The sequence below is a fragment of the Nicotiana tabacum genome, chromosome 4, assembly GCF_000715075.1.
Source record: "Nicotiana tabacum cultivar K326 chromosome 4, ASM71507v2, whole genome shotgun sequence".
Classification (NCBI taxonomy): Eukaryota; Viridiplantae; Streptophyta; class Magnoliopsida; order Solanales; family Solanaceae; genus Nicotiana; species Nicotiana tabacum.
This window is the reverse complement of record NC_134083.1, coordinates 26,196,309-26,340,487: the sequence shown is the minus strand read 5'-3', so window position 1 is coordinate 26,340,487 and position 144,179 is coordinate 26,196,309. Positions and strand designations below refer to the sequence as shown.

Sequence of the window (144,179 nt, the reverse complement as noted above, 5' to 3'; positions counted from 1 at the left end):
TATGAGTACAATTATGTTTCTCCCTTGATTCTTCTCTCCTGATTATCTTCGTGATTCGAGGATTGAAGCAGCGTATTTCTCGAATGTAGGATGATGCAGACCTCCTGCGGATGTCTTTGGTCTCCAGCTTCTTGAACTATTTGATTGTCAAGAAGTATCAGGCCATATTTTAATCTCTTTGTGAATGTGCCAAGAGTTTATGGGATTTTTGAGATGCCTCTTCAAGGGAATATGTATCCCTTTATATAGGTATGAGTTAGGGTTTAGGGTAGAGTAACCTCCAAGAAACCTTGATAGACTCATAGGATTTCAAGAGTCTTGTAGTATCTTGAATTTATGATTTAGCTTGAACCGTTAAAATTTTGATGTCTACAAATGCCCCCTAATTCAGGGTTTGTCGGGGGTGTAGGTTTGCCGAAATTTGAAGACGAAACTTGAAGTACCCGACCATCGCAACAGATAATTTTGAAACTTATAGTTTTTGATTTGTTGGAGGAAGAGATGAAGGGCAGAACTGGTCCCACTGGACGTGCCAATTTGTTTGAAATAAATTTTCAAGATATGAAAAATAAACTGCAATCACAAAATAAGAGAAAAATATTTTTACTAATCAATTGTGAGTACAATACTGTTTCTCTCTTGATTCTTCTCTCCCGATTATCTCCATGATATTTCTCGAATGTAGGATGATACAGACCTCCTAGGGATGTATTTGATCTCCAGTTTCTTGATCAACTTGATTGTCAAGAAGTATCCGGCCATATTTTGATCTCTTTGTAAATATGCCAAGAGTTTATGAAAATTTTGAGATGCCTCTTCAAGGGAATATGTATCCCTTTATATAGGTGTGCGTTAGAATTTAGGGTAGAGTAACCTCCAAGAAATCCTGATAGACTCCTAAGATTTCAAGAGTCTTGTAGTATCTTAAATTTAGGATTTAGCTTGATCCGTTAAAATTTCGAATTCTACGACAATATTTTCCCGTTAAAATTGAACTTCTCCGCTTTGGAGTAATCAAATCTCATAATTTATGATGTTGATATATATTAATGATAAGACACGTTTCACATAATTATCAAAGAAGTAGAACTGATTCACCGATACGTTAGTAGACTTCGAACTCATTAGGGATTCAAATTTTAACGTCTTAACCATTAAGTTTTCTTTTGGATGGTTGATGATAAGACTTGAATACGATAATTAGCATGCAGCTAATGAGCTCATCGTGTCAAACAAAACATGTTATATTCCAATTACTTTGGTGGTAAAACCACGATAGACATAATGTTGAGAAACAGAATTAATGGGAGCAGTAAAGAAACTCAAAGGCTAATGTCTATAAGTTATTATATATATATATATATATATATATATATATATATATATATATATATATATATATATAGTTATATATATATATATGGCTCTTTAGAACTGTAACAATATGGGTAGAACACGATATTTGAAATAGCTGATAAATCGAAACTTTATAGATTATGGGTGTGTTTGGTATGACGGAAATTACTTTTTCGAAAAATATTTTTCCATTTTTCACTGTTTGGTTGCACAAAATAGTTTGAAAACTATTGTCATACATATCATATTTTTCTGAAATTGGAGAAAAATGACTTTCCTGAAAAAAGTTAGAAAAATATTTTATATATATATATATATATGGCTCTTTAGAACTGTAACAATATGGGTAGAACACGATATTTGAAATAGCTGATAAATCGAAACTTTATAGATTATGGGTGTGTTTGGTATGACGGAAATTACTTTTCGGAAAATATTTTTTCATTTTTCACTGTTTGGTTGCACAAAATAGTTTGAAAACTATTTTCATACATATCATATTTTTCTGAAATTAGAGGAAAATGACTTCCCAAGAAAAAGTTAGGAAAATATTGTAACGACCCGGCCAGTCGTTTTAAAAGTTGTAGCCCCGTTTTCTTATTTACTGCTCATTCTGTACTTTATAACTGTTATGTGACTTGTCGGGGTAATTGGTATGGGCCCGGTGAGGTTTCTGGAATGAATTGGAACATTTAGTTCCAAAGTTTAAAACTTAAGTTGAAAAAGTTGGTTGGATGTCGACCTATGTGTAAACGACCCCGGAATAGAATTTTGATAATTCCAATAGTTCTGTATGGTGATTTTGAACTTAGGAGCGTGTCCGAAAAATTATTTGGAGGCCCGTAGTTAAATTAGGCTTGAAATGACTAAAATAGAAATCTAAGTTTGAAAGTTTGACCGGGGAGTTGACTTTTTGATATTAGCTCGAAATTCGATTCTGGAAATTTGAATAGGTCCGTTATGTTATTTATGACTTGTGTGCAAAATTTGAGGTCAATCGGACTTGATTTAATAGGTTTCGGCATCGAATGTAAAAGTTATAATTTCTAAGTTTGATTAAGCTTGAAGTGGAGTTTGATTCGTGATTTTAGCGTTGTTTAATGTGATTTGAGGCTTTGACTAAGTTCGTATGATGTTTTAGGACTTGTTGGTGTATTTGGTTGAGATCTCGGGGCCTCGGGTGAGTTTCGGATGGTTAACACATCAATTTTTGGACTTGGTGTTTTGCTGAAATTTTCTGGTGCTCAAGTCTGGTTTTCTTCTATGCGATCGCGTGAGAAGGTCCGCGATCGCGTAGGCTTAAGTGGGCAGTGGAGATTTTACTCTATGCGATCGCGTAGCTTGAGAACACTGTGCATCGCGAACGCGTGGGCTAGGCCGCGTTCGCGAAGAGAAACGGAGGGAGGAGATGGGTCACGCACTTAATGCTTCGCGATCACGTGAGAAGCTTCACGATCGCGTAGGCTTGTGGAGGCTGTGCTTCGCGATCACGTGGAATTTTTCGCGATCACGTAGAGTTATTTTTGGGCAGTAAAAATTTTTGCTTCGCGGTCGCGTGAGTTGGTCCGCGATCGCATAGAAGAAATCACTAGGCAGAACGTTTAAGTTCTGAAAATGGGACTTCGTCCATTTTCTATTTTTACCGATTTGGAGCATGGGAAAAGGCAATTTTCTTGAGATTTTCAAGAAAAATAACGGGGTAAGTGTTCTTAACTCAATATTGGTCAAATTACCCGAATTCATGGTTGTTTTAACATTTAATGGGTGAATTAAGTTGGAAGATTTAGAAAACTATCTTGGTTTAATTTGAAGTTTTGAGGGTCGAGTTGATGTCGGATTTTAATAAAAATAGTATGGTTGGACTCGTGGTTGAATGGGCATTCGTATTTTGTAACTTTTATCGGGTTCCGAAATGTGGGCCCCACAGGCATTTTTTGGGTTAAATTTCAAATTTTATTAGAAAATTTATATTTTCTTATGGAATTTATTCTTATAATTTGTATTGATTGAATTGAATTAATTATGATTAGATTCGAGCCGATCGGAGTCGGAAAATTGAGAAAAATGCATACTACTTGACTGATTGAGCGTGGTTTGAGGTAAGTGACTTGCTTAACCTTATGTGGGGAAAATTTTCCCTAGGATTTGTATTGATATGATAATTGTAATGTGTTGAGAATTGTGTACACGAGGTGACAAGTGTGTACACGAGTTAATTGCGGAAGATTATGTCTTTAAATTATTTTATTATCTTATATTCATCATCATTAATATATTTTCGTATTTTAAATTTGCCTGACATGTTCCTGCTAAGTGTTTTACCTGTTTAGTTGAAACTCTGTTCCTTTTGTTCTGTGCATTATTTGAAGGATAGATTTTTTAATTTAAATATTATTAAAAATGAAATATTTTACATTTGAAAATTTGATATTTAGACAAGGTGTTAAATTTGCGAAATATTATTTTTGCTGGATATTTTGTGAGATTTTCGTACTCATTGTGATTGAGCCGTGAGCTCCTTATTAAGGAAAATATTGTTGTTGATTTATTTTTGGCATGAGCCGTGAGCTCTTTATTATAGAAAATATTGTTGTTGATTTATTTTGGCAAGTGAAAATATTTGGGCACTTGAGGTGCAAATTGTGATATATTATGATATTGATACGCATGCGGTGGTATAAGGTATGGGTGCTGAAACGCATGCGGTGAGATAAGAGTGGCTTGGTTCGCGTGGCTAGTAGGGGAACTACTAGAAGTTATACGGTGTGATAAGGGTGGCTAAAACGCGATATGCTATTTAGAGAAAAAAAATATATTTTCTTTAAAATTAAATGTGAAGGCTCCCGCGGTGATATAAGAAAATGAAGATATTGTGAATTTATTTATGATTTGGGACTACGAGGCGGTACCTCGGGAGTGCCTTTGTTGATATTTTTTTATGGCTGCATTTGCCTTTGATTATTGTTGTGATTTTTCTTAAAGTTGTAAATTTCTGTTTTCTTTCTGCGAGATATTATTTGCCATTATTCTACGTAATTTAATGGTGACATACCACTTACTTGATTCATTTCCATTTTTATTTTTTTTTTTGTTATTATTTTATTGTTAAACTTTTCACCATGTCTTTTATTATTGCAGTAGGGCCTGACCTGACCTCGTCACTACTCTACCGAGGTTCGGCTTGGCACTTACTGGGTACCGATGTGGTGTACTCATACTACGCTTCTGCACATCTTTTTGTGCAAATTCAGGTACTTCCTACTAACCCAGATATCAGTGAGCTACGTATGTACGGAAACTTCGAGATATATCTGCCAGCGTCCGCAGACTCCGGAGTCCCCTTCTATCCTTATTATGTTGTTTCCTTATTTTTATTTAGACTCTGATATATATAAACATTGAGGATAAGTTCTTAGAAGCTTGTGACTTATTCCTACCATATTTTGGGAGTTGAAATTATGTGAAATTACAGATTTATTTATTTCAGATTTCTATTGTTATTCCGCATAGATAGGCTTACCTAGTATTAGTGACTTTGCTCCATCACGACATCCTACGGAGGGAATTTGGGGTCGTGACAAGTTGGTATCAGAGCTCTAGGTTCATAGGTGTTATGAGTCAAAAGCAGGTTTAGTAGAGTCTCGCGGATTGGTACAGAGACGTCTGTACTTATATTGGGGAGGCTTTGGAACTGTTAGGAAAATATTCACTTCTTTGATTCCTTATGGTGCGCATTTGTTGACTTCAAAATTTTAAACCATTGTCTTTCTATTCTCTCACAGATGGTGAGGACACGCACAACTGGATCCGATGATCAGATACCCGTACCCCTTGTTGGAGCCGCAAGAGGCCGGGGCCAAGGCAGAGGCCGTGCCAGAGGCCGAGGAAGACCATGTGGTGTAGCCAAAGCACTTACACGAGCTGCTGCAGAGGAGCCACCAGTAGCTCCAGTTGGAGAGCAGACACCTGAGACGCATGTTACTACCCCTCCACTTCAGGAGACTCTTGCCCAGTTTTTGAGCATGTTTGGCACTCTAGCTCAGGCAGGGTTGATTTCACTTGCTCCTGCCACATCTCAGGCCAGGGGAGGAGCACAAACTTCTGCCGCTCGTACCCCAGAGCCACGGGCCCAAGTTGACCATGCCCCAGAGGTTATACCAGTGCAGCCAATTGTCCCAGTTCAGCCCGAGGTTAGGGCAGCAGTTTCAGAGGGGGAGCAACTCAGACTCGAGAGGTACAAGAAGTACCACCCTCCCACATTCAGCGGTTTAGCTTCAGAGGATGCTCAGGGTTTTCTTGAGAAATGTCACAGTATCCTCCGTACTATGGGTATTATGGATCCAGTGGGGTTTCTTTCACGGCATTTCAGCTTAGAGGAGCAGCCTACCAGTGGTGGCGGGCATACGAGTTGGATAGTCCGGCTGAGGCAGCTTCACTCACTTGGACTCAATTTTCAAATATATTCTTGAGGGAGTATGTTCCTCAGAGTCTTAGAGATGCATGGCGCGCAGAGTTTGAATAGATGCGCCAGGGTTCTATGACCGTGTCAGAATATGCGGTCCGATTCAGTGATTTGGATAGGCATGTACCAGCCTTAGTTTCTACTGTTCGAGAGCGGTTCGTCGATTTATTGAGAGGTTCCACCCTAGTATCAGATTCAGTATGGCCCGAGAACTGGAGATGGACATCACATACCAACAGGTGGTGTCAATTGCTAGGAGATTGGAGGGTATGCGAACTCGGGAGAGAGAGGAGAGGGAAGCTAAGAGACCTCGGGATTCTGGCGCATATAATAGTTCTCGTGCCCCAGCTACAGCCCGTCATGGTAGAGGCTATGTGAGTCGTCCTATTCATTCAGCACTTCCAGCTTCCAACGGTATTTCGGCTACTCTCAAACCCCATGTTCCATATTATGCACCGCCAGTGTCTACTGTACCTCCTATACGGGGTGCTTTCAGCGGGCAATCTAGTCGATCAGGCCCGAGCCAGTCCCAGCAGCCACGTCCTCCGAGGGCTTATTTTGAGTGTGGTGACACTCGTCATATCATGAGGGATTGCCCCAGACTTAGGAGGGGTGCACCTCCACAGATTTCTCAGACCCCACCTATTCCATAGGGCCCTCAGGCTTCTCAGGCCATGATTACTGCACTAGTTACCACCCCACCTGCACAGCCAGCTAGAGGGGAGGTCGGACAGGTAGAGGTCACCCTAGAGGGGGAGGCCAGGCCAGATATTATACCCTTCCTGCTAGGATAGAGGCCGTTGCATCCGATTTTGTTATCACAGGTATTATTCCGGTCTGTCAAAGAGATGCATCAGTCTTATTTGGTCCAGGCTCCACTTATTCTTATATGTCATCTTATTTTGCCCCGTATTTGGGCGTATCCCATGATTCTTTGAGTTCTTCTATTTATGTATCTACACCCGTAGGTGAATCTATTATTGTGGACCGTGTGTATCGGTCGTGTTTAATTGTTATCAGTAGTTTTGAGACCAGAGCTGATTTATTATTGCTTAGTATGGTGGATTTCGATATTATTTTGGGCATGGACTGGTTGTCGCCCTATCACGCTATCCTTGATTGTTACGCCAAGACGGTGTCATTGGCTATGCCAGGTCTACCGCGGCTAGAGTGGAGAGGTACCTTGGATCATGTTCCTAGCATAGTTGTTTCATTTCTTAAAGCTCAATGAATGGTTGAGAAGGGGTGTGATGCGTATATGTCCTATGTGAGAGATGTTAGGTTGATGCTCCTACCATGGAGTCAGTTCCAGTAGTAAGGGATTTTCCCAATGTATTTCCAGCGGATCTTCCGGGTATGCCACCCGACAGGGATATTGACTTTGGCATTAATTTGTTACCGGGCACTCAGCCCATTTCTATTCCACCATATCGTATGGCCCTAGTAGAGTTGAAAGAATTAAAAGAGCAGTTACATGAGTTGCTTGATAAGGGCTTCATTCGGCCTAGTGTATCGCCTTGGGGTGCTCCTATCTTATTTGTGAAGAAGAAGGATGGTTCTAGACGGATGTGTATTGATTATCGCCAATTAAACAAGGTTCACGACCTTGAGTTAGCAGCAATTGCTCATGCCTTAAAGATTTGGCGGCATTATTTGTACGCATTGTGAGGTTTATGCCGATCACCGGAGTCTACAACATCTATTTAAACAGAAGGATCTTAATTTGCGGCAGCGGAGGTAGTTGGAATTTCTTAAGGATTATGATGTCACCATTCTCTATCATCCCAGAAAGGCCAATGTAGTGGTTGATGCCTTGAGTCGTAAGGCGGAGAGTTTGGGCAGCTTAGCATATCTACCGGTAGTAGAGAGGCCTTTAGCCTTGGATGTTCAGGCCTTAGCCAACCAGTTTGTTAGATTGGATGTTTCCAAGCCGAGCCGAGTTTTGGCTTGCGTGGTTTCTCAGTCTTCTCTTTATGATCGTATCAGAGGATGTCAGTATGATGACCCACATCTGCTTATCCTTAAGGACACAGTTCAGCACGGTGATGCCAAAGAAGTCACTATTGGAGATGACAGTGTATTACGGATGCAGGGCAGGCTATGTGTACCCAATATAGATGGCTTGCGTGCATTGATTCTCCAGAAGGCTCACAGTTCACGGTACTCTATTCATCTGGATGCTGCAAAGATGTATCAGGACTTGAGACAACACTACTGGTGGAGGCGGATGAAGAAAGATATAGTGGAGTATGTAGCTCGGTGCGTAAATTGTCAGCAGGTGAAGTAAGAGCATCAGCGACCGGGTGGATTGCTTCAGAAGTTAGAGATTCCAGAATGGAAATAGGAGCGGATCACTATGGATTTCATTGATGGGCTCCCCCGGACTTAGAGGAAGTTTGATGCAGCTTGGGTGATTGTGGATAGATTGACCAAGTCATCTCATTTCATTCATGTGGTTACTACTTACTCTTCGGAGCAGCTGGATCAGGTTTACATTCGCGAGATTGTTAGGCTTCATGGCGTACCGGTATTATAATGACCTGGCCGGTCATTTTGAGTATTACAACCCCACTTTCCCCTTTACTGCTCAAATTGTACTTTACAGATGTTGTGTGAATTTTCCGGGTAATTGGTTTGGGTCCAGTAAGGTTTTGGAATGAATTGGAACACTTAGTTCCAAGGTTTAAAGCTTAAGTTAAAATAGTGACCGGATGTCGACTTATGTGTAAACGACCTCGAAATTTAATTCTGATGATTCCAATAGCTCCGTATAGTGATTTTGGACTTAGGAGCGTGTCCGGAAAATTATTTGGAGGTCCGTAGTGGAATTAGGCTTGAAATGCCAAAAGTTGAATTTTTGGAAAGTTTGACCGGGGAGTTGACTTTTTGATATCGAGGTCGGAATACAATTCTGGAAATTGGAATAGCTCTGTTATGTCATTTATGACTTGTGTGCAAAATTTGAGGTCAATTGGACGTGAATTGATAGGTTCCGGAGTCGTTTGTAGAAACTAGAAATTTCAAAGTTCATTAGGCTTGAATTGGGATGTAATTCATGGTTTTAGCGTTGTTTGAGGTGATTTGAGGGTTCAACTAAGTCCGTATGATGTTTTAGGACTTGTTGGTATATTTGGTTGTGGTCCCGAGGGGCTCGAGTGAGTTTTGGATGGTTAACGGATCATTTTTGGCCTTGGTGAGAATACTGATATTTGTTGCTGTATTTTTAGGATTTTCTCTTCACGTTCCCAAGTGGGCCCTCGCATTCGCGAAGAGGAATTTGTAGCTGGCAGGATTTACTCTTCGCGTTCGCGAGGGGGTCTCGCGTTCGCGAATAGAAGCTGGGTTGTGCATCGCGTTCGCGTATGGGGTATCGCGTTCGCGAAGGGAAACATAGTGGGCATAGGTTTTTGCCTTCGCGTTCGCGAAGAGCAAATGTTGGGAAGCACATTTTGTGCATCGCGAATGCGAGGGACCTATCGCGTTCGCGAAGAAGAGAGGTCTGGACAGAAAGTTTAAGTTCAGAAAATGGGACTTCATCCCATTTCCAATTTTTAACGATTTTGAGCTCGGATTGAGTCGATATTTGGGCGATTTTTAGAGGAAACAACAGGGTATGTGATATTAACTCAATATTGGTTAAATTACCTGAATCCATGGTTGTTTTTAGCATTTAATTGGTGAATTAAGTTGGAAACCTTTATGAAAACTCTCTTAGTTTAAATTGAGGATTTGAAGGCCGAGTTGTGGTCGGATTTGAGTAATTTTGGTATGGTTGGACTCGTAGTTGAATGGGGGTTCAAATTTTTGAGATTTATCGGATTCCGAGATGTGGGCCCCACGGGTATTTTTGGGGCGTAATTTCGGATTTTGTGAAAATATTAGTATTTTGATATGGAATTAATTTCTATAAATTTTGTGGGCTGAATCAAATTAATTGTGGTAGATTCGAGCCGTTCGGGAGTTGATACACGCATAATGGGATTTCTGGAGCGTTACTTAACTTGCTCGACATTGGATTTGGCTTGTCCGAGCTAAGTAACTCTTCTAATCTTAGAATTGAGGGTATGAACCCTGAATATATGTATTTTGTGAATTGTTGGTAGGTGACGCACATGCTAGGTGACGGGCATGTGGGCATGCACTATAGAAATTGTGACATAATTGTTATATGGAATCTTATAGTTACATAACCTTGGCATTTTCCATGCGGTTTTATGTGTTAAAGTAATTGAGCTAAAAAGCATATTAAAAATCATGCTGAGGCTATGTGCCAGTATTATTGGGACCCTCAGAGGTCGTATTGCTGTAAATTATTGTGTTAAATTGAAAATTCATAGTCAGTCATATTCATTTCATTGCATATCATAACTCAGTTTTATGACTCTATTTTGATGCATATAAATGTTTTGGGCCGAATGCCCTGTTTTACTGAGATGCCCGAGTGGCTTGAGAGGTTTATGACTGAGTGAGGTCGAGGGCCTAATTTATGTTGCATATTTATGGGATCGGACTGCACGCCACAGCATGTTGCACATTTATGGGATCGGGCTGCACGTCGCAGCATGTTGCATATTTCGGGCTGCACGCCGCAGCATGTTGCATATTTATGGGATCGGGCTGCACGCCGCAGCATGTTTGATATCGGCTGAGGGCCTAATTTGTGAGGATGAGTGTGGATCGGGGCTGCCTGCCTGCAGTATATTTATGACTGAGTGAGACCGAGGGCCTGATTTGTGAGGATGAGTGTGGATCGGGGTTGCCCGCCTGCAGCATACTTTATTATTATAGCACGTGAGTTGTCCGTGCAGATTATAGAGCTTGGGCTGTAGGAGCCCTTCTAGAGTCTGTACACACCCCCAGTGAGTGCAGGTACCTACTGAGTGCGAGTGCCGAGTGCTGAGTGACTAGGAGGCATGAGTGATTGTGAGGTATGCCCGAGTGGCAAGAATGATTGTGAGGTATGCCCGAGTGGCAAGAGTGATTGTGAGGTATGCCCGAGTGGCACGAGTGACTGAGAGGTTTTGCCCGAGGGGCTGTATATGAGTGATGTTCTGCCCGAGGGTCTGTTTATGATTTTATTAATGAGTTGCATTGCTTTGGCATGCACACATGACATACATGCATAGAGATGTATTTCCTCTTGTTGTACTGCATCACATCATTCATGATTTTTCACACATTGTTGACAGATGGGCATAGTGATGCATTTGGTTTTACACAGGTTATCCGGAAGGAAAATGAAACATCTTATTTATTATTGACAAGATTTTGGGAGAAATTTATTGTTTTCAAACTATTCATATTTTTGGCAACTCTAGCAAATGATTTGGGTTTTCACTGAGGTATTTGAAAGGAAGAACTATAATTTTTGAAATCATTATTTGGCTGAGTATTTTATCCCTGAGTTACTTCTGGTATTATTTGCTTTATGTTGTTATGGATTGTTGTGGACTATTGGTTTTGGAACCCACTTTGTGGAAGCTCGTCACTACTTTCAACCTACTGCTAGGTTTGTTACTTACTCAGTACATGGGGTCGGTTATACTGATACTACACTTCTGCACATTTCGTGCAGATGTTGGCTGTTGTTGTTGTTGTGCTCGATGGTTGCGGGACTTGAAGATGTACATGCATTCCTGTTGTAGCTACCTTTTGTTCAAGGTAGCCTTAGATTTATAAACGCTCTGTTTATGTATTATTCAAACAGACTATGTATTATTTCATTTTCGCTTTGTATATTCTATTCTTAGAAGCTCATGATTTGTACTACCAGTTCTTGGGGAATGTATAAGGATAAGATAATTACTTACTTAAATTTCTTTAATAATTGTTATTGGAATTGGATAATTGAAAGTTGTCTTACCTAGCGGGTTGGGTTAGGTGCCATCACGACTAGTTGGATTTTGGATCGTGATAAGGTGGTATCAAAGCTCTAGGTTCATAGGTTTTACAAGTCATTAGAAAGTGTCCAATAGAGTCTTGCGGATCGGTATGATGACGTCCATACTTATCTTTGAGAGGCTACAGGGCATTTAGGATATATACTTCACATTTTTCTTTCCTTATCGTGCGAGATTGATTTAGCTTGAGATATAAACTCTTTGAATTCCTTTCACGTATTCGTATGCGCACATGAGTGCTCAGTATCAGTTGTGCATCGCCGGATTGTGATTCTATGAACGAGGTTCGAGGTGAGTATTCTGTGTTTTGGTAGTGGGCCAGTCTAGAGGACTTGAGGCCAGGTTTATACCGCAACTTAGGCTAGGTAGCTTTAGTTGTAACCTGTACATTTGGATTCATATGTCCGGTAATGACCCTACAGTGGAATTTGTTGCTCGATGAGCGGTGGAATGGCGGTATGATGGGTATGATATGACCGCGGGATGTGTTAAGACGATTTGAATGTGACGAGAAGTGTTTCCTTGAAATGTAAAGAAATGGCCATTGGGTGCTTGATTTTTGTTTGAATGTGACGTACAGTCTCGAGTATGAATGTTTTGAAGGATCTTTTATATTGTTAAATTTTGCGATAAATTAAATTCTCATGTCTGGGTAATGAGTTTGGTCGCAGATTGACTAAGTGATTGCATAGTAATTGTGACTGCGAAAAGATATAACAAGATACCAGATTGAGGCTAAGCAGGTGGATTATCCCCTGCGGAGTAATCTATGTAGGAGTATTTTTTATGATGTAAGTGGAGAGTTTCTTTTCTGCCTACGGGGTGTATGGGTGGAGATTTGAATTTGAATCTGGCTGATAAAGTTGACTCGAGTGTCAAGAGAATAAATGTGAGCTTAGTGGATGATTGAGGTATTTTATGGTTTGCGTTATATGAGCTTGAGAATGATTTTTCATTGAACCGACTGCGGTATTATGACAGTAATAGAGTATGGATAGTGCGAGTTATCTAGTGTTTAAATTTATGGCTTTGATCCAAGTGGGGGAGTCTGCTATTGACCATTCGATTTCATGGCTAGGTGTTAAATTTTAATTTTGGTCTGAGGCATACTTGTGGGTTAGCTATGACTTGCAGAAGTTGAGATCGAGGATGACTCGAATAAGGAAATTTCTGGTTAAGGATTACATTTCACGTATGAGTAAATAAAATTCGCGGGATGAGTGAGTTGTTATTGGTGAATGATGTACTGCGCACGGAGTATGAATTTGATATATGGTGTTAAAGTAGAGTTACTTCTTTGAGTGTTGTGGTGCTAATGGGACACATGTCTTTTGGCCCATTTGGGCGGTGCAGTTAGATTTGAGCAAAGTGGGTGACTCCCGAGGAGATTTCAGTGGGTTTGAGAATTATATATAGCAATTGAGAATGTTTCCGGACTTGTGTATGGATTCTATATTTTTTTGTGTAAGGAAGGTAAGAAGAACAATTTCAAATTCACATAATGTATTCTCAGAGTGAGTGTTGTAGTTGTGGTATTTTTGAAGGTGCTTAAGAAGAATACAGTTGCTTATGGGTCGTAGGGCGTTGTGGTTCTATGCTAATGTTTGTGGGGTAAGTTGTGGTTAAAGATCATGGTATTTTAGCAAGAAGAAGTATCAATCTGAAGACAAATTCGGAAGGGACTTGGAGAAATAAGACAGCTTGGTAGCAGGTTGGATCAGTATGGTAATAGATATGATCGGTTCTTTGAGTGCTTATGATGTGGGGGTTTTCTACAGGTGCTTTGTGGCAATACACCTGGACTTGGCGACCTGCGTGGCTTGGTCGAGTTAGAGAAATTTAGTGGGCTTGATTATGTGCAAATGGATTCCAAAGTATTCTTGATGGTTTCTACCAGAGTGGAGAACGTGTTATGTATTGTGATTTCCTCCTGGAAAGAAGGAAGAGAAAGGTTTCTAACTAAAATAGTATGTAAATTATTGGTGACTCAAAGTTGATAATAAGATTCTTGTTCTTTTCACATGATGGCAAGATAGATGTTATGTGTTGTACGAAAGCTAGATTTTCATGTACAAGGTAGCAGTACAGTCTTGAAGAGAAGGTAACGAATGTTGGACAACATGGACGGTTTCAAATAACTAGATAAATACTATTACTACTTGGTGTTGTATGAGAAAGGGGCGGACTTCAGAAGGCGCATTGTATTTTTTTTTTTACTTACGGAGGTATAAATTAGTATTGCGGTACTCACATGGTTGATAGACTGCTGATATTCAAATTTTATCAATTGGCACGGAAGAACATTTAAAGTATTTCTTGTGGGATGATCGTGTATGAGAGAGTTATTAGGCATTCGGGCGGTGGAGATGGAATCAAATATGGTGATTCACATGTTCTATGGATTTGGAGATTGGGAGTTCTCAGGAGCAGATTGTTTCATGGTTGTGGACTGTGAAGTTGTGGCCGGAGCTAGCCATATGATAGAATATGTTATGATTTAGTCATTATGGATTTTCGGAAGAATTTTTATCTATTTGTGGGTAACTCGAGTTGATTTGGGGGTCCATAGGTAGGACCAATTAAGATGTGTATTCCACACCGAGCCGGAATGGTTGGCTCCATACTGCTATTATGGAGGGATGTGTCATTTGGTTGATGTTGAACTTATTCGTGTTCTCAAATGATCTGGGAGTTATTCCTTTATGCTACGAGGAGTTGTGATTTGTTGGTTATGTGCACAGATGGTGCAGTTCTATTTGAGCTTTATAGCAGAATTTGAGTGTGATGAGTAATTGGGTATTGCATGATCGTTAGCGTAATGGTTATGTCCTTTCAGGTTTTTGTGTGGTATTTTTGTCATTTGCCTCTTCGTCGTTATTAAATTGGAGCAGGGTGGCTCGGAGTATATAATATGAACCTCGTGTTAGAATCGGGTGATGGTTCTACGGTGTATGATGTATTTTCAGCGTTTCGTTGTGGAAGTACTTGTTAATCTGGAGGGGCAGTTCTCTCATTTGAGTCACTTCCCATGACCGGGTACATTTGAATTGTTGCGTATTAGTGCACGGATGGCACGAGTTGTGGCTCCGAGTTATATCGGTGCGGTATGTCTGTGGAGTAGTTATGTTTAGTAATATAAGGTCATTGGACCTGGAATGGGTACTATCAAGTTTGATTTCGGTATATTCGAGAGTATAATATTGAGAGTCGGCTCAGAAAGTGATTATGGTTCTGGTTGGGGCGAGAGAACTCCGTGACTTGTTGATCTGGTAAGTGGTCATGAAATTTCGCATGTTTCGTTTATTATCAACAGTGTACGAAGGTTTTGGGATGAGGTTTGGTTCGATATGGGTTTAATACTAGTATGTTGTTGGTTTTGGAGTAGTCACTACGATCAGGAGTGGTGCTACGAGCATGCGAGTTGTGTAATATGCTGGGTGATTATATCTGTGGTTATAGTTATAGCTCGATGCAGCTTATTCGGACTTATGCCGAGTGTAAATGTAAGATTCGTATCTTGAAAGAAATTTTAAAGGTTGGAAATCAAAACTCCAAGGTTTATGGGCTAAGGTAAAATTAATGATTTTCAGTTGCATTGTGTAGTCAAGCCTATGTGGTATAGGGTGGCGTGGGTTCAACCCCGGGTACGTGTGTGGTAAGATGGAACAGTGATTTGATGGCTTGGAAACAACTCTTGGCACGTTCGAGGATGAACGTATGTTTAAGTGGGGGAGAATGTAACGACCCGGCCGGTCGTTTTGAGTATTACAACCCCGCAACCCCCTTTACTGCTCAAATTGTACTTTACAGTTGTTGTGTGAATTTTCAGGATAATTGGTTCGGGTCCGGTGAGGTTTTGGAATGAATTGGAACACTTAGTTCCAAGGTTTAAAGCTCAAGTTAAAATAGTGACTGGATGTCGACTTATGTGTAAACGACCTCGGAATTTAATTCTGATGATTCTAATAGCTCCGTATGGTGATTTTGGACTTAGGAGCGTGTCCGGAAAATTATTTGGAGGTCCGTAGTGGAATTAGGCTTGAAATGCCAAAAGTTGAATTTTGGGAAGTTTGACCGGGGAGTTGACTTTTTGATATCGAGGTCGGAATACAATTCTGGAAATTGGAATAGCTCTGTTATGTCATTTATGACTTGTGTGCAAAATTTGAGGTCAATTGGACGTGAATTGATAGGTTCCGGAGTCATTTGTAGAAACTAGAAATTTCAAAGTTCATTAGGCTTGAATTGGGATGTAATTCATGGTTTTAGCGTTGTTTGAGGTGATTTGAGGGTTCAACTAAGTCCGTATGATGTTTTAGGACTTGTTGGTATATTTGGTTGTGGTCCCGAGGGGCTCGAGTGAGTTTTGGATGGTTAACGGATCATTTTTGGCCTTGGTGAGAATACTGATATTTGTTGCTGTATTTTTCGGATTTTCTCTTTCGCGTTCCCAAGTGGGCCCTCGCATTCGCGAAGAGGAATTTGTAGCTGGCAGGATTTACTCTTCGCGTTCGCGAGGGGGTCTCGCGTTCGCGAAGAGAAGCTGGGTTGTGCATCGCGTTCGCGTATGGGGTATCGCGTTCGCGAAGGGAAACATAGTGGGCATGGGTTTTTGCCTTCGCGTTCGCGAAGGGCGATCTCGCGTTCACGAAGAAGGGCTCCGTAAAGCATCGTGTTCGCGAGCAGTGTCTCAGTTCGTGAAGAGCAAATGTTGAGAAGCACAATTTTTGCTTCGCGAACGCGAGGGACCTGTCGCGTTCGCGAAAAAGAGAGGTCTGGACAGAATGTTTAAGTTTATCCCATTTTCCATTTTTAATGATTTGGAGCTCGGATTGAGGTGTATTTTGGGAGATTTTTAGAGGAAACAATGGGGTAAGTGTTCTTAACTCAATATTGGTTAAATTACTCGAATCCATGGTTGTTTTTTAGCATTTAATTGGTGAATTAAGTTGGAAAAATTTGTGAAAACTCTCTTAGTTTAAATTGAGGATTTGAAGGTCGAGTTGTGGTCGGATTTGAGTAATTTTGGTATGGTTGGACTCGTGGTTGAATGGGGGTTCGAATTTTGTGAGTTTTATCGGATTCCGAGATGTGGGACCCACGGGTGATTTTTGGGGCGTAATTTTGGATTTTGTGAAAATATTAGTATTTTGATATAGAATTAATTCCTATAAATTTTGTGGGTTGAATCAAATTAATTGTGGTAGATTCGAGCCGTTCGGGAGTTGATACACACATAATGGGATTTCTGGAGCATTGCTTAACTTGCTCGACATTGGATTTGGCTTGTTCGAGGTAAGTAACTCTTCTAATCTTGGAGTTGAGGGTATGAACCCTGAATATATGTATTTTGTGAATTGTTGGTAGGTGACGCACATGCTAGGTGACGGGCGTGTGGGCGTGCACTATAGAAATTGTGACATAATTGTTATATGGAATTTTATAGTTAAATAACCTTGGCATTTTCTATGCGGTTTTATGTGTTGTAGAAATTGAGCTGAAAAGCATATTTTAGATTTATAAAAGCTCTGTTTATGTATTATTCAAACCGACTATGTATTATTTCATTTCCGCTTTGTATATTCTATTCTTAGAAGCTCATGATTTGTACTACCAGTTCTTGGGGAATGTATAAGGTTAAGATAATTATTTACTTAAATTTCTTTAATAATTGTTATTGGAATTGGATAGTTGAAAGTTGGCTTACCTAGCGGGTTGGGTTAGGTGCCATCACGACTAGTTGGATTTTGGGTCGTGACAGTATGATAGAACTTCTGACCGGGGTACACAGTTTACATCATGGGTCTGGAGATCCGTACAGCGAGAGTTGGGTACTCGAGTAGAGTTGAGTACAGCATTTCACCCTTAGACGGACGGGCAGTCCGAGCGTACTATTCAGATATTGGAGGATATGCTTCGTGCTTGTGTGATAGATTTTGGGGGTGCTTGGGATCAGTTCTTGCCACTTGCAGAGTTTTCTTACAACAACAGCTACCAGTCAAGCATTCATATAGCTCCGTACGAGGCCTTGTATGGTAGGTAGTACCGGTCTCCGGTGGGTTGGTTCGAGCCGGGCGAAGCTAGGGTATTGGGTACGGACTTGGTTCGGGATGCTTTGGAAAAGGTTAAATTGATTTAGGATCGACGTCGTACAACCTAATCTAGACAAAAGAGTTATGCGGATCGGAAGGTTCGTGATGTGGCATTCATGGTTGGTGAGCGGGTCTTGCTCCGGGTTTCGCCCATGAAGAGTGTTATGAGATTTGGGAAGAAGGGCAAGTTGAGCCCTAGATATATCGGGACTTTTGAGATCCTTAAGAGAGTTGGGAGGTGGCTTACAGACTTGCATTACCACCTAATCTCACTACAGTTTATCCAGTGTTCCATGTTTCCATGCTCCGGAAGTATCACGGCGATCTATCTCATGTGTTAGACTTCATCTCAGTCCAGTTGGACAAGGATCTATCTTATGTCGAGGAACCAATGGCCATTTTGGACAGACAGGTTAAAAAGCTGAGATCGAAGAGTATCGCCTCAGTAAAAGTACAATGGAGGGGTCATCCAGTCGAGGAGGCGACTTGGGAGACCGAGCATGATATGCACAGTTGTTATCCTCATCTTTTCACCACTCCAGGTATAATTTTAAACCCGTTCGAGGACGAACGTTTGTTTAAGAGGGGGAGGATGTAACAATCCAGTTAGTCGTTTTTAAATTTGTAGCCATGTTTTTCCATTTACTGCTCATTATGTACTTTATAACTGTTATGTGACTTGTCGGTGTAATTGGTTCGGGCCCAGTGAGGTTTTTGGAATGAATTGGAACACTTAGTTCCAAAGTTTAAAACTTAAGTTGAAAATGTTGGCTGGATATCGACCTATGTGTAAACGATCCCGGAATAGAATTTTGATGATTCTAATAGCTTCGTATGGTGATTTTGGACTTAGGAGCGTGTCCAAAAAATTATTTGGAGGCCCGTAGTTAAATTAGGCTTGAAATGACTAAAATAGAAATTTAAGTTTGAAAGTTTGACCGGAGAGTTGAATTTTTGATATCGGGGTCGAAATCTGATTCTAGAAATTTGAATAGGTCTGTTTTATCATTTATGACTTGTGTGCAAAATTTGAGGTCAATCGGACTTGATTTAATAGGTTTCGGCATCGAATGTAGAAGTTAAAATTTCTAAGTTTCATTAAGCTTGAATTGGAGTATGATTTGTGATTTTCTTATTGTTTGATGTGATTTGAGGTTTCGACTAAGTTCGTATGATGTTTTAGGACTTGTTGGTGTATTTGGTTGAGGTCCCAGGGGCCTCGGGTAAGTTTCGGATGGTTAACGGATCAATTTTTGGACTTGGTGTTTTGCTGAAATTTTCTGGTGCTCAGGTCTGATTTTCTTCTACGCGATCGCGTGAGAAGGTCCGCGATCGCGTAGGCTTAAGTGTGCAGTGGATATTTTATTCTATGCGATCGCATGTAGGGAACCACGATCGCATAGCTTGAGAACATTGTGCATCGCGAACGCATGGGCTAGGCCGCGTTCGCGAAGAGGAACAGAGGGAGGAGCTAGCTCACGCACTTAATGCTTCGCGATCGTGTGAGAAGGTCCGCGATCGCGTAGGCTTGCGGAGACTATGCTTTGCGATCACGTAGTCATTTTTGGGCAATGAAAATTTATGCTTCGCGATCGCCTAAATTGGTCCGAGCATAGAAGAAATCATTGGGCAGAATGTTTAAGTTCTGAAAATGGAACTTCGTCCCATTTTTTATTTTTATCGATTTGGAGCTCGGGAAAGGCAATTTTTGGGAGATTTTCAAGTAAAACAATGGAGTAAGTGTTTGTAACTCAATATTGGTCAAATTACCCGAATTCATGGTTGATTTTTATATTTAATTGGTGAATTAAGTTGGAAGATTTAGAAAACCCTCTTTGCTTTAATTTAAAGATTTGAGGGTCGAGTTGATTTCGGATTTTAGTAAAAATAGTATGTTTGGACTCGTGGTTGAATGGGCGTTCGTATTTTATAACTTTTGTCGGGTTCCGAGACGTGGGCCCCACAGGCGATTTTTGGGTTAGATTTCGAATTTTGTTAGAAAAATTATATTTTCTTATGGAATTTATTCCTATAATTTGTATTGATTGAATTGTATTAATTATGATTAGATTCGAGCCGATCGGAGTTGAAAAATCGAGAAAAAGGCATACTACTTGACTGATTGAGCGTGGTTTGAGGTAAGTGACTTGTCTAACCTTGTGTGGGGAAAATTTTCCCTAGGATTTATTGATGTGATAATTATAATATGTTGAGAGTCGTGTACACGAGGTGACTAGTGCGTACACGAGTTAAATGTGGAAGATTATGTCTTTAAATTATTTTATTCTGTTATATTCATCATCATTAATATATTTTCATATTCTAAATTTGTCTGACCTGTTCCTGCTATGTGTTTTACCTGTTTAGTTGAAACTCGGTTCCTTTTGTTATGTGCATTATTTGAAGGATAGATTTCTTAATTTAAATATTATTAAAATTGAAATATTTTATATTTGAAAATTTGATATTTAGACAAGGTGTTAAATTTGTGAAATATTATTTTTGCTGGATATTTTGTGAGATTTCCGTACTCATTGTGATTGAGCCGTGAGCTCCTTATTAAGGAAAATATTATTGTTGATTTATTTTTGGCATGAGTCGTGAGCTATTTATTGTAAAAAATATTGTTGTTGATTTATTTTGGCAAGTGAAAATATTTGGGCATTTGAGGTGCAAATTGTGATATATTATGATATTGATACGCATGCGGTGGTATAAGGTATGGGTGTTGAAACGCATGCGGTGAGATAAGGGTGGCTTGATTCGCGTGGCTAGTAGGGGAACTACTAGAAGTCATACGGTGTGATAAGGGTGGCTAAAACGCGAGATGCTATTTAGAGAAAAAATATATATTTTCTTTAAAATTAAATGTGAAGGTTCCCGCGGTGATATAAGAAAATGAAGATATTGTGAATTTATTTATGATTTGGGACTACAAGGCGGTACCTTGGGAGTGCCCTTGTTGATATTTCTTTATGGCTGCATTTGCCTTTGATTATTATTGTGATTTTTCTTAAAGTTGTAAATTTTTATTTTCTTTCTGCGAGATATTATTTGACATTATTCTGAGTAATTTAATGGTGGCATACCACTTACTTGATTCATTTCTATTTTTATTTTTTTTTGTTATTATTTTATTGTTAAACTTTTCACCATGTCTTTTATTATTGCAGTAGGGTCTGACCTGACCTCGTCACTACTCTACCGAGGTTCGGCTTGGCACTTACTGGGTACCGATGTGGTGTACTCATACTACGCTTCTGCACATCTTTTTGTGCAAATTCAGGTACTTCCTACCAGCCCAGATATCAGTGAGCTACGTGTGTATGGAAACTTCGAGATATATCTGCCAGCGTCCGCAGACTCCGGAGTCCCTTTCTATCCTTATTATGTTATTTCCTTATTTTTCTTTAGATTCTGATATATATAAACATTGAGGATAAGTTCTTAGAAGCTTATGACTTATTCCTACCGTGTTTTGGGAGTTGAAATTATGTGAAATTGTAGATTTATTTATTTCAGATTTCTATTGTTATTCCGCATTGATAGGCTTACCTAGTCTTAGTGACTGTGCTCCATCACGATATCCTACGGAGGAAATTTGGGGTCGTAACAAATACTTTTCAAAAACTCCACCTAACCTCATATCTAACCCCAACCCCCTCCCCCTTCTCTCCGCTACCCCACCTCTCTCACCCCCTCTCTCCAAAAAAGACTTTTTTTTCTTTTCCGTCACCACCCACCTTGCTAACTCTCCCCTCCCCCGAAATTCTTTTTTTTAACTTTTTTTTTGTATTTTTAATTTTCTATAAATATTTTTCTACAGCACCCCCAGACGCCCCGCGCGCGTGCAGCAAAAAAAAATTAAAATATTTTCAGTTCTGGTTTTTTCATTTTTCAGTTTACATGTTCGAAATTTTACGGGTTCCAAAGTTATGAGCTCATAGGTTTATGTGTTTTGAAGTTTGCGGGTTTAGAAATTATAGAGTTTAAGGGTTCGGAAGTTTATGGAATTCGTGGATTCGGAAGGTTGTTGGTTCGAAAGTTTATGGCTTCATATTTATTGTATCTAAATTATTTATGAATACTCTTGAGAAGTTATTTTCCTTAATTTTCTTACCAAACACCGAAAAATGAGTAAGATTACTACTTGTTTTTCAAGAAAATATTTTCTTGAAAAATATTTTTCATGAAAAATATTTTCCGTTATACCAAACACACCCTATATCGAAGTCCACGCCATTTGGTAGTAGAATCGTATTAGAAAAAAGTTTTAACTATTACGTTTTTATCCGACAGTAAACAATGTGGTATCAAGAAATATTTTAAAGGGCAAAAATGTTCATATGCAAGGAAAAGTCTTTTTTTTTTCTCTGTTTTCTAACATATATATATATATATATATATATATATATATATATATATATATATATATATATAGATAAAAACATCTCATAACATTTATATTAGTCAAATAGGAAGCAACTCTTTATGAACTACCAAGAATAATAAGTGCACATTGTAAATAACTTTTACAAATCGAAGGGAGTCACCATTTCGCTTTCAGAAGTATTAAAAAATAAGAACCCCATAAATTAGAAGGGCAACGTCTGTCCACCCTTCAAAAATATCCAGCATAAGGCAAAGTGAATCCAATCATAAGACCCTTAATTTATGCTTTATTGAAACTTGTGTTATAATTCCTTTTATTTGTGGTGTGAATATACACGTGTTCTTCCATAGGCTTGGATATGATAATATATTTTTATAAATTATCTATATGTAGAATTTGAGATATGAAGTTACTTATGTATAAAATCTTTTTTGAAGAGTCAATGAATGAAAGGTAGAGGTACAATTATTACTTCAAACATGCTTGTGCTTTAATTTTAAAATCGATTTCTTCAGTGTATGCTCCTTTAGATAATTTTTTTATATATGAAATTGTTAAATTTGTTTATGTATGAAATTGTTGAGTTTCTTGAGTTTAAAGGCCTCTTTTCCGACGGAGCAAACTAAGGTGATCATCTCGATGGATAGTTATTGGCAAGTGATTTAAAAAATATGTCGAACCGTATTATGTAATTTTTCCTTATGACATTGCAGACATGAAGTTATTTCGTTCAAGGTCAGACACACCTTTTCTTCTATATGGTTCCAAATTTTCTATTGTCTTTTCCATAAGATTTATTATTTTGTAAATCTTATGTGTGCAATTCTCATTTTTATACAATTATTGTCACGACCCAAAATCCATTAAAGGTCGTGATGGCGCCGGACACCGCTGTCAGGCAAGCCAAAAATAAATACTTAATTTGGTTCTCATTTTAATATTTCTGAAATCATATTTTCTTCAATTAAATAGTAAAAGATGGAATTTACAAAATAAATACTAATATTTTTCAATATTTTCAATACAGGACAACCCATAACCACTCCAAACTCGGTGTCACAATTGCATGAGTCTCAACTAGGAATGTAAAATAATATACAACATCGGTCCGGAATACAAATTTGGACAGGAGAAATATAAATACTTTGAAGGAGACTCTGTTGGTTGCGGATCGTAGTATAGAATGCAGCTCACCTAAGTCCTCGTAATAACCGCGCCTCTGCGCCCACAAGGCCACTAGAAATATATGTACCTGCACAAAAATATGCATCAAGTGTAGTATGAGTACGTAAATCAATGCGTACCCAGTAAGTAACCCGCCTAACCTCGAAGAAGTAGTGACGAGGGGTCGACTTCGACACTTACTATGGGCTGTAAATAAAATATCAATGATATAATTAAGCATGAATTACATAGAACGACTGTAAACTCAATTATCATGAAATAAGTAAACAATTCTTTTGTTCATAAGAAATTTTCAAATTTATTTTCGTCATTTAACATTTTTTTTGTATCTCGGGCCAATGAAAGCAATATCAATTATTATCAATTCCAAAAAGATACATCATGCGCAAATCATGCCGAGGTCGTACGGCCCGCTCCAACATAAATATTTAAACTTTGCACTGCTGAGGGTCGAACAGTGCGAACCATAGATACATCTATTTAACCTACCGAGGCGTTCGGCCCGCTCCACAAAAGAGAAAATATAATTTAAAACAACCAATTTCAAGATTTATCAAGACAACTATTCAAGAAATACAAATTCTCATTTACGGTCAAAAAGAATGGAGTTTAACCTTTTAAATTCCCTTTACCAAGTTTCGATATGATTTAAGAAATTTAGATTAACAAGTAGGATGCAAACATCGCAATTATAACATGATCTGAGTCCTAGACTACCCGGACATAAGCATATTAGTAGATACGCACGAACTCTCGTCACCTCGTGCGTACGTAGACCCACAAATAGAAGCACATATTGAATTATTTTACCTATGGGGTTAATTCCCTCTTACAATATTAGAAAGGAGACTTACCTCGCTCCGAAATTTCACAACCGGCTCCCAAGCCCTTCCAATAACTCAAACCGATGCCCAACGCTCCAAAACTAGTCAATAAATGTGCAAATCCATAAATATATACTCTAATACTCATTATAATTCAATTTACAACAATTCCTAACTCCGTTTGAAAAGTCGATAAAAATCACCCTCGGACCCACGTGCCCAGATTCCAAATATTTTCGAAGATAAACTTTACCCATGACACCACGAACTCAAATATATAATTTATTCCAAATTTCATGTCCAATTTCGTGGTCAAAATCAAAAAATATCAATTTCTAGGTTTTTCTTCAAATTTCCATGTCTAAATCCTTATATAATCCAAGTATTTAACTTGCAATAGGTAGAAATCACTTACCTTGACATAGATGACGAAAATCACCCCTCCAAGAGCTTCAAATATCGCCCAACCAAATGAGAAATGGGTGAAATGAACCCAAACCCCGCTTTAAAAAAATATTCTGCCCAGCTCGACCTTAGCACCTGCGGTCGAATAGCCGCTTCTGCAGCTCTACACCTGCGGAAATTCCATCGCAGGTGCGGCTCCAGCTCCGCCCAACAATTCTCGCATTTGTGCCCCATGTAGCGCATCTACGCGTCCGCCTCTGCGGCTCTTCATGCGCAAGTGCGATCCCGCTTCTGTGGAACTTGACCGCATCTGCTGTCCCATCCTTCCCGAGCCAGAATCGCTTATGCGACCCTCTTGGCCGCTTTTGTGGCTCCGCACCTGCGGCCAAAACCTCGCAGGTGCGGTTACACCAGATACCAGCTTCCTTAGCATTTCTTCCAAGTTCAAACTCGATCTATTAACCATCCGGAATCCACCTGAGGCCCTCGGGACCTCAATCAAATATACCAACACGTCCCAAAACACATTTCGAACTTAGTCGAGCCTATAAATTACATCAAACAATGCTAAAAATACGAATCACCCTCCAATTCAAACTTAATGAACTTAGAAACTTCAAACTTCTACAATAAATGTCGAAACCTATCAAATCACGTAGATTGACCTCAAATTCCGCACACAAGTCACATTCGACATTACGGACCTATTCCAACTTCTGGAATCGGAATGTGACCCCGATATCAAAAAGTCCACTCCCGGTTAAACTTCTTAAAATTATCCAAATTTTCAACTTTCACCCAAATGACTTCAAAATGATCTATGGACCTCCAAATCCACTTCCGGACGAACTCCTAAGACCGGAATCATCATACGAAGCTATTCCCAGACTCGGAATCCCAAACGGGCGTCGATATCATTGAAATGCACTTCAACTCAAATTTATGAAATTCTTCCAAAATGCCAACCTTCCACAATAGGCGCTGAAACGCTCCTGGGTCATCAAAAACCCGATCCGGACATACGCCTAAGTCCAAAATCATCATACGAACCTGTTGGAACCTTCAAATCCCGATTTCGAGGTCTTCTACTCAAAAATCACACTTTAGTCAATTTCTCCAACTTAAGGCTTCCGAAATTATAATTTTCTTTCCAAATCAACTCCGAACTTCCCGAAATTATATTCTGACCTCGCGTACAAGTCATAATACCTAAAGTGAAGCTACTTAAGCCCTCAAACTGCCGAACAATGTGCTAGGGCTCAAAACGACTGGTCGGGTCATTACATTCTCTCGCACTTAAACATACATTTGTCCTCGAACGTGCTAAGAATTGCTATGGAGTTGTCTGAAATCATTGTTTAACACCTCGTGCACCTACCTGTGTTACCACAACCCAATTGAGCACATTAGCTCGAGCAAATCTGAAGATCCTCCCCTTTAGGTAGGCAAATAAGCCTTAGAGTCAAATTCCATCATCCAATATTCTCTACTAGGCCTGCTTCCAACATACGAACACAGTTTCAATCACTACACGATGTACCAATACATGATTGTATACCCTCACTGAATTCACACCATGAACCGCATTATTTACATGACCGTAATAACATCCTCTGACAACAATAGCCGAAATCCCACGAATCTGATGCTCACAACACACCTCATTTTGGACTGAATAATGATATTTACTCTTTAATATGCTTCATATAAACCTGATCGCACTGATCCCAGGTCCAATAATCTCGTCTCATCCAGTACAAGTTGCTCAGACAATAAGCCACCCCAGACACTGCCAAAAGTCTCATGTGATGCCACAATGTGCCAACAAGCTACAACCCCGAATGTGATACATAAGGAAACAAACTCTGGAAAGAGCTACTCAACCCACGTAGCTAATTTAAACAACCGAAAAGATGTCATGAACCTTCCTCAAAAAAATGAGAAGCAAAACACATAATAATAGATATGGGAAAACTGTACTCAATATCACGTTGTTGCGCTGTGCAACCCGACCCGCTCATGATACCGTTGCGGCGTGCAACCCGATCCAAACAACATACCCGTGGAGGCATGCCACCCGATCCAACCATATACCCGTGGCGGCGTGCCACCCGATCCACACATGACAATAAATAGGGAAGTACCCATCAAGCCAAAATGCTTATACCTATGAGATACCTGAATGTCAACCACAAGCACGCCAAGTGCACAATACCATCCCTGGGGAGACAGATAGCGACATAAGCTACAAAACACAAGCACAACTAAGGTGCAATAAATGACCTATATCTCAAGAGCCATCCTGCTCATATAACACCACAAACTATGCGGGATCTCAATATGAGTGAGAATAATCAACCGCCTCACAACCCACATGGCATAATAGAGACTACACGGAATGGTCCGACGACAAAAATAACATCCAAGGCCCGAAGAACCCTCCGAAAACAACGCTATGCTGAAATGAACCGACAATCTTCGGAATAAACTTCCACAGTCCACAATCAAATGAACTGAGCGCCCTTTAAGCATAAATTCTCAAATTAGCGATAGTACCACAATCTCCATACTTAGTTTCAATCTTCAATCAAGCAAGTGACTACATGTCACACTTATACAATATTCTCGTGGGACACGCTCCCACGACCTTCCGCACCAGGTAACAAGTCTACACATCCATACCACCGGCCATACTAATGTTGTAAAGAAAATCAAGAATCCGCAATCAGTACGCAAAGCCTCCTACACAGGACACCGATCTCAGGTGATGCTAAAGACAATACCAGCTTACTCTAACCATCTGAATTCCTTTTCCTATTCGTCCGATCTTGTGGAATTCTTGCCAACACCGAACCGCAACCTTGATCCTCAACCTTCAATTCCCATGCTACTCACTGCACCAAGTCATGAAAATGCGCAAGAGTACAAGAATCTCATCATAACTCCTGAACCACTAATAGAATACACACTTCATCATATAGGAACCTCTCACTCTACTCATTTCAGGAGAACCATTACAACACGTGACTAAATTCTCATAACCGCAGAAAATACAACCCCAAGTAGTGGTCTAATCCACCATGTCCCTTCCGGGATCTATTTTTCACATAACAGGCCATTATAATTGAAAACCTCTAAATAACTCAAATTATGGCGGCCGTCAAGCCTCGCACGTACACCACAAATAACATGTATAACTCAACACGCTGAAGGAACTGATCATTGCCGCCATCAGGCTAATTTAGCCATTGCTAACCGATCTGACTTCTTCTAATTTACTCTGGACTTGCCTTCGAAATAATAATAGATCCATTCAAAATATAACGAACCCAACCCGCACTCATCTTGAGTGACCCTATTTCACGAGACAACGATGCCTCAAAACCCAAGAACTAACTCATACCCTCCTTGTGCGCACATTCGCATCTTCAACTAATACACCCATTCCGATAATTCCTTTACGAATCCGAAGGTATTTTCTCTCATTCCTCCAATGCTACACCACAAACCGAAGATAATATAGAACACTCCAAGCCCCTTTCATAGTCCACTGTAAAAGCTCGATACTTAACCATACCACATACTCGAAATCCTGAGGCACCGCACTTTAACTTTTGAATCCACTAGGACCGTTGTTGAGAGTCACCCACTCTGGCTTAGTCCTGAATATAACCATCTTCAAGGCCTTGCTAGCACATGAATACTCTCTCAAAGAAGCACCCGGCTGGATCACTTTCCTTGTATTTCATATCTACACGAAGCATAAACTCTAAGTTTTCCCCAAGCCTAAACATGAATCGATAAGGCCGATTACATCACACATTCCTCAAATCCTTTGCTCAAATTACCACTGATGTTCTCTTTCTTTAGTCGTAATAACCCACCAATATGCCGATAACCAGAAACCTCACAAGTAGATAATCATGCAATCAAATTGTAGGCGGTGGGGCTCTCCCACTTAGCTTGTAACTACCATTGCATAACTCTGGGACTTACCAAGACTTATTATCCCTCATTGACATGATTTTGCACAATCAACCCGCCAAATTCCTCGAAATCCTTCTGTTAACACTTCATGAACATTCTGAATCACTAGCCATATTTACATATCCGACCTCTTACCGGATAGCCAGTAGAATCCTTCGTAGAAGCTTTGTCAACACCACGCAACCGCTAACCTGCTCACATGAGATAACCCACATGTGAAAACTCCATGCCGACATCATCCAGTGTCGCTGCACTGGGTACAATTACCACCAAATCAGTAACCTATCCTGAACCTGTGCCCATTCACCAGCTGTACAAGTCCGTTCACTCCTCATGGATATCAATTAAAGGTGCGACAATACATCCCAATCCAAAGTCCTGTTGTATCCTTCTTCATATCAAGCAACTTCTTTCTGTTGTATCCAACCTTCCTCTGTATAGCAGCTAATATTTCAAATTAAGCTCGTAGACTGAGTCGTTGTCCACCATGAATCCCAAATCACTCTAAACTTTCTCAAGGCGTGTAGTCATCCTACCACAGAACTCATAAACTGCTCTGCCACTCTCTCACTTTGGTCAAACTAGGGGTGGACATAATACCGGCCGAACCGAAAAAATCGGTCGAACAGTTGTACCCTACATAGTTTCTCTCATATCTTATTAAATACTATCATATTAAAGAATGTTACTAAAAATGCATGAATACTCAAAAATATATGTCTATATTATATGATAGAATTATTATTCAATAGTTATTTAATGTTGAAATATCTTATTAACATTGATATTTTATCTCCAATGGAGATTAAAATTGTGAGATAATTTTATTGTATATGATTTTCCATTTTTGTATAATGGAATCATCCATTTATTTTTCATCATATAGCTTTCTTTCACCAGCACCTTATAATTGTAACGACCCGACCGGTCGTTTTGAGCCCTAGCATGTCGTTCGACGATTAGAGGGCTTGAGTAACTTCACTTCAGGTATTATGACTTATACGCATGGTCGAAATTTAATTTCAAAAAGTTCAGAGTTGATTTAGAAAGAAAATTCTAATTTCGGAAGCCTTAAATTGGAGGAATTGACTAAAGTGTTATTTTTGAGTAGACGACCTCGGAATCAGGATTTGAAGGTTCCAACAGGTTCGTATGATGATTTAGGACTTAGGCGTATGTCCGTATCGGGCTTTGGATGATCCAGGAGCATTTCTGCGCCTATTGTAGAAGGATGGCATTTTGGAAGAATTTCATAAATTTGAGTTGAAGTGCATTTCAATGATATCGATGTCTGTTTGGGATTCTGAGTCTCAGAATAGCTCCGTATGATGATTCCTGTCTTAGGAGCGCGTCCGGAAGTGGATTTGGAGGTCCGTAGGTCATTTTGGGGTCATTTGGGCAAAAGTTAAAAATTTGGATAATTTTAAGAAGTTTGATCGGGAGTTGACTTTTTGATATCGGGGTCGGATTTTGATTCCAGAAGTTGGAATAGGTCTGTAATGTTGAATGTGACTTGTGTGCAAAATTTGAGGTCAATCGGACGTGATTTGATAGGTTTCGGCATCGATTGTAGAAGTTTGAAGTTTCAAAGTTCATTAAGTTTGAATTGGAGAGTGATTCATATTTTTAGCGTTGTTTGATGTGATTTAAAGGCTCGATTAAGTTTGTAATGTGTTTTGGGACGTGGTGGTATATTTGGTTAAGGTCCCGAGGGCCTCGAGTGGATTCCGGATAGTTAACCGATCGAGTTTGGACTTGGAAGAAATGCTAAGGCAGCTGGTATCTGGTGTAACCGCACCTGCGAGGTTTTGGCCGTAGGTGCGGAGCTGCAGAAGCTGCTAAGAGGGTCGCAGAAGTGATTCTGGCTGGGAAAGGCTGGGACCGCAGAAGCGGGACCGCACCTGCGCATAAAGAGCCGCAGAAGCGGACGCACAGATGCGCTACATGGGGTGTAGATGCGGGGATTGTTGGGCTGAGCTAGAGACGCACTTGCGATGGAATTTCCGCAGGTGTGGAACTACAAAAGCGTCTATTCGACTGCAGGTGCAAAGGTTAGGCTGAGCAGAATGTTTTTTTAAAGCGGGGTTTGGGTTCATTTCACCCATTTCTCATTTGGTTAGGCGATATTTGCAGCTCTTGGAAGGGAGATTTTCGTCATCTATGTCAAGGTAAGTGATTCCCACCTATTGCAAGTTAAATACTTGGATTATATAAGGATTTAGACATGGAAATTAGTAGAAATTTGAGATTTTGAAGAAAAATCTAGAAATTGATATTTTGGATTTTGACCACGAAATTGGACGTGAAATTTGGAATAAATTTTATATTTGAGTTCGTGGTGTCATGGGTAAAGTTTATTTTCAAAACATTTCAGAATCCGGGCACGTGGGCCCGAGGGTAATTTTTATCGACTTTTCAAGCGGAGTTAGAAATTGTTGTAAATTGAATTATAATGAGTATTAGAGTATATATTTATAGGTTTGCACATTTATTGACTAGTTTTGGAGAGTTGGGCATCGGTTTGAGTTGTTTGAAGGGCTTGGGAGCCGGTTGTGGAATTTCGGAGCGAGGTAAGTCTCCTTTCTAACCTTGTAAGAGGGAATTAACCTCATAGGTGAAATAATTCAATATGTGCTTCTATTTGTGGGGGCTACGTACGCAACGAGGTGACGAGAGTCCGTGCATAACTACTAATATGCTTATGTCCAGGTAGTCTACGACCCAGATCATGTTACAATTGCGATGTTTGTATCCTACATGTTAATCTAAATTGCTTAAATCATATCGAAACATAGTAAAGGGAATTTAAAAGGTTAAACTCCATTCTTCTTGACCGTAAATGAGAATTTGTATTTCTTGAATAGTTGCCTTAATAAATCTTGAAATTGGTTATTTTAAATATTATTTTCTCTTTTGTGGAGCGGGCCGAACATCTCGACATGTTAAATAGATGCATCTATGGTTCGCATTGTTCGACCCTCGGCAGTGCATAGTTTAAATATTTATGTTAGAGCGGGCCATACGACGTCGGCATGATTTGCGCATGATGTATTTTTTTGGAATTGATAATAATTGATATTGCTTTCATTGGCCCGAGATACAAAAAAATGTTAAATGATGAAAATAAATTTGAAAATTTCTTATGAACAAAAGAATTATTTACTTATTTCATGATAATTGAGCTTACATCCGTTCTACTTAATCCATGCCTAATTATATCATTGATATTTTATTTACAGCCCATAGTAAGTGTCGAAGTCGACCCCTCGTCACTACTTCTTCGAGGTTAGGTGAGATACTTATTGGGTACGCATTGATTTACATTCTCATACTACACTTACTGCTTATTTTTGTGTAGGTACATATATGTCTAGTGGCCTTGTGGGCGCAGAGATGCGGTTATTGCGGGGACTTAGGTGAGCTAAATTCTATACTACGATCCGCAGCCATCAGAGTCTCCTTCAGAATATTTATATTTCTCTTGTCCAAATTTGTATTCCGGAAAAATATTGTACATTATTTTATATTCTTAGTTAAGGCTCATGCACTTGTGACACCGAATTTTGGGGTGGTTATGAGTTGTCCTGTATTGAAATTATTGAAAAATATTATTATTTATTTTGTAAATTCCATCTTTTACTATTTAATTGAAGGAAATATAATTTCAGAAATATTAAAATGAGAACCAAATTAAGTAATTATTTTTGGCTTCTGTAACAGCGGTGCCCGGCAACATCATGACCTTTAATAGATTTTGGGTCGTGACAACATGTTATCAAAGTACTAGGTTCACTTAGTTCTCACGAGTCATGAGCGATTCTAGTAGAGTCTTGTGGATCGGTACGGAGACGTCTGTACTTATCTTCGAGAGGCTACATGGTTGTTAGGAGCACTTCCCTTCTTGATTCCTCATCGTGCGATTTGATTTCCTGTTAGGCTTGTGCCTTCATTTTCTTCCTATTCAATCTTACGCGGCGTGAAGCACTTGTTATAAATTGGGAATCGAGGAATTTAAATGATACTAAAGATGTGGTGCATGATGTTTCTCCCTGCGTATTTGCTTTGGGCTATTTTCGTCACCTTGTGGAATGTCGTTCTATCGTTTCAGCTCAGTGTCACTATTACCTAAAGTTGTGAGATTTGGCATTAATTGTTATGATGATTCGTGCGTTGCTATCACACGGTGTTTGTGTAATGGTAAGATGCTTGTCTATGCGTCGAGGCAGTGAATGACTTGGAAGGAGGTTTGCTCAGTGCATGATTCAGAAATTCGGTATATTATTTTCGACGGAGGAAAGGCAATCAGACTGTAAATGTTTAGGTTTGGGTTGATGGAGTAACGAGACTTGGTATTTTCGAGCGTGGTGGAATTTTCATCTGTGATGTGGTGTCGTCGCCCCTGTTGAACGCGTTAAGGTTCGCTGGTGTCATGGCCTTCATCAATTCTTCCTTCGGGGCAGAGTAGTGTGAGATGGTGCCGGAGAAGCGGTTGTTAGAGACAACAGAGTGTAGTAATTCCAGAATTTAAATGGGTATTTCTAATGTTGATGGCTCGAGGAAGAGGATCTTCGGAGGGGTTTAAAGTTGATAGCGATCTATTGGTTCAAGTGCTGCAGAGATGGATATGACATAAGGCAACAACTGGGCAGCGAAGGATGAGGAAGGACATGAGGGAGGTGTCTGGCAGTCATTAACTAAATAAAATAAGTATTTATGATTTTCTGGAACTTACTTTTTTTTCTTAAAATATTATTGTATAACTCAAATATATTTTTAAATAATATTAAAAATTTTATTCATTTCCTTGAGATAAACGTGCACGTACTTAAAAATTATATTATTATTACTATTATTATTATTTATCTATCTATCTATACTATTATAAAAGCGTAAAAATTAAATAAAATATTAAACAATTTTTTATTCTTTAAAAATAAAGTTTACATTAAATATTCTTATACTTTATATTCGTAGTATCTTGAAAAGTTAAAAAATAATAAATTTTTAGGATTCAATGAAAAAGAAACTCTGGATTCCTACTCTCTTGATTGTTTTATCTTTAACTTTTCTTTCGATATTTATTTTATAATTAAAATATATTCTATTAATATTTATTTTTGTGATGTTAAAAAAATTATATTTATTGATATTAGGTACACGTGAAACGCGCGTATATTAAGTCTAGTTTTGTACAATTGCATCTTGATGAGTCCAGTTAAAGCTCGTCGCTCAACATGCATTGCAATCTTAGTAATACGTGGCGCAACTTTGAGCCTGCACAGTAATGCTAATGCATTGCAATTAGTCATGTACGATATCTGATACCCAACCCCAATGCAGTGTGGCGTTCGATATTGATACAATAAGATACTTGTTGTTAATGCAATAAAATATTATTATATAATAACGCATGCTAGATGTTGATACCATGAAATGTGCTTGATGTTGAGCGGGAGTTTCATACATTTTTCATCAAAGTGCTTTAGATTGTCGGTCAATATATGTCACGACCCAAAATTTTATCACATGCGTCGTGATGACACTTAATTTTTAAAATTAGGTAAACCGATTACAATTATATTTCAAGTTATTTTTTTTAATTCAATACAGGTGTCAAAACCAACAACGAAAATATTCAAATATAACTGTAACGATCCAGCCGGTCGTTTCGAGAGTTATAGCCTTATTTTTCCCATTTTTACTTCTTTTTATGTTATTCAGCTATATTATGTTATATCGGGTTAGTTGGTTTGGGTCCGGAATAAACTCGGAGTGAAATGAGACACTTAGTCTCATAATAGAAAAATTAAGTTAGAAAAGTGGACCGGATATGGACATATGTGTATACGACCTCGGATTCGAATTTTGATAATTCCAGTAGCTCTGTATGGTAATTTTGGGCTTAGGAGCGTGTCCGAAATATTTTTTGGAGGTCCGCAGAGGAATTAGGCTTGAAATGCCGAAAGTTTAATTTTTGAGAAGTTTGACCGGGGGTTGACTTTTTGATATCGGGGTCGGAATCCGATTCTGAAAATTGGAATACCTCTGTTATGTCATTTATGACTTGTGTGCAAAATTTGAGGTCAATCGGACGTGATTTGATAGGTTCCGGAGTCGTTTGTAGAAATTAGAAATTTCAAAGTTCATTAGGCTTGAATTGGGGTGTACTTCATGGTTTTAGTATTGTTTGAGGTGATTTGAGGGTTCGACTAAATCCGTATGATGTTTTAGGACTTGTTAGTATATTTGGTTAAGGTCCCGAGGGGCTCGGATGAGTTTCGGATGGTTAACGGGTTGGATTATGGACTTGGAACTCTGCTGGAATTTTTATGATGCAGCATCTGGTTTCCTTCGTTCGCGAGTGGAGCCTCGCGTTCGCGAAGAGGAACTGAGAGGCTGGCAATATTTGCTCTTCGCGTTCGCGAAGAGAAGAACGAGTTCGCGAAGGGTGGACTGGGTGTGCATCACGAACGCGAGAGGTGTTACGCGTTCGCTAAGAAGAGAGGAAGCAGCCGAGGACCCCAGGCAATTGGTCTACGCGTTCGCGTAGGGGGTGTCGTGTTCGCGTAGTGAGGGGAAAATGAAGCATCGCGCTTGCGATGGGTTGAACGCGTTCTCATAGAAGGCATTGAGGCAGAGGCATTTTGTGCTTCGCGACGCGAGGGTGAAGTCGCGTTCGCGAAGGAGGAATTGGGACGGGAGCTAGTTTGTGCTTCGCGAACGCGAGGCACTGACCGCGTTCGCGAAGAAGAAAAGCCTGGGCAGTGAATTTAAGTTCTGAAAATGGGACTTCGTCCCATTTTCAGTTTTTGACGATTTGGAACTCGGATTGAGGTGATTTTTGGGTATTTTCAGAGAAAATAACGGGGTAAGTGTTCTTAACTCAATATTGATTAAATTACCCGAATCCATGGTTGTTTTTATCATTTAATTGGTGAATTGAGTTGGGAAAATTTAAAAATCCTCTTGGTTTAAATTGAAGATTTGATGGTCGAGTTGGGGTCGGATTTTGGTAAAATTAGTATGGTTAGACTCGTGGTTGAATGGGCTTCCGGATTTTATAACTTTTGTCGAGTTCCGAGACGTGGGCCCCACGGGTGATTTTTGAGCTTATTTTCGGATTTATATGGAAAATCATTATTTTCTTATGGAATTAATTCCAATGAATTTTATTGACTGAAACGAATTATTTATGACCAGATTCGAGGCATTTGGAGACCAATTCACGAGGAAAGGACATTGCAGAATAAGAATTTCACGGCTTAAAGTAAGTAACGATTGTAAATCTAGTCCTGAGGATATGAAACGCCAAATTTTGTATCATTCTACTATTTTGAAGTGACGCACATGCTAGGTGACGGGCATGTGGGCGTGCACCATTGGGGACTTGTGACTTGGTCCGTCTCGTAGCAACTGTAAAGTTGCATATTATGTTAAAACTATATGATACTTATATGTTTTAGAAAGAGATTCTGTAAATTGGGTTCAATGCCATGTTTGGGCCTGGCGCCAGTGCTGTTTGGACCCTTAGGGGATATTTCTTACTATCCTCTCATTGTTTTCGATTGAAAACTCTATACTCAGTCATGTTTATACTTGTTTACCGCATAACTCAGTTTTATGACTCTATTTTGATGCATATAAATGTTTTGGGCCGAATGCCCTGTTTTACTGAAATGCCTGAGGGGCTTGAGAGGTTTATGACTGAGTGAGGCCGAGGGCCTGATTGGTGAGGATGAGTGTGGATCGGGGCTGCCCGCCTGCAGCATACTTTATTATTATAGCACGTGAGTTATTCGTGCAGCACGTGAGTTGTCCGTGCAAATTATAGCGCTTGGGTTGAAGGAGCCCCTCCGGAGTCTGTACACACCCCCAGTGAGCGCAGGTACCTACTGAGTGTGAGTGACGAGTGACGAGTGCTGAGTGACTGGGAGGCATGAGTGATTGTGAGGTATGCCCGAGTGGCAAGAGTGATAGTGAGGCATGCCCGAGTGGCACGAGTGACTGTGAGGTTTGCCCGAGGGGCTGTTTAAGAGTGATGTTTTGCCTGAGGGGCTGCTTATGATTTTACCATTTTTGCTCACCTTTGCATTTTTCCTTTGTTTGAAAACTATTGAAAAATATCTTTAAATGATTTTTACTTGAACTGGGTTTAAACGAGATGTTTTGATTCAAATCCTGATTTTAAAAGCATGTGGTATTTTACTGAGTTTTCCTTATATGAATGTTGTATGCTTTATTGCTCGTCACTACTGCTCAGTCTTTATTTATTGTTATTACTTACTGAGTTGGCGTACTCACATTACTCCATGCACCTTGTGTGCATATTCAGGTGTAGCTAGACACGGTAGTGGTTATTGATTGTTCTGGTTTCAGAGTTTCTTGGAGATAGCAAGTTAGCTGTTTGGCGATCGCAGCCCCTGCTATTCTCCCTCTTATCTTCCTCTAGTTGTATTTAGTTATTTTCCAGTCTGAGTTAGCCTTGATATTGTTAGAAAGTTTTTAGTAGATGCTCATGACTAGTGACACCCCGATGTCAGGCTTTTCATGCCGCACTTTTATTTTGATTGGAACTCCTTTACGAAGGTTTTTATGTTAAATAACATTGGAATTATCTTTGAAATGTAAATATCGGTTTGTTTTGGAAATGAGTCGGCTTTCCTAGTTCCACGATTGGCGCCATCACGATAGGGGTTTTTGGGTCATGACAGATTGGTATCAGAGCCTAGGTTACATAGGTCTCACGAGTCATGAGCGGGTTTAGTAGAGTCTTGCGGATTGGTACGGAGACGACTGTACTTATCTTCAGGAGGCTGCAGAACCTTTAGGAAACTCCACATTCTTGAATTCTTGTCGTGCGAATATGTTGATTCTAGTAACTAAACATCTGTTGTTTCATTCTCTCACAGATGGCGAGGACTCGTACTAGCGGTTAGGAGGGCCAGCCACCAGTACCACCATCCAGGGCCGTGAGAGGCCGAGGCCGCGGTAGAGGCGGTGGTAGGGGTAGAGGTGCAGCCCGTACAGTAGCTGGGGCAGTACCTGCAGATCCACCAGCTGTCCCAGATCAGGACCAGGTTCCAGTTGTTGATGCACCAGCTCAAGCACCACCTGTGCCAATTATGATTCCAGGCCTTCAGGAGACCCTGGCTTAGATTTTGACAGTGTGTACCGGCCTTGCCCAGGCGGTCTCTATTTCAACGGCCCCAGCCACTTCTCAGGCCAGAGGAGGCACTCAGACTCCCGTCGCTCGCACACCCGAGCAGGTTATTCAGGGACTTCAGACACCGAAGGCACCACCAGCCCAGCCGGTTGTAGTTACTCATGATTATGTGGTTCTTGCTATGCCTGAGGATGATCAGCGTAGGTTGAAGAGGTTTAGGAGACTCCAGCCACCACCTTTCAGTGGCACAGAGAGAGAGGATGCTCAGGACTATTTGGACAGGTGTCAGAGGATACTCTGTACTGCTGGTATTTTGGAAACTTATGGGGTCTCATTCACTACCTTTCAGTTTTCTAAGGCTGCACTCAGATGGTGGGAGACTTACGAGAGGCGTAGGCCTGTTGGCGCAGCACCCCTTACTTGGCAGCAGTTCTCCATGGTCTTTTTAGAGAAGTTCGTGCCTCGATCCCGTAGAGAGGAGCTACGCATACAGTTTGAGCGGCTTCGCCAGGGTGATATGTCTGTGAAACAGTATGAGATGCGATTCTCTGAGTTGGCCCGTCATGCTATCTGGTTGGTTCATACGGACAAAGAGAGGATCATGAGGTTTATTGATGGCCTCACTTATCAGCTACAGTTACTCATGACCATGGAGTGGGTTTTGGGTGCTACCTTTGATGAGGTTGTCGACATTGCTCGGCAGATTGAGATGGTTCGCGGTCAGGAGAGGGTTGAGAGGGAGGCCATGAGGCCTCATGGTCAGGGTGGATTCAGCGATGCTCCTTTTGGGGGTCAGTTCCAGCACGGTAGAGGTCGTCATTTCAGACAGGCTCAGTCAGCTCGACCACTTCATCGGGATGCATCATATGGCCATGGTTCTCATAGTTATCATCAGGGCCACTCATCACTTAGTTCCCTTCCAGCTCAGAGTCAATCTCGTGCTCCACCTGCTCAGGGCTCTTCCATGCCAGGTTCTTCTACCAGTTATCCCGGTGCTAGGGGTTCCCTTCAATTTCCGCCGCCAGCACCAGGGAGTTGTTTTGTGTGTGGGGATCTTGGGCATATGTAGAGGCAGTGTCCTCGTCGTCATGGAGGTCTATCTCAACAGAGGAGTCAGCCTCTGAGTACCAGCTACCTCACCACCCGCCCAGTCAGCTCGGGGTGGAGGTTAGTCAGCTAGGGATTGCCCTAGAGGGGGAGGCAGATCAGGGGGTGGCCAGGCCTGTTTCGATGCCCTCCCTGCCAAACTAGATGTTATTGCTTCAGATGTTGTGATTACAAGTATTGTCTCAGTTTCTCACAGAGATGTCTCAATATTATTTGACCCTGGTTCCACGTATTCATATGTTTCCTCGTATTTCGCCCATTTTCTGGATATGCCTCGTGAGTCTCTAGTTTCTTCTGTTCACGTATCTACTCATGTGGGCGATACTATTATTATGGACCGCGTATATCGGTCATGTGTGGTGACTATTGAGGGTCTGGAGACCTAAGTGGACCTTTTGTTGCTCAGTATGGTCGACTTTGATGTGATATTATATGGATTGGTTATCTCCATGTTATGATGTTCTAGATTGTCACGCTAAGACGGTGACGTTGACTATGCCGGGAATTCCGAGGGTTGAGTGGAGCGGTTCTGTAGATTATGTACCAAGTAGGGTGATTTCATATTTGAAGGCTCAGCGCATGGTTGAGAAGGGTTGCCTATCTTATTTGGCTTTTGTGAGGGATGTTAGTGCAAAGACTCCTGTCATTGATTCTGTTCCGGTGGTACGTGATTTTTTGGATGTGTTTCATGCAAACCTGCCAGGCATGCCGCCTGACAAGGATATTGACTTTAGTATTGATTTGGTGCCAGGCACTCAGCCCATTTCTATTTCACCGTATCGTATGGCACTGGCAGAGTTGAAGGAATTCAAAGAACAGCTTCAGGAACTCCTTGATAAGGGGTTTATTCGGCCTAGTGTGTCACCTTGGGGTGCACCGGTTCTATTTGTGAAGAAGAAGGATGGTTCCATGAGAATGTGTATTAATTACAGGCAGATGAACAAGGTCACAGTCAAGAACAAGTATCCTTTGCCTCGTATTGATGATTTATTCGACCAGCTTCAGGGAGCGAGGGTGTTCTCTAAGATTGATTTGAGGTTCGGTTATCACCAGCTGAAGATTCGGGATTCAGATATTCTTAAGACAGCTTTCAGGACCCGATATGGCCATTATGAGTTCTTGGTGATGTCTTTTGGGCTGACTAATGCCCCAGCAGCGTTTATGCATTTGATGAACAGTGTATTCCAGCCCTATTTGGACTCATTCGTTGTTGTATTCATTGATGACATCCTGGTGTACTCTCGTAGCCAGGAGGAGTACGCTCATCATTTGAAGATTGTATTACAGAGATTGAGGGAGGAGAAGCTTTTATGCAAAGTTCTCCAAATGTGAGTTTTGGCTCAATTCAGTAGCATTCTTGGGGCATGTGCTATCCAGTGAGGGTATTCACGTGGATCCGAAGAAGATAGAGGCGGTGCAGAGTTGGCCCAGACCGTCCTCAGCCACGGAGATTAGGAGCTTTCTTGGTTTGGCGGGTTATTACCGTCGCTTTATGGAGGGATTTTCATCTATTGCATCGCCCTTGACCAAATTGACCCAAAAGGGTGCTCCATTCAGGTGGTCAGATGAATGTGAGGAGAGCTTTCAGAAGCTCAAGACTGATTTGACCACAGCTCCAGTGTTAGTTCTACCATCAGCTTCAGGTTCTTACACCGTGTATTGTGATTCCTCGAGGATAGGCATTGGTTGTGTTTTGATGTAGGAAGGTAGGGTGATTGCCTATGCCTCGCGCCAGTTGAAGACCCATGAGAAGAACTATCTTGTCCATGATCTTGAGTTAGCAGCCATTGTTCACGCCTTGAATATTTGGCGTCATTATTTGTATGGGGTTCATTGTGAGATCTATGCTGATCACCGGAGTCTGCAGTATCTGTTAAAGCAGAAGGATCTTAATTTGTGTCAACGGAGATGGTTGGAGCTTCTTAAAGACTATGATATCACTATTTTGTACCATCCGGGGAAGTCCAATGTGGTGGCCGATGCTTTGAGTCGTCGGGCAAAGAGTTTGGAGAGTTTAGCATATCTTCCAGTAGCAGAGAGACCTTTAGCATTAGATGTTCAGGCCTTAGCGGGCCAGCTTGTCAGATTGGATATTTCGGAGCCTAGTCGGGTATTGGCTTGTGTGGTCTCCAGATCTTCTCTTTATGACCGTATCAGGGAGCTTCAGTATGATGACCCCCACTTACTCGTTCTTCAAGATAGGGTTCAGAGAGGTGATGCTAGGGATGTGACTATTGGTGATGACGGCATGCTGAGAATGCAGGGCTGGATATGTGTGCCTAATGTAGATGGGCTTCAAGAGTTGATTCTTGAGGAGGCCCACAGCTCGTGATATTCCATCCATCCGGGTGCTGTGAAGATGTACCAGGATTTGAGGCAGCACTATTGATGGAGGTGGATGAAGAAGGATATAGTTAGATTTGTGGCTCGGTGTCTCAACTGTCAGCAGGTTAAGTATGAACATCAGAGACCGGGTGGCTTGCTTCAGAGATTAGAGATCCCAGAGTGGAAGTGGGAGCGGATCACCATGGACTTTGTAATTGGGCTCCCATGGACTTCAAGGAAGTTCGATGCTATTTGGGTTATTGTGGATCGGCAGACCAAGTCCGCGCACTTCATTCCAGTTGGTACTACTTACTCTTCAGAGCGGTTGGCTGAGATTTGCATCCAAGAGATCGTTCGCCTGCATGGTGTCCCAGTTTCCATCATTTCAGATAGGGGTAGTCAGTTCACATCGCAGTTTTAGAGGGCCGTGCAGCAAGAGTTGGGTAATCAGGTTGAGTTGAGCACAGCTTTTCACCCTCAGATGGACGGGCAGTCTGAGCGCACTATTCAGATATTGGAGGACATGTTACGTGCTTGTGTCATTGACTTTGGGGGTTCATGGGACCAGTTTCTGCCACTCGCGGAGTTTGCATATAACAACAATTATCAGTCGAGTATTCAGATGGCTCCGTACGATGCTTTATATGGGAGGAGGTGTAGATCTCCAGTTGGATGGTTTGAGCCGGGTGAGGCTAGGCTCTTAGGTACAGACTTGGTCCAGGACGTATTAGATAAGGTGAAATTGATTCAGGAGCGGCTTCGCACGACGCAGTCTAGGCAGAAGAGCTACGCGGATATGAAGGTCCGTGATGTGTCTTTTATGGTTGGGGAGAAGGTTTTGTTGAAGGTATCACCCATGAAGGGTGTTATGAGGTTTGGGAAGAGGGGAAAGTTGATCCCCTAGTTCATTGGGCCTTTTGAGGTGCTTCAGAGGATTGGGGAGGTGGCTTATAAGCTTGCCTTGCCACCCAGCTTGTTGAGTGTGCATCCAGTGTTTCATGTTTCCATGCTACAGAAGTATATTGGAGATCTGTCCCATGTTTTGGATTTCAGCACGGTTCAGTTGGAGGGTGATATGACTTATGATGTGTAGCCGGTGGCTATTTTGGATCGGCAGGTTTGAAGGTTGAGGTCAAAGGATATAGCTTCAGTGAAGGTGCAATTGAGAGGTCATCCTGTGGATGAGGCCACCTGGGAGACTGAGCGGGAGATGCGGAGTAGATATCCACGCCTATTCGAGACTCCATGTATGTTTCTAGACCCGAATTTCGGTTTTTTGGTTTCGGTTTAATCGGTTATTCGGTTGGTGCACGGTTTTTAAATTATTAAATTTTGATTTTTCGGTGCAGTTTACGGTTTTGGTATTTCGGTTTCAGTTAAACCAAAAAACCGAAATTTTGTCTCAAATTGTTAAATCCTTACGCTGCCATGTTTGTTAAAAATTGGTTTTGCTTTTGCAGTTGTTATTTCGCCTATTAATTCGTCTAAGTGATTAAGTGAATTGGCGTTATGCGCCATTTTATTCCAAAAGTAAGAACAAAAAAATCAAAGCAGTAGAAGACCGATAAGCATAGTATTGACTGAACATGTCTATCAAACGCTGCCTTGTTTGTCAAATTGTTAAATGTATGCCTTGTCAAATGGAAATTTTATTCTGAAATCTTTCAATGGCACATGTCTATCTATATTAACTAGACTGCTAGCCAGAGGCCGGCCTAAAGATCCGTAGTCTACATCGGATATAAAAATCTTAAACCGTTAATAACCAAAAAACTAAACCGAAAATAACCGAACCGAACCTTGAAAAAACCGCACTGAACCGTAAATACTTTGGTTTGATTTGGTTATTAATATTACAAAACCGATAAACCGAATCGTACTTTCATAATAACCAACCGAACCGACTAACGCCCTCCCCTAGGTCAAACTCACTCCTTTAAGCAACTACTCGACTCATGTTTCTCACACTTGGCCTTCTAGAAGTCCTGATTTTAAATGCATGTGGTATTTTACTAAGTTTTCCTGATATGAATGTTGTATGCTTTATTGCTCGTCACTACTGCTCAGTCTTTATTTATTGTTGTTACTTACTGATTTGGCGTACTCACGTTACTCCCTGCACCTTGTGTGCAGATTCAGGTGTAGCTAGACATGGTAGCGGTTATTGATTGTTCTGGTTGCAGAGTTTCTTGGAGATAGCAAGGTAGCTATTTGGCGATCGCAGCCCCTGCTCTTCTCCCTCTTATCTTCCTCTAGTTGTATTTACTTATTTTCCAGCCTGAGTTAGCCTTGATATTGTTAGATATTTTGTAGTAGATGCTCATGACTAGTGACACCCCGATGTCGGGCTTTTCATTCCGCACTTTTATTTTGATTGGAACTCTTTTATGAAGGTTTTTATGTTAAATAACATTGGAATTATCTTTGAAATAAAAACATCAGTTTGTTTTGTAAATGAGTCGGCTTCCCTAGTTCCACGATAGGCGCCTTCACGACAGGGGTTAGTTTGGGTCGTGACAATAACAACCTCCCAAGACTGGTAATACTAAGTCACGAACTCTAACTGAATACATGAAATGATCTCAAGGATCGAATACTCAATATTGTTTGAATAATAATTAACAGTACAATAAAATGGAAAGACTCCAAGGGACTGTGACAACCAAGCAACTCTACCTTGAATCCTTGCGATCTCACTCTAACTCTGTCCGAGTCCGATATCTCGAATACCTAGCTCTGCACAAAAAGGTGTAGAAGTGTAGTTGTAACGACCCGGCCGGTCATTTTGAGAATTTAAGTCCTGTTCGGCAGCATAAGGCCATAAGTAGCTTCATATTATGTGTATTGACTTGCGTGTGTGGTTGAATTCAATTACCGGATGATTCTGAGTGAATTGAGACACTTAGTCCCTAAACGGAAGCTTAAGTCTTAGTATTTTGATCGTAGTTGGAACTGTGTGAAGACGACTCCATAATGGAGTTTCGTCGGTTCTGTTAGCTCCGTTGGGTGATTTTGGACTTAGGGGCGTGTCCGGATTGTATTTTGGAGGTGTGAAGCTCATTTAGGCTTGAAATGGCGAAAGTCGAACTTTTAGAGATTTTGACCGGTAGTGGACTTTTTGATATCGGGGTTGGAATCCAATTTTGGAAGTTTGAGTAGGTCCGCAATGTTGAATATGACTTGTGCGCAAAATTTGAGGTCAATCGGATGTTGTTTCATAGGTTTCGTCATCGGTTGTAGAAATTTGAAGTTTCAAGTTCATTAAGTTTGAATTGGAGGGTGATTCGTGTTTTTAGCGCTGTTTGATGTGATTTGAGGGCTCGACTAAGTCCGTATGGTAATTTAGGACTAGTTGGTATGTTTGGTTGAGGTCCCGGGGGCCTCGGGTGTGTTTCGGATGCTTAACGGATTGAGATTTGGACTTGTGTAGTTGCTGAAGCTTTCAAACTTCTAGTGTAATCGCACTTGCGGTGGGGTGGTCGCAGGTCTGGGTAACCAGTGGTTGTAGGTACGACAAATGGGGCGCAGAAGCGGAAGGTGAGCCGGGTGAGGATTTTGCAGAAGCGGACAAGAATCCACAGGCGCGCACTCGCAGGTGCGGCCCAAAGCTCGCAGATGCGGTCCAAGTCAGTTAAGCCATTTTCGCACCTGCGATGAGTTTTCCACAGGTGCGGTTGAAGGCTCGCAGAAGCGAGTTTGCTGGGCAAAAAAATAGGATTTCGAGGGTTGATTTCTCATTTCCAATTTTGGGACTTTGAGAGCTCGGATTGGGCGATTATTTGAGGAATTTTCAGAGAAAACTTTTGGGTAATGATTCTTAACTCCTTTATGGTTAAATTCCACTAATCGATGGTTTATTTCATCATTTAATTTCGGATTTGGATTGAAATTTTGGGGGAAATGGGAAGAAGTTCTTCAACTAAGATTTTTAGGTTTTGATTGAGATTTTGACATCGGATTTAGATAATTTTGGTTTGATTAGACTCATAAGTGAATGGGTGTTCGCATTTTGTGACTTTTACCCGATTCCGAGACATGGGCCCGGGGACTTTTTGGGGCGATTTTCTAAATTTTTGCTTTAGCTTTGATTTCAGATTAGTTTCTTATAGTTGTATTTATGGTATGTAATTGATTTTGGCTAGATTTGGGACATTCAGAGTCGGATATTCGTGGAAAGGCATCGTTTTCGATTGATTGAGCTTGGTTCGAGGTAAGTATCTTGTCTAACCTTGTGGGGGGACTACCCCTTAGGATTTGAGTCTTCTATGTTGATTGTAGTCTGTGTACGCGAGGTGACGAGTACGTGCTCAGACTTATTTGTTGAAATTGGCATTTTAGGGTTCCTAGATCCTTGTATTCATTGAATATGCAGTTGTACTTGTTATGATTACGTTCCTTAGTTACTAGTTTCACCTTTACCTGCTTAATTAGAATTAATTGCTTCATGATCCACTCTTACTGTTTACTTGATTCATATGTGCCTTAATTGAAATTGTTATCTCTTTCATTGCCATGTTATCTTTTCTCTAACTGCATATCTTTATTTGAAGTTGTAGTTGTCCTTTCTTTTGTAAATGTTCACCCTTAATTGAGGTTATGGTGATTTTCTCACTGCCCACTTTTATTTGAGTTAGTTGTATCTCTTCCGTAATTGTCCAAACTTAAAAGAAGCTTAGATATCCTATGCCTTAGTGGACTTGCCCTTATTGAGAATTATTTGACTTGTGTTAGTTCTTGTTGTTGAACCGTATATTGTGGGATCATTGTTATATATTGAGCTGTTCTTATTATGACTAGCATTCTCTATTGTGGCCACTCCTTGTGAATTAGTTCCTCCGTTTCTTTGAGTTCTGGAATTTCTGAGTTGACTTATTTGTCGTACCCTTGTATTATTGTCATTGTTGATGTTGTACTTATTGTTGTGATGCACGAGGTTTCTGCCATGCGGTTGTTGTTATTGTGATGCACGAGGTTTCTACCGTGCGGTTGTTGTTATTGTGATGCACGAGGTTTCTGCCGTTGTCGCGCCCCATTTTCTCGCGAAAACGGGTTTCGAACTCGTAACAAATCTTTTTTTTTAGAATGGGAGATAGAGTGCTAAAAGAAGAGTCACCACCTAACGATTTTTAAGGTATGTTAGGGCACCTATTATGTAGATAACTCTTTTTGACTAGTCAACGGTACCAAAGATCGGGTAAGGGCTCAAATTACCTCAAAGAGAAGGTGTTAGGCACTCTTCGAGATCCACAACTATGGGTCCCGGCCGAACTTAAAATTATGTGGATTAGGCTAAGTTATCAAATAAGCAAAGAGAATATAAAGGTCAAAGAATTTTATTACAAAAATCTTAATACGAATATAGAGATACAACTCTTCCAATTCTAATAGCAAACATAGAAAGGAAAGGGGGGGGGTCCTAAGTTTTTTAGCCTAAAGGATTACCCCGTGCAACATAAATAATATTTCGCAACTCCCTTGGGGGTAGGAAGTTACTCATATTATTCAGCGGGCACAGACTATCATCTCATGCTACCCGATTTTTATATTAAAGTTGTTTACCTAAAAGCGCTCTAATTCAATTCTAAGTCGTACCCTATGCATGCATTACACGTCCCATACCTATGGTCCAGGAGGTTTTGGACCTCCATTTAGGTAGTTCTAGACTTTACCTAGGTTGCTCAAAATGTTAAAACTAGGCGACATACAAAACACATTGGAATTCAAATATGGGCAGTTAAGGGCTCAAGTTAGCCTCCACACTTAAGCAATAAATGCACGCGAAACAAATGTTCGGGTTAGGAAGTTTAGAATTAAGAACCTTAGGCCCTATAGATATGATTTCTAGGTGACTTTGAATTAAAACATGCAGGCAGTTTCAAATGCAAGGTGCTGCTCATAGACAGGATTATACAGTTGTTACAAGCTGATTATTGAGATCGCAGGTTTCAAGTTATTAAACCTATAGGTGCTATGCCTAGGTGATTTACGCAGTAAAGGACAGTAAAATCTATTGGAGAAAAGGCCCATAATTACTTATGCTTTCTAACAATAGCATGAATAAGCAATAAACAGTGTTTGAGCAGTTCAACATTAACAAATTAGGGTGAGTAATTATACCTTATAGGCAAGATCTCTAACGATTAACACTTAGAGCCGATTTTATTGTCATACCTTAACCCTATAGGCATATTTTCTAGGTGAATAATGGCAAACGTGATAATCAAAATCCTATAGTCATGATTTCTAGTGAATGTGCTAATGCGAATTGAAATCAGTGACATTTATTCCTATAGGCAGATTTTCTAGTAGCACGTAGCAGTGAGCATAATTGCAGTATTTTGAATTCACGTTTGCTAGCAGACAGTAGGTGTGTGTGCGCGCTTCCCCTAATGGCATGATTTCTATAGTGCACATAGTGATTGAATAGCATATATAGCAAGTAAATCACTGAGTTTTATAGGCATATTGTCTACCCTTTTGTACGCAAATATTAAGAATCTATCTATTCTCCATTTTTACTAACACCCCAATTATTTATACAAAGTTATTACAAGCCCAATAATGAATATGATATATACAAATAATGATAATAGACCCACAACAGGCCCAAAAGGAATACCCAGCACTGTTTGGGCCTTCAGCAATTTTCATGCAGCATACCCGGTCTTCCGACAGGGAGCCCTATTCATCAACACAACCCAGAACCCATAGAACAGCCCAAAGCCAAATCATATAACCATATTGCCAAGCATGGAATCACTTAAACCAACCAGCTTAGATGATCAGCAGATAATAGGGAGAAAGGGTTGAGCGGGGTAGTTCAAGTTTCAGAGAGTGACTAAAGACCCAAATCCTAGTGTGTCAGAGTTCACAAGGGTCTCAAATGGACCCCGAGTAGTGCTCACACAAGGGAGGTCAGTAGTAAGAGCCTTGGTAGCCTTGGCTTTCAACTGACTATTAATGAGAAGTTCAAGATAGCATAGATAACAAGTGAGGGAGAGTGGACAATGGTTAAGGGACAGAATTGTACTTAGTTTTAGGAAGCGGACATAGCAAATTTTAAAACACAGAACAGTTAATCAAAAGGCCAACAAGGCTTAGAAACAGGTTCATCACTTAGAAAAACAACACATAGGCAGAATCAAATTGAAAGAGTTAAGGGAGAAACAAGTTTGCAGGATTACAAAAGATTATCATACACAGGTGCATGATACCAAATAAGTTGAAACATGATTGGAAATTATGCTAAGCATACATCCTAATGTTACAAGATGGCCATGTTAACTCATATTAAGAAACAACATCAGATATGGCAGAGAATTACATATTAGGACAATTACTACTGAAGGGATAGTGAATCAAATGAGCCAAAAATATGCTGATGGACATATTAACAAGGGAGCCAGTCATGGTTGATAGAAAAGGGTCTTAAACAGATTAGAACACACTACATATGCAAGATTACCATTACAGAGATTCATGTCAGATAGTAAATGTAGGCATTCAGGTATTGACACAATAGACTAATTAACTAAAAAAAGTCCAAATTATTCAGATGAAGCACATTCAAATAAAGGAATTGACAGTTTTAGGTAAACTTAAATACTAAAGAGGTTCAAACAAGTGAAAACCAAATTATTCAGATGAAGCACATTCAAATAAAGGAATTGACAGTTTTAGGTAAACTTAAATACTAAAGAGGTTCAAACAAGTGAAAAGTTCACACACAGAAGTAGCTCAGAACACATTGGCTAAACGGACTTAAGAGCATCTAAATTACGTAAATTAGGCATAATCATATTTCAGAGATAGCTACATTATGTGAAATTGAATGCTAAAGAAACTTAAAACTAATGTAAAGCTAGCAGAGTTGCACACAAGAGTAGCCCAGAAACACATTAAGCTATGAATTTTAGAAGTGAGAACATATGCAAATCACAGACACATAAAAACAAAATTGCAAAAGGTCAAGTGACTTACCAGTTAAACGGATAATAATAAAGAACAAAATTCCACAAGAACCCAGAATCTTAATGTGTCAAAATTCCCAAGAGCTTCAAAGGAACCCCGGGCAATGCTCGCACCAAGAGAAGGTTGAATAACAGAATCTTAGTAGCCTTGGCTTTCTGCAGGCCAAAACCAGAATACAGAACAAGAGAATGAGGGAATAGCAGAACAAAGCTCCAATTTTTAGTGAAAAAATAGTGATTCCAGTCTTAATCAAAGGGGAATGGGGAGGGGTTTATATAGTGACAGGAATTGAACAAGTAAACAAGGAAAACTGTAAAATCAAACACAAATAAGGAAGTAATAACATACAAAATCAATAAGGAATCGGATTGGGGGGAAAAATAGGTAAACCCTAGTTGATAGAAATCGAAGATTGGCCGAAAATCTTGGCTAATCGGACCCATATAGCCCTGGCCATGATGTATATGGACTAAATATTGTCCAGATTCAAGTGATTGAAGTTGAATGGCCGAATTCTGAGAGATAGTACTTGCCATGTTTAGGAAAGTACTAAGTGATACCATAGCTTTGCAAGTAGTACCGAGATAACACATAAAAGGTGAGGAAATCATGGAAAAAATCCATGATTGAGATAGATTTGGAGAAAATTCAGAGGTCGGCTAGGGTTTCTGAGGAGAGGAGAAGAGAGGATTCAAAGGCGGAGTGTCAGGGATAATGGGGTTAGGGTTTCAGGTCTAGGGTAATTAAAATGAGGGATTGATTGTGGGTCGTTGATCTTACCGTTGTTCTCTTAAGATCAACGGCTAGGATAAAAAAAGGCTGGAGCGGGTTATTAGACTGGGTCAGGGATAAAGGGTCGTTTGGATTGGGCTTATGGGGGTTGGGCCAGAGATTTGGGTGTTTGGGCCATTGCATTGGTCCGGAATTGGCCTTACACTGGGCTATAAATTAAATACACGAAAAATTATTTTAAAAAATAATTTATAAAAATAATTAATAGATAATAAAATACTGCTTGTGCAATAAAATAATTAAAAATAATAACTTAACATTATGAAAATATAAAAATGTGGTTTTATCTAAAATAATGTAAAAATGTAATTATGCATAGCGCATAGGCTATTATTGCAAAATTATGTAAATAGCCTAAAAATACAAAAATATAATTATGTAAATCAAAGTAAAATATCATGAAGCATATATATGGGTGAAAAATAATAAATTGGATGATTGAGTCATCACAAAATAATTTAAAGGGTAATTAATAAATATTTGAACAATTTAAATGTAAGAAAATTGATTTTAAAGCTTTAAAATTATGAAACATTGTAGAAAATGCTTGCATAAATCTTGTACATTAAATAATGATTCAAAATGATATTTTGAAAGTATATACACTTATTTGAAAAATATGAGGGCAAAATTGGGTATCAACAGTCGTGCGAGTGTTATTGGGTTGCCCGAGATTTCTGCCATACTATTATTACTATTGATATTTGCACATGCGGCGTGATAAGGCGGGATATATATATATATATATATATATATATATATATATATATATATATATATATATATGTGTGTGTGTGTGTGTGTGTGTGTGTGTGTATGTATGGGTTGCGCATGTGGCGAGACAAGGTGGGAATATTATTATGCACGTGTGGCGAGACAAGGCGGTCATTTATGTTACTATTGCACACGTGGCGAGACAAGGTGGGTTGTGTCAGGGATTGATTTGTGATGATTTATGGCCTGGGGGCATTCTTGTTGTTGATGTTTGTGTAGTGGTACACTTACCTGTGTGAGTTTTATCTTGTGGAAAGTTGTGAGAAAACATTCTACGTGCTGTCCATTTCCTTTCCTATACTTATTAGCTGCCATGAACCATGTTAGGACACTTGCACAAGCATACACATAGTTGAGCACTCTTATCGGTTAAGCAATTTTCTTGATATTGTTGAGTATAGATGAACACCCTTGATTACTTGCCTTTTATGTGAGAATGGATCTATTTGGCACGTGAGTCGCCAGTGCGGTTATGAAGTGTAATGAGGGCACAGGATACCAAAGTGTTAAGGTTCAGGTATTGGAACCCGTGAGTTGTGAATAGTATGAGGTTCGGTACCTCGTGGAGTTTATTAACTAAAACCCAGTGTGGAAGATGTCGTGTTGTTGAGTTGTTACTTGTCCTTTCTTTATCTATGATTATCGGACTTAGGTTGTTTTTCCGTTCATTCTTCTATGTCATTATTATGGTGTTCCGCTGATAATTGTTGTTTTCCTTCCTTATTGCAATTACCGTATTTATTGCCACTTCGCGTAGTCTTTATGTAGATATCATACTCTATTGTTTCTATACTTATACTTGTTCAGGTTATTTAGTCCAGTAGGTGTCTTGACTGTTCCTCGTCACTACTCCACTAAGGTTAGTCTTGAAACTTGTTGGGTACCGCCGTGGTGAACTCGTACTACACTTCTGCATATTTTTGTGCAAATCCAGCTATTTCGAAGTCAGTTGATTATTTGCTAGTTGTGCGGACTGTTTCTGTGGAGACTCAAGGTAAACCTGTTGCTGCATTCGCAAGCTTCGGAGTCACCTTCTGATTGTATTCACACTTTTTACTTTATTTCAAACAGTTGTATTTAGTAAATTATAACAAACGTTGTATAGCTTATGACTTTTACTACCGGTTGTGGGAATTGTAAATTTTATAGAAATTTCTACTTCAAAAAGAAAATAGTTAGATGTTATTTAATTATTGTTGTTATTCAGAAAATATTAGGCTTACCTAGTCCCTAAGACTAGGTGCCATCACGATACCCAACGGAGGAAAAATTGGGTCGTGACAAGTTGGTATCAGAGCTCTAGGTTCATAGGTGCTACGTGTCATAAGCGAGTTTAGTAGAGTCTTGCGGATCGGTACGAAGACGTATGTACTTATCTTCGAGAGGCTACGAAACTATTAGGACAGTTTCACTTCCTTCATTTCTATCGTGGGAGTTCATTGGTCTCGAAGTTTGAACTTTTATCATTCCATTCTCTCTCAGATGGTGAGGACACGAGCTGCAGTTTCTGATGACATTACCCACGGAGCAGATGTCGCTAGGGGCAGAGGTAGAGGCCAACGAGGAGCACGTACCATAGCTAGGGCACCTACCAGAGCAGCAGTTGAGGAGCCGCCAGTAGTTCCAGTTGGGGGACAGGTACCGGAAGCGCCTGCGGTTACCCCCGGACTTCAGGAGACCTTAGAACAGTTCTTGAGCATGTTTGGTACATTGGCTTAGGCGGGGTTGATTTCGGTTGCACCAACCATTTCACAGACTGGGGGTAAAGCTCAAACTCCCACCGCCCACACTCTAGAGCAGCGAGTTCATGTTGGTCAGGTTCCAGGTGTCATGGAGACACATCCTGTAGTCCTAGTTCGGCCAGTGGTTAGGGCAGCAGCATCTGAGGAAGAACAGCTTAGACTTGAGAGGTACAAGAAGTACCACCCTCCTACCTTCAGTGGATTGGCGACAGATGATGCCCAGGGTTTTCTGGAGGAGTGTCACCGTATTCTACGTACTATGGGTATTATGGAGATGAGCGGGGCTGCTTTTACTACGTTCCAGCTCAGGGGAGCGGCTTATCAATGGTGGCGGGCGTATGAGTTAGGTAGCCTGGCCGAGTCAGCTTCACTTACATGGGTTTAGTTATCAGAGATGTTCCTGAGAGAGTTTGTACCTCAGTCCCTTCGAGATACATGACGTATGGAGTTTGAGCAGATATGCTAAGGCACTATGTCAGTGTCAGAGTATGTCGTCGGATTCAGTGATTTGGCTAGACACGTGCCTGCTTTGGTCGCTACAGTTAGAGAGCGTGTCCGTAGATTCATTGAGGGGCTCAGGCATGATATTCGGTTCAGCATGGCTAGGGAGTTAGAGTCGGATATTTCATTTCAGCAGGTGGTAGGGATCACTCACCGAGTAGAGGGTATGTGGGATCAGAAGAGAGAGGGCATGCGGGGTGAGGAGAGAGAGGATAGGGAGGCGAGGAGGCCTCATAGACCAGAGAGATCTACTGGTCCTTATTTTGGAGGCAGGGTACGACATGGTAGAGGTTTTGTGGGTCAGCCAGTTCAGTTTGCACTTCAGGCTTCGCACAGTGTTTCAGGTGCTCATGGGTCTCAGAGTACCCGTACCGCATAGTTCCCACAGCCACATCAGCAGAGAGGTTGCTTCGAGTGTGGAGATACCAGCCACAGGGTGAGAGATTATCCTAGACTCCAGACAGGTGTGTCACAGCAGAGTATTCAGGCGAGTAGAGGGCGCCCAAGAGGGGAAGGCCCAGCCCGTTGATGTGTTTCATATAGTAGGCTTGAGGCCACTGCGCCAGATGATGTCATACAACTATGCTTTCGATTTGTTATAGAGAGTAACTATTAGTATTTTGATTCGGTTCTGCTTATCGGGGTGAGTCCCCTATTTGTTGTCCCATCTATTGGTGAGTTCATGACCTAGTATTACGTTTATGTGTTTTCCCCTGTTGGGAGATTCTATCAGTGATAGCCGTGTATATCATTATTGAAAGTTATAAGACCAGAAGTGAATTCATGTTGTCTATTATGGCAGGTTTGATGTGATTCCTGAGTAATTTGGTTACGATTTGTGATTTGATACTCTATCGGGGTGAGAGTTTAGTAAGTGTTGTGATTTTATTGGCAGAATTGAGTTAGTGGAAGATTTCATTTGGTATGATGTGTATTCATCTTGTGATTCAGAGTTGAGGGTGAGACCCTCGCAATTCCATGTGATTTGATATGTTTGAGCCGGGTTGCGTGCCGCGGTGGAAATTATATCAGGATGAGATCCTTGTGATTTATTCATATACTTAAATTTTTCCTTTTAAATTGATTCGTAGTATGGTGCTGATAGAGAGTTGTGTCTGTCGGGCTTGTTTGATATTTCTCTTATGTGTTTCTCCTTACATATTCAGTCATTTTCGTTCTGTTCTTCTTGAGTTTTAGCTTGCGGGGTGTGTGCCCGGTGGTGTTAGTTGTTACTTGTTGATTCGTGTGTATAGTTAAGAGGTCTTCATGTTTCTTGCATCGTTGTTAGTGTTGTGGAGGTTTGAAACAGGGTTTTAACGGATATGAGGCTAATTGACAGTGCTAGTTTTGATTACGGGCAGCTATTGTGATCAGAAGTGTATTATGGGCCTATGTGTGGCATGTCGTGTTGAGTGGTCGTACCTTGTGGGTGTAGGCATGAGTTGCTGCAGCTGGTTGAGACTGATATCGGGTATGGATTGAGAATCGGGTCTTTTGGAGATGAACGGAAGGTGAGAATTTTGGCTCTAAGGCTTATCGGTGTTGGTAGAAGGGATAAATTACAATTGAGATGGTGTCATCAGGCTTATGTGGATTGGGGTGACGTGGGGTCACCTGCAGGTGTATGTTGGATATATGCATTCAGTGATTTGAAGACTTCGAGGCAATTCTTGGCACGTTCGAGGACGAACGTTTGTTTAAGAGGGGAAGGATGTAACAAACAGGTCGGTCATTTTGAGAATTTAAGTCATGTTCGGCGGTATAAGGCCTTGAGCAGCTTCGTATTATGTGTATTGACTTGCGTGCGTGGTTGAATTAAATTACCGGATGATTCGGAGTGAATTGGGACACTTAGTCCCTAAAACGGAAGCTTAAGTCTTAGTATTTTGACCATAGTTGGAACTATGTGAAAACGACTCCGGAATGGAGTTTCGTCTGTTCCGTTAGCTCCGTTGGGTGATTTTGGACTTAGGGGCATGTCCGGATTGTATTTTGGAGGTCTGAAGCTCATTTAGGCTTGAAATGGCGAAAGTCAAACTTTTAGAGATTTTGACCGGTAGTGGACTTTTTGATATCGGGGTTGGAATCCAATTCCGGAAGTTTGAGTAGGTCCGCAATATTGAATATGACTTGTGCGCAAAATTTGAGGTCAATCGGACGTTGTTTCATAGGTTTCGTCATCGGTTGTAGAAATTTGAAGTTTCAAGTTCATTAAGTTTTGAATTGGAGGGTGATTCGTGTTTTTAGCATTGTTTGATGTGATTTGAGGGCTCGACTAAGTCCATATGGTGATTTAGGACTAGTTGGTATGTTTGGTTGAGGTCCCGGGGGCCTCGGGTGTGTTTCGGATGCTTAACGAATTGAGATTTGGACTTGTGTAGTTGCTGAAGCTTTCAAGCTTCTGGTGTAATCGCACCTGCGGTGGGGTGGCCGCAGGTGCGGACTCGTACGTGCGAAAGGGAGCTCGCATATACGGCTCTGGTCTGGGTAACCAGTGGTCGCAGGTACGACAAAAGGGGAGCAGAAGCGGAGCCGCTCCTGTGGAGAAGGGATCGCAGAAGCGGAAGGCGAGCCGAGTGAGGATTCCGCAGAAGCGGACAAGAATCGGTAGGCGCGCACTCATAGGTGCGGCCCAAAGCTCGCAAATGCTGTCCCAATCAGTTAAGCCATTTTTGCACCTGCGATGAGTTTTCCGCATGTGCGGTTGAAGGCTCGCAGAAGCGAGTTTGCTGGGCAGAAAATAGGATTTCGAGGGTTGATTTCTCATTTCCAATTTTGGGATTTTGAGAGCTCGGATTGGGTGATTATTTGAGGAATTTTTAGAGAAAGCTTTTGGGTAACGATTCTTAACTTCTTTATGGTTATATTCCATTAATCGATGGTTGATTTCATCATTTAATTTCGGATTTGGATTGAAATTTTTGGGGAAATGGGAAGATGTTCTTCAACTAAGATTTTTGGATTTTGATTGAGATTTTGACAATGGATTTGGATAATTTTGGTATGGTTGGACTCATGAGTGAATGGGTGTTCACATTCTGTGACTTTTACCCGATTCCGAGATGTGGGACAGGGGAGACTTTTTGGTGCGATTTTCTAAATTCTTGCTTTAGCTTTGATTTCATTAATTAGATTAGTTTCTTATAGTTGTATTTATGGTATGTAATTGATTTTGGCTAGATTTGGGACATTCAGAGTCGGATATTCGTGGAAAGGCATCGTTACCGATTGATTGAGCTTGGTTCGAGGTAAGTATCTTGCCTAACCTTGTGGGGGGAACCACCCATTAGGATTTGAGTCTTCTATGTTGATTGTAGTCCGTGTACGCGAGGTGACGAGTACGTGCTCGGACTTATTTGTTGAAATTGGCCTTTTAGGGTTCCTAGGTCCTTGTATTCATTGAATATGCAGTTGTACTTGTTGTGATTACGTTCCTTAGTTACTACTTTCACCTTTACTTGCTTAATTAGAATTAATTGCTTCGTGATCCACTCTTACTGTTTACTTGATTCATATGTGCCTTAATTGAAATTGTTATCTCTTCCATTGTCATGTTATCTTTTCCCTAACTGCGTATCTTTATTTGAAGTTGTAGTTGTCCTTTTTTTGTAAATGTTCACCCTTAATTGAGGTTATGGTGATTTTCTCGCTGCCCACTTTTATTTGAATTGGTTGTGTCTCTTCCGTAATTGTCCAAACGTAAAAGAATCTTAGATATCCTATGCCTTAGTGGACTTGCCCTTGTTTAGAATTATTTGACTCGTGTTAGTTTTTGTTGTTGAACCGTATATTGTGAGATCATTGTTACATATTATTTTCTTCCTTGTTGAGTTGTTCTTATTACGCCTAGTATTCTTTATTATGGCTTTTTCTTGCGATCGAAGGTTCTTGATTAGATTTACTTGTCGTACTTTGTGTTATTGTTATATTTGTTGTTGTGATGCACGAGGTTTCAGTCGTGCGATTGTAGTTATTGTGATACACGAGGTTTCTGCCATGCGGTTGTCGTTATTGTGATGCACGAGGTTTCTGTCGTGCGAGTGTTATTGGGTTGCCCGAGGTTTCTGTCATGCTATTATTACTATTGTTATTTACACATGCGGCATGACAAGGCGGGATATATATATATATATATATATGTGGGTTGCGCATGTGGAGAGACAAGGTGAGAACATTATTATGCACGTGTGGCGAGACAAGGCGGGCATTTATTTTACTATTGCACACGTGGCGAGATAAGGTGGGTTATGTCAAGAATTGATTTGTGATGACTTGTGATGGCCTGAGGGCATTCTTGTTGTTGATGTTATGTAGTGGTACACTTACCTGTGTGAGCTTTATCTTGTTGAAAGTTGTGTGAAAACATTCTACGCGCTGTCCATTTCTTTTCCTGTACTTACTAGCTGGCATGAATTGTGTTAGGACACTTGCACAAGCATACACGTAGTTGAGAACTCTTATCGGTTAAGCAGTTTTCTTGATATTGTTGAGTATAGATGAACACCCTTGATTACTTGCCTTCTATGTGAGAATGGCTCTATTTGGCACGTGAGTCGTCAGTGCGGTTATGAAGTGTAATGAGGGCACAAGATGCCAAGTGTTAGGGTTCAGGTATTGGAACGCGTGAGTTGTGAATAGTATGAGGTTCGGTACCTCGTGGAGTTTATTGACTAAAATCCGGTGTGGAAGATGTCGTGTTGTTGAGTTGTTACTTGTCCTTTCTTCATCTGTGATTATCAGACTTAGGTTGTGTTTCCGTTCATTCTTCTATGTCATTATTATGGTGTTCCGCTGATAGTTGTTGTTTTCCTTCCTTATTGCAATTACCGTATTTATTGCCACTTCGCGTAGTCTTTATGTAGATATCATACTCTATTGTTTCTATACTTATACTTGTTCAGGTTATTTAGTCCAGTAGGTGTCTTGATTGTTCCTCGTCGCTACTCCACGGAGTAGTGACGAGGTACAGTCAAGACACTCACTAGTCTAATAACCTGTGCAATATAATATACAAAAATAATAGAAAACAAATAACAATGATGGCAACACTAATCAATAGTGATATACACAGCAGGGTTACAAGAACACCATTAATACTGCTCAACAAATAATGAATACAAGTACAACCAATTAATCAAGTACTTCAATTATAAATATTTCACCTATATGCTTTTCAAATAATAATCTTCAGGATATAATACTTTCCAATAAATATATTTTGAATATACTCCCTTCAATAAATATCTTTCAAATATAATTCTTTTAAATAAATCTCTTTCAAATATAATTCCTTTCAATAAATATCTTCAAATATAATTCTTTCAAATAAATCTCTTTCAAATATAATTCCTTCAAATAAATATCTTTCGAATAAAAGCCACCCTGTGACACAACATTTCAAAATTATAAAGGTCTTAGCCCACTTTTATATTTCCACGGCACCTCTTGCCAATTTCTCTATCACAACCGCACGGACAACTCACATGCCAATATCATCATCATTTACTCACGGCACCTCGCGCCCATATTTCATATCACAATTGCACGGACAATTCACGTGCCAATATCATCATTATTTACTCACGGTACCTCGTGCCCACATTTCATTTCATAATCCGCCTGGCAATAGCCACAGGCTCCCAATTTCAACATAAATTAGACTATTATCAATTTACCAACAACAAGACAAATTACACAAGATATAAAGATAAACACAAGGAAAATCATAACACCACACGAAAATTACCAATACAATAACTCGACACCATCACATATCATCCTTGACAATAGCCACCATTATATAGGATAAGCAACGAGAGTAACCTGGAGTTTGGTAGAAGATATCAGTAACGATAAATCAAAGTAAGAGTTATGGCAGTAAAGTCATACAGATGGATAAACGGATCTATGAAATAAGGTATAGCAGTATTCGTAAGTTGAACCAAGTACCGAGCGAAGAACTTCAGTATACCTATATGCGACTCTTCTCCCTTTTTTTCCTCTAGCTTTCAGACAATCTCTAAGCCTCACTTTGTAAACCTATACAGAGCTTGACAAGATGTCCCTATGGGCATCTTAGGCGCACTTACAAGGTCAAAGTCGTACAGGCTACATGATAGAAGGTAACAACAGTTACGAGATTGGAAGGATTCCGACAATAAGTCATGTTGTGAGAAAGAGGCCTAAAGAGGGGAATGCCCTGGCCTTTGGAATTATACACAGAATAGTTGCCTAGATGGCTAGGAGAGTACTAAAGTATTCGAAAGGCATAAGTCATGAAAATGATAAGTGCATCATTCAACATTCGAGGACGAATGTTTCAAAGGGGGGAATGATGTTACATCCCATGTTTTCGTACATGGAAGTACGCCATAAGTAAATTGATATAAGCTCGGAAATGAGATGTTACCTTCCGCATTTTCGTACGTTAAAGTTTCGTCGTAAGCTAATCACGTAAGTTCGGGAATGAGATTATTTTGAGATTATAAGCATTATGCTATTTCAAACAAGTGATGAGTAAATTTGTGAAGGTGAGAGGATAAGCAAATCAAAGAAAATGAATTTTCGTCAAAGTTTGACATGTTCGGATAAAATATGGCCCGAGCTAAAATACCCGGTATTTATGGATTACTGTCATACAAGGTACCACATGACCATGATAGTAAGGTGTATAAGGTATGTTAAAAGTGGGTAGTATTTTAAGTAATTTGAGATAATCCTTAATTATGTGAATTATTGGATGATAGGGAAACTTAACAAGTTAATTAATAATTAGTGGTTGATTAATTAAAGTCTTTTGGATAAAGAGTAAGGCAAAATGTGGCAGACACATGGAAATATATTAGGTGACTCTTGAATCACCTTGCAAGGTGGCAACACTTCAAGAGGTGGGCACCTTATCTCTTTGGATTAAAGAATGTCATCAAATCACTTCTTTGATGGAAAAAAATAAAGATACTTCATCTTCAAATTACGGATGAATTTCAGCAAGAAAACTTATGAAATATTATGATCAAAATTACAAAAAATGGAGATATTTTACATCTACCAAGCAACGGATTTTCAGCAAAAGAAATTATACTACGTCATATTATAGCAACGGAATTTTGCGATTCTAAGTGAGTACGGTACAATCTTTCTCAAGAATATCATACGGATTTTTCCCTACTTCGATCCGCCATTACGCGTTGTCGTAATCAACACTGTTAAGGGGATTGTCAAGAGAATCGGTTCAGGTATGTTAAGGCTATCCCTTCTTTCTTTTGGCATGATCTATACGACACAAACGAACCGAGCAAATGCACAATTTCCATAAATGACTCTATTCATATAAATGCTAGAGATGCTTATGTTCTTGATTCACCATGTGTCCTATTATTTTATCATTTGTTCATGAGTCAAAGAAAATACGTATTTTTATAAGTTTATTTTATGACATTAATCAAAGGCATAATGGTCTTATGACATTCCGGAAGATTTTATTGATGTATTTCTTATGCATTGCATTCATGTACATTGACCCATGACCAGATGACATTATACATATATATATATATATATATTATATACACACACACACATATATATATATGTATGTATATGGGATATGGGAAAAGGTTACGGCGTTATATACAACTACCACCTGATCAGCTGGTATACGTTGATGATTTTGCCCACAGTGGCCGAGATGACATGATGGGATGCCCTCAAAGGCTTGATGATGTTATGAACACATGTACCTATACACGACATGACATTTATATGCATATGCATGGAATTATACATATTAATGATTCACAAAGTTATTCAGACTTACATGTTGAGTGTTTTACTCCATGTTTCTCTCATGTCTATTATTTACTGATTTTCATTCCTTACATACTCGGTACATTATTTGTATCGACGTCCCTTTTGCCTGGGGAAGCTGCGTTTCATGACCGTAGGTCCCGATAGACAGGTTGAGAGTCCTCTAAGTAGGCTATCAGCTCAGCGGAATGTGTTGGTGCGCTCCATTTTGCTCTGGAGTTGCTTATCTAGTCAGTATAATTAGGACATGTATTGATTGGTATAGCGAGGGCCCAGTCCCGACCTTTATGTTACTTATGTACTCTTAGAGGCTTGTAGACAGATGTCATATATACGGATACTTGTATGGACTCATCGGCCTATGTTTTGAGTTTATAAATGATCATATTGGCCTTATAGGCCCGTATGTCACGTGTATAAGTTTCTATATCAGGTTGGGTCATTTTATCTCGAGTGATTCCTCATATTTTATTCTTGTTGCCTCATACGACACTTCAGGCCCACTTACCCATGATGATGTAAAAAGAAAGATACGTTACGTTGGTACTTGGTTGAGTAAGGCACCGGGTGCCTGTCGCGGCCCATTTGTTTGGGTCGTGACATATATGCTTTTCAAATAATAATCTTCAGGATATAATACTTTCCAATAAATATATTTCGAATATACTCCCTACAATAAATATCTTTCAAATATAATTCTTTTAAATAAATCTCTTTCAAATATAATTCCTTTCAATAAATATCTTCAAATATAATTCTTTCAAATAAATCTCTTTCAAATATAATTCCTTCAAATAAATATCTTTCGAATAAAAGTCACCCTCTGACACAACATTTCAAAGTCATAAAATACGGGTCTCAGACCACTTTCATATTTCCACGACACCTCATGCCAATTTCTCTATCACAACCGCACGGACAACTCGCGTGCCAATATCATCATCATTTACTCATGGCACCTCGCGCCCACATTTCATATCACAACTGCACGGGCAATTCATGTGTCAATATCATCATTATTTACTCACGGTGCCTCGTGCCCACATTTCATTTCATAATCCGCCTGGCAATAGCCACAGGCTCCCAATTTCAACATAGATCGGACTATTATCAATTTACCAACAACAAGACAAATTGCACAAGATATAAAAATAAACACAAGAAAAATCACGATACCACATGAAAATTACCAACACAATAACTCGACATCATCACGTATCATCCCTGACAATAGCCATCATTATCTCTCTTATAGCCACCCTTATCACTCCTATAATAGCCTCCCTTATCCCTCAGCCCTGACAAAATCAATAGCCACCATTATCGCTCCTATAGCCACACTTATCACTCCTATAATAGCCTTACTTATCCCTCTGCCCTGACAATATCAATAGCCACCCTTATCTCTCCTATAGCCACCCTTATCGCTCCGCCCAGACATTATCCTAACATACAAAACAACAATGAAATGCCACCCTTATACCCACATAATATCAACAGCAAAATGCTACCCTTATATCCTCAAAATAATAACTCAAATAACACAACAATTTAAACAGAATATTATCACGGCAACATAACAAAATCAATTCACATCACAGTTTGCCCAATGACCACACCCAATTCCAAAAATATAATAAAATCAATTAATTTCACAACAAATAACCCAAGACTCCACACAATGTGTATAAATGTCACGACCCGAAATTTCCCACCGACGGGACCGTGATAGCGCCTAACACTTCACTTGCCAGGCAAGCCAACGTTAAAAAATCGTTAAACCAATTCCTTATTTCCATTCAGTAAATAACAATAATTAACTACAATGAAATATAATAAGTACGGAATATCATAAAATTGTATTAATTACTACCACTCAGATCTGGAGTCACAATTCACGAGCATTCTAGAATTTACTACAAGTAATAGTCTGAAAGAAATACAACTGTCTGAATGAAAGAAAACAGTAGGACATAAAAATATAAACGAGGACTTCAAGGTCTGTGAATGCCGATAGATCTACCTTGAGTCTCCGGACAGCGGACCAATAATAAATCTCGATCAACCTGAGCCGGTATCAAAATCTACACAGAAAGTGCAGAGTGCAGCATCAGTACAACCGACCTCATGTACTGGTAAGTGTCGAGCCTAACCTCGACTAAGTAGTGACGAGGCTAAGGCAAGGCACCTACAATCAACCTGTATAATTTAACAGTGTATACGCAAATAACAGGAATGAAGAATTAAACAGAAAATGTCGGGAGGGGAGACATGCTAAGGGGAATACAGATAAAGAACTACAACAAAATGATCACCGGAGCAGTCAATATACCATGAATCAATAGGAATAATGAATACAGTAAAGAAAAATGCACGGCATCACCCTTCGTGCTTTTACTCTCAATCTCACCATAAAGTTAATAGAAACGGCACGGTATCACCCTTCATACTTTTACTCTAATATCATGGCACGGCATTACTCTTCGTGCATTAACACTCATAATATGGCACGGCATCACCCTTCGTGCATTAACACTCACAATATGGCACGGCATCACCCTTCGTGCATTAACACTCTCCCTTACCATAATGAAATGCGTGAATAACAACAGGGAGATAGAATAACAAGTACAAACCTTACTTCAACATTTGGTTCCAAAATATCAATCTCAACTTTGAAATAAAAACTCAATTATCACAAAAAAATTCTGTAAACATGATAAGAACGATAATTTGAACAGCACCAGTATAACACGTAGCAATTTGGCATAGGAATAAGACAATATAAGAAAAACAGAGTAGCATGGAAAATAAGGAAATTGGCGGCGCATAAGTACTCGCCACCTCACATAAACGCCGCTCACATGAATTTCACTTAGCAAATAATCTAAGGTTCCTAATTCCCTCAAGTCAGGGTTAGACACAACACTTACCTCGCTCCGAAGGCCACTTAATTCTCAATCACAGCTTTTCTTTTGGAATTCACCTCCAAACTACTCGTATCTATTCAAAAATGACTCAATAATATCAAATATTGCTAAAGGAATCAATTATATTTCATAAATTAAATTTTCCAATTTTTTTTCCAAAAAGTCAAAAAATCGACCTCGGGCCCGCTTGGTCAAAACCCGAGGTTCGGACTAAAATCTTTTTACACATTCACCCCCGAGCCCGAATATGTAATTAGTTTTGGAATCCGACCTCAAATTGAGGTCTAAATCCCCAAATTCCCGAAATTCCTATTTTCTACCCTAACCCCTAATTCTACCATGAAAACTCTAGATTTTAGGTTGAAAATTCAAGAAATGTAATGGGTAACTGAAAGAAAATAGTTTAGAATCACTTACCAACAATTTGGGGAAGAAATGACTCTTGAAAAATCGCCCCTCACCGTTTGGTTTTTGAGAAAAATGAGTTTTTTGGCAAAAATCCCGTTTTGGATTCTGTTAAGTGCTGGGCGACAGTGTTCATCGCGTTCGCGAGAGCACTGTTGCGTTCGCGAAGTGTATGGCCTGCCAAGCCTTCGCGTTCGCGAGGCAGTGCTTGCATTCGTGTAGGCTACCCTTCCATGGTCTTCGCGTTCGCGAGACAGTGCTTGCGTTCGCGATGAAGAAAAGGCTGACTCCCCCTCCCCAGTGCGTAACGCTACGCGTTCGTGATGGGCTTGTTGCGTTCGCGAAGGGTAACACCCCCATCGCTTCGCGTTCACGACCAAGACTTCGCATTCGTGAAGAAGAAATCCTCAGCTGCCCAGTTTACTCTTCGCGTTCGCGAGAGTACCTTCGCGAACGCGAAGAAGGACATGCTAGAACACAGATTCTGCAGAAAAACCAGATTTCCAAAGTCCAAAACATCTTGTGGCCTATCAGAAACTCACCCGAGCCCTCGGGGCTCCAAACCAAACATGCACACAAGTCTAAAAACATCATACGGACCTGCTCGCGCAATCAAATCGCCAAAATAATACCTAGATCTCTAAATTTAGCACCAATTCAAATGAAATTCTCAAGAACACTTTAAAATTTCTATTTTCTCAACTGGACGTCTGAATCACGTCAAATCAACTCCGTTCCTCACCAAATTTCACAGACATGTCTTAAGTATCATAATGAACCTGTACCGGGCTCCGGAACCAAAATACAGACCCGATACTAACAATGCCAAATATCAATCAATTCTTAAAAACAAATAATTTCAAAACTTTTAATTTTCATCAAAAATTCATAACTCAAGCTAGGGACCTCCAAATTCGATTCCGGGCATACGCCCAGGTCCCATAATTCAATACGGACCTACCGGGACCGTCAAAGCATGGATTCGGGCCCATTTACCAAAAATATTGACCGAAGTCAACTAAAATCAACTTTTAACGCAAAATTTCTTATTTTCATTAGTTTTCAACATAAAAGTTTTCCAGAAACCTGTCCGGACGGCGCCCGCAAATCGAGAAGGGTAAAATGAGATTTTTAAGGCTTAAGAGCGCAGATTTGAGTTCTAAAACATAAGATGACCTTTTGGGTCATCACAATAAAACCTCAAAACAACAACAGAGATGGAAAATACTCAGTATAGGGAAACACCTTCATTAATCCAAATTTTTCATAATTATATTAACTCCTCGGTTTAAACTTATTTCATTAATTATTTGCAGATGAAAAATCCATAATATAATTATTTCCAAGAAATATCAAATCACCAAACTCACGGAATTCACATAAATATACGAGTAATAATCACATCAAATTGTCATATAAAAACAAATTCAACAAACGTGAATTGAGGCATGGCAAATAGATGATTTAATAAATGCCAACAATTATACAATTTACTATACAGTATGCTTAAGACTTTAACCCAATAAATTTTACACATATAAGCCCGAGTACATACTCGTCACCTCGCGTACATGGCTTTTCACATTTCACAAATGGCACATACGACTCAATGCCTAAGGGGTAATTCCCCCACTCAAGGTTAGGCAAGATACTTACCTCGACGAAACTAAACCGATACTTTAAATGATTTTCGCGAGTGAAACCACCTCCGGACGGCTCAAATCTGAAATTCGCCCCTTCATAATACAACGATGGTTTACCATACTAAACAAATTTCAATCTACAACAATGCAACACAATTGCGCCAATATTAGCAAGATTTCTATACTTTAAGTCATTTAAACATTTTATCAAACATCTAATGTGCATATTTTTCTACAACCTCCTTCGATGGAATTTCTTCACCTAACTATCACCTTCCACACAAATGATTGATCTCACGATCGTCTCTAGGTCATCCTTAGCACATGCATTCCCAACAATTCACTCCCAACCCACAAATCTTATCAATTAATTCATTTTACAATCTCTACAATACCAACACACCTAGGTTGGGCACTTATTGCTTCCAATCACCATCCCATAAGTCCTAATACATATTTCGTACATAATTAATCACCATGAATTAGTTAGAGGTAGTAGACATACCTATTGAAGACCAAATTTTGAAAGACAACTTTTGGGGTGTTCTTGATATTTTGAAGAAATCCTATGGAATCCAATCAAAACCTTGTTGTAACTAGTGATTGAGAAGTGAAATCATCATAAAAACACACTTAAAAACTCACCTTAGGTTTGTATTGGAAGCCTTGGCCGGATGGGTGATGGAGAGAAAGCCCTAGTCTTAAAGAAATGACTTAGCCCCTCTCTCTACCCGTCCTTGGGGTTATTTAATGGACTCCTACGTGCACAGCCGCGAACCTGGGCTAGTGGTTGCGCACCTGAGGCAGAAACTCTCAAATATGTGCGGTCGCGCATCTCGGCGCGTACATGACACAGGTCCAGTAAAATGGCCATAACTTTCTGTATACATATCCAAATGACGAACGGTTTGATACGTTGGAAACTAGACTCAAAGGGCTGTAATTTGATAGGTATATAACCTCAAGTCTTTATAGTTTGGTAGTAGAATACCTTTGCAATAGGATGTTGTGCAAATTGGGACATCCTTTCCACTTAATGTATCCAACTTGTTCCACACAAGTTCTTGCCATTCACAAAACTCCTTAGTATGTTCCAACACACCTTAAACATACATTATCAATTCAAAATGATGTGGCTCTATCCCATAGGTTTCCTTTAATACTCAAATACGTTATTCTCAAATACCGTTGGCGCACTTTAAAATCTTAAATCATTAAAACAAAAATACGGGTCCTTACATTCTCCCTCACTTAGGATCATTCGCCCTCGAATGAGGAGTAGAGTTCGTCCCCAAACACTGAACATAACTCGACTCTTCTTTCAAACATTTCTAGCCCCTAAATTTGACTAACTACAAAACGTTTTCGAAAATTCGACAGAGTCTCCCCTGTAATTGGGCCTAACCACCTGTTAGAGAATCACCAAAACCACCTTAACAACATATCCATAACTCAACAAAGCATCACAGTATATATCAACAACATTGATCTCAACATTAAGGGCATTACATTAACAGAAGTGGTATCTAGACATGAGTTGCGCATATTTAAATCATAACACATAGAAAGTACCTTTCGACCCATAATTATTTGACTATACAATCAAGTGAGAACATTTTCTTTCCTTAATACTTTCGGCCTTCGAGGTGACCTTCTCGGCTTACAAACTTCGCCATAACACCTTAACGTAGGCAATCCCAACTTTCGGACTTATCTAACAAGGATGACAATTAGGTACCTTTCATAAGCTAAATATCCATTAACTTCACCTCCACTAGCTTCCACCAGAACAATAGAAAAAAGATTTCCAACTACCTCCTTAGATATAGACACATGAAACACCGGGTACATGGAGGACAATGATGGGGGAAACATTAGGCTCATAGTTTGGCCCATTTCTTTCAGATTTCATAAGGCCTGATTTCCCATATTAACACACTATGTTAGTCTCAACCGACGGTAGCAATTTCGTGCCTACACACACATTATACGTATGCCCATAATCACATCTCTGGTCATCATAATTGTTCATAATTAATTCCAGCATCCTCAATTAATCTTATACTAACCAAAATCTCGTTACAAATTTTTCACAACAATGACAGCAACATGCGAGGCATGAAGACCTCATAATTATTTACCCGAATTAACGAGTTACATTTAACGCCACCTAGGCACTCATTTCATAGGCTAAAACTCAATATTTACAGCACGAATATGGCTAAATATGCACAGAAAATACATACAAATTATCAAATAAACCTAACAGGCATGACTCCTTACTAATACTATAGTACAAATTAAATTTCACAAAGAGAGAATTTAAAACACATGAATTTAACCACAAGGATCTCATCCTGATATAACTTCCACAGCGACACATAGCCCGGGTTAAACATATCAAATCACATTAAACTACGAGGATCCCATCCTCAATTTCTGAATCACAAGTACTTTGCACATTGTGCCAACTGAAATTTTCCATTTTTTATAAATTTCATGAAATAATTTCACAACACATAATGAACCCCCATACTGGTAGGGCGTATAATTCAAAAACAATTGCAATCAATTATCCCAAAATTACCTCAAAACTCACTGTAATGAGTAACATAAAGTCATTTTTAGCCTCATAGCTCTCAATAGTGATTAAAACAGAATGATAGACACTCATATCGCCATAGAATCTCCCAACAGGGGTAAACATAAAAGTATATTACAAAATTACGAAGCTCGCCCATAAGTGGAGCATGATAGGATGACTTACCTCGATACATAGAACCGGATCAAATTAAGGAAAATATTCTTTTATAACAAATCAAGATCGTACCAGTAATGACAACATCAGGAGTATCGGCCTCAGCAAATTTATAGCAATGATATCAACGGGCTGAGCCTCCCCCTCTAGGGCGCCCTCTACCCGCCCGTCCCCCACCCCTAACTGGTTGTGGGGTATTAACTGGAATAAAGCATGTAGCCTGAGTGTTTTGATGAAATTCACCTCTCCCAAATCTGGGACAATCTCTCATGATGTGCCTAGTATCACCACACTCACAACAACCCCTCTGAGGTCGCGACTGCTCGTGCAGAGTCTGTGCCGTATAACTGAAATAACCACTGTAAGAACCTCGTGTCAGTGGTGCATTAAAGTATTAACTGGAGTACTACGAGTACTCTGAACTGCGGACTTGGATGACCGACTGTCCGGGCCCCCACCATGATGAGTCATAGCTGCAGATTAGAATCCACTGGATCATCTAGAGTTCTGATACCTTTTGGTCTCCTTATACTACTTTTCCTCACTTTGAACACGTTCTAATATTCTGTCAATCTCTACTACTTGTTGAAATGGAATGTCAGTCTGCAACGCTCGAGCCATACATATTTTAAAATCATAATCGAGCCCTTCGATGAATCTGCAGACTCACTCTCTAACTGTAGAAACCAAGATAGGTGCATGACGGGCTAACACACTAAACCTGATAGCATATTCTAACACTGTCATGGCGCCCTGACGCAACCGTTCAAACTCTGTGTGCCACGCATCCCGGAGAGTCTATGGAACAAACTCTTTCAAAAATATCTCTGAAAATTGAGCCCAAGTTGGCGGTGTTGCATCAATTGGTCTACCCCCTTCATAATCTTGCCACCATTGATACGTTGCTCCTGATCGGTGCTCTAGTTGCGGCATGTGCCCTTCCTCGGCCTCCACCTCGGCCCTGGCCTCTTGCGGACCTAGCAGAATGCGCGGGTGTCTGCTCAGCTGACTCGGTAGCACATGTCCTCACTATTTGTGAGAGAGTAGACATACAATGACTCAAATTCCAAGATCAACAAATTCCGCACGATAGAAATTAAATAAGTGGAAATTTCCTAACAATTCTGTAGCCTCTCGAAGATAAGTACAGATGTCTCTGCACCGATACGCAAGACTCTACTAGACTCGTTCATGACTCATAAAACCTATGAACCTAGAGCTCTGATACCAACTTGTCACGATCCAAAATCCCACCACAGGCGTCGTGATGGCACTTAGTCTCTAAGACTAAGTAAGTCGATTACAATTATATTTCGAGCCTTTTTTTTAATTCAATACAGGTGTCAAAACCAACAGCGGAAATATTCAAATATAACAACCTCTCAAGACTGGTAATACTGAGTCACGAACTCTAACTGAATACATAAAATGATCTCAAGTATCGAATACTCAATACTGTTTGAATAATAATTAACAGTACAATAAAATGGAAAGACTCAAAGGGACTGCGACGATCAAGCAGCTCTACCTTGAATCCTTGTGATCCCACTCTAACTCTATCCGAGTCCGATATCTCCAATACCTAGCCCTACATAAAAATATGCATAAGTGTAGTATGAGTACACCATAGTCAGTACCCAATAAGTATCAAGACTAACCTCAGTGGAGTAGTGACGAGGTACAGTCAAGACACTCACTAGTCTAATAAGTTGTGCAATATAGTATACAAAAATAATAGAAAACAAAAAACAATGATGGCAACACTAATAAACAGTGATATACACAGCAGGGCAACAAGAACACCATTAATATTGCTCAACAAATAATGAATAAAAGTACAACCAATTAATCAAGTCCTTCAATTATAAATCTTTTGCCTATATGCTTTTCAAATAATAATCTTCAGGATATAATACTTTCCAATAAATATATTTCGAATATACTCCATTCAATAAATATCTTTCAAATATAATTCTTTTAAATAAATCTCTTTAAAATATAATTCCTTTCAATAAATATCTTCAAATATAATTCTTTCAAATAAATCTCTTTCAAATATAATTCCTTCAAATAAATATCTTTCGAATAAAAGTCACCCTGTGAGGCTGTGACACAGCATTTCAAAATCATAAACTACGGGTCTCAGCCCACTTTCATATTTCCATGGCACCTCATGCTAATTTCTCTATCACAACCGCACGGACAACTCACGTGCCAATATCATCATCATTTACTCACGGCACCTCGCACCCACATTTCATATCACAACTGCACGGACAATTCACGTGTCAATATCATCATTATTTACTCACGGTACCTCGTGCCCACATTTCATTTCATAATCCGCCTGGCAATAGCCACAGACTCCCAATTTCAACATAAATCAGACTATTATCAATTTACCAACAACAAGACAAATTGCACAAGATATAAAAATAAACACAAGGAAAATCACAACACCACATGAAAATTATCAATACAATAACTCGACACCATCACATATCATCCCTGACAATAGCCATCATTATCTCTCCTATAGCCACCCTTATCACTCCTATAATAGCCTCCATTATCCATCCGCCCTTACAATATCAATAGCCACCATTATCGCTCATATAGCCACCCTTATCACTCCTATAATAGCCTCATTTATCCCTCCACCCTGACAATATCAATAGCCACCCTTATCCCTCCGCCCTCACAATATCAATAGCCACCCTTATCGCTCATATAGCCACCTTTATCGCTCCGCCCAGACAATATCCCAACACACATAACAACAGTGAAATGCCACCCTTATACCCACATAATATCAACAGTGAAATGCCACCCTTATATCTTCAAAATAATAACTCAAATAACATAATAATTTAAACAGAATATTATCACAGCAACATAACAAAATCAATTCATATCACAATTTGCCCAATGGCCACAACCAATTACAAAATATAACAAAATTAATTAAATCACAACGAATAACCCAAGACTCCACACAATGTGTATAAAACCTCAAAACAATAACAGAGATGGAAAATACTCAGTATAGGGCAATACCTTCATTAATAAAAATTTTTGATAATTATATTAACGCCTCAGATTAAACTTATTTCATTAATTATTTGCAGATGGAAAATCCATAATATAATTATTTCCAGGAAATATCAAATCACCAAACTCACGGAATTCATATAAATATACAAGTAATAATCACATCAAATTGTCATATAAAAATAAATTCAACAAACGCAAATTGAGGCATGGCAAATAGATGATTTAATAAATGCCAATAATTATCCAATTGTAACGACTCGGTCAGTCATTTTGAGTATTATAACCTTGTTCCCCATTTACTGCTTAATTTATGCTTTACAATTATTTTATGGCTTACCGGGTTAGTTGGTTCGGGGCCAGAAAGAATTCGGAGTGAAACGAGACAATTAGTCTCATAAGTGAAAATTTAAGTTAGAATAGTTGTCCGAATATGGGCTTATGTGTAAACGACCTCGGATTCGAATTCTGATAATTCCAATAGCTCCATATGGTGATTTTGGACTTAGGAGCATGTCCGGAAATTTTTTGGAGGTCCGTAGTGGAATTAAGCTTGAAATTGCGAAAGTTGAATTTTTGGGAAGTTTGACCGGGGGGTTGACTTTTTGATATCGGGTTCAAAATCCGATTCTGAAAATTTTAATAGGTCCGTTATGTCATTTGTAACTTTTGTCGGGTAAGTAACAGTTATAAATCTGGTCCTAAGGGTATGAAACCCCGAATTTTTGTGCCATGTGATTATTTTGGAGGTGACGGGCGTGTAGGCGTGCACTGAGGGGATTGTGACTTGGTCCATCCCGTGAAACTGTAAAGTTAAAAACTTGTCGTTAGCTATATGCTCTATATGTGTTGAAGAAATTTGACTATAAATCATGTTAGAAATCATGCTTAGGCTATGTGATAGTATTGTTGGGACCCACAGAGGTCGCGTACTTTTTGAATTATTTGCTAATTATTGTCTTGTACCCAGTCATGATTTTACTTGCGTATCATACCTCAGCCTTTCTTGATATTTGTTGATACACTATGTTATCTTTGTTTGGGCTGATCTTTGTAATTTCTAAGCACCCGAGAGACTAGAGAGGTTGAGGACTGAGTAAGGCCGAGGGCCTGTCGGTGAGGTAAAGATATTATAGCACGTGAGTTATCCGTGCAAGATATTATAGCACGTGAGTTATCCGTGCGGATTATGGTGCTTGGGCTATAGGTGCCCCTCCGGAGTTTGTACACCCCCAGTGAGTGCGGGTACCCATTGAGGGTGAGTACTGAGGGCTAAGAGCCGAGTGGTTGAGTTGTTGTGACGAGTGGAGTGATTGTTGCCCTGAGAGGCTATACTTGCTTTTCATTTGTTGTTGCACTTAGTTTCTATTTGTCGTTGTTGTGAAATTCTCGGGAGATCCTAAGAAAATAGAGGCAGTTCAGAGTTGGCCCAGGCCATCTTCAGTCACTAAGATTCGGAGTTTTCTCGGCTTGGCCGGTTATTATTATCGCTTCGTGGAGAGTTTTTCGTCTATTGCATCGCCTATGACTAAATTGACCCAGAAAGGTGTTCCGTTCAGGTGGTCGGATGAGTGTGAAGAGAGCTTTCAAAAGCTCAAAACAACTTTGACTACAGCTCCAGTATTAGTGGTTCTTACAGATTCAGAGTCTTATACTGTGTATTGTGACGCGTCGCGTATTGGTCTCGGCGCAGTGCTTATGCAAGACGGTAGGGTGATAGCCTATGCGTCCAGATAGTTAAAGGTACATGAGAAACATTATCCAGTCCACGATCTTGAGTTAGCAGCTATTGTTCATGCCTTGAAATTTTGGTGGCATTACTTGTACGGTGTCTAATGTGAGGTATATACTGACCATCGATGTCTACAACATTTGTTTAAGCAGAAGGATCTTAATTTGCGGCAGCGTAGGTGGTTAGAGTTGCTTAAAGATTATGATATCGCCATTCTCTATCATCTCGGAAAGGCCAATATGGTGGCCGATGCCTTGAGTCGTAAGGCGGAGAATTTGGGCAGCTTAGCATACTTACCGGTAGCAGAGAGGCCTATAGCCTTGGATGTTCAGGCCTTGGCTAACCAGTTTGTTAGATTGGATATTTTCGAGCCGAATCGAGTTTTGGCTTGTGTGGTTTCTCGGTCTTCTTTATATGATCGCATCCGAGAGCGCCAGTATGATGATCCATATCTGCTTGTCCTTAAGGACACGGTTCAGCACGGTGATGCCAAGAAAATCACTATTGGAGATGACGGTGTATTACGGATGCAGGGCAGGCTATGTGTGCCTAATGTAAATGGTTTGAGCGAGTTGATTCTCCAGGAAGCTCACAGTTCGAGGTACTCCATTCATCCAGGTGTCGCGAAGATGTATCAGGATTTGAGGCAGCACTATTGGTGGAGGCGAATAAAGAAAGATATAGTTGAGCTTGTAGCTCGGTGTCTAAATTGTCAACAGGTAAAGTACGAGCATCAGAGACTGGGCGGATTACTATAGAGACTTGAATATCCGGAATGGAAATGGGAGCGTATTACCATGGATTTCGTAGTTGGGCTCCCGCGGACTTTGAGAAAGTTTGGTGTTGTTTGGGTGATTGTAGATCGGTTGACTAAGTCCACGCATTTTATGTCAATTGGTACTAATTATTCTTCGGAGCGGTTGTCTGAGATTTATATCCGCGAGATTGTTCGCCTACACGGTGTGATAGTGTCAATCATATCAGATCGGGGCACGCAGTTTACATCACATTTTTGGAGAGCAGTGCAGCAAGAATTGGGCACACAGGTTCAGTTGAGTACAACATTTCACCCTCAGATGGACGGATAGTCTGAACGCACTATTCAGATATTAGAGGATATGATACGCGCTTGTGTCATTGATTTTGGGGGTTCTTGGGATCAATTTTTGCCACTCACGGAGTTTGCTTACAATAACAGCTAGTAGACGAGTATTCAGATGGCTCCATATGAGGATTTGTAAGGGAGACGGTGGGTTGGTTTGAGCCGGATGAGGCTAGGATATTGGGTATTGACTTAGTTCAGGATGCTTTAAAGAAGGTCAAAGTGATTCAGGAACGGCTTCGCACAGCACAATCCATATATAAGAGTTATACCAACAGGAAGGTTCGTGATGTTGTTCACATGGTTGGGGAGAAAGTTCTACTCAAGATTTCACCCATGAGGTTTGGGAAGAAGGGCAAATTAAGCCCTCGGTATATTGGTCCTTTTGAGATACTTAAGAAGATTGGAGAAGTGGCTTATGAACTTGCTTTACCACCTAGTCTATCAGGTGTTCATTCAGTGTTCCATGTGTCCATGCTCCGAAAGTATGTCGGAGATCCGTCTCATATTTTGGATTTCAGCACAGTACAATTGGACGGTAGTTTGACTTATGATGTGGAGACGGTGGCTATTTTAGACCGAAAGGTTCGAAAGCTGAGGTCAAAGAACATAGCATCAGTGAAGGTACAGTGGAGAGGCCAGCCAGTAGGAGAAGCTACTTGGGAGATTGAGCAGGAGATGCGGAGCAAGTATCCACACTTATTTGAGAATCCAGGTATTATTCTAAACTCGTTCGAGGACGAACGTTTGTTTAAGAGAGGAAGAATGTAACGACCCGACCGGTCGTTTTGAGTATTATTATCTCATTCCCCCATTTACTGATCCATTTATGCTTTACAGTTGTTTTATGACTTACCGGGTTAGTTGGTTCGGGGCTGGAAAGAATTCGGAGTGAAACGAGATACTTAGTCTCATAACTTGATTATCACTTTGTCCAGGAAAAAATTATCCAAGGAGCTATGGTGACAAAGTTCATTCCTTCCATGTCTTAGGTTGCTGATATATTGACAAAACCCCTATCTAAATTTCAGTTTCAGTCGCTCTGAACCAAGCTTAGAGTCGTGCAAATTCCCCATTCCAGCTTAAGGGGGATGTTAGACTACACACAACTGAGATGGGACCCAAATGGACTCTACAACCTAAAACATAGCAGATATCATTAGCCTTGTATATGAGTTCATGTATAACTAGAATACTGTGAGGAGTTATCTGTAGATAGTGTTGTGAGTGAATTATGGTAACACTGAAACCTAGAGTTACAGTTGGAATAGTCTACGTAGCTAAACCTATGCTTGAAGGATTCCTTTATGAAGTTGTATAAATATCCCATGTATGATGTACGTTCTAATCAAGCCAAGAGCTAACAACACGAGCCTATTCTTTTTATGTACTTCTTCAAACATACCCAAAAGCTAATATATATAACTGTGCAGGCCGATGAAGCCACCATGAACATATATTGATATACAAAATATACAGGACTCGTCTACAAGCCTCTAGAGATGACTGTATCATGGTCGGGACATGGCTCAACCTACCCATCAAACCTGTATAAAAAAATGGACTCCAAAGGTCTAGACCTGGTAACTCCGAGGAAGTGGAGCTTACCAACCAAGCTGATGTTTGACTCTATATATATATATATATATATATATATATATATATATATATATATATATATATATATATATATATATATATATATATATATATATATATATATATATATATATATATATATATATATATATATATATATATATATATATATATATATATATATATATATATATATATATATATATATATATATATATATATATATATATATATATATATATATATATATATATATATATATATATATATATATATATATATATATATATATATATATATATATATACCTTCTGCTCTCTTAACTGGAAGAGGTCAATACTTAACTGAATATAAAGTCCCGATAAGGGAGAATATGATAACTTATGAGACTAGGATAATGTACATAAATTTAGGAATATGAACTTCTCTTTATGTCTCATTATCAAACACATGTAGTTACGGGATCATGCCAAAATGAAGGCAAGGTTTAGCCTTAATGTACCTTAACCCCGTTGAGTCCTTAATACCTTCCAGGCAACTCTTCAAATAACTCAACTCAATCTACCACAGCATAAGGAGATTCAAAATCAGTGCTGAGCAAAGGCTAAGTCCGTTACTTAAGCTATTAGCTAATTGATGTAAATTCGGCAGCAATTCCTGTAACAAGGGCCTCCTCCAATACCATAATACCAACAACAACAATAAGAGAAATCTAGCAACATGTAAATATCAATAACAAGACACCATATAACAACAACAAGTCACCACTACTTCACGACGAGATTGGAATCCGATAACCCATATCACCCCTTATAGACTTCTTACTTTAGCTTAACAGTATCATGAATATGATAATAAAGTCATTCATCAATGATTCCGGCCTCATACAATATATTTATAACAAAGGAAACAATCCACATCTCCAACTATCCTCAATTATCAACTTTATTCACTAGTTCATGTCTTGTCCATTCATTTAACTTAATCAACATCAAGATAACCTTAAGCACATGTAAGAACATAATAGACATACCTCCTACAGTAGCTTCAAGTCAAAATCAAAGTTATATTTAGCATACAACAGCCCTCAATGGCAATACCACACCATAGAAGTGACTTAAGTTATTCTTCACTTCCAATCTAAAGTTTCTTATGTTTCTTTCACCAATTCACTTGATAAACATATAGACATGCATAACAACAGAAAACATATCATAATCAAGTTATTTTCCTTATTTTCCATCCATAAGCACGTGTATAGACGAGTACGGTACTGGGTGCCGGTCATGCCTCTTCAAGTTTGGGGTGTGACAAACTTGGTATCAGAGCAGTTCTGTCCTAGGGAGTCTACAAGTTGTGTCTAGTAGAGCCTTGTTTATAGATGTGTTGTGCACCACATTATATAAACATGAAGCTACAAGTCATTTAGAAGTCTGTTACCCTTTTTTCAAATCCAAATCGTGCTATAGAGCTGAGTCATAAGAGTTCGAGCCAAGACTTATGTTTGCTAATGATATAGAGATGCTTTCAATTAGAAAAATTACAGTTAGCCAGAGGGCTAATACAACAACAGATAAGGGCATTAGTAGAGAGAGACTTTTTGACTACGTGGCCCTGTTTCAGGCCCTATTAGATCGTGCATACCAAATGGTGCACTCTAGAATAGTACAGTCAGATATGAATATTAGAACGTTCAGAAATATCATAAGACATGTAGTGGAATCCTATAAGGGATAAATATTTATATTAGTATGACTCCCGCCCCTAGTAAAAAGAGAATATTAGGTGACCCGAAGAGCCAGTGAGATGGAGCAAGGGGAGATAAAAGTGAAAGAATATTTTGTTGAAATTTTTGAGAATAAGGTAATAGAAAAAGATATTAGCAGGAAAATAAGAAGAGAGTAATGAAGTATTACGAGTAAGATGTGATAAAAAGGTGATAACGGTAAATCATAATATGACAGGATTATAGAGTCTATAGTCAAGTAAAGGAAAAGACAAGAGGTGACAGACCTTGAGACTATAAAAGAGTATATGCCATAAAGTCATATCCTTATTTAGAGAAATAAGTTGGTGACTCCAACATGATTACTAGAAGGTTAAGTTGGACTCCCGGAGTAATAAAAATTAGTATGGGCTAGTAAACAAGGGGAAAAAATCGAACATGATTTAGGGACCGAAGGATTTGATAACAGTCGGAATCGTGAGAATTTCGGAGATTGCGTTTTGGAAATGATAGAATGAACAACAGAAGAATAACCTTTAAAGGTCATTAAGGAAGACGCTTCCCTAAAGCAAGCACTATGAGCAGAGTTAAACTTAAGGGACTAAGTGCGCTAGTTACACTAGGTGTCACTCTCGTGCGTAAGAAATTTTGTTATCCTTGGTACAGAAGGGTTACGGCAAGGTGAGTAAGAGTCAGTAAAGATGTGAAAAGACGCCAAAGATGAAAAGGTAAAACATTTATAGGTAAATCTTCATAGCACTAAATGTTAGTACTCCCCTAAAGGGGGAAGACGGTGTGATATGGTATTAAGTCGGAGTTATGCAGTTCAAGTAACTATGAAATAGTAAGGAAAAAACGTGGTAAAAAAGCGAAAGGAATGAGATTGCATTTATTCAGATCCTACAGATATGTTACGACTCCAGAACATTATGCAAGCACGATGCCGGAGAGAGGCAGTAAAGGTTCCCAGCCAGGATGTTATTGATAAATAATTGTGAATGGACACTTGATACATTAGGAGCCAGTGCTAAAGGCAAGTTAAGACATAAGACATAACCCAAGAGAGGTTACGCAGAATATAGATATGAGCATGGACTGACGAGTAGTTAGTAGGTTATTCAGGAAGAGCCAAGTTATGACTAGACAAGAGGTCTCAGATAAATCAGCAGATCATGCAAGATAAACGTAGTGAAACCCAACACCGGAAATTCAGTCTCACAGATATAACATCGTAATCCTTGAGAAATATTCAGATAGGAGTTGGGATAGTTAAAGGTACCGTATAAGTATTACGAAAATAAAAGAGAATGCCACTAGGGAGATAGTCAAAATTTCAGTTCAGAAGTAACCCTACGAGCACAAAGGCGCAGAGATAAGTAACTAAGAATAATTATAGGCGAGTAAGAACATTAAAAATTTCTTTAGGTATGCGATGTAAAAAGCTCCCAGCTTTACAAGAGTCAGAGGGTCTTCCCTAAGTGCTACAACGAAATACTAGCTGATGAACTAAGGAATAAGGCTTCAAAGTAAGCATAGTGACCTAAAGAAGAAATAATATTGTAATAACAACCTCACTACAACATTGTAGGCACTCCATAACAAAGTGGCACCTGTCGTGACTAAGGAACGGGAAGTAAAATCAAAAGTAATATTTGAGATCATATGAGTTTCACAAAATTCCAATAGGTGTGGGCACTAAGATAAGCCAAGTATTCATGCAACAAGTGGCAGAACGACCAGGAAAAGAAATTGTTTACTTTTAAAGAAAGCTGGGAAGGCACGAAAGGAATTATTCGATTGATGACCCAAAGTTAGTTACATTATGAACGCACTTAAGATTTCTGAGTATTATCCATGCAATATATATGTTGACATTCCTCAGCAATAAGAGACTCAGATATGAGTTAAAAGAAAGAATTGATCCCGCTTCACGGACAAAGGCTTGATTTAGAAGATTATATTATAGATATTCCATAGCGTCCACGAAAGGCGAAAGTATAACCAATACCCTGAGCCGCAGATCGGAAGATAGCTTAAGCATACTTAAAGGCTGAGAGAGAAAAGGAAACTAAAGAGTTACATAAGCTAAGTGAAACATGAGTCTTATTATTAGACCTAGATAATTATAGAAATCGTGGTTCAAAACACTATAGAATCACTCTTAATATCAGAGGTACAATAAAGAGAGTACAACAGCCATATTCTATAATGACTCTACGATAAAGCCAGTTACAAAAGATAACAACATCCATACTCAGTCCGAGCGTACCACTCTGTAACTGTGAACTCTGGAGGGGTAGCCCTCAACTTAGGCCGATGGGGCCATATTCTGAATCATCTGAAAATAATATCTTTCTCATCTAAGGGGTAAACATATCCAAAAGTGATATATATAACTGTGCAGGCCGACGAAGCCGCCGTGAACATATATTGATATACAAAATATACAGGACTCGTCTACAAGTCTCTAGAGATGACTGTATCATGGTCTGGACAGGGCCTCAACCTACCCATCAAACCTGTATAAAAAATGGACTCTAAAGGTCTAGACCTGGTAACTCCGAGGGAGTGGAGCTTACCAAACAAGCTGATGTTTGACTCTGTCTGCTGGGAAGGTCTATCCAACTGTCTATGAGGACCCGCAGGCATGAAATGGAGCGTCCCCGACAAAAGGAACGTCAATACAAAATACTGTACCGAGTATGTAAGATAATAGAATAACTAAAAGCTGGACTGAACTGATAATATAATAACTGAAAGTAACTAGGAGTCAAAGACAATATGAAGATATGCTTACCTGTTGATACTGACTCAACTCTCTCAATATAGTAAGTAAAATAGTTGCCTGGCTCTATAAGGCTCGGTACGTATAATTTATGTGCCATAGTAGGTTCGCTCATAGGCACTCGGCCATACTAGGCTCTGTATCTCGGCCATTCTAGGCTCGCTCATAGGCGCTCGGCCATATGAGGCTCGATATATAACTTACCATATGATCAGAGGTTGCCCAATAGGGGCATGCCCACCGATTATAGCTCGATGGTGGTGAAAATACTGTAATACTGCCCAATAGAGGCCTGCCCACCGATTATAACTCGATGGTGGTGAAAATACTGTAATATTATATATATATATATATATATATATATATATATATATATATATATATATATATATATATATATATATATATATATATATATATATATATACTCTCTACTCTCTTGACTGGAAGAAGACAATACTTAACTGAATATAAAGTCCCGATAAGGGAGAATATGATAACTTATGAGACTAGGATAATGTACATAAATTTAGGAATATGAACTTCTTTTTATGTCTCGTTATCAAACACATATAGTTACGGGATCATGCAAAAATGAAGGAAAGGTTTATCCTTAACATACCTTAACCCCGTTGAGTCTTTAATACCTTCCAGGCAAATCTTCAAACAATTCAACTCAATCTACTATAGATAAGGAGATTCAAAACCAGTGCTGAGTAAAGGCTAAGTCCGTTACTTAAGCTATTAGCTCGTTGACGTAAATTCGGCAGCATCTCCCATGTAATAAGGGCCTCCTCCAATACCATATACCAACAATAACAACGAGAGAAATCCAGCAGGATGTACAAATCAATAACAAGACACCATATAACAACAACAAGTCACCACTATTTAACGATAATATTGGAATCCGATAACCCATATCACCCCTTATAGACTTCTTAATTTAGCTTACCAGTATCATGAACATGATAATGAAGTCATTCATCAATGATTCCAGCCTCATACCATACATTTATAACAAAGGAAACAATCCACCACTCCAACTATCCTCAATTAAAAATTTTATTCACTAGTTCATGTCTTGTCCAACTACATTTGACCTAATTTTCAGCACATTTTTGAATGTAACTTGTGATGACCTTTGCAAACTTTTGTTCCACAATTCGCTCGATTTCAAAACATAACACATGACTATGATACGACTAAAATAACTCATAGCATAACCTACTTATCATGTTAATCACCCTAGTCTTACCCCAAAAGTACATGTTATAACATTCCCAACTTGTCGACTTTTGACTAAACTTATTTTCTTCAATTCGTTTAGCTTCTAAGATTTCCAACCCTCTTGGTACTTGGTATTCATGATCTTAAGTATTTGTAACCTCCAAGTTAACATGATTAACTTACTTTATGTACTTTCAAAGATGATCTCATTTCTTAACTTACATCAATTGACTTGCGGCGTACTTTTACATACGAAAATATGGGGTGTAATATATTTATTACTAACAAGGGCATAAATAGATACCGAATACTTTATATTATTATTAAAATGAAACTACCAAACTAAAAATTTAAAACCTAAATAAATTAAGTATGATGTAAGCTTATGTATTAAAACCGTAATTAAAAAAACAAGTATTACTACAAAATTAAAATATCCAGAAAGATCTCCAAAACGGAATCGGTAACATTAATCAGATATGTATATAACTCCCAAACGGGTAGAAATGGCGTGGGATAGCCACTTTTTAATATGGTATTTAGTTTTTATTCACTATTTTTAATGCTGAGCAAAAATAGCCACTGCTCTATTAAAATTAATATAAAAAGAAACTTTAACAACAGAAGGTGCAAATACAAGTTAAGGACATTATGTCCCTAACATTTATACTGCACACATGAAGTTAAGGACGCCATGTCCTTAATATTTACACTGCACATATGAAGTTAAGGACATGATGTCCTAAAGTTTAATAACGGAAAGTGCAAATACATGACACTTTGTCCTTAATATTTACACAACATTCATGAAGTTAAGGACACCTTGTCCTTAATATTTACACAGCACCCATGTCTAGCACATGGGTATTTTCATCCGGGACATGAGATCCTAAAGTTTAACAACAGAAGGTGCAAATACAAGTTAAGGACATTATGTCTTTAACACTTACACTGTACACATAAAGTTAAGGACGTCATGTTTTTAACATTTACCCTACACATATGAAGTTAAGGACATATGTCCCAAAGTTTAACAATAGAAAGTCCAAATATATGACACTTTGTCCTTAATATTTACACAATGTTCATGAAGTTAACGATACTGTGTCCTTAATGTTTACACAGCACCCATGTCTAGCATATAAGTATTTTTGTCCGGGCGGGATAAAAAATTATTAAATTAAGCAAGAGCAAAACCGTTTTAAGTTTTAAATAGCGGCTAAAGACTAAACACATCTCTACGCGACACTTCCCGACACCGGAATCCCTAACATTAGACGGATTTGGACTTCAAAAATTACAAGCCCTTCTAGCTTCGGGTATAGCCGGTGGACAACAGTCTGAGTTTTGCTTTTGATTGTACTGCTTCTCTCCATCTCTTTATGTTGAGTTTGAGATTTTGACGTAGGTTCTGAAATAGTGGGTTTAAAAATTGAGTTGACACTTGTTATTGGTTTCTTCTCTTGTCAAGCTTTTTGATTTTTTGACCTAGGGTTTGAACAACCTTGTGGATCCTCTGTTGTGTTGTGTTGTGTTGCGATCGATTAGTATATTTTTCAAGGGCCCAGGTCCTTGATTTGTAGGCCTCACTTTACTGGTACTTTTCCTGGCTTTTGCGTGATTAGTGATAATCAATTACTATTGTTCATTGAATGGTTTTTATTGCATTCTTATTGAAATTTGTACACAACGACAAAAAACATGCTTATTCTTTGGAGTAGTATTTTAACCTGATAAAGTTGTTTCGATTTACCTTGTGAATTGATATCTGGTATGAATTATGATGGTTATTTCTTTCGAGGAAACATCATGATATGGGTGAAGTTATCAGTGCAATATGAATGATGTAATTTTATAGTTTGTCAGTCTCAATTTATTTCTGTTTCAATTGTTGGAAGTATTTGATTTACTCGATTTCGGTGAGTGAGAAGAATCAACTGATGATTTTATTCGATAGAGAAAAGTATATTATATGTTTTGTGTAAAACATAATCAACTGCCTTACAATGTAACTAATCCATGTGCTAGATTTGTGTGATTGAGGGGCAGGAACTCTAGCAATTTTGACACCCAAATGCATTTTAAATCTAACTTTCATTGTTTACGTATTTTGCTGTTTAATGCAGTTAAAGATGGGGTCTGACTTGAGGAGGTGGGTTTCAGACAAATTGATGTCTCTTTTGGGGTACTCACAGCCCACAGTTGTTACTTATGTTCTTACTCTTTGTACGTCCTCTTCTTATATTTTAATAAACATTGATTAGAGTACCTACATTCTGATGTTAAATTGTTGTGGCAACATTGTTCATAATATCACTTCAATGCAGCTAAGAAAGCTTCATCACCTTCTGATCTGATTAATCAGCTCGTAGATATGGGAATGTCATCCTCTGGTGAAACAAGGGTGTTTGCTCAAGAAATTTTTTCTAGAGTTGAGCGCAAGACGACAGGGCCAAATGTTAGTATTTCTTACAGTTTCAGTTATTTCACAGGGTTTCACTAGTGAGGATTCTTTTGGTGAAACATTGCGCTTTATCTCTTAACATTTGGTATTTCTTGTTGCACCAGCTGTATTTACAACAAGAAAGGGAGGCTGCAAAGTTGGTGAGGAAGCAAAAAACCTACACGCTTCTGGAGGCTGATGATGATGATGACAATAATGTTGGTGGTGAAAGTAATTCTGTGTCCTCTCAGACTAGGCAAGAAGATACCCATCAGAAGAAGTTCAGGAGGAGGGTTGAGACCCATGAAGACGAAGACGAAGACGACGAGGCATAGTGCTTATACTCTTCTTCTTCTTGATAGAATTCGGTTTTGTTTCTGATGGTAAGCTGCCCCAATAGTGCTTGTTGTATTAACAGGTTTCCTTCTATTGACTAAATATGATGGTGCAGGTAGTTAGGAATGTGGGCGATGAAAGACGGGTTAGGAGACGAACTTCCCTAGATGAAGATGACAGTGACAACTCTGAGGTACAGCTTATGGTGTATTCTTTCAACTTTTTTGCCTGTTCACCTTCTCCATACTCAGAACTCCTGAACCATTTGATATTACTTGCATGCTTTGCTGTTGCAGTCAGAAGAGGAAATACTTCGGGACCAAAAGGAGAGGGAGGAGTTGGAACGACATCTCAGAGAGCGAGATGCTGCAGGAACTAGAAAGGTGAGCAATTTTAACATCTTTTGAACCTCCGTGTGCTTAGATAGCATGCAGTGCTTTTATGATTTGAATTCGCTGTCAGGGGTTTGGGTGGAAAGGTATGTTTGAGTAATTGGTAAATCAATCTATTAATTCTTCTGTTTTCAGAGTTGTAAAATTGAAGCATGGATGCACTTTAGGCAATGAAAGATTGGTCCCATACAAATACGAATCTAGTGGGGTAGTCTTGTGGATTTGACTATCTTCTAATGCATTTGAAACCAACAATTTTAGATGAAGCTTTCATTTAAGTTTTTGTTGGTTTAGTTGCTGTTAATTTGAAAGTTTAAGACTGAGGCACATATGCACTTGGATCGTCTATGTTCTATTTGCTATCATATACACCTTCTATTAGGTTCCCGGTCTGAGCATCACATTCTTTGATTGTGTTTGTGCATTGATATAACCTATATATTTGAATATCTCTCTTGATTCTCTCTGCCTTTCCAGGGTAGGGGTAAGGCTGCATACATCCTACCCTCCCCAGACCCCACTTGTGGGATTACACTGTGTTGTTGTTGTTGTTCTTGTCTCTCTTGATTAGTTGCTCTTTTCTTCATAAAAAAATGTTGCTCTCTAAAAAATGCGGCGTGCATGCGCGAGGGTTTTCTGTGTTATTTTGCTAGCTTTTACATCATTCTGTGAGAGGTTTTGATTGATATCTCTTGTTGAAATTATTGGATATGTGGGTTGCTCTAGTGGTGAGCACCCTCCACTTCCAACCAAGAGGTTGTGAGTTCGAGTCACCTAAGAGCAAGGTGGGGAGTTCTTGGAGGGAGGGAGCCGAGGGTCTATCGGAAACAACCTCTCTACCCCAGGGTAGGGGTAAGGTCTGCGTACACACTACCCTCCCCAGACCCCACTAGTAGAATTATACTGGGTTGTTGTTGTTGATTTCATCCTGTGTCTACTAATGGAGGTCAGACTTATTTCTTGATGGTATTCAGCATATTTCTTTGTTCTAATACTACTGTGGTATTTTTGTTTTCGTTAACAGTTGGCAGAGCCAAAATTAACAAGGAAGGAGGAAGGTACTTGCTATAGATACAGTTCCTGCTGTACATGTATTTGTTTATTTTTCTTATTCTTCAGTAGAAAAAATGAGAATTTATGCAAGTGAGCTCATACATGGATATCTGACAGAAGAGGCAATCAGGAGGTCTGATGCGTTGGAGCGAGATGACATTGGAGCTTTAAGGTTAGTCACCATACAATCTAGTTCAGTATTATATTATTATCTTGCATCTCACAAAATCTTCTAGTAACCACGTCAATCCATCATGAACTTGCAATACCTCTTCTATTTGAAGTTCATTTACTTATCTATTTTGTCCAAAGGAGCTAATTGAAGTTGGTGTGTCTCTTTTACCTGTGGTATTATGTTAATAGTTTTGAGGAGGTACTTGAACTTTATCCCCCCCCCCCTCCCCCAAAAAAAAGAAAAAAAAGGGAAGCAGATGAAATAGGCATGTTGGACTTAGGAAAACATTATCTTGCTTGTTAGTAGATAAAATGGCAAGGGACATGAATTGGAGCTTGGATGTCATTTTTTCCCGCCTATTGAGTATTCCACTCTTAAAGAAGAAGAAAAAACTAGATAGCTCTGCTTAAAAAAGGGCAGCCCGGTGCACTAAACTCCCGCTATGCGCGGGTCCGGGGAAAGGCCGGACCATAAGGGTCTATTGTATGCAGCCTTACCTTGTATTTTTGCAAGAGGCTGTTTCCACGGCTCGAACCCCTGACCTCCTGGTCACATGGCAGCAACTTTACCAGTTACGCCAAGGCTCCCCTTCTAAGTTAAATTTTGGTCCAGGCTAATCTGCTTTAAGATAAAAGACGACGCGATAAGTATGTACAGATTGGGGACATGGTTTGACCGAAGTCATTTGTCAAATCAGCATCTAGTTTGCATGAAAAGTAGAAGTGGAGCATCAAGCTCTTTTAATGCGGAATATATCTGTCTGGATATTCTCATACTTCCTTCATTCTAAACAAGTTAAAGACATGACGGTGTTCTTCAAGCAGCTTTTCTTTCTATTCAATCTTCTGTAGTCTCCAACTCGTGGTTGTTTCATCTACTGTCCTTTTTAATACCCCTAAAATGTTGAACATCAAGACACGAGAGTCCATATTTGAATTTGCAATGCAACTGTGGTTTGTGCATTCACTGTGACCTGTGCCAGAGAACACCAGCTCATGATAATCTATCTCCTCTTCCTTAAACTTCTTGCACTTCAGAGTTGAGAGGAGATAGTACTAGTGACAGAAAAAGGCACACTGTAGCGTTTGGAGTAGAGAACTATGTTTCTATTCATCCTTTCTTGGATTGATTGGGTATGTAATTGAGAAGCACTTATTCGTCATCCTTATCATTTCTGTTTCAAAAAAATAAAATAAAATTGAGAAGCACTTGGGTGTTAATGTCCAACAAGGTTTTCGTGAAATAGACTGATCTTTTGTTGATTGAATGGCTTCGTGCACATTACATTTTCTAGTGCATTGCATTCGATACTTAGTTTTCCTTTACTATACTTATGTATTTGTTATTCTTTTTCTTTTTCTTGTGGGATTTGGGAGAAGGGTGAAAGAGGTTTTGGGGTTGGGGGCTTCTGTTATGTACAATTTAAAATGGACGGTCCAATTTTGGGATGAGGTACTGTATCTTTGCATCTGGGCCTCCATGAAGGACAATGTTGAATTATAGGCCTCAGTAGCCGGATTTGCTATTACTATGTGAAGGATTTAGGGCAGAAATTGGAAACAAATTTACTTGTGTGAACAATTTGTTCGGGCAATCTCAGAATATCTCCCTAAGCTTTAAAGAATATCACATGCCAATACCTATTATTTTGCACATTAAGTATTTGTCTCTTTAGCTGGCCGCCAATCCTTGTTATTTTGCACATTGAGTATTGGGCTGTTAAGCTGGCATTCACAGATTATTTGCACTCACGTCTCAATTTCACTCTGATCCAGGAAGGTTTCGAGGCGAGAATATTTAAAGAAGAGGGAGCAGAAGAAGCTAGAGGAACTAAGGTATTTAGATGAATGTGTATTGTAGTTTACAGTCTCTTATTGTATGGAAGTAAATTACGTTTTCCTATGTTATATAATCTTAAATTATTTCATTCTGGTAATTAGTCAATGTATAACCATGTTTGTGGTATTCCAGAGACGATATAGAGGATGAGCAATACCTGTTTGAGGGAGTGAAGCTGACAGAAGCGGAGCAACGTGAATTAAGGCAAGGAAATACACTTCCCCTGCTTTGTTTTGATGCTTGTTCTGTAATAATTCTTGATATAAGATTGCTTTTCCTAATTCATCTGATTTCTTCATTGCAATTGATTCCATACTGAACTCACTCAGTGGTACTTGTTAATTTGAAGACTTATTCTTGCTATTAAGAGATTGCATGATGAGGAGTGCATCTACTATTTTCCAGCTTAGCAAGATTTTGAATCCCATAGTGGTTTGTGTTTATCATTCTCTTTTAGTAGCTTATATAGAAATGGTTTTTACATGCCTTGTCTTTCCTGCTTTGGTGGGAGTCCTACTTCTAGTTGACGTGAAGTCATCCCGTGTTTCTCATCTGTTGTCTCTTTGGGTTTGAACTTGATTTTATCTGACTACTTGTTCAATGGTTGTGATAATATGCGGATTCCAGCTCACTCAATGTGATATAATTTCATCATTCCCTTATCATACGAAGATACTGATGAGTACTAAATGGATTCTTGTGAACGTGGAATTAGTGCCTTTCTGCATTTGCCTTTTTTAGTTTTTGGTCTAACATTCTCTTAAGTAGACTTTGATTGAATCCGGGTTTGCTTTATATGCGCATATGCTATTGTGTACTCAGGACCTTTGCAATTTTGCAGCTATAAGAAACAGATATATGAACTAGTGAAGAAGCGATCAGAAGACACCGATGACCTAGGCGAGGTAATCGATATTCTGAATATTTATCGCTTCCAAGAACATTTTTTAATGTGATACATTATTTTTTATTGTCTGTAGCATTTACTACTTTGATTTCTTGCTTGTCATAGTTCCTGGCATCTCCTTCTCTTTCCCTCCCCCACAACATATGGATAAAAGGTAGACAGGAAAAATGATGTCTGGATCATCACTGCCAGTGATCCTTCCTTGTCCTAACCTTCCTTTTGTGAAAGACTCGTTTTTGTTCTATTGCCAGTATTATTTCTTCAATCTTCTCTTAAGGCTTGAGTGCAATTTAAGGAGCTTCGATAAAAATACTGAACATCTAGATTTGTTGTGTGAATTATATTTTCCGTCCATAGTTGAAATAGTGGATGATTGTACCTTTTTTTGAAGTTCTTTTTACAAAGTATCAATAACTGGAAGAAAAAACCTCAAATGTTGTTCTCGCTCTTACCTTTTTGAACAAACTAGTGGATGTTGGATGGGGGTGCGCGGTAATGTGAATTTTAGCAATTACTGGAAGCCCTGTGTTATTGTTTTCTACTTGGTTTATTTTCTTATCCCATGTTTAATGTTCCAAATTATTCGTCAGATAGGTCTAAATCAAGGACAATGAGTTTGATGCAATTTTACTAGGGCCACTGATCTGAAGAAGATGTGAACCCATTGTAAAACTATTGGAAAAAAATTGTAAAAATATTGGAAATCGGGAATGGAAATTAAGTTGATTAAGTTTGAATTCTATTCCATGTTCCAGTTTATCTCAGTTTTCGTATGGAAATCCCTTATTTTTGTTTTTATTCTAAATACAGTATAGGATGCCTGATGCCTATGATCTTGAAGGTGGTGTAAATCAGGAAAAGAGATTTTCGGTGGCTTCGGAGCGTTACAGGTTAGTTATATTGAGAAAGATAGTCGTAATAGTTGCTCTAGCATAATGAGATGCGTAAAAGTGCTATTTGGTCTTGGAGAGTCACTTTTTTAATTAAATTTTTTATATGGTCTTGCATTCTGTTTTGACATTTCCAGGGATCCTGCTGCTGCTGAAAAGATGAACCCCTTTGCAGAACAAGAAGCATGGGAGGAACATCAGATTGGTAATCTCCAATTCACTGCTGCCATACTCAATGTTTTTGATGAACTTAGGAAGTTTTCTAGTCTCTAAGTTTGGAGTCATCGCAATGCAGGGAAGGCAACGCTTAAATTCGGGTCAAAAAATAGAAAGCCCACATCTGAGGACTATCAGTAAGTTCTCCCCCCCCCCCCCCCCCCCCCAAAAAAAAAAACAAAAAACAAAAAAAACACATGTAGCAAGTTTGGATACAGAAAGGATGGTATTGAAGAATTGGCTTCTGTGCTTTACAGTTAGTGGATTTTGCTGTATCAAGGATCTGAAGGTATTTGTTTTCCAGCTAAATCTTATTATTCAAACCCGAGAACTACTTTGGTGCAGATTTGTTTTTGAAGACCAAATTGAGTTCATAAAGGCAGCAGTGATGGATGGTATTAATGTATGTCTGCTTATTCAATCTTGTCAACGTGTTATGCTAAATCTCTTTTCGCTAATTTCTTGATCATTGGTTTAAGGCCGTCTTTGGTTTGTATGCAGGTTGACCAAGAGTCTCCCGCTGAGTCAATAGAGAAGTCTATGGCTAAATCAGCATTTGAAAAACTTCAGGTATCAATTTATCAGCATCATGTTGTGCAATAGAATTAGCACTTATGGGATGTTTGGTATGCGAACAAGTTATAGCAGGATTACAATGTAGGGATTATAATACGTGGATTAAATAACATGTTTTGTGGTAGATGTTTGGTTTGGATTAAAATTGGGATTTAGGGGTATAATATAAAACTCGTGTTTGGTTTTCCACTAGATAAACTTGGATAAACTTTTTGTTTTCAGTTTTAACCTTGGCCTTCTTAAAAAACTTTGGGAGAAGAGCTTTGGGGAAGGGCATCTTTGTCTTTTGATTATTTTATCTCGGGATTAGCTAACCTGTAATAGTTATCCCACATGGAATTTGGTATACGAATCAATGGATAGGAATTGATTATGAAGTCTGCATCTATAAAGTTGTCCTTTCTGTTAGAATTCTTCACTTTTGCTCTCTGGCTTTTGCACATTATTGTACTACTAGGTTTTTATTGAGACCATTTTTCTAGATTGACCATGGGTTGTACCTTCCAATTTTGTTGCGTTCGATTATTGAAACTCGTTTTTGCTGATCGTCTTTCCTGTATACATTCTTTAGGAGGATAGGAAGACCCTACCAATATATCCCTACAGGGATGATTTGCTCCAAGCTGTTAATGATCATCAGGTTAGGTTGGTTGCTTTGCATTTGTTCTTACTTTTCTTTTGTTGTGGTCGCAGGCTAGTTATAATGTCCTTTTTACTAAATTGTTGTGTAGACACTATTTACAAATTTGTTGCTTGTTGCAGGTTCTTGTTATTGTTGGAGAAACGGGTTCCGGGAAGACCACCCAGATACCGCAGTATCTACACGAAGCGGGGTATACCAAACGAGGGAAGGTATGGATGTCTCTTATATAGAGTATGTACCACACCCTCCAAAAATAAGGAGGACATTTTTTTAAAGAGGCAGAGACTGTTTTCTGGGATAGCATTAACTACCATGCCAAGGGAAGTGGCTGGAACTAAAAGAGAATGACGCCTAACTAATTGAGGGATATGCTATCTTACAACTCCGTTTTGATAAGTACTTTGGACTATTCAGATAAGCACCAGGAAAGTGCTGATGTTACAAAAGTCCAGAGGACTTCCCCTTTAGTTCAGGAGTCCGAGAAGTCCACCAATTAGTCGAAATCATTTACACTTTTTACGATTCCCCAGCAAAGCAGAAGTCAATTAGCATCGAAATTCGACATAGTGTATTACTTTTGTATTTCATTCAAAGCATCTATTGTTTCTCTCTCTAGACTCCCTGAGTACATAAAGGTTTTCTTCATAAAGCTCTTATATGCTTCCTACCTCTTTATCCCCGCCCGCTATTTATAGCATCCTTTAAGGTCCTTGCGATGCCGATGGTACTCCAAAATGATTAAGGAATATTCTCCAGATTTGACTGACAGGAGGATAATGTAGAAAGAAAAGGTTTATGGCCTCAGTTGATTGTTCACAAATGTAACATCTACTGCAAGGTATAACTCCCCCCCCCCCCCGGGGGGGGGGCTGCAGATTAGTAGATACGTCCTTATAAGCATGTATTCTAGAGGAGTTTTACTCTTCCTGAAAGTTTTCCAATGCCAGAGAATATTCACACCATTTCCCAGCAAAAGCTTGCAGCAAGATTTTTTGGTAAACGATCCTTTCTCTTATCAGCTACCTCCTCCACATATGCTTTGTAAATCCTTATTAAAACGGATGGAAAGAATAGAACATATGTTCTCTTGTTTCCTTTTCAGCATTGCCGAACACTTAAGGAAAATAATAGAATTCTCCCCATGATGGATTTGAATCACCAAGTCCCTCCACCCGTGTTTCTTGGTCCAAGCATAGTGCAAGTTATGTTGTCATATACAGCTCCATTTCCTTGGAGGAGGAACATGGTTGGAGCCAGCAAAGAGTTGGCAATCTCAGTTCAAAACAAACTTTGCTACAATTGGCCCCCTTACCTCTATTTATAATGTTGAGAACTTCTCAGTTCAAACTCTGGCTGTTGCTGTTGGGCTCTCTGTTATTTTAGGTTTGGTTTGTGGGTCTTGTTTCTGCAATTCTTGAGAGTTCTCTCTCTCTCTCTCTCTCTCTCTCTCTTCCCTTTTTTTTTGTTGAGAAGACGTCAACAAAAGACTCTAGATCTTCCATGTATTCTTGCTTACACCAAAAATAGTAAAGGGATAAAAAATGCAGTTTCAGTTTCTGGATAGGGCTGTATTTATCTTCAAAGCATCTTTGGTTTCTCTCTTTCCATATTGTCCACCAAATGCAAGCTGGGACAATCTTCCATCTCTCTTTCTGGTTGGAGGAGCTACTATATCTTTTCCAGCATTCTAGTAACTTCTAGGGTATCATTTGGCATAACCCACATGATTCGTTTCAGATTAATGAAAATCCTCCATACCTGTTCTGTTATCCTGCAATGCAAAAAAAGATGGTTGATTGTCTTTGCCTCTATTCTACATAAATAACATCTGGAGCATAGGTTGAAGCCCCTCTTGATTAGGCTATCCCGAGTCAAAATCGCTTTTCTGGTCAAAAGCCATGTGAAGCAAGCAACTTTGTAAGGAATTGTTGAACTTCTCTCTTCCTTTGATCAAAGACCTTTGGAAATCTTTCCACATAGCTTTTATGAATTGTTGAAGCTTGCTTGTATCTTGTGTATTCATTCTGTAGCTGTCCACGAATGTGGTGATACCTTTGCGGTCACCTTATTTGCAGTTCAGTTAATTGGATTGTCTGTCACTATATTGCTACGGGAATAAACTTTTGGGGTAGGAGGAGCATTTTTCAAGGGTCCTGCAGTATGGTATGTTAACTTTGGTTGATTCTGTGAGGACTTCTCCACTGTCATTTTCTTACTCCACATCTCTGTGTTTCTACCTTTAGAGATCTTTTAGCTCATCTTGCTTTTGCAGATTCGTTGCGTGTTTATTCTGTGTCCCTTTCTTTTCACTGTTGTTTTACTTTTGAGCTCGGTCAAAATAATGCATGGAACCTACATATTCATGGGCTGTGTCTCTGCCCAACCAAAGGTGCGGTAGAATGAAAAAACTTCCTAGAGAGGTTTTCTCTGTTGCCCTTGCAGCAATCCCAAATAGGGAATAGGGAAGCCAGAATATTTGGCTATCCTAAATCATGTTTTTAGGAGATGAATCCTACATGACTTTCTGCCTGTAATCTTGTAATATAGGAAAGCAAGGCCCTCTGCCAATTCCTTATTTTTTTAGGCAACTCTAAGTTTTTGAACATGAACCATAAATTTTGTAGTGATTCTTTTTGGCAGTGATTTATTGTCAAGGCAATGTATTCTCCCTCATGGTTGAAGCCATTAAACGCCTATTCTTAGCGATGTAAAACTGGAACCAGAAATATGGTTTATGGTTGCTGAAACTAATATTTTGCTTCTCACAGATTGGATGTACTCAACCTCGTCGGGTTGCTGCAATGAGTGTTTCTGCACGTGTTTCTCAAGAAATGGGAGTGAAACTTGGGCACGAGGTATGCTTCAGATGATATGTTTTCTCTTACTTTTATTAGTTGTAGATGATGTGTTTGCTCTTCATTTAGCATATGTTAAAGTTGAAAAGAGGAAAGCTGGTTTTCATGTAGTTTGTAGCGAGAATCCTCTTGATCATGTTTGCACTGAGACGTTTTTGCTAATCGAGTTCTGGTTATAGGTTCTGGTACATCAGAGAACATCAAAGGCTTCTGCATTCTGATCTTTATTTATTATCTGCTCAGTTGTTTGCGTAATCTCTTGACATTGCCTTGTTCAAATGATAATTGTACCTTAGGACTTGGACATATATTTTGTCAATCTTTACATCAGCTTCCAACATGTAATGATTGAATCTGTCATGTCCAGGTTGGCTACTCTATTCGTTTTGAAGACTGCACTTCCGAAAAAACATTGCTGAAATATATGACTGATGGGATGTTGCTGAGAGAATTCCTTGGTGAGCCTGATCTAGCAAGCTATAGGTCTGTGCTGTAGTAAATGATTTTATTGGTATTCCTTACCCAACTCCCAAGCCTTTTGATTTGCCTAATCAAGTGTTTGGCTTTTCAGTGTCATCATGGTCGACGAGGCTCACGAAAGAACGCTATCCACTGACATCTTGTTTGGCTTGGTTAAGGCAAGTTCTCCCTATTTTAGCCTTTAAATCTTAATGTGATGCGCTCACTCTTGGTCATAATTGGAAGCCGCTCTTTGTTTGGGAACTGAACAATGGACATTATGAACTCTTTACTTGTTTGTTTTGTCAATGCAGCATGCATACATGAAATTAGACAAAAACTCTTGTTACTGGATATATCCTAATTTTCACTACAGTTCAGGAAGAGAAACCTGGAGAAAATTTATTGAAAAAAAAATCTCCTCATAGAAAGGCTTTTCCATTGGGCTCCCCCAAAATTCTCACTTTGATTCTCCAGGCAAGAAATGGACTTTTCCCAAGTTTCTTATACTTTCTTTCAAAGGAAACATGCAACAGAAAATGTTCTCTGTTGTTTTCCCTTCCCTAGTTTCCAAGCAAATGATTAATAATGTTACGGTAGCTGGTGGGCTTGTATGGATTGGTGAACTAGGATGGGGAGTAACAACTTTACATGGGTCTCATTTGACCTTCAATTGTGACATTCATGAGTGTGAAACTGCATCCCCATCACCTTCTTGTTGCTGATATAGCTACTTACTTTATCACAGGATATTGCTCGATTTCGGCCTGATCTAAAGTTGCTTATTTCAAGTGCGACTCTAGATGCAGAGAAGTTCAGTGATTATTTCGACTGTGCTCCAATTTTTAAAATTCCTGGAAGGCGGTTTCCAGTTGAGATACATTACACAAAAGCACCAGAGGCCGATTACTTGGATGCAGCAGTAGTCACCGCTCTTCAGATCCATGTAACTCAGCCACCTGGTGATGGTGATATCTTAATCTTTTTGACTGGGCAGGAGGAGATTGAAACAGCAGAGGAGATCATAAAGCACCGGATAAAGGGTCTGGGGACAAAAATTGCTGAGTTGATAATTTGCCCAATATATGCAAACCTGCCAACAGAACTGCAGGCCAAGATATTTGAGCCCACTCCTGAAGGGGCTCGTAAGGTTGTCCTGGCTACAAATATTGCTGAAACATCATTGACGATTGATGGGATTAAATATGTTATTGATCCAGGATTCTCTAAGATGAAGTCTTACAACCCTCGGACAGGAATGGAGTCACTACTGGTCACTCCTATATCGAAGGCGTCTGCGAACCAACGGGCTGGTCGATCTGGAAGAACTGGTCCTGGGAAGTGCTTTCGATTATACACTGCATATAACTACATGAATGATTTGGAAGACAACACAGTCCCGGAAATACAAAGGACCAACCTTGCAAATGTCGTGCTCTCTCTCAAGAGCCTTGGGATTCATGATTTGCTGAATTTTGACTTCATGGACCCCCCACCTGCAGAAGCTCTACTTAAAGCGCTGGAACTGCTCTTTGCCCTTAGTGCCCTTAATAAGCTTGGCGAGTTAACAAAAGTAGGTAGAAGAATGGCCGAGTTTCCTCTAGATCCGATGCTGTCCAAGATGATTGTTGCCTCTGATAAGTACAAGTGCTCTGATGAAATAATAAGTATTGCTGCAATGCTTTCTGTGGGGAATTCTATCTTCTATCGTCCAAAGGACAAACAAGTCCATGCGGACAATGCACGGATGAACTTTCATATGGGCAATGTGGGAGATCATATTGCTTTGCTAAAGGTTAGTTGCTGAATGATAATGGACCTGTTTTGGTACAATATATTCCTGGTCAATATAGGTTTTTGTGGCATGATGATGTGCTTTGCATATCTTCTTTCTTCATATTTGTATCTTCCCCTTGGTCAATCCTGCCTCTGAAGTACACCCCAATAGGTAGAGAGACAAAGTAGAAACAAGTTTCCATATGGTGGATTTGCCTCCAAGAGGTAGTTTTCTGGGGTGGGAGGTAGGCATGACAAATTTTATGACTGTTGAACAGTAAACCAGAATAAAGAAATGTCTTGTATGATCAGGTGAAATTAAGTGCTACCATGCGGGTATATATTTCTTTTGGTGTCAGGGGGGAGGGTACATCTGTAGGATGTTAAAGAAAATGCAATGTCTTTATCACACTTCAAAATAATTGTCATGTCATGATAACGCACTATCATTATTTATTTACTTGAAATTTAGCTGGCTACCTTCAAATAAACAAAAAAGAAAATCTGGTTTGCAGCTTGGATGCATGCTAAAAATGGCTTTCTTCTTTGTCTACTGTTGTTCTTCAGGTTTATAATTCCTGGAAGGAAACAAACTTCTCAACGCAGTGGTGCTATGAGAACTACATCCAGGTTAGTATCAAATTCCTGTTTTATGCTGTGATAGTCTCCTCTTTTTCATGAAAGACATTTAATAGCTAAATAAAATGCATCCAGGTTAGTTTCAAATTCTTGTTCTACGCTGAGTTAGCTCTCTTCTTTTCCTTGTTGAAGGAAGCCATCAAGCCCAATAAAATTTGTATTTAGCTATGAATCATGATTCTGCTGCTACAAATATTTTAGTGCTATCATGTTTTGTTTAAATTTCACCAGTGTCATTAGAAGATCATTTTATCCACGGCGCTTTAACTAAAAAAGGCACTTATTATTAACAATAAAGAAAAGGCCCTTAATATTCCATTCTCTAGATTTTTATAATAAGATGGGCTTAAATGGAGCGACATGGAGGAGGATTCATATGACCAAACTCATTTTGATTGTGATTGAGGCTTGTTGTATCGTTGTATCACAGACATGGCTACGGGAGGGAATTGACCCTGTCATGACTGCAACTGTTATAGAAGGGGTTTGGGGGAGTGATTGTAACTTTAATTGATGGGTGATGTTGATTCATCATTGTTACTTGTAATGTTTAATGAAACGTTCTTTTAACTTTCTAGGTCAGAAGCATGAAGAGAGCCAGGGATATCCGAGATCAATTGGAGGGCCTGCTGGAAAGGGTGGAAATTGAGTTGACTTCAAATATTAATGACTTGGAAGGTATAAAGAAGTCTATTACATCAGGATTTTTCCCCCACTCAGCCAAACTACAAAAGAATGGGTCTTATCGTACTGTTAAACATGCCCAGACAGTTCACATTCACCCCAGCTCAGGTTTAGCACAGGTAAAGGATTTTGTTTACTTAGAGAAGGAAAAATAAGTAGAAAAAGATGTTGCATGTTACAAGAGGCTCTAAATTGCTTGGCAAAGACAATGAACTCAAGATGCAAAAAGATAAATTGCAATTGTTGTTTTTACTAGAATAGCGGACATTTGTAGTGCATCAGTATCTTCCTTAGGATTATTTTTTTGGCCTCACCGCTTCATATGACCCAAAATATGGTATTCGTGTTGGCAACTTAACAGTTGAGATGTTAATGCAGTTTAAAAGTTCGTGATTATAGACTGACCACCTATTGAGCTTATCTGGTAGCAGATTCACGACTTTCCTAGGATTTACTAGTTTTCTGATGATCATCCCCGTCCCCGAGAACTGGTACTTATGACCATCTCAACCGGCTATCGAAATCTTATCTCCCCCACCGCTCCCATCTCAATCCTTCACTTCTTTTTTGATGAGGTAAATTGTTTTATTAATAATGGAAAAGCTCATGTATACAAAAAGTAGAAAATCTACAAAATAATATGATTCTCTTTGAATGACACCTGATCTTCTATATAAGCTGGGATCTCATGGGTACACCAAGAACTGGGATGGAATGTACATCGTCATACTCTGTTCTGTCAAAAGCTCTTTTATTTCGTTCCTTCTACGGGACAGACATGGTGCTAGTGGGGCAACATTCCAGGTTATTCAACTTGTCTTCCTGAATTTCAGCTGGAGAATGTCTCCTTCATTGTACGCCGCATAGTGCATTGCAGTTTGACCCATCTCAAAATCTCACACTACAAACAAATTGTAAAAGGTAGTCTACATCTTCACATGATATTTGCATATGAAGCACCAGTTGACGTACATAATCTTTCGTTTTCTTAATTTTTCATATGTCAATAGCCCCCTTTGATGTTCTTGGTCCTTTGGAATCTGCGGAAAACTTGATTCCTCCCTCACCAAGAGCTTAATTATTGAAAACAATCCACCTCTTACCTCCTCCCACCACCTTCATTTATAACATGTGATATGCTTTGCTTGTTTAGCAAGCCGTGGAATTTAGCTGCTTTCCATTCCTGAAGGTTCCGCTTGATCCGTACATCTCGATGAACTCCTCCCTCCCATAAACCATCAAACTTGTTGTACTGTCATCTCTTTCTGGCTTAAGATAATGTGAGGGGTCGTTTGGTATGATGTACTAGGTAATCAATAATGGTATAAGAATTTGTATTGAGTTTATACATTGTTTGCTTGTGATGTTAAATCTAGGATAACTAATCCATGTATTATTTTATACACCAATTGGTCTATTATCTTATCCAACCACCAACATGGAATAACTAATCCATCTACAAGCTATACATGGATAAAGCACCAAAAGGACAAAAGTACCTTGTCTTTTTTCTAAAAGCCTATGAAGACCAAATATCCAAGGGTACAATTATAAAGTCATTATTTTTTAGCTTAAAAAGTAAACAAATAATTTAGATGATACTTTGTATACCCAGTTTTAGTGCAATGAACCAAACACTCAACAAGAAATAATCCATGTACTATTAATTTTCGTATTATTAATCCCTGCATTACTACTTCCTACACTATGATAAATGTATAACTTGTGTTCGAACCAAACGACCCTCGAGTGTTTGGGAATGTGAGTCTCAATGTCTCTTTTTTCACACCACCTATGACTCCTAGAGTTCATTTTACTTTCACCCTCTAGCATAAAATGTTATGTTGCTGATGAAGTCTTCCCACTCATTCATAATATTCCCCCACATTCCGTACCCAAAAGGGCATTTGGTATTTTTGGTCCTCCATCCCCCTTTTTGCGTGCTTTTATGAATCACCTCTCTCCATATATTGTGTTTCTTAATCACGAATATTCATGACCATTTTCCTAATAAGGTCTTTCTGAAAACTTAGAGATCTTTCATTCCAACTGTCTAAGTGGAACTATCTAGTCCCATTTGCTGAGTCCCATAGGAAGTTCCTTTGAAGCATTTCCAATTTACCTATGATACTGGCCGGTGCGTGAAGTAATGATAATGCACGTAGAGATGGTACTGGAATCTATTGAACTCACTTTATTGGAAGTACCCAAGGGTAAGCTTAGATAAGTAATTGGAACTTGGAAGAGTTCCAACCACAACACTTGTGCTAAATGTTCAATATTGTTCATGTCATCCATCATAATGCTATCACACTTCTTGAGGTTGATCTTGAGGGCTGACACTGTTTGGAAACATTTAGGAACCTGTCTAAGGTTATCTCCTTGGTTATTGATCAGAAGGAAGAGGAAACTAAAGAGTTACAACAACAACAACAACAACAACCCAGTATAATCCCACTAGTGAGGTCTGGGGAGGGTAGTGTGTACGCAGACCTTACCCCTACCCTGGGATAGAGAGGCTGTTTTCGATAGACCCTCGGCTCCCTCCCTCCAAGAACTCCCCACCTTGCTCTTGGGGTGGCTCGAACTCACAACCTCTTGGTTGGAAGTGGAGGATGCTTACCACTAGAGCAACCCACTCTTGTCAAAACTTAAGTGTTGTCTGCGAACAAGAAATGTGAACCTTCATTGTATATTATACTGGATTGCGGTAGAGAAGTCCCTCAAGGCGATAGCTATCCATTATTTTACCCAACACTTAGAGTTTCAAGATGAATAGCATGTGGGATGATCGGTCATCCTCTCTCACGCCCTCGAGCTCCAAAGAAATCACACGTGCTTCCATTCACTAGGATTGAGAATTTGACCACTGATATGCATAACTTGATCCCTTTCTTTTCTCCACCTATCCGAGTCATATCTTCACATTTTATATCCAGGAACTCCCAATTCACATGATTATAGGCCCTTTCAAGGTTTAGTTAGAACAAGATTCTCGACTTTCCCACTTCCTTCTGGGATCGACCACTTCGTTTGCCACCAAGAAGCTTCTAGGATCTGTCTTCTATCCATGAACACATTCTGAGAGGTGGAGTCTTATCTTGTCCAACACCTTCTTTGATCTAGTTGAAAACACTTTAGAGATTATCTTATTGATGCTCCTGCTGGACTTATAGGCGGCATGTAATGATTGGTGTTCATTGCTCCTTTTTTTGGTAGGATGACGTTAAAGGATGTGTTGAGGCTTCTTCAAAATTTGGAGTCTCGTAAAATCAGTATTGGCAAAGGCTCATTTAAGGCGCGCTTAAGCCTGAAAGCTCAAAAAAGCCTAGGGGTATGCGCTTCGCCACTTAGACTGCGCTTCAATGTAGGCAAAGTAGCAAGGCGCGCACCTCATTGCCCATAAGTTCGATGTTGATAGAGCGGTAACAAAAATATAATTGGCAAAAAGATATATTGATTGCTAAGGAAATCATTATAACTAAACATATTACTTTTTTTTGCATTATATATATATATATATATATATATATATATATATATATATATATATATATATATATATATATATATATTTTGTTGGTTTGTTAGTGAAGAAAGAAACCAAAACCCACGCTTTAATTGCGCTTTGCACTTAAAGCTTTGATAGACCCGGAGTGCTTTTTAACGCTTTTCTCCCTTGACAACACTGCCTAAAATGCAACAATGGTTTTCATAACCTTTGCTTTGGCAGTCGAATGCTTTTGGAAGAACGCTAGATGAATCCATCTTGTCCGGATCCATAATACTTGCACGATTCTCTGCTGCCTCCCTCATCTCGTCTTCCTCAATCTCCTTGTCCAACTACTCCCTCATATCATGTCCTATTTTTTTTTGATAACCGTATTGTCCGAGCCAACTTGCGCACACCTCGACTAATTCCACGAGGTACTTGCCACCTCCCACCAGCAACATGTACTAGGTAACTCTATCCAAGCCTGGGAAGAAATCACCTAGTATTTTTTGCCTCCTGGTATTTGAACCTAAGACCTCATGGTTCTCACCCACTTCATTGACCACTAGGCCACACCCTTGGATGCTCATGTCATGTCCTATTTGATTGAACAATAGCCTTTTAAACTTAGCTTTCCAACTCACCTCATCTTTATACTAGCATGCGCTATCACTCCTCTTATCTCTCCTCATATTGATATAGCCCTCTATCCTCTTCCAAAGACTTGAAGTTTAGCCTCCTATTCACCACTGCTGCCTATGAAGAATCTTGTATCAGTCTCCTCCAACCACAAAGCACTCGATCCCCTTTCCCCCTCTCAACTTCCACCAGCTCATAAACTCTCGCATCTTCACCTCTACCCTTCCAAGATTCTCCCTATTCCACACCTGTATCTGTCCTTTCGGCATTTTTCCAACTTCTTTTGGATTTTGAATGATGATGTGCCTGTGACTGCAATCCAATTCCACCAGTACTGCTACTCTATTTACGAGATCTTGTCGGAAGATAAATACACGTTTATACTGTTTTCTTGAAATTGTTAGAACGGCAACACCAGAGTCAAGCTCCGTTACAAACTTTACCAATTGAATATTCTTGTTCCTCTGTTTCATGGTGTCTGTAAAAGACTGATCGTAGACCGATCTCTAGTTGCGTCCTTTTTTTAATTGGTGTCCCCGAAGGGGCCTGGTTGGTTCCTTTCAGATTTGCTGATTCCTTCACCTTGATCTTCTATTAAGGTACGTGTCTTTGCTGGTGCCTTCTAATTTTTTTCAGAAGGATATGCAGTAGAGGAGAATGCATCACATGCTTTCAGTAGGAATAAACAATCATCCTATCTAGCATCATAGCATCCTCCAAGATGAAGAGTTAGGATCACTGTCTCTTATGATATACCTGATGACTTTCATGAAGAGAGGAACTGATCTTGAGGACTATCACGGTCGGTCAAGCTAGTAAAAATTTGGACCATCTGAATATGTATAGTCAAAAAATGAAAGAACAGGCATTCTTTCAAGGTCAATGGTTAGTCTCTGCCTCATGTTCTCGAATCTGAAAGGGGCGTGCGTGCTTCTTCCTCCGCTACCATCTAGCATGATGGGTTAATGGTCCTCGATCTACACCTTGACTGGGGAATCTGTGGTATGTTCAGTACCATTTCCTTCCAAGAGGTTGATACCAAGAATCTTCAACTCTTGTTTATGATGTCGAGCCTTCAGCCGTGGCCCATATGTAACTAGCTTCTGTCAAAGGATCATAGTATGGTTTACTTAGTATTTTTAGGTTGAGAAGACAGGCAGTCTGACCTTTTCCTTCTTGTGGATTTATTAGTCTTGTGATGCTCTTCCCTGAGAACTGGTATTTCTGTGTGTTGTTTAGCTAATTATGACTGAGCCAACCAATGAGGTCTTATCTCCCCCACCCCTCTCATTTCAATCCTTCCACGCTTTCAAATTGCATGCACACAGTTTGTTGTGCTTTGTTTTTTTAAGTTGTCAAGACAGATAATGTAACCTTAATTATGATAGTAACTACATGAGAATCATTTGCTCTTGCATATTGTAGGTGCTCCCTAGATGGGTTGTCTACCATGAGCTGGTCCTGACAACTAAGGAGTACATGCGGCAGGTTAGTCCACCTCTCCTTTATCTCTCTTCTTTTTGTTTCGTAGCAGGGTTGTTATTGCATGTGCTTAATCATTACAGAGATTGTAATTGAGGGTTTTCCTGGCAGGCAACTGAACTGAAACCCGAATGGCTTGTAGAAATAGCTCCTCACTACTATCAGTTGAAAGATGTTGAAGACGGTAAGCGTTCTTACTCTCTTTTGTGTTATTTTCATTTTTTGGTTTCTGTTTGTCTGGCTGCTTTATTGGTGCCTCACAGCTAGACTACATCCCATCTCCTGGTTGAGGGACTTGCAATCCAACATGAACATTTGGTTTTAGGCAAGGGACTAGTTGCATTCAGCTTTGTTTTCAATAAAATATTGATATTTCCATTCGGAGGAGGGTAGGATTGCACTTGTTGTTTCATAATTAAAAAAAAACCTTTTACAAGAGGGGTCATATAACTTTTTTAATCATTGCCTTCTGTAGTCCCAACTTCAAGTGGCGTGTGACTGCAGAAAAGTAAAATGAAACCCCTTACTTTTGCCAGCCATATGCTACTGCTGGAAGGATATCTTATAAGCTGCGTCTAGTTTCATTTATTAGAGAATTAGATCCAACGAGCCTTGCTGAAATGGAGTCATCTAAGGGTGGAGACATTGCTATTTAGTTTAAAATGCTTTTCTGCTTGATGCATATTAGGGGCCAAAATATCCAAAGTATAATCCTCATCCGCTTGATGCCTATTAGGACCAAACTGTTTAATGTTGAGGCCATTAGTTATCATATTTTTTTGGAGTTTGGCAATTGGATTTCATTCCACAAAATATGATGTCGTTCCAGTTGCTTTATTTAAATAACGTAATATTGTTGTGTTTATATGCCTTCTGCAGCTAGCTCAAAGAAAATGCCTCGCGGAAGTGGCCTTGTATCTTAGGATCAACTCCTATTTTTGCAAAAGAAAAGAGCATTGTCAAGAGAGTGGTTTATGCTATGAAAATCTGCTCGTTATACTGCTAGGTAGGACTCTGCTAACTGAAGAAGTCCATGGACATTAACTGAGATGATTAGATAACTGTATATATGATTTTTGTAAATTCACGGCTGTAATTTTTTGTGCGTGCGTCTTTTTGATGCATTTGTTGTATGAGGGTGCTCAACTGTCTGATTAATGAGCTGCGCCTCCTTTTAGTGATTGATACTGTGTATTAGTTATGTAGTATATAAATTGTGGTTAATCCATTTGTTTTATACGATGGGCTTGCTATGACGAGTTAACAAAAGAAAATAGTGGTGATTACAGAAGAAAACTATTCTTGTTATGCGCTAGTACTTTAAATTCAACAAAGCTCTCTAATTCCTATACTGCTTTTGTTTATATTAAGATGTTTGAGGGGACACGAAGGGTAAAGCAATTTGATACTATGTATAAGTCTGGTCATAAATTAGCTCACTGCCCTTATTACGCTAGTTGATAACTTCATTTCACCCTTTTTTTTCCCGACTGTAACTTCATTTTCGTGTTGTCCCATGTTATTTTTATCATATTTTTAAACAACATTTCCTTCTCGCCAGTGCTCTAGATCTTGTAATTTATGCTAAAATTTCGTTGAAGATTGATATTTCTTCTTAGAATGTCATTAAGAGAAGATAATATTATGTATTTGGAAGTGTCATTTGGTTAGGGGATGTTATAACGATCTAAATTAGAAAGATATGGAGTTGTTATTATTGACTTTTTGCTAATATTATTGCATTCCGGAATAGGGATAAAATTTGCGTACATACTACCTACCCCAGATCCCACTTGAGTAATTTCAGTGGGTTGTTGTATTCTTCATGTTGATAATGAGCTCGACAATAGTCGTGCTCGCTCTATGAACGAAAAGGTCCAACTATCACAAATGTCTTAAAACTATTATTCAACGTTGAGCAAGATGGCTCCACCACTGAAGAGATAGAGCTTTTCTTCTGTCTTATATTTAATGAATCGTATAAAATATGAAAATGAATTACATGGCACCAATATTTTTTTAATATAGGAAAAGCTTATTGATATAAATAAATATAGTTATTGGTGTACACCGTGAAATTGACAATTTTATGCTTGACATAAACCAAACTTATCTTTTTTGGTGGGTTAATAAAATAAAATAAAAGGGAAAAAGGGGAAGATTTTGGAGGAGCGACGTCGTCCTGACTCCTGAGATACAAGTGAAAAACCCCTATCAAAACCCCTTAGGTGGCCCAGTTCTCTTGCTCTTCCGATTCGATTGCAGTGCAGAGCAAAGCAGAGAGAGACGCAAAAATTTACATATATGATTCGTCAGACTTTCTGTTCAAACTCAGCATCAAACTCTCGTCGCTGGATTTCTTCGACAACACAACTTCATGGCTCCTCTTGGATGGACAAGATTAAAGGTGCATTCGCCGGCTGTCAAAAGACCTCCTCTGAACCTGAATTACCCACCTCTCAGTCATTCACTCTCCTTCGTAAGTATTTGTAATACACTGACAGCATATATAGTAATATCCTTTATTGTGTTGTCTGAGTTTACTCTTCCTATTTGATGGGATGTTTTAGGATTTGCGGACGAATTGAGCAAAGCGAGGAAATTGGGGACTCTGAAGCAGTACATTGTAGGGCGAAGTAGCGAAGCTACATTTGCTGATGCTTTTGAGAAGCAAGAATCGATTATCAGATATCTTGGTGCTTTGGATCCCACTGGAGAGGTTTTCCCCTCATTTTCCTTTTCTCTATAGCGCTTTTCTCTTTAACTTGTGATTTAGGGGGGTTTAACAACCTGAAGATTGAAACAATTTATGTTACAACCGTAGTGTTTACAAAGTCTGAACTTTTGATGGATTTCATAGATTCCCTGCAGTGGGAAAAGGAATTCAAAGTCCTTTTTATGTAAAATATTGTGCACCTCTTACTGCAGTTAAATGAAAATTTCACATAACTTAACCCAAAAGAAATAAAATTATAAAATTCTTTTCGGGACGAATAAAATATATTTGTAAACTAATGCGAAAGACAATCTTAGAAAGTTAGTATTCATGTGTCGGAGAGATGGAAGAAACTGTTATCGTGAAAAGACTTGGATAACCTTTTGAAGCCCTTTCTGTCGTTAATTCTTTATTTTTTAAAATAGAATCTTCAAACAATTCAAAAGCAAGAGGCAGCAAAACATTGCAAGTGCACAATAGCTGATGTTGAGAATACATTGGCAAAGTTTACTTGGGCAAAAGAAGCACAAACGAAACTTGAGAAGATGAAGGAAGAAGGGAAGCCAATGCCAAAGAACATGGCTGAGGTACTGTATATTGCATTTAAGATTGCTGCTCTATGGCATATTTTCACTCTTTGTTTTACTCCCTCCATTCTATTTTATGTGACACTTTCTTTTTTAGGATGTTCCAAAAAGATTGGTGAATTATCTATACCTGGAAACTATTAAATGTTAAAATATCATTCTACCTTTAATAAAATGATTTGTTTGGAGTCCACTTGATATAAAATCTGATGTTTTTATCAGGAGAGAGAAAGATGAAAGGACGCATGGAACTCTTATCTCTAATTTAATTGTCTGTAGTAAGGACAATTTTGGTACTTTGCGTAATAATTAGCTTATGTGACAAAAGTTTTCTTTTATTTCTTAAAATCCATGTCCCGTCAAATTTCTTTACATAAAATGGGAATGAGGGTATTATAGTTTTTTTAATTTCTTAAATCTTCTATATACCGTATTAGGTTTTCTGGTTGTTTGATTCTTTCACTTTCTGGTGAGATTTTTGGTTGCATTGTGGAGAGATGCATATTCTTTGTGCATTCTAAGAAAAGAAATTTTCTGTTATAGATGCCAGTAACGTGGGTGCATGTGTATCATTATGAAGTGTGTACGGGTTTGTTTCTCTGGTCCATTCATGATTCAATAGTTATGGGTTGTGGTGGAAATTCAATAGCACTTAAGGTCCTCATCCAAATAATTGGTTCTGCACGGAGTCTTCAGAATATGAGAAAAGAACGCATACAATATGTTCCAGTATTGGTGCTTCCTTTTTCTGTGGTTATATGAAGTTGACTTATATTGGGTTCTTCTAATATTAGGTTCAAAAGTTGATGGGTTCATCCCCGATGGATGTTGCACGATCGAACTTGGCTAAGAGTGGGCATATTAGTAGGAATGCATTCTGTCCTTGTGGTTCCAAGAAGAGATACAAAAGGTACTTCTGCTTTTCTTATTGTTAAACATGAATGGCTATTTCTGAATGTTTGAATTCCTTAGAGCAGGAAGAGAAATGAGACATGTGTTTATTAGATTGCGCTATTGGTTGCCAATGTTCGTGTCTTCTCGCCGTGTACTGTAAAGACTACCAAACTTTTTTCTTCCTTCTCCTTTTGCCATCTCTATTGACCAGTCCGTATTCCACAGGCGGTGTTAGGTGATTATCAAATGAAATGTCATATGTGATGCAAGAAACATTGACATTTCTGTTTCCATGATCTATAGAATCCATACATAGAGTGGGAGTAGATTATTAATCATGTTTGATAGGAGTTTGCAGATTCAACGTTTGCTTGGTTTCTGTCAGAGGTGATTTATGGTTTACTAACATTCCAATGTCATGATGTCACATCATTGACGCTGATCATCTAAGTCGTGGGTTGTTTCATCCTCAGAAACCTTGACCTATTTTTTTTTTCCCTGGGGCTTTTTGAGGGTGGGGGATGAGTTTCTGAGGCTCTTTAAACTGTTCATCTACATAAATGGCTGCAAACCATCCATGAATATGTTTGCTGGTATCTACTATGATAAATTGTTAAATTTGTCCCCCGTTATACTATTGGACCATAAAACTCCCTGCCGTCTTACTATTCGAACACATATACCCCTTCTTTGACGGAGGGGACACGTGACACGTATCCAAGTCTCTTGGTATATCTGGTCTAAAATTAAACTTGACCCGCTCCATTACCCAAGACCTATAACCTAACCCTCTTCTTCTTCCACCTTATCCCCCTCCATTCCTTTCTTCTTCCACGACCACCTCCCCCTACACTCGCCGTCACTGCCAAATAAGATTGGAAGTATAGTGGAGATCTGAGACACCCCATATGGTGCTACTCAGTTGGATCTTGAAATGCCGAAGAAGAGGTTGCTGCAATTCTGAGGCAATTTTATTGTCATTTTTACAAATAGGAAGTCCAAAATTTAAGGAACAAGCTTACATCTTATGGGAATTTCTGAATTAAGTTGAATCTTTCATTAGGACCTAGACTGAGTTTAGAAAAAAAACGTTGCTAATTTTGAAGATCAATGACCAAATGTCACTGCTGTGTTAATTTTTTTTGCTTGTGGTAACCAGAAATTGGCAACATTTAACATTATCTTCAAATGGTGATGAAAATGATTTTTGGTGATATATGTAAGAGTGAGTTGCAAAGGGGTTTATTAATAATGGTAAAATAGAGAGGAAAGAATTGTGTTCAAGGTAATTTCCAAATGGAGGTGCTGTAATTACCTAGGAACAGAACCAATTGGCTAATGTTGCTACACTTCCAGCTAGATTTTTGACCTCTTGTGTATATTTCTCCAGATCTGTGTATAAATATGTGTGTAGGTATAGAGAAAGGGGAAGAGAAAGTGCGAGGTGACAAATATAAAGATTCTCCATCGTTTCCGGCGAGTTCACTGGTAGAAATTCCGGCCATGGTTATAATAGTGAGAAGGAAAAGAGGAGAGAGAGATTAGAGAAGCAATGTGGGCGGACTTTGGGTCGGGCAATGTTTTTTTTGAAGTGAACCGGGTTAAAAGAAATGAGATGGGTCGATTTAATATGTGCCCAGATGTAAAAAGGACACGGATTGGTGCCACGTGTCCCCTTCGTCAAAGAAGGGGTATATGTGTTCGAATAGTAAGACGGCAGGGAGTTTTATGGTCCAATAGTATAAGGGGGGACAAATTTAAACAATTTATCATAGTAGAGGGACAGATCAGACCCTTTTCCGTTTTCTGTATGCTTGTATATTGGATATTCGAAATATTTTGTGCTCTGGAGCGATGAATATTGTTTATAGATTATGTATACAATTAGTGTTTAACCCTATATTATAATGTTATCTCCCCTCTCTCTGTCTCTCTCCAAAAGGAGCTCTGCTGTGGCTGTCTTTTTCCTCTTTTGCGTTAGCCCGCCCTCCCCCTTTTTTTCACGTGATACGAAGGACGTGCACGTCTGAGTTAACTCATTAGCCCATCAGCCACTGAATTTAAAAATTGTTAGAGCATAACCGACTGGCGTAGATGAGCTGCTTCCCGGAGATATCACCGCGGGATATTTGCCCAATCTCTGCTCCCAAGATCTAGGAGAAAAAAAGGGGGGGGGGGGGGGATAAAGGAACTGCATCAATAGTGGCTTCTCTAGCCTACTCCCCACCCCACCTTCCCCTTTTTTTTGTGCTTATTGTCGTGCTGTTGTGGTTTGTGTAGGTGTTGCGGGAAGGATTCAACAATTTAAAGAAACAGGAGAGAATAAGTCAACAAATCTAGCTAAAGATGAGGGGCAAACATGTCCAAAAGAAGAAATTCTTCAATGGTCGGAATGACATTTCCTTTTTGTACTCTTGATATTCTTTTTCCCCTTTTCTCCTGGCGTACGTGAAAAAGAGTGACAAACTCATTTTTATTCGGTCATGGTTTGGTCAATAGAACTAGAGTCGGCTTCCTTAATTAAGTCCGTTGTTCCTCAGTAGCTCGGTAATATTTAGTGTGGCAGATTGTTGATTACTAGCAATAACTCGTGATTCCAAACGATGTGCAGACGGCTTGTCAGTTGATTGCTGTGGGTGCCAATGTTATGTCGTTTAATAATTAGAAATGAACCTGTATGTTCGCTAATGCACATCAAAATTCACCTTCTGCTTTAGTCCTATCTAGTTTCAAGGATAATTGGTGATAAATTAAGAGAAAAAACTGGTTTTAAATTATTTTATGATTAATTATTGATAAATTCTGTTATTAGGATCAGTTTAAGTCAGTTAATAAACTTATCAGTATCAGTTTGATTTGAAAAATTGTTATTAAACCATGACAAACAATACAATCAATTCAAACATAGTTTTTTTAGAAAACAATACAGTACATAAGTACAATACACAATAATGAGAAATAATAGTTTCGAACGGAGTGCAAGAAAATTTGCTGAAAACAAATCCAAGAATAGCAATCTTTCCAGAGATTGCGTTGAACATTGAGGAGAGTAGGAGACAACTCTGCTAACAAAACGATTCTTTTGATAGTCATTCATTTGCTTCCACATGAAAGTTAGATCTTTAACTCTCTTGGCTGAGAAGGAAACATTCTTTTCTTTGTTATTCGTTTATTATTAATTTTTGAACCTTTTTGTCATTTCCAGTTCCTTTTTTCGTTTCCCATAAAAGTCTTATGGATTTAAGTCCAAAACTCATTAATGCAGTTGCTCTGAACGTACCTCCGACATGTTCGTCATTTGGTTAAATTGTTAAATTATGGTTAATAAACCATATCATTTTCAACGAGACTTGCCAGTTCCCAGCACTGGTAGAGACCCAAGATATTCTTTCTATGACATTAGCTCTTCGTTTTCTTTGCAAAAATCGTGTAGTGACGTTTGCTATTACTGGCACTGCCACTTTTAAGTTCTAGAAGTCACTAGCTTTGCTTTTGCTCATCTTTCTATATATTAAAAAAAGGAGTGTTTTTCCCTCCATTGTTCAAAAAACGGAGATTCTGAGTTATAAAATATATATATCAAGAAGAAAATGCCCGAACTAATCAAAACAAGGCAAATTAGTTATTGTAGTACAAGGGATTAACATCATGATCCAGGAAGCTGATGTTTAAACTGAAAGAAAAGAAAAAGAGAGACGTATTTTGAACCATAGTAATTTAAAAAATGAAAGAATTGGATCTTCCTCTCATTCCTAGTGCTTAAACCAGGGGAAGGCAACCTGAGGTTTCTTATGCCACAGCTGGCATATCCTTGAGCCATGCATCCAAAGGTTTCCCAATGGAGTAGACAATGAACCCGATTTCTCTGAGCTTCTCCGCGTCAACAACATTCCTCCCATCAAACACGAATGCAGGTTTTTGCATGTTATCATAAATCTTCTTGAAATCAAGCGTTTTGAACTCATCCCACTCAGTGAGAATGCAGAGACCGTGGGCGTCTTTTGTTGCCTCATAAGCATCCCACACGACGTTAACCTGCTTCACTGCACAAGGGCTCATTGGCTGCAGGTGAGTTGGATGATCCCAATCAAACTTTTTCATTGACAGATCCTTTGTTATTTGATCCTCAGTAACTTGTGGATCATATATACTCAAGTGAGCATTGTCTCCCAACAAGCCTTTACACACATCAATTGCAGGAGTTTCCCTAGTATCACCTGTGTCTTTCTTGAAGGCAAATCCAAGAATGGCAACCTTCTTTCCAGAAACTGTGTTAAACATTGAGGAGACCATTCGGTTAACAAACCGATTCTTCTGGTAATCGTTCACCTTGATCACTTGCTTCCAGTAATTGGCAACTTCTTTTAGGCCATTACATTCACATATGTAAACCAAGTTGAGGATATCCTTCTGGAAACAAGAACCACCAAAACCAACACTGGCATTGAGGAATTTTGGTCCAATTCGGGTGTCCTTACCAACAGCGTTGGAAACTTGTGTAACATCAGCCCCAGTAGCTTCACAAAGTGCTGACATTGCATTAACAGATGAAATCCTCTGAGCCAAGAAGGCGTTGGCAGCGAGCTTTGAGAGCTCGGCTGACCAAAGATTGGTGCAGATGATTCTGTCTTCAGGCACCCAATGCGCATAAACTTGTTTGAGGGTGCGGATCGCCTTTTGCCCTTCAGGGGTATCTCTTCCTCCAATTAGAACGCGGTCTGGATTAAAAAGATCCTGAATTGCAGTTCCCTCAGCAAGAAATTCTGGATTTGAAAGGATTTGATAGTTAATTCCCTTGCTATTATGAGTGAGTATTTTCTCAATTGCCTCAGCTGTTTTCACAGGAACAGTTGATTTCTCCACAACAATCTTATCGTTCTTGGATACGTCTGCTATCATTCGAGCAGCACTCTCCCAGTAGGTAAGGTCTGCAGCTTTTCCAGCTCCAAGTCCTCGAGTTTTCGTTGGGGTGTTAACAGAAACAAAGATGATGTCTGCTTCTGAGACATGTTTCTCTACTTCAGTACTAAAGAAAAGGTTCTTTCCTCGGCGTTGCTTCACCACATCATCAAGGCCAGGCTCATAGATAGGCAGCTGATCACTATTCCATGCTGCAATTCGAGCAACAGAGATATCAATAACAGCTACTTCAATTGAGGGGCATTTGAGGGCAATGACTGCCATCGTCGGTCCACCAACATATCCAGCTCCAATGCAACAAATCTTCACCATTTTTTCCCTGCAATATGAAACCTGAAAAACAGGCAAGTATTAGATTCAGGACCAAGCTTCAGATTCCACAATCTTATTACCAATGCACAAGAATACACAAAGAAACTGAAACAAAGAAAAAGCTAAGTAGAAGACAAAGAAAGGAGCAAACTGAGATAGTATTAAACAAAAATTGAACTAGGGAGTTACCTCAGGCAATTTGAAACAAGAACTATAGACTACTTCAATAAAAGTTACCTCAAGGAATTCCAAACAGCTTTTAGAAAAGGAAAATATCAAGAAGAAAAGGGAGTCGAAGAGCTTCAGTGATGGTTCAAAGACGTGGAAATACCGCTTTATATAATGGAAAAGAGACTAAGGGGTGTAAGCCAATGGACTCTCAAAAACTAAGTAAAGTGCCAAATGTAAGATTTAAAGTCTGATTCAGAATGTTCAACACGTTTTTAAGAGGGACCTTTCAGTAACTAACAAGATAATTCCACCATCTCTTTCTGCCTTTTCCCTTCAGCAAAGACAGAAACTTTACACTTGGACTGGTTTCTGACCACCCCCTCTCAATCAAGTTTCAATTTTGAAAGAATGGTTTAATACTCTTACAAACCTTTTCTGCTAGAGTTAAAGTTCATTGCACGGTTAATGTTACGGATGATGCATTTACACAATCAGGTTATTATTAAATAAATACAGTTTAAAGTTCACTATAGTGAAAAAAAAGGTAAGTGTATATAACTTAAATGCTTATGCACAAGTTCAGTGGCGGAGCTAGCACTTAATCATGCGTTCGGCTAAACTCAATAACTTTAATGCAAATCTTATATTTATCTTAAGAAATTCATTGAATAATTATAAATTATTAATTTAAAATTCAATAGCTTAAAAGTATTAAAATCTTGAATCCATAAACTTTAAGTCGTGGCTACACCTCCACAAAAGTACTACCGTGACCCATTAAAATGTGGAAAAAGGTAAAATAAATTGGAAAGGGGTTTTAAACAAGCAAAAAGAAGAAGAGTCTTGGTTTATGATCACAAGGAAAATCCATTTACCAAAAGAAAAAAGGACATATTTTTTACCAAGTAGATTGATCTTTAACTCCAACCTAAATTTTACAAGAATGGATTTTGAACAAAACAGTATCACAAGGTGTGGAAAAACCTTCTTTTTTTTTTATAATTATTATTTTGTTGCAAAGTGAACCAATTTAACTAGAGGTGCAATTTTCATGTGAAAATGAGGTTGTAACCCAACAAGAAAATTGTTTTTGACTGGTACAGTAACAGAAAGAGAAGAAGAAAAAGAAAGTTCAGAAAGAACGTGTTGCGTTTGTTCGAAGGGCATTGAGTGAGATTAAAGAAAGATTAATTACAGCTAAGAGCATGTATTAATAGTTTAATACATTATGGTTAGAGGAAAAAAACAAGAAGTACTTATTAGAAAGCTTGCTTTGAAGGCAACAGAGCTTGAGATCTAACGTGTTGGGTACCTGAAAAATGGCCTCTTCAGCAACAAAATGAAAAGGTGGTACACAAGCTTTAACTTCACTACTTATGGACGGTGAGAGACAAATTTATTTTGCTTAGTCTTTTTCTTTTGGAGTGTGGAAGGAAAGCCTGGATTATTTTATTTAGGAGTTTATTATTAGCAGAAATGTTCGGGACCCCTCTGTACTGACAACTTTTGTTTAGTTCATTCTTAAATTATACGTGGTCTTTAATAATCTTGACTCTCCTAGATGTTGATGTGGCAAAGAGCGTGAATACACTCTCTTTTAGGTGGGATGGAAGAGAAATTAAAAAATTAGCTTTCAAATAGGATATTTTTAAAATATTAATTGTCACATAATCAAATATAATGATTTATTTGTTCCAATTCTAATTATATTTCCTGTTGTTTCTTCTTATGGTTTTGAAAATTTTGATTAAAAAAAAAAAAAGAGTAGAAGTTTTGCTTAGATCGGTGATCAATTCAGTCTAAAGAGATACATGCACTTTTATAGAAAAACGAAGAGGAAATAGCCTTCCATTTCTTGATTTGTATTTAGTACTTAACAAATAGAAAATAATTTATTTTCCAGTAGGAGTAAACGATGAAAATGCTTCATATATTCTTAAAATTGTAAAAACATACACCGATTAAAGTAGCAATTCATGGTGTCTAGACATATTACATAACACCTTCAAAGATATTTAACCGGTAACGTACTAAAGATATTAAATTTGTTACTCTAAATAACTTCTACTATTTTCTTATGTATATACAACGAATTTTGGGGAAGGCAATCAGTATAAATGCTTAAAAATTATTCTGGAAGCTTAATGATTACTTCATCCGTTCACTTTTACTTGTTCACTATGAATTTTGCATACCTCTTGAAAAATAATAAATAATGTGCATAATTTAATATGGTACCCATATTAATTGATGCATGTTTTTTATGGATTTGTTTGAACTGAGTAATCAATACTGTGAGTATAACAGGAAAAAAAAAATTGTCTCCTCTTGATATGCTAAAGTGACAAGTAAAAGTAAAATTTATTTTTAGAATACTAGACATGTAAAAATGAACGGAATGACCGTTCTAATACTCTATCCGAGAGTTATCAGTATTTATCAAATCTGTTCCTATCTAACGGAACGCTATTGGATCAAATGACAAAAATATTATTGAAAAAAAGATGGGTTTTTCCGGATGAAAAGAAAATTGAATTCACGTAATAGGAGAAAGGTTTTCCATTCCTTAGCCGGAAAGATATGTGGCCAGGTTACGTCACAGACCTCGATTGTTATGTAGTAATTAATTTTTTTGATAGTTTAGGGAATGAAATCGTTTAACCAGGAATCACTCTGTTGGCAAAATTGAGGATCTCATGACCTTAACTACATTTGTCACCTTGGGATCTGAAAATCTGATACTTATGAGATTTCTCCATATAAAATCAGGTTTTTTGTTTGCCATTGTACGTAATTATTAATGACAACTCATGAGAGATATTCCAAGAAATATTGAATTTTAAATAGGTAAAATCATATGGGCGTGTGTTAAATGATGATGATTGCATATATAAACTTGCAATTTATCCTTTCTCAAGCTTTACTCTTTTTTTTTCCTTTTTTTTAAAAACATTTCTATGGCGTGATGAATTATAAAAGCTCCACAGCCTTTCTTGGAATCAAGTTATTCGAACACTGGATGGAGTCTAGTTGACAAGTTGAGTGTGTGATAGACGTTTGTAAGAATGTATGTACCAATTATTTTTAGTAATAAAAATAAATGAAAAAAATATTATAATTTATAAATTGGTCAAATATATAAAAAGAAGCAAAACGAGAAGTACAAGAAACGGCTGCATCTGGCAAATGCTTTAGCTTTCAAGAACAAGCCATGGCGGTCATGTGCAAATGGTCAAAATTATGCCATCTTCTTGGTAAATTAGTTGAAACTTATTATATACTATTCTTATATTGGTTTAATACGTATTTGGCATTAGTTTCCGCGATTTTTAAAATCAAGTCAATCGTGAATCAAATGTAAAAGTAGTAAAATTGAATAAATGTCAACTAATTGGCTATTTTATTTAAAATTGTACTATTTATAATTCTACTTTATTTTGACTTTTTACAAATGTTAAGAGTGTTACGAAACAGATAACTTGATATTTGTTATGATCAGATGCAAAGTATTACATCGATTTTTACATTGTCTATTTTAAAATAGAGAACAAGTTTACGCAGAGGAGTAAAAAATGAGAAATGTGTACGTTCTGTTTTGTATCTTCACCTTTCGTTTTGTATATCTGAAGAAGTTTCTGTTATTGTGCAGAAATCAACCAATAATTGTGAAAGAAATAAAATGAGTAAGAACCCTAATTTGAGAGAGAGAGAGAGAAAGCAGCGTGTGAAAATATCTGAAAAGAGGAGAAATGAATTGTCATTTATTTTCAGAAGAATCTAGTTATATATATATATTTACCATACAAATGAAAATACAATTGGGCCATCAATACAATTGGGCCGGGTATATCTACAAACCAAATACTATTTTGACTGAGGCCCAATGTTGCAAACTACTTCCCCCTCCCCCCCCCCCCCGAAGCTGGAGGGTGTAGACACTCCAAGCTTGCACAGGAAGTGAGGATGTAGAGGTCCAGGTAGATGCTTGGTCAGCATGTATGCAAGCTCAGCAAAATTGGGGCCAAACAACAAGGAAATCAAACCTGAATGTAGACTATCACATACAAAATGACAATCAACTTCAATATGCTTCGTGCGTTCATGAAATACAGGATTTTTGGCAATATGTAAAGTTGTTTGGTTGTCACAAAAGAGGAAAATAGGTCCAGAAATACGCAAGCCAAGATCACCAAACAAGCAGACCAGCAAAGAAATCTCAGTCACAGCCATTCTCAAAGCTCGATATTCAGCTTCAGCTGAAGAAAGTGCTACAATAGACTGCTTCTAACTCTTCCAGAAAATAGGACTGCCCCCAAGGTGATGTAACAACCCGTTATGAATCTTTTGGAGAAAAGCACAAGCAATCCAAGCAGCCCAATCTGAATCTGAATAGGCTAGAAGAGAGAAATCAAAGCTGGCAGATAAGAGAAGACCTTGGATAGGGTCATTCATTAGATATCTCAGGACATGAAGATTTGCTAGCATATGAGCAACATGTGGAGTCTGTAAGAATTGATTGAGATGCTGGACTGAAAATGAGATGTCAAGCCTGTTATATTGAAGAAAATTGAGCTTGTCAACCAACCTCATTATAAGTGCTAGGATCAGAAATGGGGTCACCCATATCAGCAACCAATTTCACACTGGGATCCAAAGGGGTGGAAACAAAAGTGAAATTTTCATAATGAAATTCAGCTAGGAGGTTAGAGGTGTACTTTTATTGGCTCATAAGATAACCCTGCTGATGAGGAATGACTTCTAAACCTAGGAAGTAATGAACAGTTCCAAGATCCTTTATCTTGAAAGTGTCATCCAGAAAAGTTTTCAGAGAATTCAATTCACTCACATCATCACCGGCCAACAAAATATCATCTATATAAACAACAATCATCACCAAGGAGGATCCATAAGTCTTAGTGAAGAGAGAGTAGTCATTCTTACTAGATGCATAACCCTTGGAGACCAAAGACTCAAACAATTTAGCGAACCATTATCTGGATGCTTTCTTAAGTCCATAAAGTGATTTTTTGAGTTTGCAAACCAAGGGAGAGGAAGAGGAAGATTCAGATACCACAAGATCAGGAGGAATCTTCATATAAACCTCTTCATGGAGGTCACCATGTAAGAAAGCATTATTGACGCCCAGCTGGAAAACAATCCACCCTCTCTTACCAATCAAGGTAAGTAAAAATATGATTGTGGTGAGTCTGGCAACTAGTGAAAATATTTCAGTATAGTCTATCCTTTCTTTCTGGGTATCCCCTCTAATCACTAATCTTACTTTATATATTTCAATAGTGCCATCCGACTTCAGTTTATCTTTTATATATATACCCATTTACAAGGTATTGGCTTCTTATGAGGAGGAAGGGGAACAATATCCCAAGTCTGATTTACATCAAGGGCCTGAAATATTTAGATCATAGCCTCTTGCCAAGCAGGATTAGAAATAACTTGTTGATAAAATTGAGGTTCATGCATATGCAAATCAACATTAGACACCTTAGTGGATAAAGAAGCAGGAAGAGGAGAAGGGATGATAGAGGTGCAAACATAATCTTTAAGACATACTTGAGGATTAACAGTTCTGCCAGATTTCTAACTTCAGGGGCTGGAAGACAAGGATGGGAAGGATGCATTATTAGACCTGAAACACTGAGCAATAGACTAGAATTGCACTTTGACCATTTGGAGGAAAGCTTTAAGTATTGAAAGAGCATTACTCTTACAAGATAAAAGATGAGTCCAAGTCACTCTAGTAAACTCATCAACTAAGTCAGAAAATATCAAAAACCACTGTAAGTTAAAGTATTGTAAGGACCCCAAATATCAATGTGAACAAGTTAGAAGGGAACATAGGAATGTATAGTACTATCATAAAAATGCAGTCTATGTTGTCTAGCCATAGGACAAACAATGCACAAAAATGGTTGTTTAGATGAAATTTTATCAGACAAGAAAGAAATAGATTTCATTCTAGTAAATGGAATAAGACCCAACCTTTGATTCCAAAACAAATCACTTTTATTAGCAACAACATGTGGATTACAAGTGGAACTATGAGTTACAGAATGTTCAGGAGAATTGAAAACAACAGCAGAAATAATACTATGAATAGAATTAGAAACATAACAAGTAACAAGAGTAGGAAGTTGTGGATCAGCTGAATGCAATAAGTACAACCCATTTGCAGCCTTACCAATTTCCAGAGGCCTCCTCAGAGAAGAGCCCTGTAAAATGCAAATAGAAATGTTGAAGACTGCAAGACAATTAAACTAAAGAAGCAATTTGTGCACAGAAATCAAGTTAAAAAAGAAGGATGGAACTAAAAGAACATTATGTAATATCATATCTGCTCTAAGAACTAAATATCCAGTAGATATAACTTTAACTTTATATTCATTTGGTAAATTTATCAAAAAGAGGAAACTAATGGTTGAAGACTGTGGAGAAGATGTTTATATGGTGTCATGTGATTGTTGGCACCAGAATCTATGATCCAAGGATTTAAACCTAAAGTTGAAACTGCACATGCATGAAAAGAAGTAGAATGTACTTCAAGGTGGTTATACACACCTGCAAAATTTGTAAAACCAATATTGTCAACAGCATTATGCTCATGGTGGAAGACATGAGAGGTGTGAACCTGTTGGAACAAATTCATAAGATGTTGATATTGTTCTTTACTGAACCTATGACCAGAAACTTCAGAAGAACTATGGTTGGAAGAAACAGATTCTGGAATATGACTTTCAGGCTGAACACATGCACCAGACCTCTTATTCTTGGTAAATTTGAAGTCTGGAGGAAAACCATGGATCTTGTAGAACTTATCAATAGTGTACCCAAGTTTCTTACATTGCTTACAAGAAAGACTTGACGTGGAAGTAGAACCCCTTTTGAGTCAAATTGTACCCTCTGATGGAAAACTCTATGATTATTCATATGTCCAGTTGAAGCATAAAATGAAGCAGAATCATTAGAGAAGCTAAGAAGAGGAGCAGAGGTCTCCTTTTTCTTCTCATCATGTTGAAGCATTGAATAAGCTTTGCTCAAAGAGTGGAGAAATGGCATTATCGGGATATTGATTTTGCATGTAGAGTAGGACTCATCTAACCCACTAAGGATTTGGTAAATTTTTTGTTCTTCAATGAATTTAGGCAAAGCTCCACAAGAGCAAACGGGTCCTACATATGCAATACTAAGTTCATCCCAAGGACCCCTTAGTTTAGTGAAATAAGTGGCAATGTCCAAAGACCCCTAGGAAGTAGTACTAACTTCCCTCTAAATACATTTGAGGTACCAAATCTTTCATTAATATCAACCCACATATCATTAGCAGTATCAAAACACATCATGCTATTGGTTATATCCCTAGATAGTGAGTTTGTTATCCATGTAATGACCATGTCATTGTGTCACGACCCAAACCGTAGGGTCGCGACGGGTACCCTATGCCTAACTCAACCGAGTACCAATGTAACGTATCATTCTTATCATACTATCATGGGTAAATGAACCGGAAAGATTGTCATAAGATAACTAGAATAAAACATAAGGGAATACTAGACATAGGATGACCCAACATGATATAGAAACTTATACATGTGACATACGAGACTATAAGGCCGATAAGGCCATACAAGTATCCATATACATGTCATCTGTCTACAAGCCTCTAAGAGTACATAAATGTCATAAAGGTCTGGACAGGGCCCCGTCATACCAATCAATACATATTCAAATCATACTGACCAAATAGGCAACTCCGGAGCAAGTGGAGTGCACAAACACTTTCTGCTGAGTTGATAGCCTACTATGAGAACTCTCAACCTGTCTATCGGGACCTGCGGGCATGAAACGCAGCGTCCCCATGTAAAAGGGACGGCGGTACAAATAAAGTACTGAGTATGTAAGGCATGAAAGAAACATGGAGTGAGGAACTCAACCTGTAAGTCTGAATAGCTCTGTGAATTATGAAAATATTTATAATGTCATGCATGTGCGTATAAATGCCATACCATGCATAAGTATATGCGTACATAATATCATCAAGCCTCTGAGGGAATCCCATCATATCATCTCATTCATTGTGGGCAAAATCATCAACGTATATCAGCTGATCAGGTGGTGGTGCGTATATAACGCCGTAACCTTTTTTCATATCTCATATCCCATATACATATAATATACACGTATATAACGCCATCTGGTCATGGGTCAATGTACATGTATAAATGAATGAAATGCATAAGAAGTACGCTCGTAAGATCTTTCGGTATGTCATAAAATTAATATGCCTTCGATTAATATCATGAAATCAACTTTATCAACTTATGTATTTTCTGAGACCCGTGAACAGATGATAGAATAATAGGACACATGGGGAATCAAGAACATAGGCACTTCTAGTACTTCTATGAATAGAGTCATTTATGAAAGTTGTGCATTTGTTCGTTTCGTTTGTATCGTATGGATCATGCCAAAAGGAAAGAATGGATAGCCTTAACATACCTTATCATAATATTTCCAATCACCAAGTTGAACTCGCCTCTTCGTACCTTAATCTACAACAACAATAATAATACTATCATTAAGTTACGAAAGGTACAAGTATCGTACAACGAACGACAAGCTTATTTTGTATTAAAACGGGCAGCATCTCCCCTATAATCCTTACTTCCTTCAAATTCAATATAATACCAAACACAATAATATCAACATGTATACATTATTTTCCAACCTTATATATACCACAAAATACTACAAAATATCCCAACACACCCCAATCTCTTCATACACAAAACAACCACCGTAATAGTGTCAAACGGCCCGAAAATGTTACGACGAACGACCATCCCACCACCCTGCATTTATGTAGTGTTTCTCCACAACCTTACTCCTACAAAACTCCACAAAATAGTAGTAAAACATGCAGCCCAATAACAATACAAAATAATTCACAAAATAGTCCGCTACAAGTGAATAACTCGAACTCACGGCTTCCGATCACCGTTCCGTGATTTTTAACTATTAGAAAATGAATTTACCAACCTTCCTTGATATTTAAACACTTAAATATAGAAAGTACATGTTTTATTAACTATGAAGTACCTTCCAAAACTCAAACTACAAAGAAAAAGAGAGGCGATATAGCAATACTTACGTCGTAGGGATCGTTTTAATGTTATCACTTCTTGATTCCGTGCCCGGGATGATAATCTTGTTTGAAGCTCTTGCAGAGAGCTTAATAGTAAAGTTAGGGGTCTTATTTGGTTGTGTGTTCTAAAAAAATTGAAGAAAGAAACGAGATAAAGATATAAATATCCATTTTGTTTGAAAAGTCAAAAGATGCTACTTGGCACTCTAGCATTGGTCCTTCTTCCAATACTTATAACTTTTTATCCGAGTGTTGTATGAATAAACGGTTAAGAGAATTGGAAACTAAATTCCAAGACCTTAAATTTGGTATATAATATGTCCCAAAAATACCTCATATAGCACACGAAATTTATTTCTCAAAAAGCTCGGTTACAAGGCAAATCCTTAGTCGGTTTTTCTGCAACTTTAATCCGATTTTTTCCAAACTTCATATTTTCTATCCAAACATCATATATAGCCAAATTATGACTTTAAAATCATTTAAATAATGATTAACAAGTTTCATATTTATTACGTCACCTTGAGACGCACATGGTGTAACACATTGCATCGTTCCCAGAATTGATAGTATGGGGAATGGAATTGAGGTTTTGGGACTCTACCAGTTATAAGTCCTAACTTGTTTTTAGAAGAAAGTGCAGTCATTATGTTTTTACGCCAAATAACAAAATTACTACCATCAAAAGGTGGGGATACTAGATGAGTACCTGGACTATCCGGGGGATGGGCATAAAATGGATGGTAAGGGGGAACAGTAAAGTCATCAAATCCATCAGCAGTAGAGGATGAACTAATTTCAGGACTATCCATGAGAAAACCCTAATTAGGTATGTTTCACAAAATGCAGATGACTGACAGAATTTTGTCAATACTGAACGTGAAGAGAATTAATAGAAGGTATTACCGTCCTTCCTTGCAACCTAAAGAAGTAAGGCCTTGAAAATTAACCCAAAATCACGGCAACAATTGTCCAATTATTAGACCGCGAACCACCAGAAATCACCACACAAAGTTCTGGAGAAATTCCCCGCTAAAACATCGTAAAACAACCAGAAGTTGTATTGAAGCTAAATCGCACAAAATTCCACTGAAAAAAATCAAACATAGAGAAAATTTATTGCGGAGATTACCACAAAACTTCGTAAATCTACTATCGATCGATAGAGCGGAGCTAGAATCAACCGATTCTAGGCTCTGATACCATGTTAATGTGCAGAAATCAGCCCATAATTGTGAAATAAATGAAATGAGTAAGAACCCTAATTTGAGAGAGAAAGAGAGAGTAGCATGTGAAAATATCTGAAAAAGGAAAAAATGAATTGTCATTTATTTTCAGAAGGTTCTAGTTACATATATCTTTACCATACAAATGAAAATACAATAGGGTCATTAATATAATTGGGTCGGATATGTCTACAAAACAAATATTATTTTGACTGAGGCCCAATGTTGTCAACAAGGGCATCAATCTCGCACAGTTAAAAATAATAAAAACAAATCAGCCAACTCCAAATAAAAGAAATGGAACTTTGTATCACTCGAGACGTAAGATAAAACTTGGATTGAAGATAAAAACTGAGGAAACAATCTCCTATTTTGTTATAGAAGAGCTTCAAGAATTACAGCGTGAAGAGCAACGAAATGTTGTCTTTGAGAAGCACGTTCAAACTTGCTACTCACAGGCAGAAATGATTCTTTTTCGGAAAAATAGCTTAAAAAAATCATAAACTTGGCACAAATTATTAGTTACAACCCTAAACTATTCGTGGTCTTAATTACCCCCCTCAACTTGGCCTTTTGAGAGCCATTACCCCCTTAACATTGCTATGGCAAAGAGTGTGGGTGCACTCTTTTTTAAACGTGTGGGAGTGAAGAAAAATTGAAAAATCACCTTTCAAATAGGTTATTTTTTAACTTTTAATTGTCATATAGTCATATATAATGATTTATTTGTTACAACTATGTATTTCTTCTTGCTTCATCTTAACATACAATGTGGACTTTACTCTAACTTCTATTATTTTTAATTTCTTCTAAGATATAATGTCTATTTGTTCCAACTGCATATTTCTTTTTTTGTTTTTGGTTGAATTTGTAAAACGTGTGGTAGGAACTCTATCATTTTAGCCAAATAAAAAACTTTTAGCAAAAATAATGGAGTACCAGTTGTGTATATTTCCTTTTTTTTATATATATATATAATATAATGTCTATTTATTTTAATTGTGTATTTTTATTTTCGAGTCAAACCAATAAAAACAAAATTGGCCATAGCTCCATTATTTTTTACCAAATAAAAAAAGTATAGCCAAAAAAATAAACTTGCAATTGTGGTAAAATCTGTAAAAAAAAAAAAAAAAAATTAGAGCACCATAATTTAGAGCTATATAAAATATTATAGCCAAAATAATAAATTTCAAACTATGTATTTTTTATAACTTTTTAGATACCTTGACTATTTATTTCAATTGTATAAATCTTTATTGTCGGGTCAAATTCAAAAAAAGAATAACTAAAACTTTATTATTTTTAGCCAAATAAAAAAATTAACCTAAATAATGTAGTTATCCAAGTTTTGTTATAAATTTTATTCGAAAAATATTATTAAAAATATATTTCATTTTTCAAAAAAATGCCACAAACAGAAAAATTCACGTGGCAGGTGAGTGCATGCCACTTTCCTGGGATGAGATCGTCCAAGGGGATAACAGCTATCGGATAACTAAATATAGGGGGTAATAAAGACCGTAGATAGTTCAAGTATGTAACCAATAATGTGTGCCAAGTTTAGGGGAGTTTTAAGGTATTTTGCCTTCTTTTCCCTATGTATGACTCCTTCCTGTAAGATGTTCATCGAAACAACAGGCAATAGAAGAAAGCTGCTACACCACCATTTATCCTTAACCCACTACGGTGGTCCAAACAGCTAAAAGCTGCAAGCATCGGCCAACCCATAATCTTCAACTACTGGGTGGTTTGGATATTGTTACAGTCACTGTTTGTGGGGTACTATATAAACACACGCCCAAAGGGAGCACAAATTAGACCGTAGGGCCACGAGGACACTGGTCCAACCATCATAAAATTTGCCTCTTCACTCGATGTTGACTAGCTTTGTATACATTTCTAATTTCCATATATTTTACATGTGAGATGGAAGAACCTGTACAAAAAGGTAGAGGACTTTATACAAAACTTCCTATCAACTGCTGCAACCTAATAAATCAATGTGTGTCTAAGAGAGTCTAAGGGCCATTTCTTGAAGAAGTGCCCGCTTCTGTGACGCATCAATCACTTGATTGGATTCCGCATTCTCAAGCACATCAGCAATTATTGCTGCTGCATGACCTAGAGGTTCTTCTGCTGCTCTCTTCAGCATGAAGGCCTGTAACAGCAGCAAGAACAAATTATAGATTCTGCATTAGTTCAATAAATTTAACGTGAAAACCCATTCTCCCTCCCCCTCTCCACACCCTTGGAAAAAAACAAAGGATACGCAAGTGTAATTGACCTGTCCATGATGTGTTATTGTCAATGTACATGGTTGCTGATACCAGGGTTCTCCATCTATTTGAACAGGAAATCCAGCAAAAAGTTGAATTTTGACCAATTGCCCCTGTGCAAGCCTCCGAGCTTTCGAAAGCCCCACCTGTTTGCAAGAGTAGTAACCTTATCACAAAAGAGTGAAATCCAAAAGTAGCTGAAAGATCAAATAGACACATCATGCCAATAACCATCAAAAAGTGCTCTTCCAGTTATACAACTGCAGCAACTCTTGTCAGAGGATCACCAGATGTGATTACTGAACGTCTCTCCAGTAATGATATGAACACACAACATAGACAACTGCCTGAGGGCTGAGATGAAGCTACTTTAAGACTCGAGAAATTTTTCCTCAACAAAAAAGAAACAGCCTCCAGGACCATGAAAATTACTTTTGCTACATTAACGTCTCAGAAATCGTTTCCTATATACCTGAAGCTTCCCAAGATGCCAGGTCCCAGAAATGCTGACAACCTCCAGCATCTTGTCATGCATGGATTGAGGATCAAGATTGTCATAAGTTTCATCTTCATTCTGCCACAAGTCTACTCCACCCATGTAGCTTCCAATATTAGCTACAAGAACACCTTCTGCATCCTGCAGATCAAGTCACAAAGTAATAACTTATCATTACAGATCAATAATCTTTTAGTTGCTGAAGGTGGTTTCAAGACCGTGATGACTCGATAAAACATCTTTAAGAAGAATATACAGAATTATCCACCAAATTTTTCTTATAAACTTTTGCATCTTTTATCGACTATCGTGATAGAATATTTCCTAGTATCTCTAGAGAGTTGATAGTATTATTGCAACTTCTATAAGAATGATGAGAGTTACTAAAAGATAGACTGCAGTAAGAATCACACATCAAATGACTAAAAGTAGATAATTCGAAGCAAAAATGTTTTTTCCACAAGAATAGTTAAGCCTTTTGTCACCACCTCAGGAACCTCAATCTCAACACCATCAAATGACTAGAATATTTCCTAGTATCTCTAGAGAGTTGATAGTATTATTGCAACTTCTATAAGAATGATGAGAGTTACTAAAAGATAGACTGCAGTAAGAATCACACATCAAATGACTAAAAGTAGATAATTCGAAGCAAAAATGTTTTTTCCACAAGAATAGTTAAGCCTTTTGTCACCACCTCAGGAACCTCAATCTCAACACCATCAACCTCCACCCTAACTTGCCATGGAAAATCTGCAAATGTCCGATCCATGATACTCTTAGCACCTTCTCTGGCATAAAGAACTTTGTTCATAAACTGCAGCATTTTTGCAACCAAAAAAAAAAATCAGTCACAAATGCATATAAAATAGAAAGGAGACATACATGGAAGATAACTCTCAGTTACGCCAAAAAAAATACCATACGATCCTACAAACAAGAGATGAATGAATACACGGATGATGCATTTCATTAGGTAAGTCAAAAGCAAACTTTAAACTCTACAGACCTATTTCTTTATCAAACCAAATTCACAAACCCAATTATCATGCTCCACATGATCATAGAAGATGATCTGCATACCTGATTGTAGAACTTCTCGGGGTTTTCCTCCCTCATATTATGGATTTCTAATGCAACCTTTGCATCACAACCAACCCCTGGAACATCAATAACGAACACTCATCAAAATTTGCAACCAAAAAAAAATTAAAATTGAAAAAAACAGTGGGAAAGTGAGATGATGATCATAACATTCTCCAGTACAGCAAACTTAATATATCATCTGCCGTCCACAGAAGAACAGTTACCATACCAAGGTAGTTGTTCAAGAACTTCGGGGCTTGAAGCAGCTTGCCCTGTTGGTCTAAGATAGAAACTTTCCATCGATCAAGGATAGTTACTGCAGCTTGTTCTATATCATGCAAAAGTGTGCAAAGACCACCTTGTCTCTCTACAGAACCCAAGCCACCTCCCCAGGAAAGAACTCGAGCCAAATCATTTCCTGTCCCAGCAGGGAGTATTGCCACTGGTGGAGGAGAAACATAGTTTTGTTTATCTACGGCATTCAAAACCCAGCCTACAGTACCATCACCTCCACATACAAGAACCCGGAAGTGAGGCACCCTTCTAAAAAGATGCAGACCAACTTCGGGCCCTTCGGTTGAACTCAACTCAAAGACCTATTAGCATATCCATGGAAAATCAGATCAACACATTGGCTTGCTGGCAAAAACATTCATGAATCTACTGAAAAAGCTGGACCACAAAAAAAGCCTTTAAACAGAAAAGACTAGACATCTTTAATGATGTTCATAAGGCATATAATCAAGTAGCATAAAAAGGATAGCACTCCGCCGCACCGAAAACCTGTAAAGGGATAATGTATTTATCTATCACCATATTTGTTCCTCCACCTGATAGATATCTGCCTAAGTCAATCGTTGATAATGAAACATTATTAGGCGGTACATTTACAATTATCCAAGGGAATGTGTTACAACACTTTCAAAAGCATGGGAAAAAAAGCATGTTGGCAGATAAAATAAGGCTCATAGAATCTTTTTAGCAGCTACAAGCGCAAGCCCTCGGAGCCATTTAAAGGACAGGTGAATTAACTATGGTAACATTCCTCAAAATGTAATTGTAGCACTGATTCACTACTGATAGATAAATAGAGAGAGCAAGAATTATTCACAAGATGGATGCTAAAAGAACAGTAAGTAGCTAAGGAGCTTCACCTCACCTGCACTGGGTTTAATAAAAGGCTTAACCGCTGCCTAAGTGAATCTCCTCGTTGAGCTCCACTTTTCTTGTTTATAAAAACTAGCAAAGGCCTGGCATCTGGAGGCAAATCAGTCAATTCATATTTCTGCCTTATCACTATTAATTGAGATTCATCCTTCTGATTAATGGATGAACTCCTCTGGAAGCTGGGCATAGATATCATCTTTTTCACACCACTGTCTTGCTGCTGATCCACACCCTCTCTATTTACACAGCCATTGCAATTTTCCTCTATTCTACAATCACCATTTACTTGATGACTATCAGCAGTGCTTTCAGCAGTTGTGTCCCCAGTAGCATCACCATTGCTTGTCTCTGCAGGGGTCCCGCTCCCATGTTTCTCATTACTGTGTTTGTATTTCTTGCTTTGACTCATTATGGTAGCACGTACTGAAGATGCAATCTCATTGGCCCCTTGTGTGATAGAACTCAGCAGTCCACCCGAAGAAGTCCTGTTAAGCTCTTTCACATAAAGTGGCGATAGAATAAGCCTTCTGAAAGGGCCCAGGTCACAAATATCACCAGTTTCATTGAACATATTGGCATGACAATCAACATGAACTAGACGCTGACACCACAGGCAACACCATATAGGGGACCCACCAAGAAATGAACTACTGCATGGCTCTTCACAGTAGCTGCAGAAATAAGATTCATCAGGTTGATCAGCTACCTCTGTCCAGCGCACTGCCCACTGATGTGCCACATTAGGGTATCCAAACATAGATACACATTTGCAATCCTTGTGAGCACTAGATGAGCAACTCAGATGAGCTGCCGCGCCACATATGCTGCAACGATTAAAGAAACTTTCCGAAGCCACAATTGGGCCAAGAGTCTGAGATGGAGAAATGGACTTTAAACAGACACAACAATTTAAACTTTTCCCTCGAGAAACAGTTTCTAAAGCCCAAGTATGAGGAGCCACAGGGACCTTATTCCTTGTTTTCGGGTTTTTCTTTGATCTGGCTATGGCTTTCATCCAACTACCATTTGTGCTCCTTCTCCACTGGAAAGCTGTGTAAAGTATAGTTAAAATTCCAACTAAACCAGCAATGACACAGGAGACAATAAACAGAGGGGATTCCGCCATCTCAGAAGGATTTTTGCTGATCCAGCTAAGAAGTGGAAGCTCTGATTCTCTATAGTCTTCCATATTAAAATTCTATAATTCCATACTTAGTACACAAATACAGGTATGTCAGTATAAATAAGAACCTAGGCAAGCATTAGGCTACGAATAACAGCATCATTCACCTCCTCCACAAACACATCCACAATCTAAAGCCAAGCTGGTGTTAGTATCCTACGTTGGGTTTCGTTTTACCCCTAATATGCCATATATTGTAGCTTACTACTTCGAAACCTTTGTCTAAAGATGATGATACTTCAGTTCATCTCATCCTTGAAATCCTACTTATTCACTTTGATCCTGGAAGGGCCTTAAACCATCGAATCAACACAGTAAGAAACAAAAATAACCTGCAAATATGAGAATAAAATTTATATCAGACAAGTGCCCAGAAATATCCCACTAAACCGTGGCTGAATTCTTCTAATGTTAACCTAATTTTAGCTAAGGAAAGAATAAATTGAACATGTATACAGTATACATTTACCTAACATTAAACAGAAAGTAAAACTATTATACTGCATAAATGTTATACAAGTTAGAATATAGTATTCATATGCCACTTTTTGCACAGGGAAACAACTATCATTCCCATTGAGTCAAAGAACAATGTACTTGCTTCTCGAATTAAATCGTTTGATAAAACAACTTTCAAACGAAATCTCTAGGAAATGGAAGCAAAACAAAATAATTAGTTAAACTGATATTATAACCGACAATCACGAAATGGCTCAAAAGTCAAAACTCATTTTGAAAGGAAGGACGAAGAAAGCAACGTGATCATAGTTCGTGAATAACAAGTCAATCAAATCAACAAAACCATTACATAGTTAATAATCTTACCGTATTTAACAAAATTAAAAGAGAGATCGGGATTAGTCGCGTTCTCTGTTTATTTCTATAACAGAGGAGTAGCTGCAAAACCCTAGGCCAAGGAGAAAATGGAGAATCGAAGCAAAGTAGAGCGAAGAATGCAAAAGCCGAAGCCCAAATCTGCTCTGCTCTTTTGCTTTAATCAAATGGAGAATTTAATCCTTGTTTTATCTCCTCCTTTTTTTCCTCTGTTGAACGTTATTAAAGTGCGTTAGGCAACGGCTTAATTATGATTATGAATTTATAAGTTTCTACAGATCTTATGTCTTCCTCCTACATCTAGAGGAGGGGCGACGCTTCGGAGACAGTACACGTGGAGCGATTCTTTATTCTCATAGTGTATATTGAAGAAGGCCCATTCTGCTAGTGTATATTGGAGTGGGCCCTATACAATCGGATTTATACTGGAGCAAACGTCGGATACACGCTACTGATCCGTGATCATCCTAACGAAGGGGAAGTGCACGTATAGTCACCGATTAGAGATGTCTTTATATTTTAGTCACTATTTTAAATATATTTACTCTTTAATAAATGCTTAATAAATTTTTACCCGTCAGACAAAAGTACTCTTGTGCTAGACATAGATATTATGTAAATATTAAGGACATGGTGTCCTTAACTTTATTAATGTTGTGTAAATATTTAGTACAAAGTGTCATGTATTTGCACATTCTGCTCCTAAACTTTAGGACATCATGTCCTTAACTTCATATGTGCAGTATAAATATTAAGGACATTGTGTCCTTAACTTCATGAAGGATGTATAAATATTAAGGACATAGTGTCCTTAACTTCATATGTGCAGTGTAAATATTAAGGACATGGTGTCCTTAACTTCATGAATGTTATGTAAATATTTAGGACAAAGTGTCCTGTATTTGCACCTTCTGCTACTAAACTTTAGGACATCATGTCCTTAACTTCATATGTATAGTGTAAATGTTAAGGACATGGTGTCCTTAACTTCATAAATGATGTATAAATATTAAGGACATGGTGTCCTTAACTTCATATGTGCAGTGTAAATGTTAAGGACATGGTGTCCTTAACTTCATGAATATTATGTAAATATTTAGGACAAAGTGTCCTTTATTTGCACCTTCTGCTGCTAAACATTTGGACATCATGTCCTTAACTTCATATGTGCAGTGTAAATATTAAGGACATTGTGTCCTTAACTTCATGTGTGCAATGTAAATGTTAAGGATATAATATCATTAACTTGTATTTGAAACTGCTGTTGTTAAACTTTAGGACACCATGTCCTTAACTTCATATTTGCAGTGTAAATGTTAAGGACATGGAATCCTTAACTTCATGTGTGTAATGTAAATGTTAAGGACATAATATCATTAACTTGTATTTGCAACTTCTGTTGTTAAACTTTAGGACATCATGTCTTTATCTTCATATGTATAGTGTAAATGTTAAGGACATGGTGTCCTTAACTTCATGAGTGATGTATAAATATTAAGGACATGGTGTCTTTAACTTTATATGTGCAGTGTAAATGTTAAGGACATGGTGTCCTTAACTTTATGTGTGCAATGTAAATGTTAAGGACATAGTGTCCTTAACTTCATGAGTGATGTGTAAATATTAAGGACATGGTGTCCTTAACTTCATAGGTGATGTGTAAATGTATTTGCAACTTCTGTTGTTAAACTTTAGGACAACGTGTCCTTAACTTTATATGTGCAATGTAAATATTAAAGACATGGTGTCTTTAACTTCATATGTGCAGTGTAAATGTTAAGGACATGGTGTCCTTAACTTCATGTGTGCAATGTAAATGTTAAGGACATAATATCATTAAGTTGTATTTGCAACTTCTGTTTTTAAACTTTAGGATATCATGTCCTTAACTTCATATGTATAGTGTAAATGTTAAGGATATGGTGTCCTTAATTTCATGTATTCAATGTAAATGTTAAAGACATAATGTCCTTAACTTGTATTTGCACCTCCTTTGTTAAACTTTAGGACATCATGTCCTTAACTTCATATGTGCAGTGTAAATGTTAAGGACGTGGTATCTTTAACTTCATGTGTTCATTGTAAATATTAAGAACATAGTGTCCTTAACTTCATGAGTGATGTGTAAATATTAAGGACGAAGTGTGTTATATTTGCATCTTCTCCTGATAACCTTTAGGACATCATGTCATTAACTTCACATGTGCAGTGTAAATGTTAAGGACATAATATCATTAACTTGTATTTGCAACTTCTGTTGTTAAATTTTAGGACATCATGTCGTTAACTTCATACGTGTAGTGTTAATGTTCAGGATATAGTGTCCTTAACTTCATTAGTGTAATATAAATGTTAAGGACATAATATCATTAACTTGTATTTGCAACTTCTGTTGTTAAACTTTAGGACATCATGTCCTTAACTTCATATGTATAGTGTAAATGTTAAGGACATGGTGTCATTAACTTCATGAATGATGTATAAATATTAAGGACATGGTGTCCTTAGCTTCATATGTGCAGTGTAAATGTTAAGGACATGGTGTCCTTAACTTCATGAATGTTATGTAAATATTTAGGACAAAGTGTCCTTTATTTGCACCTTCTGCTGCTAAACTTTTGGACATCATGTCCTTAACTTCATATGTGCAGTGTAAATATTAAGGACATTGTGTCCTTAACTTCATGTGTGTAATGTAAATGTTAAGGACATAATATCATTAACTTGTATTTACAACTTCTGTTGTTAAACTTTAGGACATCATGTCCTTAACTTCATATTTGCAGTGTAAATGTTAAGGACATGGAGTCCTTAACTTCATGTGTGTAATGTAAATGTTAAGGACATAATATCATTAACTTGTATTTGCAACTTATATTGTTAAACTTTAGGACATCATGTCCTTAACTTCATATGTATAGTGTAAATGTTAAGGACATGGTGTCCTTAACTTCATGAGTGATGTATAAATATTAAGGACATGGTGTCTTTAACTTCATATGTGCAGTGTAAATGTTAAGGACATGGTGTCCTTAACTTTATGTGTGCAATGTAAATGTTAAGGACATAGTGTCCTTAACTTAATGAGTGATGTGTAAATATTAAGGACACGATGTCCTTAACTTCATAGGTGATGTGTAAATGTATTTGCAACTTCTGTTGTTAAACTTTAGGACAACGTGTCCTTAACTTTATATGTGCAATGTAAATATTAAAGACATGGCGTCTTTAACTTCATATGTGCAGTGTAAATATTAAGGACATGGTGTCCTTAACTTCATGTGTGCAATGTAAATGTTAAAGACATAATATCATTAAGTTGTATTTGCAACTTCTGTTGTTAAACTTTAGGACATCATGTCCTTAACTTCATATGTATAGTGTAAATGTTAAGGTGTCCTTAACTTCATGAGTGATGTATAAATATTAAGGACATTGTGTCATTAACTTCATATGTGCAGTGTAAATGTTAAAGTCATGGTGTCCTTAATATTTTTTACACATCACTCATAAAGTTAAGGACTCCATGTCCTTAATATTTACACATCATTCATGAAGAAAGGGTAAAAAAGACTTTTCGTATCAATTTTAATAGAGTAGTGACTATTTTTACTCAACATTAAAAACACTGGCTAAAAGGTAAATACCACTTTAAAAAGTGGCTATACCACGCCATTATGGTAGTGGGCTTTCTTGCCATTGCCCAATTGCCAATAAATATTTTTGAGAAATCTATATTTTTAGCTATTTTACAAAAAATACCACGTCAAAGATGTGTATGTTATGACTTGCCAATTAAAAGATCTTGAAACAAAGTCGCAAAAGTGAGCGTGGCAGTAGGGGAAAGTGGAGGGCATTAAAATATTTTATGTACCTAATGGAGAAGAAATTAGTAGAAGATGCCGCATATTAAAATTTGGGATTTACTGTGTGGTGTAAGTACGATATTAGACAGGATAGGCGGACTTTCAAATTGCAACACTGAGCTTTCTGAGTGCACAGCCAAATAGCTTAGGGAGAGCAAGTAACGCTATATTTCTCCACGCCTTCGGTTCATAGTGTAACTTCATGTTATCTTTTAGGCCCGTAATACAATAGAAAGAAAAAAATAGGCACATGTACGATCAGTCTAAAGAGTGAAACCTAGACAATACCATTCAGGTGTTACCTCTTCTCGTTTCGCTTCTAGGCCACTGATATCTTCTAACCAGGAAAAGTAGTTTTATATTGTAATTGTCCGAGCAGTGTAATATATGAATATACGTTTGACATAATTCAAATAAAGTATAAATTATTTACACTAATAATGTAAAGCTTTTATACAATCAATTTACCTATAAAGCAATTACAAATATACTTCTATAGTAGAATAACCTGGATTTCCATCACAATTTAAATTAGACTTATAGTGGAATTTTTTTTGTACTTTTGCAGTGCATAGAACTCAGATCCTTTCAAAATAATAAAGATTGACAGCATGACTAAATATAGAGTGAGTTTAGCTATTTGAAAAAGAAAATTAGTTTTTACTGTTTTAGCAAAATATTTTCCTCCATATAAAACACACCCTTAACGAAAATAAGAATGTTATGCTCAAATAGAGGGCAGGCCCAAGTAACATCTTAAAGTACTGAAAGGACAACTAGCATACTGATGCAAAAAGAATCCCATGATAAAAGAAAAAAGGGCAAAACATGCAGAAAATTGATTCAACACCCTACTGGTCCAAGCTGAAATTATAAGTTTGAAGAAACTCATGTATTCATAATAAGGCTTGCTTTCATCTCTCTTAAATGGCAACAGCAATTCTTCCAGCAACTTGGTCAAGATCTCTCTGGCCATTGGATGTGATTCTCCTTCCACTGAAAAAAAAAAGAGCAACAAACATCAAACAGTAATTCTTCTATAAGTATCAGAAAGATAATTAGTAGCAGTTCAACCCTTTAATCTCAGAGATGACTCCTTCCAACCCCCCTTTTTCATTTATGCCTATTTCTCAGGTTATATGGAAGGATAAAAATAAAAATTCATGTTTCCGCACACAAAGCATCAGTACAAAATATGGTGTTAGGGGAACTACATCCGCTAATTTCGAATAGCAAAGACTCCAAAATCAGGGGAAACAACTATTATTCTCCTGTTGCATTCCTCATTTCACTCGAATAACATTTCAAAAATGAGATGTCAATCCCAGGAGTTTTTCCTACGCAACTGAAACCCGTCCCGACAATTTGAAAGATGCAATTTGAATGTGACAATAATACTTACCCCTTGGGATCAAAGTCAATGATGTTCATGTTCTGCAATTGCTGAAGGATGTTGCGAGCAACTGAACCACTGCTCTTGCAGAAATGACGTGGGCGGCTTCCATTCCTCTGGTTACCACCATAAATTCTTCGGAATCCACCAACACCAAGACCTCCTCTCAGATAGATCTTCCTTGCCATGGAAGCTGTCCATACAATACAAAACAGAATGGAAGAAAAGTTAGGAACAGTAATGTTTTAGTCACATAATTTCTTCTTCAACGTGAGGAGATAAAGGAAATACATACCAGCTCTAATGTAGTACCAGTCCGGGTCGTATGGGGCAAGCTCTTTCAGTTTACCAGTCTTGACAATGTCAGTCCACTCGGGAAGCTCCATCTATGGAATGAAATTTAATAATCAGCAAACAAATAAGACAATTGTATTTTTTATCTCACATCCGAACCAAATTACAGCAGCAAGCTTGCCTAAAACTAAACCAAAAGGAGGGGGTCAAATAGACAGCCTACTATATCGAAAAGGGCAGACAGGCACTCTCCCAATTGATCATAATACATAATAGCTTTAAACTGTGATATCAGACAACTTTTGACCTAACATAAAGCTATCTCATTCTATCACCTCAGACTACATACTCTATATGAGTGTAAACAATATAGAAACGAAATGTATGTAAAATGAATAAAATATGGCAACAGATTCCAGTACAAACCAAAATAATAGCTTTCGGTCTTTAACGGGATATAGCAGACAAATGTTCTCTCAAATTAGAGGGCCTTGTTATGTTATTTTTATGCTAGACATAACAGCTTGGTCATGAATAGATTGGACTACTATGCAAATCAAACTTCTACAGCTATAATACTTATTAGCGAACACTAGAAAATACACTGAAAGGACATCCTAGCCAGAAGTATATAAGTAAACCACACATAAAACATAGAGACACGATAGAATATCAATGATCCGATTAAAAGCATACACGTAAATAAGAAGCAGAAAGATACTCCATCAGATAAATTTGTAAACTAGAGAAACTTTACACTACGGAGAAATGGACAAATTTGTAAACTAGAAAACTTTACACTACGGAGAAATGGATATATCTATCGTTTACAAAGAGAAGTGGATTTGAGAGAAGAATGATATAGAGAGAAATAGACCTTGCCGGAACGCTTGAGGTGAGCGGCGTAAGCTTTCACGAACTCGTGAGGTGAAACATCCTTCACATTTCTCGCTGGCTCCATTTTTTGGCTCTGCTGCTACTGCGGCGCCTGTGCGTCTCTCTCCTACGAGTTGCAACAAGGGTTTGTAAGTTAATAAGAAGGATGTTAGGGTTTATATTTGTGAAACATCGATCATAAAGGGCCTCCCTGTTTTATAATAAGCCCATAATACTCGGGCTTCACGAAAGAAAGCCCAATAACCTCGTTTTATCTATAACATTAGTCAGTTTATATGGGCTACACCTAGGAAAAAGCTCGACATCTGATGTTAGTTAACACGGGGAAATGACAAAAAAGTCTCATGTCAGAATTTTAATGTTCGCTCGCCAGGACGCTGAAATTTTGGTGATTCTCAAAAGTTTTGGTGCTTCAAAATTCTATCGAGTGTGTTTTAAAATTCCGACGCAAAAATATTTCGTTAAAAAAAATTGAGATAAAAAATATAAACAATAGTTTGAAAAGGTCCATTCATTGAAATTAATAGGTTAACATATCCAAAACATAAAATTCCTTGGCCAGATTGCGTAATATTTGAAATTTATATCCAGAGCTTAAAGCAGTGAGCGCTACAACTCTATCTTTTAGGTATTTCACATCACATTCATGTGAAACAATGGTACTTAAATATTGACAAATCAGAATTGAGGTTATCCTTTATTCAATTTGTTGAAATAATTTTTTAACTCTCAAGAATATAAATAGAAAATACAGTAAAAGAGAAGAAAGACAAGCTTAAAACATAGTATGCAGAGAAATGTCTTCTTTTTTTCTCAATTTTCTTTTCTTCCTTTATGGTTTTGTATTTGCTTTAATTTGAAGTAGTCGCTTGAAAAGATTAAGTATATGCATGCAATAAGGAAAAGTTAGAAGAAAATAAGTTAATTTTGTTACAAAAAACAGAACAAAATAAGATAACACACGAAGAGCAAACTTGTTCATTTCTAGGTTATAGAATAATTTTGCCCCTGTAAATACGTTAAAGAGATGATTTGCAGTACTGGAAATTAGTCGAGAAATATACTCCATGTTTCAAGCGGAAGTTTTTTGAAATTTTCTTAAACTGCCATTTTTTACATTATTTCTTTTCGTGCTATAATAAGAGAGAGAGAAATTTATCTAGGTAAGCTATAAGCTAAAATTAAATTTGACAGCAATTTTTTCCCAACACCAGCCTCGATGTTTTCAATCAAATGACTATCACCCCCCTCCCCTCCCCCCTCTTTATTGATCTTTCATTATTGATCATCATTAGAACCGTCAATATAGGCTTGACCCGTGATTTAACAGGATTGGACTACAACTTTTGGAACCCATTTAAAAATGAGATTTTTAAGCCCGACCCGAGTAAGTCCGTGGCCCGTAAGACTTGACTGAAGATGGGTCGGGCCGGCCCGTGAGCCTAATAAAAATACATATTAATATATAAAATATAAAAAGTATATGACACAAAAAATAAGAAGAAGGGTATCCCAAGCTTAAAGTTTATTAAGCTCATCATATTAAAATATCAAAGTCTTAAAACGTTAATTAGTTTTAAAAATTTAATTATTCTTAATATTTAACTAATTAATATTGGATACGTATTGTAGATGTAGATGAAAGTGAAGATATTAAGACAACCTTCTCACAAGCGGATTCAAATGTGTTTGATGAAGATGATATGTTGGATATCCCATACGCGTCATGGACGTTCTCTTGAATAATTTGTTTTGAGTTTTGAGTTTTGATTTTTAGTGAATGAAATAAAGTCATGTCTTTTACTTTTTTAGTATTTATTGTGATATATTGGAACAGTATAAAAAGTTATTAAATTTTTTGAAATTTTTCCAATAAGATTTTTTTAACTTTTAAATTTTTATCTTTTTTAGGTTAGAACTTAAATAAAAATATAAAATTATATTTTTAAAAAATAATGGGCCGGGTCGTGGGGGCCCACAGCCCACATAGGGCTGGGGTGAGCTAACCATTATAAGGCCCATCAAAATGGTGGGCTAGCCCAGCCCAGCCCGTCAATTGCTAAAACCTACGTGGGATGGGTTGGGCTAGCCCGATCCCGCCCATATTGACAGCTCTAACCATCATAAAAAATTCATGAATATTATATCAATTGTTTTACTTTATGTTAGTATAATAGCATTTTATTATTTAAATAAAATATGACATAATTCTCACTACTCCATGATATAGAAAATGGCCATAACTCTTTTGTAACTTTTCTCCCATGTTTTACCACTAATTACATAATAATTTAATCATTATCCCATATTCTCCATGATTTCATAACTTATTACCCCACTTTCTTCCAATTTAATTCAAGAAGAATTCCTACACCTATAAATAGGAGTTTTTCTTCCATAATTTGGTGTGAAAAATAATTGTAGAGTGTTTCAATAAAGTGAGGTTAAAGTTGTGAAAGGAGAACAAGAGAGTTTTTTACTTTTGTTGAAGTAAGGTGTTCATCTTGGTGGAGCTTTAGACTCAACAACTTGTTCATAATTTGTTCGAGTCATACGACGTGATCGGGCTGTTGTATCCTGGGGGAGACAAGTCAAGAGGATTATTGCTCGACCAGTGAAGACTTTGTTGCAGTTGTGAATCTCCTTAAAAAGAACGAGATTTCCATACCTTCACCAACAATTTTAAGGAGATTCATTGTGGCTACAGTTGAAAAATCTGCGGATATCAAGGTGGGAGATCTCAACAAGTCATTTCTTTTCAACGGTACTCATTTCAAGAGATGGAAGGGTAAAGTACTTATTTATTTGGATCCAAGCAAAGTAGACAACTCCTCTATGAATGATGATGAGCTAATTGCCCTTCAAGAAAAAATTGACAAATACAACGATGATTCATACAAGTGTCGATATTATCTTCATAATTGTCTATCTGATAATTTTTATGATTATTATGATACAACTTACTCTACTGCAAAGAAAATTTGGAAAGTATTGCAGAGTAAGTATGATACCGAGGAGGCAGGTGCGAAAAAATATGATGCTAGCCGATATTTTTGTTTTCAAATGGTGGACAATTTCAAATGGTGGACAACAAATCTATAGTAGACCAAGCTCAAGACTTCATAATAATCGTTGGAGAGCTCAGGTCCGAGGATATTAAAATTGGAGACAACCTTATTGTTTGTGGCATAATAGATAAACTTTCACCTTCATGGACGGAATTTCAAAAAACTATATATGCGCCACAAACAAAAGAAAACTTCACTTGAGACGTTGATAATGCAGATTCGCATGGAAGAAGAGGCAAGAGGCCAAGATGTACTTATGAAATCGGAAGAGAGCACTCTACAACCCATCACTACTAAGGTAAATTTAATTATTTCAAATAATATTACTTCTGAAACTCACAAAAATACTTCTTTGAAGCCGAAGAAGAAGACTTTTAAGAAAAATTATCTTAGACCTCCCAAGAAGAATAATGGTGCAAACAACCAAGCACAGAATCAACAAGTTCAAATTGCGAAACCATGCTTTGTCTGTGGCAAGAGTGGACATATTACTCGATTTTGCAAATTTCGGAAACGTGGTCCTACACCACAGGCAAATGTACATGAAGAGCCACTTGTGGTGGTGATAACAAATATTAATATGGTAGAAAATATTGATAGATGATGGGCTGATTCTGGAGCAAACCGTCATGTTTGCTATGATAGAGATTGGTTTAAAGTATACACTCCATTTGAGGAGCCCAAAACCATCATGCTTGGTGATTTTCACACAACCCAGGTCCTTGAAAAGGAAGAAGTCGAGTTGAAGTTTATTTCAGAAAGAGTATTAACGTTGAAAGACGTACTTTATACTCCTTCAATGAGAAAAAATTTGATGTCTAGTTTTCTTCTTAACAAGGCAGGCTTCAAACAAATTATTGAGAGTGATCAATATGTAATAGTAAAAAAATGTATTTTTGAGATGAATAAAACTTCTTCTAGTTATGTTTATATGCTTTCTTCTACTAATTTTTGGCATGCTCGTTTTTGTCATATTAATAATCATTATGTGGGAATCATGAGTAGTTTAGGATTAATCCCAATGATAAAAAAAAATTAAAAAATGTGAGGCTTGTAGTAAAGCTAAAATAAATAAAAGGCCTCATTTCCAAGTTGAAAAAAAAACTGAATTGTTAGAATTAGTTCACACTGATATTTGTGAACTTGGAGGAATTTTAACTCGTGGAGGAAATAGATATTTTATCACTTTTATTGATGATTTATCTAAGTGCACATATGTTTACTTGGATGAAAAATAAAAGTGATGCGTTTAAAATTTTTAAAAATTATCTCCATGAGGTTGAAATTAATTCGGTAGAAAAAAAAAAGAATTAGAAGTGATAGAGGCCGTGAATATGAATCTAATGAATTTAATTCTTTTGTTAGATTATTGGGAATAATTCATGAAACTACTCCACCTTATTCTCATGCATCAAACGGTGTGGGTGGATGAAAAAATAAAACTTTGGTAGAGTTCACTAATGTCATGCTTATTTAGTCAAATACATATTTAAATTTGTGGGGTGAAGCTATTTTGGCTGCATGTTATGTGTTGAATAGGGTGCCTCATAAGAAAATAAAATTGACACCATTTGAGTTGTGAAAAAATCACAAGCCAAATTTGGGTTATCTTAGAGTTTGGGGTAAAAAAGTTATCACTTGTACTTTTCTTGGTTATGCTTCTATTAGTACAACCTATAGATTTTTAAATCTTGAAGAGAATATAATTATAGAATCAGGTGATGCTATTTTTCATGAAAATAAATTTTTATTTGAGTCTAAAAATAGTGGGGGTCAAAGAGATAAAGATAATTTTTTGTCTATGCCTAGTTTTTCTACTTCTAGTTTGCAAAATAAAGAAAATGATGCTTTTGAGTTAAGAAGAAGTAAAAGAGCTAGAATAGAAAAAGATTTTGGTCATGATTTTTATGTTTTTAATATTGAAAATGACCATATTACTTTACAAGAAGCTTTATTGTCACCTGATGCTATTTTTTGGAATGAGGCTGTACATGATGAAATGGAGTTACTAATTTCTAATAAAACTTGAAAGTTGGTTGATTTACCACCAGGTTGTAAAACAATTGGGTGCAAATGGGTCCTAAAAAAAAGTTAAAAACCGGATGGATCCGTTGATACGTATAAGGCTAGGTTAGTTGTTAAAGGTTTTAAGCAACTAAAAGGCCTAGAATTTTTTGATACTTTTTCTCTAGTAATTAGAATTACACCCATTAGACTTTTAATTACTATTGCTGTAATTTTTTATTTGCATATTTATCAAATGGAAGTAAAAACTACTTTTTTAAATGGGGACCTAAATGAAGAAATTTATATGGATCAAACTGAAGGTTTTATAGAAGCAGGCCAATAAAGTAAAGTGTGTAAACTTACTAAATCCCTATATGGATTGAAATAGACACCTAAAAAATGGCATGAAAAGTTTAATTCCTGCATGATTGAAAATGGTTTTAAATCAAATGAGTGTGATAAGTGCATCTATCATAAGTCTTGGAATAATTCACATATAATTGGCTGCCTCTATGTTGATGATTTGTTAATATTTAGATCTAACATGAATGTTATTGGAGAAACTAAAAGCATGCTTAGTAGCCATTTTGACGTGAAAGATTTGGGTGAGGCAAATTTCATTCTTGGAATGAAAATTACTAGAACATGTGATAGAATGTTTCTTGACCAGTCACATTATGTTGAGAAAATTTTGAAAAACTATAATTTTATTGATTGCAAGCATGTTGTAACCCCTTTTGATTTAAGTGTTTACTTATTTCCTGTACAAAGTGACAATGATGTGATAAATCAAAAGGAATATGCTAGCTTAATTGGAAGCTTAAGATATGTGACTGATTGTACTCGACCTGATATTGCATACGCAGTAAGAGTACTTAGCAGGTTTACAAGCAAGCCAAGTATTGAACATTGGCATGCCATAACAAGAGTTATGAGGTATTTACTTTGTACAAAAACTTATGATTTATTTTATAAAAAATATCTTGTTGTATTCGAAGGCTTTTCTGATGCAGATTGGAATACTTTATATGGTGATTCCTGTTCTACTACATGTTATATTTTTTTACTTTGGGAGGTGGTGGTATTTGTTGGAAATCGAAAACGCAAACAATAATTGGTAACTCTACCATGGAGGCTGAGCTAATTGCTTTAGCTTCAGCTAGTGAGGAAGAGAATTGGTTGAGAGATTTATTATTTTAAATTTTTTATTTTAAAAAATTTAAAATAATATTTTAATTCATTGTGATAGCACCGCTACAATTGGTAGAGTACAAAACCGTTATTACAATGGTAAATCCAGACATATAAGGAGAAAACACAGTACTATGAGATCATATTTGACAAGTGGTACCATACATGTTGATTATGTTAAATCTTGTGATAATTTTGCAGATCCACTGACTAAGGCCTTAGCAAAAGAAAAGGCCTGGAGCACATCGAGGGGTGTGGGATTAAAGCCCATAAACTCATAAGTAGTATATGGAAAAACCCAACATGAGGACTAGAAATCATATAACGAGTTTCAATGGGAAGAACGAATCATATGATGACTTGGTTTGAAATGCACTATTTTTATTATTGTTCCGTCCCTTTAATGTGAGTGCATTTATCCTGTAATGGTTTGCGAGGTTGAGTTTTATTAACTCTTAATGAAAATCTGTAGATCGTATGAGTGGAGTATTAGAGTTACAGGAGCACCCTTGACAGATTTCACCTATGTGAGTGTGGAAGTAGGCCGCTTCCTATGAGAATTGGGCTTGTTCTCAAAAACACCTATGAAAATCGGGATAGCACAAAGCCGTAATGTGCTGACTAATAAAACTCATGTCAACACCTTCATTATTATGTGTAAGCAGTGATAATATATTTTCCTAAAGCAGTCATAGTTCAAGTCTGAGTCCACTACTGACTCTAGAGTAAAGATCATTGTTTTGCTAAATGGAGGTTTAATGCAGAGCACACCTTCATTATGCATGATAGTTTTCCTTCAACTAGTAAACTCTCTTATTTTAATATTAAAATGAGCGGGGGAATGTTAGTATAATACAATTTTATTATTAAAATAAAATATGCCATAACTCTCGTTACTCCATGATATAGAAAATGGTCATAACTCTTTTGTAACTCTTCTCATATGTTCTACCACTAATTACATAATACTGTAACCATTATCCCATGTTCTCCATAATTTCATAACTTATTACCCCACTTTCTTCCAATTTAATTCAAGGAAGAATTCCTACACCTATAAATAGGAGTCTTTCTTCCATAATGTGGTGTGAAAAATAATTATAGTGTAACGACCCGGCCGGTTATTTTGGGAGTATTAGCCCCGATCCCCTATTTATTTCTCCCTCTATTTCATTATGAGGTTACGTGA

The 144,179-nt window shown here is 38.2% G+C and overlaps 5 protein-coding genes across 13 annotated transcripts; 2 read left to right on the top strand and 3 right to left on the bottom strand.

The window, feature by feature from the left end:
• The first annotated feature begins 82,927 nt into the window (after window positions 1–82,927).
• Window positions 82,928–104,539, top strand: LOC107804351 (pre-mRNA-splicing factor ATP-dependent RNA helicase DEAH1). 8 transcript variants are annotated; one of them, XM_075251589.1, is made up of 28 exons: window positions 82,928–83,105; window positions 83,873–83,972; window positions 84,074–84,204; window positions 84,315–84,518; window positions 84,641–84,718; window positions 84,822–84,908; window positions 85,942–85,975; window positions 86,088–86,142; window positions 87,921–87,980; window positions 88,117–88,188; window positions 88,826–88,889; window positions 89,702–89,781; window positions 89,919–89,986; window positions 90,077–90,134; window positions 90,343–90,400; window positions 90,499–90,567; window positions 91,145–91,218; window positions 91,336–91,425; window positions 93,292–93,379; window positions 93,985–94,071; window positions 94,439–94,554; window positions 94,643–94,709; window positions 95,279–96,325; window positions 96,874–96,936; window positions 97,524–97,748; window positions 103,187–103,249; window positions 103,355–103,427; window positions 104,123–104,539. In XM_075251589.1, exons 2-28 carry the CDS (start codon window positions 83,879–83,881, stop codon window positions 104,164–104,166), a joined length of 3,249 nt encoding a protein of 1,082 aa, XP_075107690.1. In that variant the 5' UTR covers window positions 82,928–83,105; window positions 83,873–83,878; the 3' UTR covers window positions 104,167–104,539. The 8 variants fall into 8 exon arrangements, with proteins under 8 accessions (XP_075107690.1, XP_016483725.2, XP_075107691.1 ...); XM_075251590.1 differs by having other exon boundaries at window positions 82,935–83,065; XM_075251593.1 differs by having other exon boundaries at window positions 82,987–83,105; window positions 84,315–84,572.
• Window positions 104,540–105,407: 868 nt separating this feature from the next.
• Window positions 105,408–110,112, top strand: LOC107804355 (uncharacterized). Its single transcript, XM_016628245.2, has 5 exons — window positions 105,408–105,722; window positions 105,814–105,962; window positions 106,385–106,546; window positions 107,341–107,456; window positions 109,721–110,112. Exons 1-5 carry the CDS (start codon window positions 105,548–105,550, stop codon window positions 109,746–109,748), a joined length of 630 nt encoding a protein of 209 aa, XP_016483731.1. The 5' UTR covers window positions 105,408–105,547; the 3' UTR covers window positions 109,749–110,112.
• Window positions 110,113–111,040: 928 nt separating this feature from the next.
• Window positions 111,041–113,363, bottom strand: LOC107804350 (UDP-glucose 6-dehydrogenase 5-like). Of its 2 annotated transcripts, none has more exons than XM_016628238.2 (2): window positions 112,910–113,363; window positions 111,041–112,693 (listed from the first exon to the last, which is right to left on the bottom strand). In XM_016628238.2, the coding sequence occupies exon 2, from the start codon at window positions 112,670–112,672 to the stop codon at window positions 111,230–111,232; it is 1,443 nt and encodes a 480-aa protein (XP_016483724.1). In that variant the 5' UTR covers window positions 112,673–112,693; window positions 112,910–113,363; the 3' UTR covers window positions 111,041–111,229. The 2 variants fall into 2 exon arrangements, with proteins under 2 accessions (XP_016483724.1, XP_016483723.1); XM_016628237.2 differs by having other exon boundaries at window positions 112,862–113,359.
• Window positions 113,364–125,082: 11,719 nt separating this feature from the next.
• Window positions 125,083–130,639, bottom strand: LOC107804352 (diacylglycerol kinase 1). Its single transcript, XM_016628243.2, has 8 exons — window positions 130,266–130,639; window positions 128,250–129,772; window positions 127,320–127,686; window positions 127,088–127,164; window positions 126,702–126,821; window positions 125,981–126,145; window positions 125,517–125,654; window positions 125,083–125,390 (listed from the first exon to the last, which is right to left on the bottom strand). The coding sequence occupies exons 2-8, from the start codon at window positions 129,444–129,446 to the stop codon at window positions 125,241–125,243; spliced, it is 2,214 nt and encodes a 737-aa protein (XP_016483729.1). The 5' UTR covers window positions 129,447–129,772; window positions 130,266–130,639; the 3' UTR covers window positions 125,083–125,240.
• A 4,140-nt stretch (window positions 130,640–134,779) lies between these two features.
• LOC107804353 (small ribosomal subunit protein eS19x) lies at window positions 134,780–136,864 on the bottom strand. The gene is made up of 4 exons (XM_016628244.2): window positions 136,705–136,864; window positions 135,829–135,919; window positions 135,543–135,726; window positions 134,780–135,136 (listed from the first exon to the last, which is right to left on the bottom strand). The coding sequence occupies exons 1-4, from the start codon at window positions 136,786–136,788 to the stop codon at window positions 135,064–135,066; spliced, it is 432 nt and encodes a 143-aa protein (XP_016483730.1). The 5' UTR covers window positions 136,789–136,864; the 3' UTR covers window positions 134,780–135,063.
• Window positions 136,865–144,179: the final 7,315 nt, after the last annotated feature.

What these genes read in the sequence shown, in the direction of transcription:
- LOC107804351 (XM_075251589.1), top strand. Translation starts at nt 83,879, where the DNA reads ATGGGGTCTGACTTGAGGAGGTGGGTTTCAGACAAATTGATGTCTCTT. An exon ending in TACTTATGTTCTTACTCTTT is followed by an intron (nt 83,973 to 84,073) that starts GTACGTCCTCTT and finishes ACTTCAATGCAG; the next exon opens with CTAAGAAAGCTTCATCACCT. An exon ending in GCTATGAGAACTACATCCAG is followed by an intron (nt 96,937 to 97,523) that starts GTTAGTATCAAA and finishes TTAACTTTCTAG; the next exon opens with GTCAGAAGCATGAAGAGAGC.
- LOC107804355 (XM_016628245.2), top strand. Translation starts at nt 105,548, where the DNA reads ATGATTCGTCAGACTTTCTGTTCAAACTCAGCATCAAACTCTCGTCGC. An exon ending in TCAGTCATTCACTCTCCTTC is followed by an intron (nt 105,723 to 105,813) that starts GTAAGTATTTGT and finishes GGGATGTTTTAG; the next exon opens with GATTTGCGGACGAATTGAGC. An exon ending in CTTTGGATCCCACTGGAGAG is followed by an intron (nt 105,963 to 106,384) that starts GTTTTCCCCTCA and finishes TTTTTAAAATAG; the next exon opens with AATCTTCAAACAATTCAAAA.
- LOC107804350 (XM_016628238.2), bottom strand. Translation starts at nt 112,672, where the DNA reads ATGGTGAAGATTTGTTGCATTGGAGCTGGATATGTTGGTGGACCGACG.
- LOC107804352 (XM_016628243.2), bottom strand. Translation starts at nt 129,446, where the DNA reads ATGGAAGACTATAGAGAATCAGAGCTTCCACTTCTTAGCTGGATCAGC. An exon ending in TTTTATTAAACCCAGTGCAG is followed by an intron (nt 127,687 to 128,249) that starts GTGAGGTGAAGC and finishes ATATGCTAATAG; the next exon opens with GTCTTTGAGTTGAGTTCAAC. An exon ending in TTGAGATTGAGGTTCCTGAG is followed by an intron (nt 126,146 to 126,701) that starts GTGGTGACAAAA and finishes CTTGATCTGCAG; the next exon opens with GATGCAGAAGGTGTTCTTGT.
- LOC107804353 (XM_016628244.2), bottom strand. Translation starts at nt 136,788, where the DNA reads ATGGAGCCAGCGAGAAATGTGAAGGATGTTTCACCTCACGAGTTCGTG. An exon ending in ACCTCAAGCGTTCCGGCAAG is followed by an intron (nt 135,920 to 136,704) that starts GTCTATTTCTCT and finishes TTCATTCCATAG; the next exon opens with ATGGAGCTTCCCGAGTGGAC. An exon ending in ATTGACTTTGATCCCAAGGG is followed by an intron (nt 135,137 to 135,542) that starts GTAAGTATTATT and finishes TTTTTTTTTCAG; the next exon opens with TGGAAGGAGAATCACATCCA.